This window comes from Hippopotamus amphibius, chromosome 6, assembly GCF_030028045.1.
Source record: "Hippopotamus amphibius kiboko isolate mHipAmp2 chromosome 6, mHipAmp2.hap2, whole genome shotgun sequence".
In the NCBI taxonomy this organism is placed as follows: domain Eukaryota; kingdom Metazoa; phylum Chordata; class Mammalia; order Artiodactyla; family Hippopotamidae; genus Hippopotamus; species Hippopotamus amphibius.
The window spans coordinates 133,764,397-133,908,575 of record NC_080191.1 but is presented as its reverse complement, the minus strand read 5'-3'; the positions used below and the strand labels follow the sequence as shown (position 1 = coordinate 133,908,575).

At 37.4% G+C, this 144,179-nt stretch overlaps 1 protein-coding gene across 1 annotated transcript; it reads right to left on the bottom strand.

The window, feature by feature from the left end:
- Nucleotides 1–24,491: 24,491 nt before the first annotated feature.
- MME (membrane metalloendopeptidase) lies at nucleotides 24,492–113,401 on the bottom strand. The gene is made up of 23 exons (XM_057740129.1): nucleotides 113,347–113,401; nucleotides 109,001–109,170; nucleotides 108,268–108,303; nucleotides 81,410–81,571; nucleotides 80,398–80,478; nucleotides 80,221–80,316; nucleotides 79,987–80,105; nucleotides 78,286–78,351; nucleotides 67,925–68,059; nucleotides 65,833–65,934; nucleotides 64,005–64,141; nucleotides 63,802–63,895; nucleotides 62,539–62,667; nucleotides 61,670–61,768; nucleotides 59,054–59,134; nucleotides 57,596–57,699; nucleotides 43,651–43,709; nucleotides 38,268–38,387; nucleotides 36,683–36,816; nucleotides 36,511–36,576; nucleotides 33,155–33,250; nucleotides 32,736–32,812; nucleotides 24,492–25,259 (listed from the first exon to the last, which is right to left on the bottom strand). Exons 2-23 carry the CDS (start codon nucleotides 109,158–109,160, stop codon nucleotides 25,160–25,162), a joined length of 2,253 nt encoding a protein of 750 aa, XP_057596112.1. The 5' UTR covers nucleotides 109,161–109,170; nucleotides 113,347–113,401; the 3' UTR covers nucleotides 24,492–25,159.
- Between the last annotated feature and the right edge of the window lie 30,778 nt (nucleotides 113,402–144,179).

Sequence of the window (144,179 nt, the reverse complement as noted above, 5' to 3'; positions counted from 1 at the left end):
TCCTTCTCAAACTAGTCCAGAAAATTGCAGAGGAAGGAACACTTCTGAACTCATTCTATGAGACCACCATTACCCTGATACCAAAAGCAGACAAAGGTATCACAAAAAAAGAAAATTACAGGTGAATATCGCTAATGAACATGGATGCAAAATTCTCAACAAAACACTAGCAAACTGAATCCAACAATACATTAAAAGAATCACACACCATGATCAAGTGGGATTTATGCCCAGGGATGCAAGGATTTTTCAATATCCCCAAATCAATCAATGTGAAACACTACACTAACAAATTGAAGAAAAAAAATCATATGATCGTTTCATTAGATACAGAAAAAGTTTTTGACAACACAACATCTATTTATGATAAAAACTCTCTACAGAGTGGGCCTAGAGGGAACATATGTCCTGTAGAACATAATAAAGGAACATAACAAAGGCCAGTCTTTCAAGACGCCCTCCTTCTCCATAAGTAACCTTTCCAACCTGACTTGGAATTCTACTTGTGAGGTGCCTGGGATATCACTTAATGACTCTTGGAACCTTCTCTGTATTCTTATATTTCTCTATCTTTTCTTATGTGAACCCCTCCACTCAGGATGCCCTTCATCTCATTTTTGGCCTGAGAAAACATGCTAATCCTTTAAAACCCAACTAAATATCACCTCTTCACTACGTCTTTTAAGAATGACTGTCTCCTTTTTATATTTTTCCAAAGTACTTGATTATTAGTCTGTAGTGGGGATAAAAAAAAATCTCATTAACAGGGAACAGAATTTTTTTAGGAAAGAATTTGCCTTTGTTTAGGAAAAGGTCTTGATCATCTCCCAAACAGGTAGTTGAACAGCAAAAGACCTGGCAATAAAGTGGCCCAATTGCTGTGCCTGAAAAATGAATAAGAGTTTGCAGTGAGTAGAGGGGGTGGGGGTGTTGGGGGAGACAGCCGAGTAACATGGCTGAGGAGCCTAAAGAGTTAGGATAGGGACACTGATATCCCATTTAAGGGTCTGTTTCAATGACATACGTCCTATCTACATTTCTAAAACCTTCAGTAAACTATGCCACACATTTTAAGGCCTCATGAAAGTGAGGTTTTTATCTTATTTTGGAGAGGTATGTTTGGTTCAAAACAGTGGAAATAAAGGTACATTCACAAGGCAGAGTTAAAAAAAAAAAAAGGAGTCAGCAGAGCAGAACTTGCAAGCTGAAGATATTTATGAGGCACAGGACAAAACTGGAGATTTAAGTCAATTTTCTTTGCATCCCAAGTGACAGCAAAACCTTAGATGCTATCTAATTCAACTCAATTATACTGGCTATCATAATCCTTTTTAGATTAAAGACGACTGCAGGTGAGGTGTATAGTTCCTGGGGTTAGGGTCACATTGAAATGTGGCTGCCTCTGCTGCAATCATGGATACGGAGTGAGGATGAGGACAATTCATAGAAGAGGGGTTCTAGGTAGAAGAGCAACGTGTGTCTGTGACAAACAGTGATTTTCCTTAACTCAGCAGTAATTGTTAACATCACCTATTGGACTCCTAACCCTGTTTGTATAATGTATTGTTACTTGAGAGATCTTGGGTATGGCTGGCAATACACCATCAACTTCTCGTGGGAATATTACATTTCTATGCACCCCCTTTGTATTAAACACAAGTTTACAAATGAGCTCAAGGGGTAGGTTTTATAAAAGCAGAAAGCGTAATTCTGTTTACCAGTGTATCCTAGGACAGGGCCTGGCCCATTATAGAAGCAAAATAAATATTTGTTGAATTAATAAAAGAATTAATAGCTGCCCAGTAAAATTTTAAAATAGCAATAGTTTGTTGAATAATACATTCTTATAAGCTAGAGCGGGAAGAAATGTGGTGATTTGTGGCTGATGAGAAATAAGACAGAAAAATACAGAATGTGCGAATCTGTATAACCTGTTATCACGGTCTCTTTTTCTTTTCTTGGTGCCAACTAACCTCAGTTGCTACAGAATGAAATCATGGTAACCTTAACTCCGTGTTTGGTGATTTTCCAACTAATTCCCAAATGAATTTCAATAATTGCTAACAAACTGAACTGGGTCCACTAAAACACAATCTTATTTTCCATATTATTTGAATTCTTTCCCTTTGTACTTTTAAGCAAACTAGAAATGCATATGAAAGTATGGCCTGAGTTTAATGGTTAGAAGCTACTCCTAAAGATTCTGGAAAAGGTATTTTTATGAAAGCTGTCCTTGCCCGTCACTGTTTATTCCCTAGAGCTTCAGAATCTCGACCTGCCTGCCCTGAGCTGAAAGCTATGACTGGGTTTCAATAGTTAAATATCTTCCAGTTTCTGGGCAATATCTATTTCCTCTGTGAATTCAAAACACGTTTGCCAATTTCATGCACGAATCTTGGAGAATACAGTTCTATGAGGCATTAAAATTACTTACCAGACTAAAAGCTTTTATTTTGTGAGCAATTAATATAATTAAAATACTTGGTTACATCTGATGGCCTCATTTTCTGAATACTGTACTGATCAGAGTAGAATAAATACACATTGATCAAATATTGGATTACTTTTGCCTTCTGAATTTTTATTTGACTTCTCTGAATAATTTTGTGTTATATAATTTGCAGCTGCTCTCTTGTTGCCCTATGTATTACAGTGTTTACTGCACGGTGGCTGTCTTAGTTTTCTGGGGCTGCCATAGCAAAATACCAAAGTGGAGTGGCTTAAACAACAGAAATTTAGTGTCTTTTGATTCTACAGGCTAGAAGTCTAAAATCAAGGTGTCAGCAGGACTCGTTTCTTCTGAGAGCTGTGCAGGAGAGTCTGTTCCAGGCCTCTTTTCCAGCTTCTTGTGGATTTCTGGCAAATGTTGGCATCCTTTGACTTCTAAATACATCACCCTGAATCCTGCCTTTATCTTCACATGGAATTCTCCCTATTACCATGTCTACCTTGGGGTCCAAGCTTCCCCTTCCTATACCGGTCATGTCGAATTAGGGCCCACCCATCTGCAAAGATCCTATTTCAAATAAGGTCATGTTCACAGTTACTGTGGGTTAGGGCTTTGTGGGGTGGGGGGACAATTCAATCCATAACAGTGGCATATTATTTTCAGGGATGGTGTAAGGCAAAGTGAATAAGAAATAAAAATCTCTTTCAAGTGTTGAGCTGGGCCCTGAAGGGGCAGAGTACAAGGGCTGGTGGAGAGAGACAAAATACTTCACAAGCCGTGGGAATAGAGATTTATTGTGATTCCTTTGATTACTGTGTCACACCTGAGCCAAGCACAAATGGAAAGGTCTTATTGAAAGAGATAAACAGTGAAAGAAAAAAAAAAAAAAGAGCTGGATGTCAGTCCCAGCTCTGCCGTTTTGCCAGCTACGTAACCCTGTATAAGCAAACCCAACTCTGCAAGCCTCTTTTTCCTTGTCAGCAAACAGAAGACCTAACAGCTTGAGGCTTAAATGAGATACTCTATGTAAAGCACCCAAAACTGTACCTGTAATTTAGCAGAGCTCAAAAACAGAACTTCCTTTCTCTCCCTGTCCCTTTTCCATCCTCCTTCCCTTTATGCTTTAATCCTTAAAACTGCCCATACTAGTGACTTTAAATAAGTGAAAAATTTATAGCATCATATTATAATTTTTGAAGACAAGTGTTTGAAGGATGAGGCTGCATATGTATTGTAATAATGGAATGATTCTAAACACTTCTGTCTCCCATTCTGATTTCTGGGTTAGGCATTAGCATGAAAGGCATTTAGTCTCAACAGTTTTTTAAAAAACTGTTTTCCTCTGATTTGGGAGATTGTCACATGAACAAATTAGCATCCAGTGACTCTTGGGGGACATGAAGATGGAGACTGTTTTTTGGATGAGCCAGCAAGGTCTTGAGGGAATGTGATAAGATCAGGTTTGTTACATCTAAAATGCTTGTGAGCCATTCACCTGGTATCTGTTGAGCTCCTTCTCTGTGCCAGGCATTCTGATCAGTGCTAGGGTCTGCTTTTGACAAGGATTACTTTTTCTTCCCACAAGAAGCCTGTGCGTTTATGGACAAGAGGTGTCTGCACAGGCACAGTCCTGTATGTGAGGGCCAATGAGTACACAGGGAGGGTCCTGAGGAAAAGATGCTATTAAAGGTATGCGTGATAAGGTTAAGACTCCAAGGACTCACTTCCTAACGGAAGAAGAAAAAAAGTAAACACTGCCCTTTAAACAGTGATTATCATGATAAGGTAAGGCTCAATAGTTTTGTTATGGCTGTACTATTAAGAATACACTGCAAAATAGCAAACTGAAAACTTTCTAGGCAACTTTGCATCACATCATGAATACTGTCTATTAAACACTGGAAACAATGTCTTATTAAGGAAGGGAGAACTTTGAATCTAGGCACTACAGGCATAATTCAGTGATAAAAAATGAAGAGAGCATGGGGTCCCCTTGGGCTCTTATTCTTACTGTAATGTACCATTCCCCTTATTTAATCATGCTGAGACTTCGCAAGTGTTTTGGTGAAACACAATATTAGAGCTGGAGCAGACTTGAGATATAACCTAGTCTAAGTTCCCCAGTTTAGAAGAGAAATTGAAGCATGTATAGTTTAAGTAGCTTGTCCAAGGTCACAGCCTCCTTCGTATCAGGTTTTCTTACCTCCAGTCCTATTCTCTTTCCTTTTGGAGTTATTGATAAGAGACAGCAATAAGATCATTTTAATTTTATAATTGTCAATTTCTCTATATATACTTATACATGGGACATGGATTTTCTCCTATCTTCTCATTTTTATCAAAATTAAGTTATTGGTTGATTTCAGATTCTCTGTGATTTGAGCTTGGGTTGTTTGAAAGAGAATTCATTACCTTGGGAATCTTGAATTCTTTCTTCCTCCTTTCAGTGTTCCTTCTTGTTCTATCAATTGTTGTCTTGACATGGTCTATTATTATGTATATTTCAACCATGTTGCTAGCTATTTTTACCATTTAACTTTGATTTTCATTAACTGCCATGTGTTAGGCAGCTGCTCTGCTCATTTTGGGTTCATCCTAATTTTTGAGTTCCTCTTTTATTAGCTTGGCCTGTTTTGTACAGGCTATCTTAATGGCCTGGCCTGATTCCAAGTTACAAAATAGATTTGTAATTAGTTAGATACCTGCCAAATCCATTTGATTTCAGAAGTAACCATAATTTAAAAATATTTTTCACTGATTTTTACTACTCTCCTTACATGATAACTTTGTTTGTAATCTTGGATTAAAAAAAGGAGTTATAATGATCAAGTCTGGGAATGTCCAGTGATTCTAAATTTGTTCTACATGATACATAAGCCACAGACATTCCAACAAAGGGATTATTATGTTAGTTTTATATTTCTTAATAAAGCTGGTATCTTGCAGGCATTTATTGAATAAATATCCAGTTTTATTAGTGTCAAGAAAGAAGCATTCCATATCTTCCTTCTGCAGACCCAAGTGATAAATAAGCTTACTGGTCACCAGGTCAACCTATGGTGACAGATATTGTGGAAGTTCGTGTTGCCACAAGTGTTGTTTTATTTTGACTCTTGTTGGAAAGCCTATTAAGAATTTCTTGTGTTGACAAAGTCTTCACTAGCTTAGATTATCTTACTGACTCCTAGATGACTTTATTAAGGAAGAGCTAGAATCCTAAGAAATGAGCAGCATAAGTGGGTACTTGCCTGGCTGTGCTCAGTCTGGGTTTACAGGCCATGCAATTTCCTGATCTCTGCTCAGGATTCCCTGGGCAGAAAGTCCTTTTGAAGAAGTGTTGTTCTTTTCAAAAATCCCAATGTAGTGTCTCCAGCTGGATTGCCCTTCTGGGTTAAAGGGAAGATCTAGTCTTTAGCAACAATTGTCTCTGGGAGCTCATGGAAGTTAGCACAAAATATTCATTGAGCTGGCTGCCTAACCTTTTGTAGGAAGGGTTTAACCCACTGAAGTTCTTTGGAACAGAAACCAATTAGTCTGATAATAGATGTAATTTTTAAGGTGACTACTTCTCATTTTCTTGTACCTGAACTGCTATAAATAATGTTTTCACATAAAATTCCCTTTCAATTCTCTAGACCCTTTTAAATACACCTAACTTCTTCCCACAGTCACATTCTGAGAGCACGTAAGGATCATCATGGCTGCTGACCCACACTGCTTGAGTAGCTCTGGGTCTCTTCATCTTGTTAGGCTATCCTTTCTGCCAATCCTTATTCCACGTCCTTAGTGAGTGTAGTGACTTGTGTGGCCACTATTTCTTAAGAATAGCATGTCTTAATATATGTTTCATTTTGGAGGTGCTCTCCATGGTGGAACCCACTGAGTCATATTGAAATGCATTTTGTGGGAATCTGGAGAATGGTTCTCTGGAGAATTGATGTATCACTGGAACCTATATGCATAGTGTTGAGGTAAATGAAATATTTTATAACTGAAAAAAGTTATCAGCTTAAAAATATGAAATGTATAGGTATACATAAATTATATTGCATGTAAAATGTGAGTACATTTCAAAGTTTGGTATGAAGTAGGGTGAAGTTTTTAAAAGTAAAAATACCCAATGTCTAGAAAGCTGTTAAAATGCTTTGGTTTCTAGGACTGACATAAAATTTAAAACTAGTGATCTATGTCTGAAAGCAGCAGGATACACATCTTTGCAAACATTATCCAGGATAGATCACATGCTGGGCCACAAAGTAAGCCTTGGTAAATTTAAGAAAACTGAAATCATATCATGCATCTTTCCCAACCACAACACTATGAAATTAGAAATCAACTACAAGAAAAAAATGCAAAAAACACAAACACATAGAGGCTAAACAAAATGCTACAAACCAACCAATAGATCACTGAAGGAATCAAAGGGCAAATCAAAAACTACCTAGAGACAAGTGAAAATGAAAGCACAATGCACACCAAAACCTATGGGATGCAGCAAAAACAGCTGTAAGAAGGAAATTTATAGCAATACAATCTTACCTTAGAAAACAAGAAAAATCTCAAATAAACAACCTAACCTTACACATAAAGAAATGAGAAAAAAAGAACAAATGAAACCCAAAGTTAGTAGAAAGAAAGAAATCATAAAGATCAGACCAGGAATAAATGAAATAGAGACTAAGAAGACAATAGGAAAGACCAATGAAACTAAAAGCTTGTTCTTTGAAAGAATAAACAAAATTGATAAACCTTTAGCTAGATTCATCATGAAAAAAGAGAGAGTTCTCAAGTCAATAAAATTAGAAATGAAAAAGGAGAAGTTATAACCAACACCACAGAAATACAAAGGACCATAAGAGACTACTACAGGCAACTATATGCCAATAAAATGGACAACCTAGAAGAAATGGACCAATTCTTAGAAAGGTACAATCTCCCAAGACTGAACCAGGAAGAAATAGAAAATATGAACAGACCAATTACAAGTACTGAAATTGAATCAGTGATCAAAAAATTCCCAGCAAACAAAAGTCCATGACCAGATGGCTTCATAGGACAATTCTACCAAACATTTAGGGAAGAGTTAACATCTACCCTTCTGAAACAATTCCAAAAAATTGCAGAGGAAAGAACACTTCCAAACTCATTCTATGAGTTCACCATCACCCTGATACCAAAATCAGATAAAAATATCACAAAAAAAAAGAATTACAGGCCAATATCACTGATGAATATAGATGCAATAATCCTCAACAAAATATTAGCAAACCAAATCCAACAATACATTAAAAGGATCATACACCATGATCAAGTGGGATTTATCCCAGAGATGCAAGAATTCTTCAAAATCCGTAAATCTATCAGTGTGATACACCACATTAACAAATTGAAGAATAAAAATCATAAGACCATCTCAATAGATGCAGAAAAAGCTTTTGATAAAATTTAATATTCACTTATGATAAAAACTCTCCTGAAAGTGGGCACAGAGGGAACCTACCTCAACATAATAAGGGCCACAGATGACAAACCCACAGCTAATGTTATACTCAAGGGTGAAAAGCTGAAAGCATTTCCTCTAAGATCAGGACCAAGACAAGGATGTCTACTCTCACCACTTTTATTCAATACAGTTTTGGAAGTCCTAGCCACAGCAATCAGAGAAGGAAAAAGAAATAAAAGGGATCCAAATTGGAAAAACAGAAGTAAAATTGCCACTGTTTGCAGATGCCATGATACTACACATAGAAAATCCTAAAGATGCTAATAGAAATCTGCTAGAGCTCATCAATGAATCTGGTAAAGTTGCAGGATACAAAATTAATACACAGAAATCTGTTGCATTTTTATACACTAACAATGTCAGATCAGAAAGGGAAATTAGGAAAACAATCACATTTACCATTGCACCAAAAGAATAAAATACCTAGGGATAAACCTACCTAAGGAGACAAAAGACCTGTACTCCAAAAATTGTAAGATGCTGATGAAAGATATTGAAGATGACACAAACAGATGGAAAGATACACTGTGTTCTTAAATTGGAAGAATCAGTATTGTCAAAATGACTATACTACCCAAGGCAGTCTACAGATTCAATACAATCCCTATCAAAATACAAATGGCATTTTTCACAAAACTAGAACATATAATTTTAAATTTTATACGGAAACATAAAAAGACCCTAAATAGTCAAAACAGTCCTGAGAAAGAAAAATGAAGCTAGAAGAATCATGCTCCTTGACTTCAGACTATATTACAAAGCTACAGTAATCAAAACAGTATGGTACTGGCACAAAGATAGATTTACAGATCAATGGAACAGGATAGAAAGCCCAGAATTAAACCCACACACCTATGGTCAATTAATCTACAACAAAGGAGGTAAGAATATACAATGGCGAAAAGACATCCTCTTCAATAAGTGGTGCTGGGAAAACTGGCAGCTGTGTAAAAGAATTAAATTAGAACATTCTCTAAAACCATACACAAAAAATAAACTCAAAATGGATTAAAGATCTAAATGTAAGGCTGGATACTACAAAACCCCAAAGGAAAACTCAGGCAGGACACTTTTTGGCATAAATTGCAGCAATATTTTTTTTGGAACTGTCTCCTAGAGTAATAGAAATAAATACAAAGATATACATATGGGACTAATTGAACTTAAAACCTTTTGCACAGCAAAGAAAACCATAAACAAAACAAAAAGATGACCTACAGAATGGGAGAAAATATTTACAAATGATGCAGCCTACAAGGAATTCACCTACAAAATATACAAACAGCTCATGAAGTTCAATATCAAAAATAAAAACAAACAACCCAATCCAAAAATGAGCAGAAGATCTAAATAGATATATCTCCAAAGACATACAGGTGGCCAAAAGGCACATGAAAAGATGCTCAACATTGCTAATTATTAGAGAAATGCAAGTGAAAACTACAATGAGGTATGAGGTATCACCTCACACCAGTCAGAATGGCGATCATCAAAAAGTCTACTACTAATAAGTGCTGGAGAGGGTGTGGAGAAAAGGGAACTCTCCTATAATGTTGGTGGGAATGTAAATTGGGCCAGCCACTATGGAGAACAGTATGGAGGTCCCTTCAAAATCTAAAATAGAGCTACCATATGATCCTGCAATTCCACTCCTGGGCATATATCTGGAGAAAACCATGATTCAAATACATACATACACCTCAATGTTTATTGTAGCAATATTTACAATAGTCAAGACATGGAAGCAATTTAAATGTTCATCAACAGATGAATGGATAAAGAAGATGTGGTATTTATAAACAATGGACTACTACTAAGCCATAAAAAAGAATGAAATTTTGCCATTTGCAGGAACATGGATGGACTTGGAGGGCATTTTGATAAGTGAAATAAGACAGAGCAAGGCAAAATACTGTATGATATCACTTATATGTGAAATCTAAAAAATACAACAAACCAGTGAATATAACAAAAAGAAGACTCCTCACAGGTATAGAGAACAAAATAGTGGTTACCAGTAGGGACCAGGATTCTGGGCAATATAGGTGTAAGGATGTGGGAGGTACAAACTACTGAGTATAAGATAGGTTCAAGGATGTATTGTACAACATGAGGAATATAGCCAATAATTTTGTAATAACTGTAAGTCTAAAGTACATTTAAAATTGTATAAAAATAAAAAACTTTAAAAATTAAAAAAAAATTAGTGATCCAGATGCCACAGAAATCATTAATTTTGATTCCTTTCTCTCTAGCCTTTAATGTTTTACTTGCTTATTTTCTCACAGATGAGGAAAGGGAGCCCAGACAGGGTAATACTCCAAAATCCACAGCTTGATTGACAGCACAAGTCTTCTGTCTTTTTTTTTTTTTTTAAGGTGGTTTATCATTGCCCACAACAGATTATAGGTATAACTTGAAAAGGCCAATTAAGTTCTGAGTTGTAAGTAAAATATAATTTCAGCATTTCATCAAGGGTTTCAAATGAAATAATGAGCAAATAAGTTTTAATTTCTCAGCTCTCATAAAATTAGGACCAATGTTGTAGAATGGGGGCTATTCTGAATCCTTCCTAACTGACATACGTTATAGACCACACCTCACGGCATACTTCACAGAGTTGAGGGGATCGAGCGTTTAAGGGGACAATGGATTAAAACCAATATGTTTAGGGCTGTTGCTTTCCAGAGTAGTCAAAATGGCTATTGTGGAAGAGACTGAAATACTCATGAATATTGATGAGCTTCCTATATTTCCTAGTCTTCTAGTTCTGGTCAATAAAATGTGAGTGAAAATTTTGGCTCTCACTTCTAGGCCTGGGTGATAGTGTATTCTGTGTCCTTCTCAGGCCCACTCTCTACATCCCCAGCCTCCAACCCCCAATCCATGTGGTGGGAAGCAAAGAATTCTAATAAGGTGGGTAAAAATACACAATGGTGAGTCAAACATTATCTGTACTCTGGCTGTAGAATTTACTTTAATTAACTTTTAGAAGAGAAGATTACATCATTTTTTGACCTAATCTCCTTGCTTTTCAATACACTTTGTCCATCTGTCAACAAGCTTTCATATTCCCTCATTAAAAATTGTTTTAGGCTGAGCTGAGAGCCACGAATGCACTGCTGTCTTCACTTCTTCATCAGAAGTGAAGTTTTGTCCTTGTAGGGCTGCTTTCAGGGGACCAAACAGGTGAAAGTGCAATGGAGCAAGATCAGGACTATAGGGAGGATGCTTTAATACCTAAAAACAACATTTCTGCAGTGTTGACAGTGTGGGCAGAAGTGTGCAGAAGTGCAATGTCATGCAAGATCACAACACCCTTGGATAGCAGTCCTCTGCATTTAATCTGAAGTTTAGGCTTCAGTTCTTCAATAAGCATCTCACTGTAACGAGCACTGTTGATTGTTGAACCTTTTTCCTGATAATGTTCCAATACTGGCCCTTGAGAACCCCAGAAAACAGAATCATTTCACGTTGTATGCTCAGTGTTGTCATCAGCTGTGGATGTGGATGGGCATCCGGCTCCTTCTTGACGGCTAACACTTGTGCGACCTTCCTTGAATTTCTCTATCCATACATACACACTTCTTCAAGACAAAACACTTCCTCCATACCTCACACAAAGTCTTCGATGAATAACAGCACCAGGTATATCCTCAGACCACAAAAAACGAATAACTACACGCTATCCTTCTTTCCTGCAAATCACAAGTATGGCATCCATTTTTGCTCGCACCGCAGTTACACACGAACTGATGTATCATGTTCACATCTGCACAGGAGTGACTAGGGAGACAGTAGCCTTGAACGGAAAGTGCTGATAAGACAGTGTGGGCAACAGAAGTTTTAATATAACCAGAGTGTGGATAATTTTTGACTCACCCTCGTAAAAGGAGCCAGGTAACAGTCATGGGTAAGAGAAGAGCCACCCAGTAAAACTGCCCAGCTCCAGCGGATTTCTCCTGCAAAGGAGAAGAGAGCTTTGACTGTGCTCTTCAGCTTGCGGAGTTAGTTACAGTAGCTTGTATTAATTACCTAGACACATCCAACTGTCTTTTAAATTTTAGTTAAGTGCCAAATGTAAAATAGATAGCTAGTGGGAAGCAACTGCATAACACAGGGAGATCAACTCGATGATTGGTGAGGACCTAGAGGGGTGGGATAGGAAGGGTGGGAGGGAGGCTCAAGAGGGAGGGGATATGGGGATATACGTACAAATACAGCTGATTCACTTTGTTGTACAGCAGAAATTGGCACAACAATGTAAAACTATTATACGCCAATAAAGATCGAAAGAAAAAAAAATTTAAATTATGTATTCACTTGACTACGACGGCCTGGAATTAATATGAAGTGGGGGCTTTAGAGGACATCAGAAAATTTCTTTAATATAATTCTCTTTTGTCATATTAAATGCAGATTTCAAGACTGTCATGTAGTTTGCAACGTAATATGGTACATCTAAAGTTTAAGTCCACAGTTTTGGTTTTTTCCCTCGATAGCTATTACTCCCACATAGACTGCACAGTCCCTGAGGTTGTATCATATAGTTTCTCTGGTCATTCAGATACAGGTATTTAAACCTTTGTGTCTTCCTTCCAGAGGCTGATGACTTTATAATGACTCCCTGTATTTGTTTGCACACAGACTAAACTGCTGTAACAGAGAGTCCTCTCCTTCACCCACAAATGCTCTGATTCAAACAAGATAGGAGTTTATTTCTCTCTCACTAAATAGTCCAGAATAGGCCCAGAGTGAGGTTGCCCAGGGGCCCCGGCTCTATCCATTTGGTTACTTTTCCATCCCAGGTGGAAACTAGCTCATCAGCTCCACATCTGTATGTTGCACCATGTAGTGCAAGCAATCTCCTTCCTAAACTACAGGACCCAAAATTGTGTATTTCACTTCTGTTCACTTTCTATATGCTGAAACATAATCACATGTCCACCCCCAGCTGGAAAATGTGGTCTCAAGCCTGTTAATGCAGGGGACATGGGTTTAAGCCCTAGTCTGGGAAGATCCCACATGCCACGGAGCAACTAAGCCCGTATGCCACAACTACTGAGCCTGCGCTCTAGAGCCTGGGCTCTGCAGCAAGAGAAGCCACGGCAATGAGAAGTCCGAGCACCACAACAAAGAGCAGCCCCTGTTTGCCACAGCTAGAGAAAGCCCACGCACAGCAACGAAGACCCAACACAGCCAAAACTAATAAATGTTTTTTTTAAAAAAGGAAGAAGAGAAGGGACATGGGGACACAACAGTTTTTACCTGACTAACCACACTGGTACCTCTGGCCATGTTTCAGTATCAGAAGGGATCTGTTTGCCATATTTTGGACTATTCTATAGTAAACACCCTTGCAAATGAGAAGCAATGACGTTCCTTGAAATTAATAATCAATACCTTAATTATCATATAGCAATCTTATATTTTTTTCCCCATTATTAGGGAATGAAGGCACGGAAAATAAACTCTCCTGCGATATCTTTAAAAGTGTCATTCTATGAGCCTCCACTGTATTCTCCCTCAGATTTAAGCAGTTCTGCAGGCAGGAGACTAGCCAAAATATTTCTTACTAATCAATCAGGACAGGTGACAGCTGTAAACAGATGGCACACCCATATAGACAACTACCACCTGAGTGTTAGTCCTGTGTAGGATGGGGAAAGCGCAACACGAGTTTCTTTAGAGTGAAGTGAAGGGCCTCATGGAAGTAATTTATCCTCAGGGAAGTGAGAACTGAGATTCAAAAATCTGGCTTGGAATAAGGGAGATTATGCTCTGTCCGTCACTCAGAATGTTGCCGTGAGTTCAAATTTTAAGTCCTATGTCAAGGGGTCTGCAATAACAGGGCAAGCAAATACTGTATAGATAGCAACTACATTATATGGTAGCATATTATATATATGTAAATATATATCATATATATATATTTTTCCCCCCTCCTGCCCAATAAAAATAAAAGTCTTTGAGGGATGTGGGAACACAAGATGTCAATAACATGGTAGTTGATGCAATGGAAAGATTCCATGCTGGAATCCTTGGCAGTAACAAGAGATGGAGCCCTTCAGTCAGATGACAGTGTCCTCAGTGTCTGGCTCAGCACTCTGATAGCTGTATCACTGGGGACATGGCTGTGCCTTTGGTGGAGGTTAGCAGCAATAGCCCCCTCTGTGAGCGCAGGAACACAGCTGCTGCATAAGGAATTGGCATTAATAGAAGTCTCTGCAGAAAAGTGGAGCCAGAAAGGAGGGAATTCTTGAGTGCTCAAGAGTACTGAACTTGGTTTGACATGGTGCATGTGTGTGGTCCCCATAGGACTCAGAAATATTTGAGAGGAAGTTGAGGGGATCAGGAATTTGTTCCTACATGGAGGATGGGAGTGAAGACAGGGAAACTGTTTAGGGACACTTTCTCTACCATCTGTCCCTCTGTCCCTGCTTTATAAATAGAGATCTCACAGCTAATGTTCTTGATCTATTTGAACTGGTAGAGCTCCAAACCTTGCTGTCCCACCACCCTTGGCCTTTGTTATTGATTTGCCTGGACTCTCAGAAGAGGGAAGGGCTCCCGCCTAGCACACTTTCTATTCAAGGGACAAGCGATCCTGAGGCTGAAATTAAATGATCTTCTTTACTAAAGTATCCCCCCATTTCATTGAATTCCATTGTTTCTTTTGTTGCCTTGGGCACTCTTTGAGTACCATTTGCTGGTTCTGATTGAAGGCTCTAATGACAGAGAGAGAACCACACTATTAAGCAAGTCTCCCTTGTTTTAGCTTTTTGTCACAATTTTCTATTCTAATTACGTCTGCTTATCATTAATCTTGCCTCCTAACTTTAACCTCTTAATTTTAACTTGGCAAAATATCTTAGCAGAAGAAAGAATGTAAAAGTCACTTTATAAAATGACTTAAGAAATGGTTTGGGATTGGCTTAGCTGGGATGTATTAAAAATATTTGAACAGGTGTGTTTTTGGTAGAAGGATTAAACTCAGCTCATGGTCCCCAAATAGAAAAAAATGTGAGTGCTGTGATGAATTGGGTGCTATACCAAGCCCTGAAGGTACAATGGTGAATAAAACAGATGTGAATTCTCATGTTTATTAGGTTTCTTGTTTCATGTTAGTACAACCCCCCCTTTTGACAGAAAATCAGGCTTTAAAAACTCAAATGTACTTCCAAAATTTAAACTTCTTAGTTTGGAATTCTAGATCCCTACAATTAGGCCATAAAGTACCTTGAGAAGTGAACTTTCTTCTGGTTAGTCTGAGACAACCCAATTGGCTCTTTGAAGAACTGTCCCAACTACCAACCTTAATCCAGGTTGTTCTCTTCTCTTGGAATTCCTGTCTATCTACTTTCCCTGAGAAAGTCTCTCCATCTTTAAAACTTAGCTCAATGATGCATCTTCCTAAAGCCCTTGCAAACACTTGCAAATAGATGTAATCTCCTCATTCGAACTCCTTTAGTGTTTGTGTCATGATTAAAACCTGTATCATATTGAGGTCTGCCCTTGTGGTAGGATATCCTGCTACCTTCTTCTTTCTCTTTTTCAAACATCTATATCCTTTCAACTGTTTTCTTGTAGAAAGAAAAAAAAAGTGAAGTCCCCTCCAATAAAGTAAGGAACAAGAGAAAACAAACAAAACAAAAAAATCCTTTATCATAGTTATTCTGACTTAATTCCCTTAATTTACCATTAGGTCACACAATGCCATTGGGTGAATTAGAAAAAAAGTACCCTTCCCTCAAGATACTTTACTTTTATCCACTTGAAAATTGTTGTAATGTTAAAAAAATATATACAGCCATCTGTGGAAAAAGTTACCATACAAATCTACTGTATCTAAGACATATAAGAAGTCCCCTAGATTGTGTTGGACTTTAGATGGTCACCCTGGTTTTTACTCATTAGGTTGTGATTTGCCATTGGTCATGGTCAGTGGTGTGCTGGTAAATTTTGAATAGTTGGTTCTCTGGGAAAATCAACCAATCAGCCAATCCTGATTTATGGTGTTGGCTGATGTCAAACTACCAAGATGACATCAACTGGCTTGCAAAATCCGTGCAAATTTAAAAATTGGCTCTCATGAGCTAATAAGAGCTGACTCCAGCACATCACGAGCTGGGCTTTGTTCATTCATTTTTGCTATCTACAGAACTCAATAAATATTGAAGAAGTCCGAGTAATGCAAATATGAAACTTAGGTGTTGCATATTAAAAAATCAGGAACATTCTTGGTGTTGCTACCAAGGACAACAGCACTCACCAGCATGACTATCTCTTTAATATTTGAAAGCATTGGGGCAACATATCTTTTTTATGACACACTTTTGAGGCTGAAGTACAGAAGTTCTAGAGAATACAGCAATTCATTAGCTTGCCTAAGGTAAAAATAATACCTATAAATAACCTTCCAGGAAAATGCAATTGCCAACTGCAGTAAAATCTCAAGGCCGCTTTATGGTTAATATTTCCATGGTCCTGGGTTTCTATTTTCTCTTGCCTAAACAATTTATATTTTAGCTACTTTAGTGGATAAAGCTATAAATATTTTCCTGACATATTAGTGCTTATATAAGGAAGGTTCACTTCATGGTTAATTAGTTTGCATCCTGAGATGAAAGGTGTGATAGGCAAGCTTCGTTGTGTCAGAAACCTAACCTCTGTAATATGGATTATGTTTATTTTATAAAGGCCAATGTTTTAGTCTTTGCATGAGTGAGTCAATTATGACTACTCACATTAGTTGAAAATAATGGCAACTCATATCTAGTTATCTCAAACTGGTGTTGTATCCATATACTTCACTATCTAATAACAGATAAGAATAATAAATATTCTTTGCCCAACTTTTTTTTTGTTGCATACATTTTTCCATTAGAAGATAATATCTAAGCTTAGCATAGTTTTCAAAAAGTTTAAATAATTCTGAAGTACTATATAGTGAGTATCCATTCATACCATGTATGTTCTATAGCTGCTATAACAAATTACCATGAAGTTAATGACTTAAAACAACTTAAATTCATTACATTACAGTTCTGTAGGTCAGAAATCAGACAGTAGTCTCCTTCAGCCAAAATAAAGGTCTTGGCAGGGCTGGTTCCTTCTGGAGGCTCTAGGGAAGAATGCTCTCCCTCACCTCTTCCAGCGTCCAGAGGCTGCTGCACTCCTTGGCTCGTGACCCTCTTCGTTCAGTCATCCACAGCTGTTTGTTTTCTCACATTGCGTGGCTCTGACTTCTACCTTCTCTTCACTTTTAAGAATCCTTGTGATTACACTGGACCCACCTGGATAACCTGGGATACGCTCACCTTAAGGTCAGCTGATCAGCAATCTTAATTCCATCTGCAAGCTTTAAATCCACTTTACCTTGCGTCCTAACATAGTCACAGGTTCTGGGAATTAGGATGTGTATACCTTTGAGTGGGGAGGGGGGCATTATTCTGCCTATTACATAACTGCATGACAAAAATGCACTTACATTTTTATACTTTACTTCTGAGCAAACTAAGTTTCAAAGAAGTTAAATACCTTTCCCAAGATCTCTGGGCCAATGCCATTTTCTGAGCAAAGTAAAGGTACTTGCATAAACTGTTTTCCCCCAAATTATCATCTCACTCAAAACTTCAATTTTGTTTTGAGTGTGTTGCTTTTGCTTTTTTTTAACTTTTGAAGAAATCCTCTGCTATTTAAAGGATCTCATGTTTTGTGCCTTTTCTGTTTCAAGAGTATCTAGTGAGAAAAATGATTCAATAGGGATTAAGTAAGCAACTCACCTTGAGCAACAGAACAGACAATAATGGTAAAAAGAAAAAAATAAAATTCTGGTCTTTAAGCCAAAAGCCCGCATGTTTTTAAAGACCTACAGGCTTAATCAAGATATTAAATTTCAATGTGGTCAAAAATACAATTTGCTGGCAACTGGTACAGTATCCTTTCCAGAGACGTACATGTGATTATGACCATTTTGAAGAGGAGGAAATTGAAACTTAGAGGAGCCAAATGCTTGCCGTGTAGCCATTCGGCTGGTCTTTGCTTTGACCCTGCGTGTCCCTGGGTCTGTATGGATTACCCTGGATTCAAATTTTTCCACGACACTGTGCCCTAGTTCTGCACTCTGATATCTTTCGCCATCTCCAAAAGGTTCAATTTGCAAAACATTTCATCTGCCTGCCTTCTGGTTTGGAAAAGGCCTTGATCTTTACTCTGATTTTAATTCTGAGACAATGGAAATGCACAGAAATTAGTTACTTGCTCAATGCAGTGACTTAGCAACAGAACTGGAATAAGAGCAGTATTCTAAATTCCCAAGAATAGGAAAACGTTATCCTTATCACACAACTGTTAGCAAATGCAAGAAATGCACAGAACTTCTTTCAAAGTAAAATGATGATAAATAAACTTTGAGAACAGCCTAAGATACTTGAAAAAATCCAAAAAGCTTTTCTTGGTACATGTCAAGAGCCAACAGTGAAGAATGAATAATTGTGTCAGTCTCAGAGCGCATACTCCCCTTGACTGTATCCTTCCAGAATTAGCACTGTTACCTAGAGTAACTGGGTTCTTACTCTTCTGTTGCCTAATTTTGTATACGAGGTATACATAGTAGTATTTCCTTACCTCCTTCTCCGATTGTCAAAACCCCACCCATACTGTCAAATGCAATGTGTTACTTCCAGCAGGATGTCTCTGCCATACGAGGATATTCCCCTGAATTCTCGAATTGTGTTTTTCCTGCATGTCTTGGCACATCACACATTCAGCTGCATAATGTGCTTGTGTACATTTTAATGTCTATTAAATTAAAAGGCCAGATGTTTTCATTTATTTTTTCTTCTAATGATCCTAATAGAAGATAATCTTCTAAGGATTCTTTCATATGTGATACAAGTCATCACATATAAAAGGCACCCAACGTTTGATCAATGAGTAAGTGAACGGGTATACTGACAACTGAGGTGCCAACCAAAGAATATCACTTTATCTTGTTTTTCTTTTCTAGCTATTTTTATTTTTGCTTCTAATATAGTACCTTGAACATAGCACATGCTCAATAAGTGTTTTTACTACTACAATTTTTAAAATGCTAAACATCCTTTTAAAAATAACAAAGGCTCATGTAACATAATAAATTGGAAAATACATTGTTCTTATAAAAGATATGTTTTGGGAATTATTAGCTACAAATGAGTTGATTTTGATAGGCTAAAATGCATTTTATAGTGACACAGAAAACTCTGATACTAAATTTATGTATGTTTTGGACTTCAACATACCTTGATTTGGTCCCTGGCCTTGTCATTTACTATCTTTGTGAATTTGGGCAAATCAGTTAACCTCTCTGAAACTCAAATTCACCATCTGTAAAACAGGAGTACTAATATTAGCTCACAGGAAAGTTACATTAAACAGAAACTTTATACAAACAACCTAAATCACGGGTCTTACAATAAGTAAAATGTATTTTCTCATCCTTCCCACCCTCTTTTATTAAAAACTTTTTTCCTTAAATATTAAATCTAAGTAAAATGCATTATGTCTTCATTTTGGTCAAACAAAATTTAAACTGACACATTCGAAATTTAATATGCACAATATAAACCAAACTGAGATGTTTTGCAAAGCCAGTATTACTGGTGATTTGGACAATGTGTCTGCTCTTCTCTCTTCTAGGAATGGTGCTTTTCTTCTTTGGGGAAACTGCCCTTCTCCTACTCTGTAGGGAATCAATGCTCATAATTTCTACAGCCTCCTCACTTCCCCATGGCCTATTCACATGGGTAGGCACATTTCCAAAATGGGCCAATTGGTTTTTCCCCAGGATTTGTCAAAGGTACTGCAGTTAGAGGCTGTGCTTCCCCTGGGAAAGAGGCAGATAATCTTTGAGGCTGGCACGGCTGACCAGCATGGCTTCCTTTTGAAGAAAGTTGATTGGTAATCATAAAGCAGACTATATGGAAAGAAGGCCCAGTTACTCTTACTCGCCCTAAATTTGGTTATGGGGATCAACACACTCTCCAGTTTTGGCTAAACTAGCATGAGTTTGATTTTCACATTTGTAACCAAAGTCAAGTATAAGCAGTGAATCATTTAGAATTAGCTATATCCTGCTACCTCCTTCCTGCTCAACATCTAAATGTTAGCATCTGACCCCCAGGTAAAGCATGGTGTCTACCAGGTGGAGCATTTAGGTCAGATCACTGTGTAATTTACTGGCTTCTGTTTCACAGTCATAGGCTGTATCCTTAACTTTGGTCAATGTTTGGAAAATGCTTAGGTTTTGCATGGAAGGACACCAGTGGAAGAGGGCAGCCAGATCAGTTTAGCCCTTTAGCATTTTCAGGAGGAGAAAAACCTAAACAGACCCCTCGAGAGCACATGTTCTGTTCTCACAGAACCACTGCAAGTAGTTAGTGGGAAGACCAGCAAACTCCTCTGCCCTACTTTAAGCAGTGTGTGTAAAAGCCACCTTGGAAATCTGAGATCGGGCCTGCTGTGTGTGTGGCGGGGTGGGGGTGGGGGCAGATAGCTCCTGACACAGATTCTCTGCACTGAATCCCTTGGATCTAAGTAGACTGAGATACCAAATGGAATAGCTTCTTAAATAAATCAAAACAGTTTAAAGCCAGGGGAATTTTATTTCTCTTTTCTGGTCAATTTTCCCATCATTCCCTCCCCTCCATTTTTTCTCCCATACTTCCTCCTTTCTTCCAAATGACATTTTTAAAATGGTTCTTAAAATGTACTGTTTTCACATTATAGAAATATTTAAAATGCATGAAAAAAAGGAAATAAGAAACACCTGTAATATCATCAATCAGAGATGTTCCCTATTAATTTTTGGCATATATTCTTCCAACTCTTTCCCATGCAGCAGTATTTTAATATGATTGAAATCATAATGCATACTCAGCACTGTATCCTTTTCGTATTTTCTTTGAACAAATCAAAACATTTTCTGCTTTTCAGCTTCTTCCTTTGATATCATGGATAAAGCTGTCGTGACCATCTTAGCATTATTATCTTTAACGATGTAATTGCAGGGAACACAGAGCTTGGATAGCATGTGTGTTGAAGGATTAACACCAAGGTAATCAAAAATCCAGGTACTTGACCCCATTTTTGTCTTCCTGGATGTAGGGTAAACTTTCAGGATGCATTATAATTTGAGATCAGGTCAGAAACGACAGCAAGTGCACTTATAGAAGTTGAATCAGAAATTAATATGCCTGATAGATTTGAAAATATTATTGTTAGTTTTGGCTAGAAAGGAAAAATTAGTCACAATGGCTGGACTTTGTCTTCTTCACTGCCCAAGCTGAGAGCCCATCCTTGTTTCCAGCAAGAGCCAATGCTCATTCTTCTGCCAGACTTTACTTGCACAACCTAGAGGATCTGCTTTGTCAAACAAAACAGAAGCAGTTTGGCTATGAGGTTGAAAATGCTAGTAGTGTTTCTCACTGTTTTAGAGGAAAGGCAAAAAACCCAAAGGAGCTGAAATTAAGACAACATTGTTAAATAAAAGATTAGAATGCAATAAACGTGCCACTTGGACACATCACATATGGCTTCTCTCTTCACCTGATCAACCAAAAGTCAAATTCCTCAGTCCAGGGACAGTGCACAAAAACACTTTCGACCCCCGCCTAAGTCATCTGACTATGCCTTATAGCATTTGGCAACCTTTTATTCTTAACTTTCGAAAACAAATCAGATCAGAAAACTATGGTATCTTTGCAAGAATGGGGTGGTGAAAACAAGAAAATATTGGTCAAATAGTTTCTATCATGCGTTTTTAAAATATTCAATTTGAAGCTAGCAGGAAGTGTAAGGTTACAGAGATTAAAAGCTTCATTTGGCCTTAACATTTTTCAAGACATAAATGCTGTGAAGGTTTACATGGGGCGTGGTGAGGTGGGAGGGGTGGTGGTGGGGAGGCTGGAACAGAACTGACCAGGAATAAAAGCAATAGTATGAAAAATATTTGTTTTTATTTTGTATTTTTGAGACTGGAACCCGATAAAACTTTCTGATTTTCCATCTTTGGCAGGGTGGAGTCTTATTTCCAAACTAACAGTTACCGTCTACTTGGAGAACGACATCTGGGATAACAGGAATGATAAAGGCTTTTGAGAAAACTCTAACAACAGCACAGACCCAAACTCAATGAAACTTTAGTCTTTGTTCTTTGGATTATAATGTGGTTTAACTGGACTCAGACAATTGCATGGGAGTTTTGAGATTATTTTACCCAATGGGTTTTAACTGGGGAATAGATTAAGAGTAAAGCAGCACTGGACATATTCTCCTTCTCTTACTGAGAACTACTAACAAAATCTAATTCTCTTCATTTCAGATGGGGAAAGCAGAGGACAGGAGAATAGATCAAATGCCCAAGTTCATTTTGCCATTAGTGGCAGAATCAGATTAGAATAAGAAAGGACCCTTCTCCCAGGATAGCATCCTTTCCACCTTGCACCTAGAATTTACGTAGACAGTGCAGCATGGAGCAGACACCTTACCAATGACGTTGTCAAGAACTTTTTCTATCTTCATCCTTGAGTGACATCAGCTCCCAATCCTTGGTGTCTCAGCTTATTAACTCTTTTCTTGACCAGGATTCGGGCATGGTTAGATTTACGTGTGAGATCATCACAGATGGGTTATAACTGATGAGATAACACCAAGTGATTGGGAGTGGTTAAGAGAGACTATAAATTCCCATACAACTCAGCAACAGTGCCACATACAATTAATGTTCTCACGTGTGAGGGATGGGGAGGTATTAGTATTCTGACTTTGGTCTATTCCTTGGTCCCAGAAAGTCTTATATTTCTAGAAACAAAAGATCCAGGAATTGGAGAAGCTTTTTTTTTTCTTCCAGAAAACTTCACTCAAATTATTTTATAAGGATGGGAGCTGGATGTTTTAAAGAGCTGGTAGTGGGAAGTCTAGTGCCTTTTAATAATTTGTGCTAGTCATTCTTCAGTTCTGGTTCTTCAGTTGCTCTGACAGGATGGAAATTAAATAATTCAGAGGTAGCTTTTCTCTTCAGAACTGGATGCTCCAACTGCTCCAACTATTAATATTATTTAGGAATGTTTGAAGTTTACTTTAAGGAAATATACACATAAGTATACTTTGAATTATCCACAATAAAGGTGGTAGTGATAAAGGCGGAAGAGATGAGGCTATCCATGATTAGCTTGAAACTATGTTTTCAATATTTATAATAATTTTAGGAAGGACTTGTGGAAATTAGTCCATTAAAATCTCAAGCAAATAAAGATAATACACAAGCATGTTCTTCACTGCGCTCTTTGTAAACTGGAAATTTCTCAAGTGGGTTGACAATGGAAGGGAGGAATTTTAGTGTAGTCACACAATAGAGTATTGTTCAGCAATGAGAACAAAGGATCCACAATCACATGCAACAACACGGATGAATCTCACAAACGGAAAGCTGAGTTAAAGAAGCCATACACAAAAGAATACATGCTGAATAATTCTATTTCCATAAAAGCCAAAAACAGACAAAACTAATGGATGATCTTAGAAGTGAGGACAGTAGCTGTCCTTGGAAGAATAAAATGATAGCTGGGAGAAGGGGCTTCTATGGCACTAGTATGTTCTGTTTCTCAGAGGTCCTGGCTATAGGGATGTGTTCTGCTGCAGAAAGCTCATTGAGCTATACACTCATGCTTTTAAATTTTGGTGTATATGTTATATTTTAATACCATTAAAGAAAACATGTAAATGGGCATTTTTCAAGAGGCAGGAAAACCAACACTCATACTTTGGATATTCCTTCATTTTCATATTTTGTTAGGAAAAATAAGGAATTTGGACCTCTTTTGTAAAGTATTAATCAAGTAATGAAATGAACTAAACTAGCCAACAGGACAGGAAAAGAGAAGAATATAAAAGCCTTAAGAGCTGAATTGCTATCAGGGACTAGACCTCCCCCTCCCAGAACTTTAGGCAAGTTAGAATTGTAGAAGCAAACCCACTGGATGTGTAGAAACCTCTCATTTATATTCAGAAATGCACTTTCCAAAGCTAGATGGCTGGCACAATACACTTAGTGAGTAATGGGTTCACAATTTCAATTTATTATCAAAATATTTCCGTCAGATGACAAACCTGAAAACATAAGGAGATGCAGAGCTACATAGATGCAGTTTTGCCCTTTTATCACAGCCACCTTCAGGACAGATTTGATTTTGAAAATCCTATTTGTAAACCACAACTCTTATGTATCTTTAGACAACCGTCCAATGGCTGTTTCTAACCCAAAGTTTGTGCTTAAAGCTTTTCATCAATATGATTTATAAGTTTAAAAAGTCTCAAATCTTCAACTGTACATCACTTTACAGATCTTGGTTCATAACTATTTATCTTGGTCTGAAGCTTCAATATTCAATGATTACCTATAATAACAATTACTTAGTCATAAGTGTAGTTAATTAAATATAAAAATTATTATTTATACATTACTACAAATCTCTTAAAAAGACCAAGTTTTGAGAGAGAAAGAACAAGAAATTGCTTAGAAAATTGCACAGAGCCTCAAGAATCTCATAATCAGTCAAAGCAGGTACAACAAAAAACAGTTTTAAACATTCATTTTAGCCCTAAGAGTGCTTAAAATACAATGCTTTCAGAATGAATAACTAATGATTGGCAAAATTAGATTAAAACTACATTAAGTCCCAAGGCCCCAATATGTATAAGAAATCTTTGGAAGAGTTTTGAAGGAGCATAAATGTTGCAAATAAAAGTAAAAACAAGTACATAAGCAACATGTTTTTAACTCTCACGTCACTGCTGTGCTTTTGGTGCCAGCTGAATTCTTCTACCTCTTCTTTCTCCCTTTGATTAGAAATCCCGGTCTACATCGAGAGTCAACATCAAACTGGCAGATCATATGAGAAACAGAAGTGAATGGAGAATAATATTCTCTTTAGAGATTAAGCATTATTTACACACTGAGAAGTGATTGACTTGATAGACATTAGACCCCTCCTCCCTCCACACCTTTTCCAGAATAGCCTAGCTTCATTTTTATTGCAATGCTCTCATCCCCGAGAACTACCCCCATGTAATCAGTGACCTCTCTGGCCCTTTTCCTCTCGGATAGAGTTCCCCACTTCTGTGATATGGGCAAGTCTAGCCAAGGGCTGCACCACTTCTGAAGATTACCAAACCCGGCATTTCTTTTCTGGATTCATGTATGAGTTCTTGCGGCAGTGAAAGGCTTCTGAAAACTCAGGAGAGTTCTGCAAAGTCCCAATAATCCTGTGAAACAAACAAAGTCACCATCAGCATGTGATACTCACGTGCATGCCATGCAGGAGCTCTACAGAATTTTTTACGTAGGCCAAGTGAGTGCGTTTGGAACTTCCAGTTTAAAAGGAAATTAAAAACAAAAAAACAAAAAAACACAAAAAGCTGGTAGAATGAGCTCATTCCTTCTCATTAACAGAATTTTTAATGGAGTGGTAGCAAACTACAGGTAGCAAAGCACAGCTTTTGAACAGAGGCTGCATGGTTCGAATCCTGGTTATGAGTTGTATTTATTTAGCCTCTATGCCTCAGTTTCTTTTTCTGTAAAATGTGTATAATAATATTACCTGCATCTTCAGCTTGGTATGGGGAGCTAATTTATAAACACTCTATATGTGCTAAGATAAGTGAATAAATCATATGTGGAATTGCAGTTATTTTAAGAAGAATTTGGCCAAAGAACATAATTATGATTTCTTACTATATCTTGAAAGGCCTCACACAATAATAGACTTTAAGTAGATGTTTGTTGATTTAATAGGGAAGATAATTTTCTTTTTTCCCAAAAGAACCCCACAGATATCAGAAACTGGATTCAGCCTGAATAACTGGAAAGGGTTGGTAAAATGCCAATTTCCTCTTTATCTCTGACCCCAATGGGCAAAAACAACACTGTCCAACCCACTACTGGCACCAAGCAGCATTTGAGAGACAGGCAGGTCAGAACAATGATGCAGAGGTGATGTTTTTCCATCAACCCTGAACCAGCTCCTTCCCTTCTCTTCCCACTGGGCCCCTCCCACCTCAGCCACCTAGGGCTGGGGGCAGGGGGCTTAAGCAGACGGGAGTGGTGGGAAGACTAGGAGTACGTTCTAACTTACTGAGATCTCCCTACATGGCAGATGTGCAAACGTGCATACGTCCTAGCATTTCTCTCCCCTCTAACCCATTCTCCACACAGCAGTCAGGGTGATCTTTAAAACTGAAATCAAGTTCCATAATTCTCTTACTTAAAACCTTCCAGGAGCTTGAGGGAAATTCAGACTCCTCCCCAATGTCTCCAACATGCTGATGGCTCCAGCCTACCTTCCAGGCCTCCTCACAGTCTGTTTTTCTTCCTGTTCCCCATTAGGCCCAGATTGCACAGATCCACTTTCCATTATGCAAACTGGCCAAGCTCTCTCCCGCTTCCAGCCCTGCTGTTCTTGCCGACCCTGCTCCCTGCAAAGTTACTCCCCAGTGGCTACACGGCGAAATCCTTCTCAGCCTTATGCCCCTGCTTCAATACACCATCTTCGAGGCCTTCTTGGAATACTGTCCACGTGAGGCCCTCCCACCTGCACTAGCCCTGTCGCAGCACTTACCACCATGTGCAAGGATTTGTTCTCCTCGACTTCCCAACAAACTCTCTACACTGTAATCTCTATAAGGACAAATTATTGTGTATACCTTGCTCCCTGCTGCACCACCAAAGCCGAGCACAGTGCTTTGCTTATTGCAGGACTCCAGAAATAATGAATGAACCCATTACCTGGCCATGGTGATTACATGCAGAAGGTAGCAGGACATTATGAAGAAAAACACAGCTTAGTGTTTTTGGTTTTTTCGCTACAATGGACCAACTAGAGAGAAAGAAAGCATTTCGCTTACCTATTCCATTCCACATCAAATTTTTAAAAGTCCTACTTCCTAACATGTCACCCATCACCACATCAGCTATTTCTCAAACTCTCCTATCCTTCAGGGAGGATGTAAACTTTTTTGGTTGTATATTTTCGAGGACTGCTAGAGGAGTCTTAAAGATTGAAAGGAACCTTCCTGGTATGAAAGGGGAGGGTTGACGTTGGGGAGGGTAGAGCAGATGAATTTACATTTAATCCGTCCACTTGCTGGAGAGGGAGAAGACTGGCCTCCCCAAGCCTGAAGAGGGGCCCAGTAATGGCAGGTTGGGTGAATGACAAGGACATGTCTGTCACTCTGAGCAGGACCCTGAGAGGCCCTCTGATAGAATGTCACATGGCTGTCAGGGAGGCTGAACATCCAGAGTGGTGGTTCCTGCTGCCCTTGACCATGACCAATGGAAAGAAATGAAGCCACCTGAGTTCAAATAGGGCAATCAGACTGCAAGGATCTCAGCACCCACTGCAGGCTGAAAAAGGAGGATATTCCCTAATTTCTAGGCTCATGAGATGCCTTTGGATTCCAGTATAACCCTAGAAAGGAGTACACTGAAAACGACTAAAAATAAATTTCACACCTCCTAGCTTAGGGTGGGAGCTTAGAGTTTGAATTAATTTGATTAATAATGATGATGATTCTTATAATAATAATAATAATAATGTCATTTCTTACACCTGAAAGTTTGAACAAATTCACTTGATACATGGTCAAAGTGATCATATATATAAGAATAGAAAGATTTTAGACATCAGGGATTTATATTAGCACTTAGTGTTTAAGATTCCAGGCTCAGAGATTCTGAGTTAGGAGCTTTGATTCATTTAATCTGATCCTCTTCATACATTAGGAAGCCCTAAACACTGGCTGACGGACAGTATCCTGGTGGTCTAACTGTTCCTCTAACTGAGGAACAGGCTCCCTGATGGACAGGGTAAGCATTTGAGGGTCACTGGCTGGAAGAGCTGCTCTTTTGTTTTTATTTTATTAACATTTTTCAAGGAATTGTTGTCTTAGATATCACCATATGGGGAGAAGTACATCAGTAAAAAAGTCCAAACCAAGACTTAAGCCTACATTTCTCTTAAAAATATTAAAGAAATTAAAAAAACAACACAAAACAAACAAAAAACCACATTAATACGAGAAAGTCTTTGCAAGATACCACTGGGATTTGGCCATGCAGCAACACCCAAAGTAATGCAAATTCAGCCCTCTATTTCCATTCCAGCTCCTCTCTTTCCACCCAAAAACATCAATTTAGATAATATGATCCTAAATAATTAGGTCAGCAATGTACCAGGGCTTCACTTACTTTCCTAGGACTCTAATTAGTGTTTGGTTGTTTATAACATCAAATCTTTGGATGGATGACATAAATAATCTATTTCAAAAAGTGGATGCACTATTAATTAAAATGAATCCCTTCTCTAAGAGTGGGATCATATCTCATTAACACTTTTACATGAATTTCATGCTATATGAAAACTATGTTGTTTTTGTGTTTGTGTTTATAATAACAGAAGATAATAAAGGAAGGCTTTATTGATTATTTCCTAAAGTAAGTTACTTGAAACTTTTATTTTATTATATAGAATATATACTGCTGCTGTTTTATCATACTACTGCTGTTTATTCCCATGGCAAATAACCACTTATATTGAAAATATCTAAGGACGTGGAGTTGAACATCATGTAACCAAGAATGAACTTTATATCCTACCACATATCTGACTATTCCTGCTTGAAATTAACTGTTTTTTTTAAATTAACAAATAAACTTTTTACAATTAATGAGTACTCTGACAATCTTTTGCTACTTCTTTTAAACAAACAACTGGGCTACAAGATTAACTACCTTCATTCATGAATAAACTGTCCAATCTTTATCATTAACTGATGTTCATGATTCTTTTAAAATAAGGTCACATTGGTCTACACAGGTCCCATTATAAATTCAAGAAGAAATAAATGCCTGAATAGATTCCCAGGTATGGGCTAAAGATTAATAACTGCTGACAGAATTTCTATAAGGCCCACCAAAATCCACACCATTTACAGAATATCAGAAACCAATGCTAATATTTAAGGTAAATGGAGGAAGCACCAGTATTTCAGAGGGTTTAGCTTAGGCATGCTAAATCATAGAATAATAAGGAACACAATTAGCCATATTACTTAAAAGTGTCTAAATATAATACTAGAAAGAATATTTTTTAGAAGTATTAGATATTAAGCTGTGGAAAACATCTCTAGCATTATTAGTGGCGCAGGTTCTATGAAGTGCCCTTTATTCTGACTGGAAGATGATCTCAAGCAATAAAAGTATCTACATTAGCACCATTACTATTTAGGTAGCAGACATTGACATTATTTTGTGTATTTGGACTTATTTTAAAAAAATTATCAGACCCTATATCTTATACAGAAATATTATATCTGAATAACTTTAGAAACACATTTATGTAGGAAATATAGTAACAACCATTCCCTGAAGTGACTGTAGACAGCTAACAAAAACTGGATTTCCAAAATGAAGCCATTTAAATCTCTAGAATATCAGAGGGAAATGTTTCTGCTTTAAATACTAAAGTCTTAGAAGTTTATTTTAAAGCACATAAGACTTTAGTTAGGAAGAATAAAATAATTATAGCTTAGCCCTATTATAGATTTATATGGTTTTATAGATTCTTTATAGTTATACTTTGCCTTTTGCTTTTGATACTGTGGTTATTTAAGCATAAGTTTACAAAATCTCCCTTCATTTCAGAAATGTTTCTATAGAAACCACCATGCATAATTTTTCAATAGCAACTCAATGTCTATTAGTTTTTAAGGTTCTTTAAAAAGATGTTTTACTTTGTACAGCCAGGAAGTAGCCTGTTTCCAAAACTAAATGTGACCTCAACCTTTTGCCAAGGAAATCCCTTCACCTCCAGAGAAAATAATAATTTCCTTGACAAAATGCTGGCATTCCATCTACCCCTTTAAAAAAAATCAACACATACTTCTCTTATTATGAATGAAAAAGAGTCAAAGAGGCATCTTTTGGAGCAGAACAAAGAAAATAAGTTACAAATAATTTTACATATTTATAATAAAATACTATTTTCAGTTTAAAATTAGAGGTAGAAAACAATTACATATTTACCAACATGATCACTTAACCAGTGATCAGTTACTGATATTTTGAACTACGCAGACATAAGAAATGAGAAAAAAAAAAAGCCCTTGACTGTCAGCTAATACGGAATGTTGCAAAATCCATATACTTTATTCATAGGAATTCTCATTCTGTTCATCTCTCTATCTCACATAAAAGTAATTCAAGTACTAATTTTCAAACACACATGTAATAAGCACTTCATGTACATTAACATTAAGCCTCCTAGCAACTCTCATGATAATTTAATCCTCATTTTATATATCAATTGAGACCCAGAGGTTAAGGAATAGCTCATAAATGGCAGAGCCATGGATGGAATTCAAGGATTTCTTACTTCAAAGCTTGCATTCATGTTTTACTGTAAAGTGTAAGGATATGTTTTCTGAGTTAACTGGAATGGAGGAATGGGACAGCTGAAGGCAGGCAATATCATAACAAGAAAGAGAACTAGAGAAGAGACAAACCAATAGAAAAACTCTAATAAAAAACTAAACTAAAAAGTCAAAAAAATCACCATTAATGGCTCTGTAGTGTAAGAATAAATAACTCCACATGTTATAGCTCCTGAGGCTTCACTAACCTAATAAACAGTGAAACCATAAATAATAGACATAACAAAAGTCTGTGTCATTAGGTTCTCTTTAGGATACTGTGTTAATAAGGCAAGAAGTTAGAAAAGTTATTTTAAACAGAGAAATTTTAATCTACCGGTTAAGATAAAAAATGTTAATACTCAAGAGACAAATGTTAGCTGTCAAAAAATTAACGTGCCACCTCTTGTTCTCTGAGAATGCCAGATGTACAAGGTACTATATTAATATTACTTAAATTCACCTAGGCTTTTTATGGATATATATGCTTTGATTCATGAGGATATGTAGGACAGAGCTTTGACAAATTAGATTGTTATGATCATTTGTGTGAGTTTAAATATACTCTGTCATCCTCAGATTGTTAGACCTTAGTTTCTGAAGACTTCAGTAGGAAAAAGACAACTTAAAAAAATTAAAGCTATTGAATCACTACTGTGCACCTGGAATTAACATGGTGTTGTACATCAATTATACTCAAAACCAAACAAACAAATACACTGAGAGGAAAACCGATTCACGGTTAGCGGAGGTGGGAGGTGGGGAGGAGAGGAATTGGATGAAGGTAGTCAAAAGGTACAAACTTCCAGTTATAAGATAAATAAGTACTAGGGATGTGATGTACAACACGATAGATATAATTAACCCTGCTTTATGTTATATGTGACAGTTAAGAGAGTAAAACCTAAGAGTTCTCATTACAAGGAAAAAAAAATTTTTTTCATTTAATTTTGTATCTATATGAGATGATGGATGTTCAATAAAGGTATTATGGTAATCACTTCATGATGCATGCAAGTCAAACCATTATGCTGTACATCTTAAACTTATACAGTGCTGTATGTTAATTATGTCTCAGTAAAACTGGAAGAAAAATTTTAAAAGTAAAATAAAAAAAAAACAGAAAACAAACCTGAAAGTTACAAAACCATAATAAGAATTGATCCAGGGACTTTTGTTGTTCATTACCTAAAAAAAACCTAATTTGTATATCCTAGCAGTATATATATAACAGGCATACAATAATCCATTGTTGAGTGAATGAATTTTGAAAAACCTGTGACGGCAAATACTAAGTGATGACGATGACAATGCTGACACTCGAACAAACTGAGTACATTCTTTAATTTTAAATGTGCTGTTTTGTTGTTTCACAATTGAATGAGTTTTCCTGCCAGGAATGAATGATCTGGGCAGTACGTTCATGTCTATTTTAGGAAGAGCTTTTAAAATTAGCCCATTAGTTTTCTTTTGCTCTCAAACTGTTTTCCAACAAACCTACAAAAATTTTAATTTGTTTTTCATACGTTCATGCCTGAGAGGTGCGGCTGCTGGTCAGCACATTGGTGAGGAAGAGTTTGGCACCTGGGGAAGAAGTCGGAATTAGGAACTCAGTCCTAACATAGACACATAGGGATCCAGAATTTGACATTCAAATGCTGGTTGGTTGATTCTCTTTCAATCCAGGGTTCTCTTAGGTTTTCTGACTTGGGAAGGACTGTAGATATCTTGTAACTCAACCTTCCGCTCTGCACAGAATTTTTCTCCAGCATCCCTAGCAGGTTGTTCTCTGACCTCTGCTTCATGGTACTCTTTCCTGGAACTTTGGGGATAACTCTACTCCACATTGGGACCTCTAATTACTAGAAAGTTTCCCTCTGTGGTGAATGGAAATCCTTCTTTGGAACAGCTACTCATTGGTTCTAGGCCTAAATAAGCCTTTTGCAGCCTCTTAGAAATGTCTCTGCTAGCTTTAAATAGAGCCACTGTTCTGAGGTGACATCTTTGTTGGAATTCATCAAGCACTGGGCCTGGGTCACATACATTCTGAGGATAAGAGCAGTCAAGGCTATGCTTGTGTAAACATGACATTTATCCTAATGTGTTCTGTTAATCCTTTCTGAGACCTTCAAAAAGAAAACAACAACAAAAAAAGGGTAGAAGAAAAGCACTGGATTTACAAATTTTATAGAATCAGAGTTAGAAAAAAACCTCCAAATTTGAAATACTAGAGCCAGTATTGGAGTACCTTGACAGCTATTCATAACCACGCACCTGAAATTGCCTGGACTGTGCACATCTGTTTTAATGGAGTTGACTGCATACTCTGGCCTGTAGGTCCCACACCATACCTAGGGATAGAAATAGAAAAAAGAAAGATGTGTACTTAGGTTTCGTTAAGGATTATTTGCTTGCGCAGTCTGGAGGAAAAGCAAACTTCCCATTGCAAAAATTAAATTGGAATTTTGCATTCCTCAACCAATTACTCTTCCAATAATGTTCAATAATAGGCAACCAGAACACAATTATCATTAATATGGTCTGACAGTCTGTTACACACAGTGAAAGTCAGTCAATCAAATGCCCTGCCACAATTGATTAAAACAAGAAAACTCAGCATGCAATATCTAACTTACTATGATATTATAACTCAAAATGATTTTCATATCTATCAATCAAGAAAGATACAATACCTGGGCAAAATTCAAGAAGAACAGTTGTTTGTGATTTAGGTCAAGTCCAGGAAGTAATTTCTCTTCACCATGCTTTTTAACATAATTTTGATAGGCCTAGGCAGTTAATGAAATAGAAACATGATGTTTATAATTTCTAAATTTATATATAAATTTATGCAAAGATCATGTATCCAAGTAATTAACCTTTTATATCATAATCACCATAATAATATATTTAGTTATGGCAACCTACAAGTATCTAATGGATTAGAAAGAAAACTAGAATTTACTTACAGATGCTCTGACAAGAACAAGATTAATGATTAACAGATGAAAAAAGACTAGTGTATGTCAGATGACCAACAAATGTTAGCTGAATGAATGGATGACTTAAATAAGTGATAAAAAACTTATCTAAATGTTGTTCTATAGATGGGTAAGTCTAGCCAGTTGGAAGAAAAGATTGCCAAGGGAGTCTGAAATTGCTGTCCTTGGCTTGGTTACTATTCTCAGCAAAAGAGACTCACACCAGACTTCATTTGAGTGATTCCTGACAGAAGTCAAGGGAGTCTCGTAAGTGCCCTTAGAGGCCTAGCATCCTATGATTCTAAGAATAAGGATGAGCAATTATTATAACCCCCTGAAGACAGAGAAAAATAGACTGAACCTCAGCCACATTAGGAAGAAGGAATTTAGATTACTTGAATGTCAGGAAATGTTCTTATTCCTTAAGGATTTATAGACACTACTGAAAAATGCAGTTTTCCTCTACTAAATATAAGTACTTCTAAAGGGATTGACAACAAACTTTCTGAGATGTGTTAGTTTCAATTTAACACAAAGAAAGATGATAATTAAATACACAGAAGATATATTTCATTTCTTCTTACTTGCCATCAACATAGATTTATTGAGTCTCTAATGTGCAAAGATGCCAGGGATATGGGAAAGACTTCAGCCTGCTCCTCTTAGGGAGCTCACAATCTAGCAGGGAGCATTACAAGTCAAGATTTCATGTATAACTGCATATTTGCACAACTGTAATTTGCTTCATTATTATAAATCTGTACTTGTTCTACATGAGGATCTCCATGGAACTACCCTCAACCCAGCCTTTGGCTGAATTTTTACACCAGTGATTCTCAATCTGGTTGTGTATTAGAATCACCATGGAATATTAAAAGGGCCAATGCCTTCTACTTCCAGGCAAGATGGAGTGACAGGGAGACTGAACTTACCCTCCCACTGAAACAACCAAATGAAAGACAAAATATATTAAACAATGCTTTGCATGACACTAAACATCAGGCAAAAAGGAAAGTCATCTCTGGGAGATGGTAAACAAATAAAAGGAGCCCTATGATTGTCACAGCTTATTGACTTGAGCATTTCCAGGATGCAAAATAGAGCAGAAAACCCCACTGGGAACATGGTAGATTCCTTGAGTGGGCGAGGAGAAGGTGCTGAGAAGCCAGGGACACCAAGCACAGGGTATTGAAAAGGAGAAACCTGCAGAGAAAGAGACTCTCAGAGATCAAATGGCCCCTCAAGTATTCAGCTGAGTATGCATGTGAGCAAACTACCCAAGGCTAGGGAAGGAGCCACAGAAAAGGATTAGAGATAAAAATGTCTGGTAGTCACATAAGACAAGAACAAAAGACGTCAAGATTCACACAGTACGGTTTTGCCTTAGCCGTGAAGAATATTATCCCTAGACTGAACCTAACGAGCTGTAAAAGCAAGATCTAAAAAGATCAAGCCATTTCTGAGGAATCTAAGGGCATCCAAGAATAAAGCTCAAGAATATTTAGAGGAAAACAAAAATATCTATCACCAAAAGAAGTAAAATACACAACATCTGGCATCCAGTAAAAAAATTTCCAAGTATTCAAAGAAGCAGTAATCCATCGTTTCCCAGGGCTTGGCTGGGACTCATTCTTTTGGAAACTTTGCAGCCAGATTAATCTCCCAAGCCTCACACTTTGATCATCCAGGGTCACTGCCAAGTCACAGGCCCCACCAGTCATCTCTCCCGCATTGTTCTGATAGTCCCTCCTTCCCTCCAACCCAAACATCTCTATGGTGAACAAATAACCCTACATCCTCATCTACTCCAATGGATATTCCATTCATTTTTATCTCAGTAGCCTGATTCTGTCCCACAGACATCTTGTCCCTGGTACCCTCTCAAGGAGACTCTGCTTTTTCTCCCACATGTGGGCTACCTCAGGGTTGGCAACACAACTCAAAATCATGCTCACTTCTTGCTGCTTCCAAGACCATTATTCCTCTACTCTTTTGTGAAAACCCTTGCTTTTTCTTGTGCATATAGTATCCACTGGACCATCTTTAATCGTTGTTCAGATTATCAAATAATGGCATCTTTTATGGAGGGTTTGAAGCTGGATCTCCAGCACCAAGAATAGTACCAAACACACAGTAAAGCCCTCAGAAAGTATCAATGAACGCAAGCATGAATGGAAGCCTAGAGGAGATTCTAAGGGATGCTCCAAAAATATACTCCTCTGAGTCTAACGGTTTGGACCATGACAAGGCCACATGCTGAAGCCATATCACTTCAGTCCTTCACTATCATTGTCACTGGACTGTGGTTTATGTTGATTATCGTTCCCAAATACTGCTTCACCTGCCATGAAACTGAGGGTTCTGCTTGGTACATCAATCAATGACTCTGAAATAAACCTTTTTATAGACTGTCTTTTCTTTATTTAAAAATTTATTTATTTATTTATTTATTGGCTGTGTTGGGTCTTCGCTGTTGCACGTGGGCTTTCTCTAGCTGTGGAGAACAGGGGCTACTCTTCGTTGCGGTGCGTGGGTTTCTCATTGCGGTGGCATCTCTTGTTGTGGATCTCAGGCTCTAGGCCTGCAGGCTTTAGTAGTTGTGGCACGTGGGCTTAGTTGCTCCTTGGCATGTGGGATCTTCTGGGACCAGGGCTTGAACCCATGTCCCCTGCATTGGCAGGCGGATTCTTAATCACTGCGCCACCAGGGAAGCCCTGATAGACTATCTTTTCTAAAAAAACTATTTCAAAGATTATTTCTTAGAAAGATGTTGCCTCCTTTGTGGAACGTGCATATCTCCTCAATTCTGCCATTATCATATTCTGTGTTTCCTTCTCCCCTTGGCTTCTTCGAAACTTAGCGACTGGCATTCAGCTCAATTATATCAACTGTACTGCCCCTTCCAGTTAGCATATTTACAATCCCCTTTCTCCTTGTGAACTTTTCATTTTCTATTCATCATTTATTGCTTACATTATATGTCTTTTGAAAAAGGCTTTAAATGAATGATTAAATATGATCAATATACATTCCAACTACTAAAATGGAAAGAAAATATTATTACTCACTCTGTATGCTTGGCCAATACCACCATTATCAGCAATGTTTTCTCCCAGTGTATTAATTCCATTCAGCTGTTAAAAAAAAAAGACACTTAAAGACCCTTAACTATGTTTACATTTTTAAGAAAGCATCATTTAAGATTGAATATAACTTTTCAAGGGAATGCTGATGACATACATGCTGTCCACCTGCTAGGTCCCAGGAGAAGTTTCCATACTGGTACACCATGCATTGGGATTGGTCTTTAAAATTATTTGCAGACTGTTGAGTCCACCAGTCAACGAGGTCTCCATCCTTGTTAAAATTTCTGCCTGAAATATATTTAAGTAAAATGGGAACTCATTATACCAATAATTGCAATAAGATATCTTTCATCCAAAATACAATGACTGAAATACCAGTGTGTGAGAACATTAAATTGGACAGATGATGAGATAAACTGTTCTGCTTTCTCATCCAGAGTTGATGAAACCTGGGCTCTTGAGGCTCTCTTTGTTGATATGCCTTAGTATTAATCCAGATATTTCACTTATTTAGCTCTTGATGTCTCGACCAAGGCCCCCAGAAACACTCCTGAAATCATGACTTGTTTCTGTTGGGTGGTTTTCAGCTGAAGCAAGTCTGTTCAATTTGATGTTTTGAGATTTAAAAGAGGCCAGTATTTTACTCCAGCATTCATTTCATATCCCAAACCCTTCATTAAATATCGCAGACTCATAGTTTCACTGTACTTCAAGCACAAAGAAAGAGTTGCCTTTTCTCCTGGAACTTTCTTGCTATTCTTAACTACATTGCTCTTTCCCCTTTTTGAGCTTTAGCAGCATTTATACACATCGTATGTTTGACACTTGATTTTATCATCTTTTGAACAGTTATCGATGATGCAGTGAATAAGAAAAGGGCTATAAAGACAAGCTACCTGAACTCACATCCTGGTTCCAATTCCCAGTTTTGTAACTTTGAGCAAGTCTTATGTGCGTCTATATTTTCTGTTTAAAAAAGGGAAATAGTATTAATAACTACTTGTGAAGTTTGTTGTATAGTTTAACTGATTTAACAGACGCTTAGTAAGTCCTTCCTGTCTCCTCTTCTCCCTCTGACTGTCTAAATTTGGATGAAGGCTTATTTATTTTCTCTCTACTCTTCTCTTCTTACTTTCTCTCCACTTGTAAATAGATTTTTGCAATAGCTTAAACTATTACTTTATATATCTCACGTCCTTACTTCTGTTCCTCTCAAATTTCATTGAAACTCTGAATCTATTTTGCATTTGGGGCAGCATATAAACATTTAATTGACTACTGTTTGCAAGGCCCTGAACTAGGTAGTAGGTGTAAGATGCAACAAAAACAAAGTCTTTGATCACAAACAGTTTCAAAGTCCTGTGGGCATCTTAGTTTCTGAATTTACATGTGATTTTAAGACATGGACTCTGCCCTGTAAAAGTCTGGAGAGATAAGACATAAGCAATCATGAAATAAGACCAAACACCATCATTGGTGTTGATAAACATCACAATGTTTTCTCAGTGTGAATATTTGTTTTATTCTGTCAGAGTAAAAAGCACACATTCCTAACCTCACTATTAGAAAATTCTAATCTCTTAAGCAACAATTTAAAAGGAACACTAAAAGTGTGATGACTATTAGGCCAATGACACACTGATGAATAAATGTGTTTCTGTATTGATAAATTGTAATAACTCTTAATCAGGTTTACTAAGGTATATCTCAGCCAAAGAAAAGCATCAATTGCACTTTACCATTGTCATCAAAGCCATGGGTGATTTCGTGTCCTATGACCATGCCGATGCCCCCATAGTTCAATGAATTAGACTGCTGGGCACTGAAGAAGGGGGGCTGCAGAATGCCAGCTGGGAAGACTATGAGGAAAGAAGACAGTTAAAGACTACTTGTAGTTTTATTCTGTGAAGATAGGCCTGCGGTTGGCTTCTTGCCTGCTAAGCTGTTTTCCAGTGTGTCAGTTTCACTTAATTGTATACAGAAATCTGTGATAGAAACAAACACGGGTCTTTTATTGTTGATGACAGTAAAGAGTTCATTCCAGAGTGGCACCATATCTGTGATTTATAATCACAATTGACTTAGTAACATCTATTAAGATTGTTTTCCGATATAAGGAGTTTAGAGCAAGGGAAAATTGTCATCTGCATTCAGAACGTCTTTTCCCCAGTGCAGATATTTGGGAGAAATAGTTACTTAATAACGAAAGTATTACTTTTAATGTGTCTAACATTTTATCCATCTACAACAGCTTAGTAGACAAACAAGGCCACGCATTCAAAAGCATCCCCCAATTACACAACCCTTTTTTATTTTCATCAAGGCACGTATTTATTTATTTATGGTTGTTTGGTCCTTCTTTTTCTTGTCTGTCCCCAAAGCACCTCAAACATTAGCTCTTTGAGAGCAGAGATTCGTTTGTACATACATGTGTGTATTTGTTTGTTTTTGAGTCCATTTGAATTTTCAGTTCATCATCTCCAGTACCTAAAACTGGATGGTGCCTGGAACATAACAGGTGCTCAGGAAATGGGTTGAATAAATGAATAATCAATGATGAATGAATGAATGAGTGAATTTCCTATGGTGTCCTGAAGACTTTGTAAATAAATAAACTAATTTTTATGTCTACCTTGACATCTGTCTTAACTTGCTAACTTTCTACACTTAGATGTCTCACACTATTTAAATTCCATGTATCAAACATCAAGCTCATCATTTTCCCTTCTAAACCATCACTCTGACTTCATTATTTCAGCTAATAGCATGAGAAGGGTCTCAATCACCCAAAGTGAACATTTTTCTATTTATCTTTGATGTCTCCTTTCTTTTACAAAGTCTTATATAATCTTTTTAGGGAAAGATCAGGTCATGCACCTTCTTTCCAGTAGCATCTCTTCTGTTTATCTCCTCCTGTCAGTCCTACTGCCACTTTCTTAGTTCACATTCTCACTCCTTGCCTCAAGAATTAACTTCCTAATCGGTCTTCTTAATTCCAGTCTTACCCCATTACAATGTATCCTAAATCTAATGTATCCTGCCCGCCAATCAAAGTGCTGCTGTGGGCATTATTACCTCCCTGCTAAAGTACCTTGGATGGCTTATCATTGCTCCCTAACTAAATGCAGCATCTTTTTCCTGTCCTTTGTCTCTATGGTCCTCTACTTCTCCACCTCCCCCATGCTCTCCCCCTTCCCTCATAATGTTCATAGTTCAGTGATTTTATCTTTCATGTTCTAAAATTCTAGTATCCACTGAAGCATTATGTTCTGTAATCAAAAAAAAAAAAATCATTAGTATCAACACCTACTATATTCAAAGCCCTGGACCATTGCTATGTGGGATATCAAGAATACAAGAGAAAGGCCCTGACCTTAGCAATTTAAGACCTAATTAATACAGCGTAGCAAATGTTATTTCTTTGTCATTCAGGTGCGGTGATTATGACATAACCTTGCAAGGGTTTCAGGGGTAAATATTAGGTATTTACAGAGGAGACTTTAAAATACACTGGGCAATTTAAGTGCACTCCAGATCTTCAAATAAAATCTGAAAAGTTGCCGTAACATTCAAAATGACAAAATTAAAAATAAAAAAACCCCACAAAACTTTTGTCCTTAGAGAATTTCAATGAACGTTATACCTCACATGCAGCTGCCTGAGCTACCAACAGTGCCAAGAAATTATTTTTAGCTTGAAGTATAAAAATTATGTGCAGCACTTTATTAACTTACAGTGAACACTATCTCCCACACTATGTGCTATGTACTTCGATTAAAATCCATCCATTATATAAAATGCTCTTATTAAATGTGCTATCAAGACTAAACATTAACTGTAAAGATCCTGCTTTAATTATACCCTGATATGCCATTCTTCAGGCAAGTGATAAGATTTTTATGGCTCATATTAAATACTAGTCTTCAAGTTCAACTTTGCAAATTATGATTTCCCCTTTTACTCTATCAGCTAAATGTCTATGATGACAATCTTCCCCATTGGCCTTATCACTGTTACTAGCAGACATCACAACTGTGCATTTTTCATGTTCATGATGGTCAATACGTTAGTTAATTAAATAAGTCATTGGTGCATGAAACAAAAGACTATGTTTCTCCCTGCCCTATTCCCTCATTTCCCTGGTTTATTTATTTATTTTTTTAAGGCTGCAAGCAATTCAATTTTAACAATCTTTGATATAAAGCTCAAAAGTGCAATCAGGTAAAATCAATTTTGGCGGAAAAAAATTAAACGTTGTTTTTATGTTAAATGAAATAATATGTTCGGAAACATTTGCGCTTAATTCTCAAGTTTGAAAATAAGACTCCTAAGAACGAGCAAGACAATTTTAAAAAATTTAATTATGTCAAGGTAGTCATAGATCACCCAGGCTGAATACACTAAATAATGCATAAGTTTTCTAAAATTGAAAAAACATTTTTGTTGTTAATGAAAAAGGAGAATGCAACAGTAGTAAGACTTCCCAAATGACTTGATCATTTCCTTGGACAAGACTTGGAAGTTTAAGATGACTGAATAGTGCCTGAAACTTACAGAGAAACATCTGACAAAACATTCAAGTACAGCTTTCCTAATGGCATGAAAGATTCCTAAAGCTCCATGGAGCAACTACGCAAGGAATAGGAACCAGTGAATTAAACACTTTCAGCATGTCCTCCTGTCCTGGAAGTTGACTTTTTTAAATTTATGTGAAGTGGTGAAGGTGCATAAAAATTGGAATGTAGCCTACATGTGTGAGTTATGACAAAATGTGGTGGGAATTGAATTGAAAAGTAGAAATTATTAATACGAACAACTCCCTATGCAATAATAAAACAAGTTCTTTTTTATTGTAACATAAAAAGACCAATCCCATGAGAAACTGTATGTGACCTAGTTTAGGGTATTTGTGTGAAGGTGGGAGGATCATTTATGAGACATGTTATTCTATACCAATTCTAATTCTGTAATGCATATCATATCAAATTCATTAAGATAGTGTTGCAAAAGTTATGTCTCTACGTATGGATAGACACACAAATATACTTTTAACAAGAAGAAAGATAGAGATCTGGATCTTCAGTTGTTTTTAGTTAAGACAGTCCCCACTTTGGAGATTTAAATGAATTGGCAAGGAGAAAACATACATATGTCAAAGCTTTCTCGTGCATGACACTTTCCCTTTCTCTGAACTGCTGCTATTAGCAGATAAGCATATGAAAAGAGGTTAGCAATTTTTCGGATTTCTTATTTCCACCAGATGAATTTATCTTGAGCATTTTTAAAAGGTCTATCACATATTAAGAATGCTTATCACAGCTAATTCTTGATTATTCAGAGGATAATTGTCTACTTTGTGAAATGTTAGGCCACTTTAACTTCTTTTTCCTTTTGCTGTATGCTTGTTTGGTTTGAGGGTATGAAATTCAAAATGAGAACATTCCCAGGTCTTCTCTGATCAGGGAATCTCTGAGGCAGACCAATTTTGTGCCAGCCTCAGGGATATGGGGTAATTCAGAGGCAAACAAGGTCCATCTTGACCTAAACTAGGTGGACCTGCTCTAGAGAAGGACTGAAAGGATGAAAATGCCCGGATGTTCCCACAGAAAGTCTGTCTGTCTCTTCTTATGGGGATGAATCAGCACCAGGTCTGATAGGATCCTGAGCTGGATTAAAATAAAGCAATATCCCGTAGTCTGCCCTAATGCAGAACTGAAGTCCAGGCTGCCTCACTTTGCCTTGGGATTCCATTAAATGTCAATCATCCTATTCTGTCCAAGTCTAGAATGAACTAGATCTTACACTAACAGAACTAGTAAATATCAAAGAGGTCTTCAAAGTGAAGACTCTCCAGAGATAAAGGCACTTCTAAGAAAAGGTCTGAGTGGTTTCCAGGAACATGTTACAAAAGATAGACTGCATGGGCTCTGAATTGATCATTAAACAGGCTCTGATCTAGGTTTTGGTAATCATTTCACTAGCTGGCAGATGTATTAGTCTAGACTTTGAACTAACTGATTTTAACCCAGTACACATGCCTTACGTATTACCTATTTGTTATATAAAGACAAACTTTTCAGATCATAATTCATTTTCATGTCATGTACTGAAATAAATTCCAGATAGAAAAAGAATTGCTCCCCCAAAATCTATAAAAATACTAAAAGAAAATGTGGATGGCTTCTTAATTTAATACTTCTTAGGTTTAAAAGCAATATGAAAAAGTACCATCAAACTTTATCTTTTCTCTTGATTCCTGACTACACTTAGAAATGAAGGGCTGGACTGAGTACACCTGGAGAAGCTGGCTGTACTGTTTTTTTAGAATACTCCCACTGAAGTACTAAATCAGTTGGTTGCCTTTTTATGTACTAAAAACCCTTGGGAAAAAATGGTTCTATTTATGAGATATTTAAGAGAGAGTTTCAAGAGGTCAAGGTATTCCCAGGAAGAGGAAAAAATATATCTTTGTTATATTAAGCCCTTTCATTATTCATTATATTATCCACTCATGTATTAATTTCTATGTGTATTTTTGTGATATTACTACTAGCGAACATATAAAAAATTTTTCTGATCAAAAATGGTTAAGTAAATACAATTTCATACGGTTTAACCTAGTAAAATTGACTTTTAAACTTTCTGAGCCTCTTGGAGTTTTCCAGAAAAAAAAGATGATACAGGACTATCTCTACCAGTGCCAGTGTACAGAACTGACAGAAAAACTGGATGTCTTAAAATTTGGTTCTTGGAACCTTAAACCACTTAAGATGCTGATGCTTAGAAAGTCCTAAAGTTAATGTAACTTTATGGAGATATAAGAGACTTTAAAAAAGTATTTAGAAATAAAAGTACTTAGAAACAAGATAAACCATTTCGCTATAAATGAGAATATTGTAAAGGAAACAAAACTACTTAATGTAATTTATACTAATTTAAATTTTGCTATTATAGTGAAAAGAGGTACATGGATGCATTTACTTTCAAGGAGGATATTCAATACATCAGTAACTTGGCCTCAGCAGTGCTTTAATAGGGAATATTATAAATTGGTCATGCAAAGCACTACAGCTTGGGAAACAACAGAGAAATATTAAAGAATTATTTACGAATAGACCTTACCTATCTGATTTCTGCCTGAAGAATAAAATGCATTGACTACAGCTGCTCCGCTTATCCACCTATAGAAAACATAAGAACTTGTTACAAATGATACTGCGTTATCTGATTCAATCTGCTCCCCACAATAAAAGCATTATCGCTATTCCTAGATGAATCTTTTTTCTGTTTGAAATATGATCAACAAATTAAAATTAGCTCACTATGTGAGAGAGTTCATTTGAAAGTATTTCCACTTCTTGAAAAATAAGAAAATATCCAGGTCTGCAATCTGTTATTTAATTTGCATAAATTTTTAATGAAGGCATTTCACAGTACAAAATCCATTCTAATGTATCTCTTTGAAAATCGCAATGGATTAAAATTATATTGAAATGTGTTTAGCTCTGTGTTCCTGATACTAGGTAACTATGCCAGCAATTCTGGAGCAGTTGACAGATACCGAAATACAGGTTGTTAAAATTTCAGACTCAAGTATATTTAAAATTTTTTTAATTCATAGTTTACAAAAAGCCTTTTGGGGGACTAAGAGATCCCCTTGGCAGGTAATGGGACTCCTCGTATATTGCCATTTAAAATTACTTTTTAAAAATACGGCATACCAGCTAAGTGAGCAAAGGTATGTTTTTATATAATGACTGTAAAACGAAATTCAGGTGGTTCCTAAGCGGATTTGTCTGTCTCTGTATGCCATGAATTAGACTCTATGTTTAATCTAGAGATTTTATAAAATCCAATTCCTGACTTCAGAAGACTCCAGTTAAGGAGATGATAGAGGCATAAATAACTATAATACAAGACTGAACGAGAAGAAACCCACAACCCAGTGCCCCAGACAATAATTCGAGGGCAGCGCCAGTGTTTCCATGTCTTTCTGCTCAGATGTTATGAAGACTGCACATTAATAATCAGTTAAGTACTCTTGTGCAACAGGAGTAATATTACCATCTTAATGGACTATTACACAGACCCTTATATACACACTGAAAAATGGACACTATTTGACTTCAGATGCCTCCTTAAATGTCAGCACACATGCATACACTTAAGACAATCATATATTATCTAATGGCTCCACTGTAGTTATTCCACTTTTAGGGCAACAATTAGAGTGGCAATTATTATCCTACTCATGGGAGAGTTTACAGTAATTAGTACAATGAGGTTAAATCAGAACTGTTTCCAGATCCTGCTTTGCAAGGTAAGCAGTACAAAGTCAGCTGCCCAAATCAGCATTTTAGCTACAATTTCAGTAACTACTGTGGAATGTCAGATGTGAGTCCTATTTTGATCTCTTAAAAATAACTCAGGGAGAACCACATGTAACAACTATTGATAAATTCTAATTAAGCATGAGTTTTATCTCCAATAACATGACTAAGACATTCATATAAAAGATTTGGGACTTAAAAAAAAATCCAGATAGAATTTCTGTGATTTTTTTCTTTAGGGAATAAAATAAGTTTGAAGATGGGGGGTGTGGGTGGGGGGGAATAGTTGATCAATGTGTCTTCCTTAGTTTGATTTTGTTTTTGTTTCAAATAGAAAAAAATATTTTCAAATAGGGTGGTGTGATAACTCAGTCCTCCCTAATTTCAACACCGCTGAGTCATCAACATTTTAATTTCTTGTAGGTTGATGATTACAAGCATATAATTTAATTTATTTTAATTAAACTCCACTTGCTTCCCACATGCTTTGTGGTGACTCACAACAAAAACGTATATTTGTATACCCAGCTGTGTTAGACTAAACTCCAGAGATCACAAGCTACATAGGACAAGAAGATTTCATTTGTGTGACCCAAAAGACTATAAAAGAAAATATTTGTATAAATAAAACTCATGATCGAGGAAAATTATGTATTAGGAATATGTTTATATATATTCACACAGTTATTACAACTTGAGTATGGTTCAAGGTGGCCTGGCAGGAGGGGCAAAATAGGAAATGTGCTCCTATTACTCCTGAGAAGAAACACTGTTCCTTGCAGTGACTTTAGAAAGGTATTTCTGATGTGTCCTCAACACTTTAATAGTGTAGGAGAACAAAACTTGCCAACCCAAAATGTCTCTTTGGCATGAGGATTATTTTGAGCTGAAAACAAAAAAAGGCCCAAAAGACTCAGGAAGAAATTTTGACCTGCCCCCTAACTGCCTAAAAAAAATTTAGATAGAGGGCCTGTTCTTGGAATAGAGCCACCGCCATGAGCATTTTCAAAGAATATGGATCAGGTGTGGTGGGGGAAACTTAACAGAGCCTAGAGATCAGAGTCCACTCTGTGTCCCACTGTCTCAGCATGACCCAGGGAACAAGTGTTTACCAAACACTTGTTTTTCCATCTTCATGTGAATTGCCTTCCTCTTCTTTGAAGCCCCAAACCAGTATCCCTGACATCCTCTTTTGTCTTTAGCTGAAGATGGTATTTAAGGTGAGGGGTTCAGCCATCTTGGCAAGTTACTCAGTTTTCCTGGGTCTACCATGTATGCATGTTATTAAACTTTATTTGATTTTTCTCCTGTTAATCTGTCTCATCAATTTAATTCTTAGCAGCCAGAAGATCCTAGAAGGGTAGCAGAAAATTTCTTCCTCCCTGATAATAGCAAATATGACAGTAGATTTTATGCATAAACAGCTTATAATTATTAAAATTTCAATTGTTATAAAAATTAATTTAATATATTTCCAGGTCTCATTTGTTCAGTTATAAACTTATGATTTAGTGATAGTATACTCTGCATGGACTTTAATGGGTAATCACAAATAATATGCACATTGTTGGTTCTGGACTCGGACACAATGCTAATAATGAAATACAAAAGGTACCAATACAAAATGTGTTTTTTTTTAATTCATATATTATAGAGGAAAGGAACTAGATACAGGAAACTAATGTTTCAGACATCAACAGATCTCAAAAGTAGAACACAGATGAATGAAGTTTATATTACCCATCTTATCTTTATTGCTTTTCTAAAAATAAATGTCCCATCTTTTGTTTTAGTGATGTTTCTGCTCTTCTGTTACATTACTTGGAGGGGTTTAAGATTGCACTTTGATTAATGTTTGTAACTTTCCAGCAGGGAGGGTTTTACATATTAAAATGTCCACTGTGAATTACACCTTCAAGAAAATAGGTAGCTATTTATGACCACAGAACACTCAAATAAAATTAGAATTATGGTGGTTAGGTTCACAGAGTACTAGTATGTAGTGTTTGCCTTTTCTTCCTTGAGATCTTTCAAAGTGCATCCTCAGACAACCCCTGCGTAATTACCCAGATTCAAAAGTACAGGGCACTTTGTCCCTTGGAATGATTAGAACTTGAGGTACTGTGTTTGGATCATTACATCTTAAAGTGATAACTACAAACTCAATGTTTAATACCTGCAGTCAATCATGAAATATCTCACTACGTTACTATAAAAGCTAAATAACAGGACAAAAAAATATTTTTCAAATTAAATGGTGATGTAACAAAAAATGTAAGTTCTTTTAATTTGGATGCAGCCTCAAAAGTTTCAAGAGAAGCTTTCATTTATGGAAAACAGACAAATCTGACCCTGAATAGCAGCAGAGAAAAGAGAAAATGCACAGCTAATGAGAAAACCACATGTCCACTAACATAATGGATAGTGCAGGTTATCTGAAGATACCTTTAAAGTATGGAGGCCAGACACTAGCAACTCCTAGAGCACCTATCAAACCTGAGAGACGGACTAAATATCACCTTATTCTTTGAATTCTCTTCCTGCCTCTGGTATGTGTGTGTAGGAGAATGGGTGTGTGTGGTATAAAGTGAAGGGTGGGGAAGCGAGAAGTAAGCAAACTTTATTTTAAATTTCTGGGACTTAATTTTATCAGGTAATCTTATTCTTGTTTTGGGGCACTTACAGTAGAACAAAGGGCCACTATAAGCAGCATGGCCCTCAAAGCTGAACTAACAACGTGGTTGGGAAATATAACTGAAATGCGCTTGAGAGGGGGACCAGGTATGTTTCTCTTCTATCTCTTATCACCCTGAAGAACCTAAGTGGCGATGAGAGGAAAGCACACTGACATCATTTTTACAGCAGAGAAGAAAACAGGAAGTCTACAGCCTGATCCTATAGCCTTTTGGATATAATAAACCCACTGGATTGCAAAGGCACCTGGAATAAAGCTTCTTTCGCTCACTCATGTGTAACTTTAAAATTTTAAACAACAAAATCGTTAATGCTCCTTTCCCTGAAAGTGTTCAGTTTGTCAGCATCTAGTGGCCTTGAAGCAACTCCTTTGAAATCAGCAGTACAATACAATGGTTTTCTCTGTCTTCCTCAAGTACTTCTGGAAAGGAGAATTCTCATTTTGCAATTGCAATTACCACTGTAATGCTTTTTATTCATTAATATTCCCTCAGCAAGACTTTGAAGTTTTCTATATATTTTCATTCGTCTTTCAAACCATTCACATAAGATAGATGACACCTCCAATTTTCAGTTGTAGAAACTGAGGCACATCAGAGATCAAAGTCTTTTTCCTAATATATTTACAGACTTAGCAATACAACTGGGAAAAGAATATATAAACTGGGGAGAAAGTGGACCCTCTCATGTTCCAATCAAATCCCCTACTTCTAACACGTTGATCTGCATCATACAACATTTCATTCCAAAAATGAATGCCATTTCCTTGCCATCCTCTTTAAAAATGAAAGTGCTCATTTTTAGATTGCTTCACATTTAGGGCTGCCTCTTATTCTAACAAGCTTTAGGGACTTCCCAGGGGCGCAGTGGTTAGAATCCGCCTGCCAGTGCAGGGGACACAGGTTCGATCCCTGGTCTGGGAAGGTCCTAGATCCCATATGCTGTGGAGCAACTAAGCCCATGAGTCACAACTACTGAGCCCACGAGCTGCAACTACTGAAGCCCGAATGCCTAGAGCCTGTGCTTGGCAACAAGAGAAGCCACTGCAAAGAGAAATTTGTGCACCACAACGAAGAATGGCCCCCACTTGCTGCAACTAGAGAAAGCCCATGCACAGCAACGAAGACCCTGTGCAGCCAAAATAAGTAAATAAAATCGTTTAAATAAATAAATTAAATAAATAAATAAATAAACAAGCGTTTACCCTGAAGTCTCATCATGACCAGATCTTAACAACAACAGCTACTATTTAATGAACACCTAAGTTATGTGGCAAGCACATTACACAATACACAACACAATGACAAAAGTAAATGCTTTTATCCTCAGATTAATACAAAAGAATCATCGAGGCTCAGAAATATTACATAGGTTGTCTAAGTTCACACAGCTAATAAGTGATAGAGCAGGAGTCTTAACTCAGGGCTGCTCACTCTCTCTACCCTCTACCTCCCATCACCCCCACCATGGCCCCCTGACTCCAGAGCACAAACTCTGTCCACTATGCCATAAGGTGCAATCTTTTACTCGAAGGCAAAAGTATAGTAGGGCCAAAGAGCCTCATTCAACTGTTCATTGCTGTTGCATAAGAGCAGTTCACATGTCTGAAGCACTCGGAATGACTCACCTGATCCTCTGAAGGGTGAGAGCCGGGACTCCTATGCTGACATGACATTGGGAGGATCCACTTCTCTTTCAACAAAAAGCAACAGAAATCACTACTCTAACTCTCTTCCTGTAAGTCATCAGTTTGTTGTGTGTTGTTCTAAGTTTGGCAACAAGACTCAATCTTCTTAGTCTTCGATAACTCTGTGTGTGTGTGCACGTGTGTATGCACTCATGTGAGTGATAGGACAAATTCAGAGAAATTTCCAATTTGCAACATTTATGGGTGGGTGGATTTTTCTGTCAGAATTTTCTTTTGGTACTTATTCTCCTGATTGAGAATAATCTTGCAATCTCTCAGGAAAGAATTGAAAGCTCTTACATCCTGTGTAACCCTTAGCAATGATATAAAGTGATGTTAGAAGTCCATTGTCTGTCTAGCTTACCAGACAGTGACTCCAAGGCAGGGATGTTTCATGTTTTGCTCTTCCTTAAAACTGTGGTAAGAACACTCACCATGAGGTGTATCCTCTGGACACATTATAAGTGTACAATACGTTATTGTTGACTCTAGGTACAATGCTATACATTATTCATCTTGCTTAACTGAATTTTTATGCCTGTTAATTAATAAATGCTCATTTCCTCCTCCCCCTAGCTCCTGGTATTCATGATTCTCTCCTCTGATTTCACGAACTTGGCTATTTTAGATACCTTATATAAGTGGAATCATGCAGTATTTATCTTTCTGTGCCTGGCTTATTTTACTTAGCATAATGTTCTTAAGTCCATGTTGTTGCATACTACAGAATTTCCTTCTTCTTAAAGGCTGAGTAGTATTCCATTGTATACACAGACCACATTTTCGTTAACCATTCATCTGTTGATGGAAACAAGTTGTTGCCACATCTTAGCTATCATGAATGGTGCTTCAATGAACATGGGAGTTCTAATGTCTCTGAGATCCTGATTTCAATTCTTTTGGCTATATGCCCAGAAATGGGATTACTGGATCATATGGTTCTATTTCTAATTTTTTGAGGAAGCTCCATATTGTCTTCCATCGCTACTACACCCTTTTTTGTATTCCACTAATTGTGCAAGGGTTCCAATTTCCCCACATCCTTGCCAACATTTGTTGTCTTTTGTTTTTAAACAATACGCCACCCTGACAGTAGTGATGTGATATCTCATTGGAGTTTTGATTTGCATTTCCTTGATAATTAGTGATGTTGAGCATCTTTTCATATACTTGATGGCCATTTGTATGTCTTCTTTGGAGAAATGTCTATACAAATCCTTAGCTCATTTTTAAATTGGGTTATTAGTTTTTTTGCTATTGAAATATAGGAGTGACATATATTTTGGGTGCTAATTAAAATGCAGAAATGTTTTTACTGATAAAATGTATTTTGCTTACAACCCAAAAACATGTTGAAAAATCACAGTCTATTGGCTTAATGGGAATCTAAAAGATGGAACTTTAACATTTTAATCTAATCTAATATATATATAACATGAGCACACCAGGGCAGATACTGCCATAGGGAATTACAGTGACTTGTCCAAGTTTATCTGTTATTCCCTCTTTCTGCCTGAATAGTCCTTGATGAGCCAGATAACGTTGTACGTATCTTCCTCATACATCTACATCATGGAGAGTCACTTGTGTTCCAAGTCTCCAGCACTCTGCACACCCACCCTGGACAGGTTCTATCAACTCTCCCACCTCTGTGCCATCTCATTTACCCACATAAGTCCTCTAACCTATTCTTCTTTAAGTTCAATGATGCAAAGCTTAATTAGAAGATTGAATCTAGAAACATCAGTGAAGGGGAAATATCAAAAGAGATATTTTAAAAAGAAGTGAGGTACTTCCCTACCTCCCAAGAATATGTTCTTTTTCTTTTGGGTTACTTGATGTGGAGAAGCCAAGGAGTAAAACATCCTGGCTCTTATCAAAACTTCACAGTAAAGGCCATAAAATTTTAGTGCTGGAAAGAACCTTAGAGATGTTATAGAGTCTAAATCAACCTGCTCATTTTATAAATAAGGAAACTTCATGGCTTTAAAAGGTCACAGATAGGAATTGGCAGAACTGAGACACTGAAAAGGTGATAGTAACTCATTGCAGTGGCAAAACTATGGTGGTACCAGCTGCCCTGCCATTTTTGGTGGTGTTGGCCTTTCAGGAAGAACCACACAGAGCCACAGCTGTTGGGCTGCCAACCTCAGTAGCACCACTTATTTCAGGGGCTTGCAAACATTCAGTTAGGCCAGATTAGAAAAAACAGCAGACCGGAAGCAATGAAGGAGAAGACAGAAATGAACCAACCATTTCGTTTGGTTTTCTTTTACGTGAATCCTCTGTTCGCCTCAATATTAATTTAAATGCTGACATGTTGTTTCCAGAGAATGTTTTACTAACAAGTAAAAAAAAAAAGTGCTATCCTAGCACTTTGTTGTCTTGTAATAGCACCAGTCAACTCTGCCTTTCATCAGCTTCACTGTTGCTCACCTGCCTCTTCTAATTGTGAGCTGAGTCTTACTCATCTCCTTACCCTCTACAGTGCTTAACACCGTGCTTTGCACGCTATAGCTGCTTGATAAAATGTGTATTGAGTTGGCTATTGTTAATGTCAGCTTGCTTTCATTTTGATGTACAACAGCAGGAAAGAAGCAGCAATGAAATAAGTCCTTGCAGTTTATGAAATGCAACTCCACATGGTCAATGGGCATAATTTATAAACACTGGCACTACCTGTTCCAACTATGTTACAGAAAATTCTGTTCTGAGAAACTAAAAAAATAATATCAGGCCTAAAAATAAGAAAAGGAATTCACTTTATTTTGCTCTTGTGCATTGTTTCTTTTTAGAGGTTTATGTTTGTTCCAGGGAGTCTAAGTGAATAATCACGTTATTGGAAGTAAATCATTTTAGATATATCACTAAGTAATTTTGCCAATGGATACTACATTCTCAATTTAACATTATTACTATTTGATAACATGATGTGTTTGAAATTCTTTACAAACTGTCATTAAGTCTCCAGAGAACATGATGTTTCATATAATTTTGGAAAGACAAGCTAGGCACTCAGAAACCACATGAGCCAAGAGCCTTTTGAATTTAAATTTGTCCTTTGCCGTTGCCAGCTGCTCAAATGGGCAGAAGGAGGTCCTTCTAGTCAAATGATTAACTCAGGCATATCACATGCAGACTTCCTGACTTCCTCAATTTTTTGAATTCTGAAGCAGAGAGAACAGCAGAGATCATGTTGGACATCTTTACCAACCATGACAGTGAAATGCTTGGACGTATCGATATTTACTTTAGTGGTTGAGTTCACTTTATAAGCATTATTACAAACTGGCAATTTTATCCATCATTCACTCCATCATCAATGAGGAAAAGTCCACATTCTGCTCATCAATGTTCAATCTCTAGTGACACAAATACATGGTAGTCCAGCTAAATGTAATAAAATGTACTGGTGCTGTGACTACAGTGTGTATAAGGTATAGCACAGGGACGAGATGAAGAGAAAAATGTAAGAGGGTGTTATGAGTAAGGAGATAATGCTCAAGTTGAATCACAGCCATGTGTAGGTTTCTGTGAAATGAACAAGGACAGAAAGGGGGTCCAAGGTAAGGGATAAGGAGGAGGAAGAGGTGGAGCAATGGCTTTAAATTTATTCCTCCGGCTGGAGATTTGGGGCAATGCTGTGGGGTAGGGTGACTATAAAGGAATTCTGGAGCACTAGCGGGAGATGTGCAGAGCCTTGTACATGCTTTATGAAATGGGCAAAACAAACACATTGAAAGGTTTTCATCAGAAAATATCATGACAATTTGTGTCTCTAAAAGCTCTCTAAGCAGTAGCATGGAGAGTTAGCTGAAGGCATGTGAGATGATTGATGATAAGATGAGGAAAGTATTGCAATCACTCTGGTGAATGATGAGAAATGTTTGAATTAAGGCATGACAATGGCGATTGTGAAGATGAAGATCCACACCCCCTCATGCCTATAAAATATTTAATTAGCAGCTGGTGGGTGAATGTAAACTTTCTTTCTTTTTTTCTTTTTTTTGGATGGGATTTGAAGTAGATATCACTGAAAGGGATTGGTCTAGGATGATGAACACCTGGTTTCTGTCTTGGTAGCAATAGATAGAAGTTGGAAGATGGGGGATAAAGGGAGAAAGATGTTACATCTTTGTTCAGAAAGGCAAACGGGGTGTTTGTAGGGTCAATGCAACACCTACATGGAGATGTTTCATTGACAGATAGACATTTGGATCTGGAGTGCAGCAAACAGACCTGGGCCAGATACAAATATTCAGTGGTCATAATGATAGTTGAAGATGCAAATAAATATACAAGTTTGCCCAGTGAGAGTATGTGGTGTGAGAAAAGAAGAAGTCCTGAAGTTTACTATTTGGTTGACTGACATTATTTAAATTAATTGCTGCCTGGAAAATTTAATGCATCGGCACTTATCTATAATACCCTACAATATAACCTGACTGTAATCAATAGCTTTTCTCATCCCTGTCTCATCTATATGGACACCTATTTATCCTGCAAGACCCTGGGAGTGAGTACTTGAGCATCTGAAAATGTAATCCTCTGAGGTTAACTGAGGGCTACATGAATAAAGTAGAAGCAATAGATCTTAACTGCCTAAACATACACAGTGAGGACTTGAACTTGATGCTATATAAAAAATGAAAAAAAACATAGTGACTTTACTGCTATTAAGCAGGTACAAACTAAGCCAAATACTTTCACTATAAGAAAACTCAATAAAATAGGAGGAACTTTTATTATGCTGCAATCTACAGGGTGCAGTCCTAATGATTTAGTGCAATCATTGTCAAAAGTACTTCCAATATTTTGTAAGACAAACACTAAATTTTAAAGCTAATTTGTCAAATTAAAGACATCATCTTGTAAAAAAATTCACAAAATTGAATCTGAGCAAGTATGATTCAATACAAAAAGGAACAAACAGTAACGCAGGGGTTCTGACTGGGATGGTGGGGGGGAGGGGGAGGACTTCAAAAGAATACCAGTAGGGGAATCAGTACTATTTCTAATGCTCCCCAGGTGACGCTAAAGTGCAATCTGATGAATATACAATGGAAAAAAGACAGCCTCTTCAATAAGTGGTGCTGGGAAAATTGGACAGCAACATGTAAAAGGATGAAATTAGAACACTTCCTAACACCATACACAAAAATAAACTCCAAATGGATTAAAGACCTACATGTAAGGCCAGACACTATCAAACTCCTAGAGGAAAATATAGGCAGAACACTCTATGCCATCCATCAAAGCAAGATCCTTTTTGACCCACCTCCTAGAATCATGGAAATAAAATCAAGAGTAAACAAATGGGACCTCATGAAACAAAAGCTTTTGCACAGCGAAAGAAACCATAAACAAGACTAGAAGGCAACCCTTAGAATGGGAAAAAATAGTTGCCTATGAAACAACGGACAAAGGATTAACCTCCAAAATATACAAACAGCTCATGAAGCTTCATACCAAAAAAGCAAATAACCCAATCCACAAATGGCCAGAAGACCTAAATAGACATTTCTCCAAAGAAGACATACAGATGGCCAACAAACACATGAAAAGATGCTCAACATCACTACTCATCAGAGAAATGCAAGTCAAAGCCACAATGAGGTATCACCTCATACCAATCAGAATGGCCATCATCACAAAATCTGGAAACAACAAATGTTGGAGAGGGTGTGGAGAAAAGGGAAGTCTCCTGCACTGTTGGTGGGAATGTAAGTTGGTACAGCCACTATGGAAAACAATTTGGAGGTTCCTTAAAAAACTACAAACAGAACTACCATATGATCCAGTCATCCCACTCCTGGGCATATACCCAAAGAAAACCATAATCCCAAAAGAAACATGTACCATAATGTTTATTGCAGCACTATTTACAATAGCCAGGACATGGAAGCAACCGAAATGCCCATCAACAAATGAATGGATACAGAAGATGTGGCATATATATACAATGGAATATTACTCAGCTATAAAAAGGGATGAGATGGAGCTATATGTAATGAGGTGGATAGACCTACAGTCTGTCATACAGAGTGAAGTAAGTCAGAAAGAGAAAGACAAATATTGTATGCTAACTCACATATACGGAATCTAAAAATGGTACTGATGAACTCAGTGACAAGAATAAGGATGCAGATGCAGAGAATGGACCGGAGAACTCGAGGTTTGGGAGGGGGCGGGGGGTGAAGGGGAAGCTGAGACGAAGTGAGAGTAGCACAGACATATATATAGTACCAACTGTAAAATAGATAGCCAGTGGGAAGTTGTTGTATAACAAAGGGAGTCCTACTCGAGGATGGAAGATGCCTTAGAGGACTGGGAGGGGGAGGATGGGGGGGACTCGAGGGGGGGGGAGTCGAGGGAGGGAGGGAATACGGGGATATGTGTATAGAAACAGATGATTGAACTTGGTGTACCCCCCCCAAAAAAAATAAATTAATTAAATTAAAATTTTAAAAAAAAAGTGCAATCTGAGTTTTGAACCCTTGTACTAAGCATATGGGTAGAAGATGGGAAAGCAAGAAAAACTAGCCTGGTATGGCAGAGAAGACATTGTAAGTCATATTGTACTTGTGATTAATGGTCAGAAGCTCATGGAAAGGTTCCAAAAAGCTATGCATGCTATTGAGCAAATTATTCATTAAAATATTGTATACAATTTTCACTTTAGCTATGGTAGAGAGAAAAGGACTCAGAGAAAATCAACACTCATGATGAAAAGGAATGAAAATTGCACACTATATTACAAAATATGGAACTAGGACTATACTAACCTCCAAAGAAAATATCGAGCAAGAATGCAACAACTATTTTTAAAAATATGAAGAAACCTTCTGGCGTCAGGTGGGTGCAGGTTATATTAGCTATTCTCAGAAAGAATATTTGATGATATTTGTATGTAGATATTTTACACAGTGCTAACAATCATTAAACGTAACGATATGTATTTTTAAAGAAATAAAAATATTCAGACTTGTAAGGAGCTTCTCAGATTATAAATTTTCCCACAGGGTATCCTTTTTGATGACTTTCTGTTCATTTCTAGAGATGGAATTTGACAACTGATTATACCACAAACCATATATACCCATTCTCCTTCTTTCTTTCCCACCTGGGACACTAAATATTCTGTGGCATTTGCTGCCCCATTTTTAGCACCAGACAACATAACATTTGCTCCAGTGTAAACACAGAGGTCAGCAAAAGAAATCAGTCTCTTTCTTCAGGGTACCTTAAGGGTTCAAAATGTTGTACAGGGATTGAAATATACCAGGATTTCCATATTAGGAAACCTGTACTTGGTTTACTAGTAGAACAGTCCTGTTATCAAATAGTCCGTTTGCACTTTGTACCTTTCTTGGCACATTTCCCTCCTGGTGATACAGTGTATAACACATCTGTCCTACCCTCTGCTGTTGTAATGTAGTGTAACATAATCAAAGATCACCTTCGATTCTCCCAGTTCAGTGATACCTGGATTTGGTTAGTATTCCAAAATATTAGCTTAATAAATGAATTAATGAAAGAATAAATGAATGCAGGAGTGAACCAAGTGCTCCACTAGCATGGTATTGTGCCAGTTACCACAAAAATCAAGTTAGTATATTTACTTTTCACTCGCTCACTCATGCATTAATTTAGTTGTAACTGAAAACCTCCTATGCATTCAGCACTGTGCTGTACAGTCCCCTGTTGTCTAGGAGCTAAAAGCCTAATAGGCAAAAGTCAACATAAGCAGTTCTAGGGATTTAAGTGCATAAACACATGTTGGTAAATATGTACGACACATCCATTTATCTGAAAAATGAATATTAAACTAATAGTTATTACAATGTACCAATGCCACTAGTAAGCAGAGATTAAAAGCATTTGAAAGCTACAAATGAGAGTGATTCCTGATATCATGTATTTGGCTACCATGAGGTCGAGAGAAATTTTACCTGGAGCAATCTAGGAAGGGGATGGAGTTGCAGGATGACTGACCGATAGAAAACTGGTGGGGCTGAGGGCAGATGATAATTCTGAGTACAGTAATACAGCCTTAGAGAAGGCTTGAAGGAGCTACTTAGGCTAAGGTGTTCTTGACAGCTCTGTCCACAAAGAAAGTAGAGGGGACAGACAATAATATGAGAAGAAACCAAAGGTAGTCTAAGGACACAATGAAAAAAGTTTAAATTTTGGTTAAATCCCTGACTCATCTTTAGTATGTTCTTAGATGCTCTTAGAAGTACTCAGTTGAAAGAGAACATTACACCTTTTAACATTATTCTAAGTCAGGTTCTTTCCCTTAATGCAACAAAGGCCCTCTTCTGGATGAACATATTAGAAAACTAGATATACGTACTCATCCTTGTCCACCTTTTCTCGAAGCTTCTTTAGTTGTTTATTTTGGCTGAACTTCAAGTTTTGAATTATGTTCTCAAAGTATTCATCTTCTTTGTAGCTCAACTATATTAATTTAAAAGATTTTGGGAAAAATATTAAAACCAGTATCTTCAAAGTTTTTGCTAAATAACATAAAGAGATATTTTCTTAAATTCTATCACTTAATAAAGTTAACAGAGGGCAATAAAACTTGCCAAAGAAAAATTAAGTTCCAATTTAGCTTAGTTCTGTATTACAGATCACTGCTGTGCTGGCTGAATCACTACTTCAGTCTATTCTTTTGTAATTAATCAAATGAAACTAAGTGTCAAACAAGCTTTTGTACATTGATATTAATCCTTACAGGACAGATAAGATAAAAGCATTCTTATTTAGTACCTATTATGTTATAAGAACACTGTTATAAGAACTTTATATATCACATTCTTTTCATCCCCATAATAATCTTATGAAGATGTGCGGTTATTACCATTTTAAAGTTGAGGAAACTGAAGCACAATTAAGTCACCTGCCCAAGTTAATGAGTAATGGAGCTGAGATTTGAACCCTAGGAGTTTGATTTTGAATTTATGCTCTTAGCCAGTTAGTGAGTGGTGTAGCTGAGATTTGAACCCAAACAGTTCAGCTGTCAGGCTATGTACTCAGCCACCAGACTCCTGCCACAAGGGCCTCGGGGACTCACATGCTATAGGCAGCTCATTTTTTAAAAAGTCAAGCTTTTCTGCAAATGGAAAAAGAAAAGAGGACACTGTGCCTTGCAAACTCTCGTGTTAAGTTAGTAATCAGCAGATTAGGAATGACTGTCATCCCCGGATCTAGGCAAGGATCACCTTATCACCAGGGTTTCAAGTAGTTGTGGTAACTGCAAGGTTAACAACAAGACCCTCAGCTGAGTTGAAATCAGTATTGGAGTGACTTCAATCAACTCTGTTTTCTTTTCATTGTTACATTACCAAAGGGGAATAAAACAGTTTCCTGTTCTCAAATAGTAGATTTTTTTTTTCAAATAGAGAAGGCACGGCCTAGCTTATCCAGTGGAGGAATAATTAGAAAGTGGAAGAAAACCTGAAGATTTGACTTCTCAGACATGTATAAGATAAGAAGCCTGAGTATTGCCTGTTACCACTTACATGTCTACATCTTGATGCTCTTTAAAAAACACCAGATTTTTACCACTACTCTTAAAATGGAATATATGGAAAGCAAAATAACAAAACCAAATACAGACCGGGCCAATGAAACAATAGGCTAAAAGTAAAACAAACATAATTCTGGCTTCAGTGTTAAAGGCTTAATATCAATATAATATGACCTCTGGGTGTAGGTTATTTCACAAAATTTCTGGCCCCCCACAGCTAGAAATGACATTGCCACCAGCCCCAGGCATCATCAGTGCAGAGTCTTTATAGAGACTTACCTCAAGGTATTCATTATTCAGTTTGTTGTCATTTGAAATAATGTCATCAGGATAGCCAATCCTTTCTTTAATTGCTAAGGCCTATGAAAATTAGAATACTGAATGTGAACATGATTACGAACTTTCAGATGCAAGCATTATAGTTTGCCCTGGACTGGCAATTGAATAACTAGATTCACATTGTTTACAAAATGAGTATCTGACAACATCTAAACAGAGATCTTTGCAGTGGCTTTTTCCTGGAGTTCAAAATAAACAAAAAATAGTTTTGAAATTTACCTTCTAATACCCTATTCTCATAGGCTGCAGCTTTCCCAAGAAAACCAAAATGAAAACTGACAAGTCGTTGTTCCACATGTATTGTACTTTTATGAGCTTTTTCTCCGAAAGGCTTTTTTCTTCAATTTTATAGGAGGGGTAATATTTAGAACTTCCATTCTAGCAGCTTATAATTATCTTTCCATTTCACTGATTTGGCTGAGAAAACATACGTGGGCTTACAGGTTTAATGCTAATATTCTTCCTGAATATTGGTTCCTGGAGTTTTTAAGTTCTCCTTTGGTCTCCAGAGCTAGTGTACCTAATTTCCTTCCCACAGTTAAATGAACGATATTAGTTAGGTAGAAAACAGGGTTTTCCTTGTTATACCATCTCATATTTACCACTTGCTTACTACTATTTCTATTTTTACTATTTTAAAATTGTTTACTTACTGTAATGATTTCATTAGTACCACTTGTTTACTACTTGCTATTTCTATTTTTTATTTCTCTCATTTTTCTCAAAGATATTTAACTTTGGATTTTATCATATCACATTGCTCTTAAATAATTTAACTACTTTAAAATTTTCATGGGGTATTAAGCTTGCATCTCTGAGTTATTTGTTTTGCTATCAAATGGATGTGGTTTAGTTACAAATCTATTTCATAAGCCTAGGACTTCCGCAGTGGTTCAGACAGATGTGTCACTAAATCAGTTTGGCCAAGCCCATTTTTTTCCCATACGATTAGCCCATAACAAATCATCCCCCTCTCAATGGTACTTTATTTTCTAGAAGATATTTCCCCAAAAGGTGTTCTAGGAAATCTACAGAAATAAGAGGTACTACATGAAAAGGATATATTGTTAAATATTTGGGGTAAATACTGTGACAAGAATATTAAGCAGGCTTCTTCACTGAAGGACTTCTTAGAGTCTAAAATTAAATAATTGTAAGTATCCAAGGGAATGAATTAATTTATTCTATTTACTCACTCAATTTGTGTTCAAGGGTCTACAATAAGCCACATCCTTTTTAAGGGGCTGAGGATACAATGCTAGGCAAGAATTTCTACCCCTGGAGGGTTTACTGTAAAGGTCAATGGTAGGCAATAAAATGAATATTAACTCTCAAGTGTGATTCACACCCTAGAGGTATGTAACCTAGTCCAGGGTGGATCAGGGAAGCCTTCCTGCACCAAGTTTTTCCTAAACTCTTTCTGACCATGGGATTCTTTCATAGAGCAACTCATGGGTACAGAATTTCATGACCTTGGGAAATGATTATCTAGGACAATTTAATTGGCTACATCAAACAGAACCATGTTGTAATAGCTAGAACATGAAAGGAGCAAATCCAGTCTGAACTTCTGAGGACCTAGACAGAGCGACGGAAAGATAGCTGTGCTGGGGTGCCAGATTCTAGACCTGACCCATCCAGGGCTCTGTGATGGCTGAAAAAGATAATCCTTCTAGGCGATCTAATCCTGAAAGAAAACTAGACTACAGCTTGATTCTCTTACTATAATAGATTTATGGACTCTTTCTGTGTAAGTTCAAAGAATGGTCTGTTCTTCCTGCTACCCTAACTACAGAGGAATAATCAGGTTGCATGTGAATACTGCTCATGAACACATACAGTTTTCACTGGACATGTTCCTTCTAGTTTTATACAGTTATCAAGACAATGGCACAGTAAATTTAAACCTGAGATTTTCTTAGGCATCTCACTTTTATTCTAATGCAAGATAGTAAGAGTCCCAATGAAAATGCACAATGGGTGTAAATAAGAATAGTTATAAAAAGCTCCTTCAACATCCCTCTAACTGTAGGTCACCTTATAGTACTCAAATAACGCACTACCTTACATTTGCTTGAATAGAAATTTAGTATTTTTCTCCCTAGGTCATATTAAAAAAGACTAAATAGCACATGTTTAAAAAAATTTAGCTAGAAATTTGCATTAAAGATTAAGGGACTATTTTTAGATATTGGTAGAGGTCTTTTAAATATTTTTCATAAGAGGAGGAAAAATATGAACCACTGATAATATCTTTTAAAGCTTTCTTGTTCACACAAGATTTTCCTCTTGTTTTGTGAAGACTCCCTTTAAAAAAAAAAGGAAAATTGGAGATCTTTCAAAGTTTTGAGCTGAACATAGAGAGTAGGAGCTAGTAACAAAGAGACAATAAAAGATGAAAATCATAGAAAAAAAAACTTCATCCATGAAAAGTGTTCCTGGAAACACTGCATCTTGAAGGAACTTGCTTTTATTTTATGCAACCCTTGAATACTATATTTCTCCCAAATTTCTTAAAAGCTAATCTTTTCTTATAGATTTTTCTTTGATAGTTACCTTTTCTTCTGCTTTCTTTTTCGTTTCAGCATCCATCCAAGTAAGGTCATCTAAAGTCTGAATAAAAACTTCTCGGATCTGTGCAATTAAATCCTCAACCTTAAACCAAAAGAACAGAAGGAAAATTTAGGCCATGAATTAATTTTTTGTAACACAAATTTAAAAAAATTGAGCTATAAGCTGTCGTTATGTGATTCAATGATATGTTAATAAATGTAAATGTATAAATAAACTGTTGATCTAAACAAATGGATATATGTGGATAATTATATTTTTAAAGCAACACTGCAAATATCAATAGTAATGATTAAATAGGTCCTAATGTATACATTAATAAAAATCATCTCTAGAATGTATGATTTCCATTATCACGAATAAAGAACTAACATAAAATACTAGCTGTCATTACCATTAGTAGTTTAGTTAAGCAAGAAACAGTATTTCAATAGATTCTTTCACCATGTCTTTAAGTTCCCTTGTCTTCATTTCAGTAACAATAAAAAAAAGCGCATGTCTTACACTTCAATTAAACCCTGGTTTATTTTCTGGTTTGTAAGAAAATACCAATTCTTAGTCAATTTTGCTAATAGAAGAGATTACAAATGACTATATCATTAGAAAATGTGACTGGGTATTCTGAATACACTGCTTCTGGAAAATGGACAATTGAGTTTTGGATTAAACAATATTAGGAACAGAAACATAACCAGACCCTTGGGGGAGGGAGGATAAGATTTATTGGAAAGTAACGGCAAATTGTGATTCAGATGTTCTCTGCCAATTAATCAAATTTTAGCTAAATGATGTACTATTGTAATTGCCCGTCAATGCAAACAAATACTGATAGAGTATTGTGTTGAAAACATTACCACATGTTTACTGTCTCCAGAAAATGCCGCTTCCACATAGAGCCTTCCCACAGCATTTTCCATATTCCCATTGACATAGTTTGCACAACGTCTCCAAGTCGCTGTTTCTGATGTTGTGCCATAAAGAGCCTAAGGGAGAGGAAAAAGAAATGGCATTTGACCAGGAGTAGATGGCCGAGGCATGGTAAGAGCACAAATTTCACAGGACTATTCTTTATGTCTCCTAAATTCTTGGAATATTCATTGCTTCTCCTCACATGTCAGGATGTCCTTGCATAGGGTAAAATGTAATCCAATTGAATTATTACTTATATATGATCTGGAAATAAAGTATATTTTCAGTAGCATGTCCTAGAAGAACTGTTGGCTATTGCAAGTTAATATCTTTCTAGACAGCTTTAGAAAAAAACAACCTCCCCTCAAACAAACAAGATAACACTCTTGCCACTGCATAAACAAAAATGTGAAGTAATATTCAATAAATGTAACAGGGGCGCAATCTGGTATACAAGAAAACACATTCCTGTTTTTAAAGTTTTTGCTGAAGTTCCAGTACTTAGAAGAACTACATGTGAACAAATTTAAGTACCAATAAAGCGATTAACTTATGGAAGAGAAATTTAGCAAAACACCATTTTTACATTTTCTAATTAAAAAAAAATATGTCTATATTTTCTTCCAAAGGGTAAAAACTAAAAATTTCAATCAGACTGATATTTCCTTTCCATGACACCAACCAATACATATGTAAGAATTTCTCCTTCTTCAATCCCCCTGCCATCTCCCCTCACAACAGGATTGTTTAAATAATGCAGGTACAGTCTAATAAAAAGGTCTTAAGGCTATCTCCAGGTAGGTATATTCTCAGTGGATTGTCCACATCAATGCAGTCCACCTGTCTGTATGTCTAATGTGCTATAAGCATCAGAAACATCAAATTAATTGAGATAGATACCCTTGAAATGACACTGAACATAACCAAAAAACCAAGCTAGTATTCTTTCATGAACTGCTCAAATAACCAAATGCATCTCCATCCCGGGCAATTCAATCATGGTGCCAGAGCAGACAATCAAGGGACCACAGAGCACCCGAAAACTGGCTTTCCTAGGCAACATGGCTTAAATATAGGCAAAATAACCAATACTTGGCATTGCGTCTCTTGGCAAAGTTTACCACTTCTAGTAACGTACATGGCAAGCCTTCATAACCATGGATCGCTTTATGCTTTAAGTCTTAAGAAAAGAGAGATTTTTTCTTCACCTTGCGGAAAGCATTTCTGGACTCCTTGTAGGTTCGGCTGAGGCTGCTTACAAGATCCATTATGAACCGCCAGGACATTAAATTTTGAAGATCTCTGTATAAAAAAACCCACCACCCAGCAACAGAAAAGATGAGGCTGCAAAGCTTCTAAAGAGTGATATTAAATGTAAACTTTGGGAACACGGGCACTCTGACATACCTACCTGGCAGAATATTTGGTAAGAATGACCTTAAGTTTGGTTAAATATTCTGGAGCATAAACAACCACATCTTCCTCATTTGGAATATTAATATTCACAGTTGACATGATTTCATTTGTGAAATTTGACCAGCTGAATGGCTGGAAAAAAGCAGGCACAAAACATGCAGTAACTATGGATTTCTCTTCTTGGTTCCAAGACTCAATTATGGTTACAGGGTCAGACATGGTTACAGTGTCAGTTACATCACTATGTAATTATCACAATGGTCACTTTGATATTTGTTTGGGATTTTTCTCTAATTGCTTCAATCAGTTGTTGAATAAAAATTAGTTCTGCAGCATAATTATTTAAATGACAGAATTCAACCAACCATAAGAGCAAAAGCAAAGCTTCTAAGTGTAGCGATCACATGCTAGAAATTAGGCTCAATGTCAAATTCTTGGTCTAACCAATATGAAAGAAAAAGAAAAAGAAGAAAAAGAAATTTAGCTGTAAACATAAAGTTTCCTAGGTTTATGCAAAAATTTCAATGGGTATAAAATATTTATTTCTTAAAAGGGGATATTAATAAACAATCCGTTGGAACACGATAATACATCTCAGTGGAGATTGTGCTGTAAATGAAAGCACACTATTGTCCTAGCAGAGGTACAGTAATGGCATAGATACAACATAGATGGTCCAATGAAGATGAACAAAACGTATTTTAAGATATCAATATCAGGTCTACTGGCATGCAGTTTTCACACTTCAGAAGTTGGTTTGGAGTTGCCAGAAGATGGAATCTTATTTCTCTATTATTCTTTGAATGGGAATTGTGGTTATTCAACCACCAATGGATATAAGAAAAAACAGCAGAAGTGGAGATTATGCAAATCTTGCTAAAATGCTACATTACAATGTTTGAGAATGTTTAAGATTACCAATATCTTAGGCTCTATAATTTATATATATATATATATATATATATATATAAAAGCATATAAATACACTGGTCTCTTACTAAGTATGAAGTCCTATGTACTTTTCTTGATTTCCTTTGGTGGTTTGGACTATTCTTGCAAAATATATTTATTAAACACATTACATTAAAAAGCTCTATGTAAGAAATTCTTAACTCAATAGGTTATGCCTTTAAAAAGTTCTTGTTTACTGCAATTAGTACCAAAGAGAATTCCACCACTGAATGTGGTGGTTTGTAGATTTTCCCATGAATGTTGCTTCATTACCCTATTGTGTGTATCAACTAATACACAGAATACATGCATCGCCTTAAAAGAGATTATTAGATACTAGCTAAGGAATTACAACTAAGCGAAAAGATGTCAATTGATATTTATAAATGGAACCTATAGATATTTCTGTGTCTTGTGTTCTGTTTCTCCATTATTGCTCTGAACACCTCCATAGATAGCCTTGATGAGAACACGGCAAGTTCTATGAATAATTTATCCTTTTTCAGAGTTAAAAAGAAATCTGGTACTTATATTATTTGACTGTCCAATCCAATAGTTAGATAATGGTCTTTCAGAAGGACTTTTGCTTTTAATGTTTCCAAACCCTCTTCTATGATAGTTTCTAATATTATTACACAGCTGCCTTGAAAGGACTTTTACCTTTGAAATTAACTCTAATTAAATGTAAATATAATGATTTCAAATAGCTTTTTTCAAGTCTTTTCATGAAGTCAAATGGTTGATATCATCTAAACTCATTTTAATGTTCAATTTATTTCAATAAATAAAAAAATTGAATTTTAATAAACTGCTTTTTAATATTATAGTTTTAGAAATGGCACCAAAAGAGAGTACATAAAACTGCTACTTACCTTCCCATTGATCTCTAGTGAAAAGTTATTTTGGATCTGGGCTAATGTCATTTTGTTATAAAGAAGCATTGGATCATTTCTATCTTCAGATTTAGTTGTAGCCTATGGATTTAATTTTTTTAATCATTATTTTAGACCAAGAATTCTTTAGAAAAATATAAGCATATACAAGGGGAAAAGATATATGGCATAGGTACAACATAATTATATTTAAGCTCTATTCTGTATTTGTCTTATAATTTATTTCACCATATCAAGAAGAAAAGAGAAATATAAAGATAATATAAAGATTTTAAGTATATTCAGTAACAATTATCAAGAGTTGGCTGCAGTGTCAAGTATAAAATTTTTCAAAAATCTTTTTATATTTTGATAACTGCCAAACTGCATCACCAATACTTAAAGGCCTCTTTCCTTCTATGGCTACTGGGCAGCTCAGCTGTGTCTGTGGATATTTCATATGATAGACTTTCTTGAATATAGTCATTCCCAGTTTCTCTCTCAAATATTGTCTCCCACCCACCACCATTCAGTGTCCCAGTTAAAATTCAGACTGGAAAAAAAAAAAAAAAAAGCACAATTTCTGCAAGAATTTAAAGCAAGTAAGACTGAGAAAATTCCTAGCACATAGCACAGGTAGGTAACAAATTCTCTGAGAATTCTAGCATCTACTTTTGTGACTGTCCGCTCATCTGGCCTAACAGGTTTAGTGCTATCAACAGCATCCACTATTATTTTTCTTACTGAATCAAAAAAAAAAATATCAATAACAACTCCCCAACTAGTGGTTGAAAGGACTAAAAACAATTTAAGTGAAAGAGACAAAACGTAAAGATGGGAATTATTTCTCAAGTGACAATGGCTCCAATTTCCCCCTTAGGTCACTTATTTATTCATTTATTTAACAATTATGTTTGTAACATCTGTATCAAGAACATTCTGGAGAGTGTTAGAGAAACACAGGTGATTCGGAGAGGACTAAGACCCCACTACAATCTCAGAGTATCAGAGGGGAGAGAAAATGTAGACACAAAGAATTCTGAGGTAAGATACAACTACTACGGAGCTCAGGCTGATCAAAGGAGAACACGGTCTGGGAAGGTGCAAGTGGTAAAAACCCAGGGTAATAAACTGATCTCCTCTAAAAATTCTGTTTCCAACACAGAACCACATGTAACCCATCAAACTGCCATTCATCCAGCTGCAGCTCCAAGCAAAGTCTGGTTCTGATTCTAGACTTTTGGTTTCATGTAGCCCCAGGAAAGCTAAAATTGCCCTCAAAGACCTTCAGTCTTCAAGATTCTGATGGCAAAGTGACAAGGAGGCAGGGATTTAGGAGTGCAGGATGCTGTTTGCAATGGCTGAGAGCCTGGTGGCTCCTAGACTGAAACTGACCATGAGTTCAATCAATAACCCAGATATTGTTCAGACAGAGCTCACTGGCTTGAGACTGCAGATCCCGTCAGAGGAACATCAGACAAGAATGCGCCAACTCAGACTCTAAGGGCTGACCTGGAACTAGAGGAAACTCAGGAATACAGCCTTTGGGCTTTGCTGATAAACGCCTCCTGTCGATCTCCCCTGAGCTAATAAGCAGCCTGACAGTCTGAATTTGATGATATCCTACTGCAGTGTGACCATGTTCAGAGGCTAATACTTCTTAGCAAAGGGATAGAGACAATTTCTGTGGTCACCTTAAACTTTAAAATAAAGTAAAATTGTACTCATCAAAACTAAAACAGCTTTGCCGAATAGTTAGCAATCAAGTGTGTCCTAATCTCAACGGCATCTCAACAACAGTTTGACTGTAAACAGTTAGGAATCTGATGTAGTCCACTTATAATAGGTCATTAAGTATATCTAGTTTAATATTTGTCAAATTCAGTATGTCTCCTGGATGTCTGGAACCTGGTTTACTGTAAATTTCCACAGTTTCAAAGGTCCTCTTGAAGTCAATGATCCATTACTGAGCTGTGCACTTTTTATCACTTGGTTAAAGAGTTGTACCTTTTACCCTTAAAATATGATAGAGAGGAGAAAGAAACAAAAAGTGGTTGACATTGTTCAGTGTATCAGAGAAAATGTGTTTTACATTGGCAATTTCTTTTTCCAATTCCATAACTTTATTCATTTCCAAAGAAATCTGGTTTTCATCGACAGGCAGTTGTCTCTCCTGACGAATCAATTTGGCCACAGAAATCATAAAATCCACATATGCTGTACAAGCCTGCAAGAAATAAATAACAGTACATTGCTGAAGAACCTTCTAAATATTCATCATGGTGCTATAACTTAAAACTTATTTTCACTTCAGTATTAATTTTTTGTGACAGATAAAGCACAACAAAATAGAAATCCATTCCCGAATGCTAAAAGAAATGACCTGGACAAATTCTCAGAAAGTCAATGTGTCTTTGAATTATAGCAGAACAATAAAGGATCACTCTGAAAGTACTAAGTAATTTATAACCGTTTGGTTATGGAGATTTTATAATTTTCAACTTTTAAGCAAGCTAAATTGCTTTAATAAGAACGCAGTTGCAAAACATTTAGTAAGCAGTAACCTAGTGTTTTTTTCTTAAATAATAAATTATTTTGCCAAATTTCCTTTTATCAGATTTTCTCTGCTCATATATACATATATTTTTTCAACTACCCATGAATAGATAGCCGCAAACATATCACATTATCAGGACATCTTTTATTTGTCTCCTCTGGCCAAGCAGTATTTTTTTTAAAATGAGACTGTGTTCTCATGAGCTCCTCCAACACAAATCTGTGGGTTTTAGTTAATTCCAAAGCTGGCTCTCGTTGTCGTGAAATTTCTAAGATACCATAGATTTGAGCGTCAGCTTTCTTCTAAGAACTCAAATTCTTTCCATTTTATCTTCACACACATTTTAACTTTATGAAGATAAGCTATGAATTAGTTATATTATTGACCTTTAACAGAAAATATAAATGCCTTATTCAAGTTCTGAGTGGCATTGAACCCAGGAAATTGAATACCACTTTCATAACATTCCTATTTAGCTATTATTATCTATCAGCAGTTAAAATAAATTATAATCCCACCACGTTAAAATTTACTCAAAATTCAAGTCCCGGCACCAGTTTGGCGACAAGTAGATGACCACAATTAGGAAAGCCACACCACACAAGTGTGGGATCAATGGGTGTTTCTATGCTTTAAAGACTTGTCCACACAGGGTAAATAAGAAGGAAAGCTGTAGAGTGCTTGAAAGTTCCACAGTTTCAAGGGGGTTTTACAACCCTACTAATTGATTATCAGTGAAAGGGTCACACTTCTGGTCCCTGTGAGTGCAAAGGTGCATCTAAATTCACAGTGAGTCATTAAGAGGATCAAACCGAAAACTTATAGGGACACGAAAATATTTTATCAAGCAAGAACCTAAGCAAAATGTACAAAGTTATTACTGATTTGAAATTCAAGAGGACACCTTTAAGTAACATTTAGATACTGGCATTCCATGACCTTTACTAAATGCTAGGTAAACAGTTTCCCAAGGAGAAGGCTCTCTTTCAAGGATACCCTGCGATTGTGAGCCTGTCTAGCTGGCATCTCTATCCCTGGATCTGCTAATTAATAGAACTATTTTTCAGCTATGTGTCTGTATTAAAAACCTAATCACTAAGGTAACAGGGATAAAGGATCTTTTTATATTTTTGCCACCTCCACTCTTTCCCTATTAAAAAGTAACCAGAATTCTTGTTTCACTTTGAAGAAAACAGATATGTCTGAGTTCATACCTCATGGGATCAACTATTGCAGAGTACAAGCATGCAGTGTTTTGAATTAACTGTATTTCGAATCATATAAATTCGTCTGCATTCAGCAGAGAATTACTGCTGACTACGAAGGAAACAGTAATTTGAATTTTCCAATATCAACCTACTGAGATTTTTTTTTACTCTATGGGATGCTTTTTCATTAACGAGGTGAGAAAACAACAACAAGAGTGTTCTCCATTTCATTGACTCTGCAAACTGGTTTTACTCCAGTATCTTTATCCTTACAGGTGTATTTAAAGACTATAAAACTTGGCAAGCAGAAGAACTTTGGACAATGCTTCTAGTTTTACATGGAATACACTACTTCCTTTAATGAGCTCTACCACCTGGCAGCCTATTACAATGTGACTGATTAAAACATGTCTTAGTACCTTGATTATATTTCCTGGCTTCCAAATTTATCTAGTAGCTGTCAGAACCCAGGATTACTACTGCTGTTAAACCCTTTCTATAAGATATGACTCTACCTTAAGGTATCAATTTTCTTCCTTGAGCTACTTCTAGGTATGTAAAATGCCAAATAATAGCAATTGTCATAATCTGGGGAGAAAGTAATCAACACATATTTTAACATTTAAAAAGTACATTGGCCAGGATATTTTTTAAATACAAAATTGAATTTTTCTTTTCCGTCACCAAGAGAGCAACTAGTTATGAGGACAAGGGTCAGAGGCAGCTATCTTTTTTTGACAGTCACAAGGTAGCCTGGTTGGAGCTTTGATACAGTGAATCCTTTATGTAACCAACAAAACAAACAAAAAAAGCAAAACAAAACCCCTAAATGTCTATGTAGTCCTTCCTTTAAAAATAAAGCATTGTAAATCCCAATGCGTATAATAGCAGGTTCAAAGATGATAATTGGTTTTAAATGGTTGGGTAAAATCCCTAATAGCAGTTTTGTGAGCTTTTAAATTACACACTATTGGTGAGATGATATTTACCAATACACAACACCATGAATTATTACTCTAATTAGAACTATCTTCATATTGCAGGGCCAGGCAATAATATTTATATACTGTCTGTTCAGAAACTGGACTCCTCCTGCTTGGAAAAAAGCTGATATTCGTTGGAGCTGCCAAAGAGCAAGAGAGCAATGCCATGCCACTACTGTCTTTCATACCTAGTCTCTTTGTTAATAAGTAATAGCAAGTCCCAGGGAGGAACAAATAGCTCTCTGGACTGAATGGCTGATATCTGTGTACCTTGATGTGCCAGCAACGATGGACCAGGGGCTTCACTTTAAAAGATTCTGTTCCGGGACACCTAGCTTTTACCAATATTCTGCTCTTCCCTTTCCAAGACATAATGTGGAGCATGAAGTGACTGAAAGGTCACAGAACTGTCCTGTTCCTGGCCACTAACGCTGGGTGTGTCATTTCATAGTGTTACACAGCACCTTTCCCGAGGGGACACACAAGGGCCCCCACCAGGAAAGATGTTTCCTCTCAGAAGGCTTGGAATTTTTTCCCACTGGAAGCAGCGTATCAGGGATCATGCAGCTGCCAGAACACAGAGACTTGCTCCCCAAAGCTGGACACAGACATACAGAATCATGAGGCCATGCCTGGGGACGGGAAGTGAGAAACAGCCTCCACTCCCAGGAGGGCTCCGGAGCAGCAGAAACACAGGACACAAGAGGATCCACTCTGGACCAGCATGGGGACTGTTGGGGGCTTTCGTCAGATTATTAATGAGAGAGCCTGCAGGTTCATGTGAGAGGACTTATTGTGGAACTTCTAAGGTTTGTTGCGTATGTTTGGGAAGGTGCATGTAGTTCTTTTTACAAACTGAGTTCAGTTGATCTAAAAAATTTCTCGCCATATCCACTAACCCCCAAGTTCAAAAGCTCCTTTATGTTTTGTTAAATACAGATACTTGGACTGGGTGAAACCTCCTGACTGTTAGTCACCTGGTGCCCAGAAAGGACAAAATGAGGTCAGCAGTTTCTCTTCCAGGATCTGTTTCATCGAGTCCACCAAGCAGCAGTCAGAGCAATCTTTTTAAAAACCAAATCAAATCACATCTAAATTACCCATCAACCTCTACCCCCAGTCATCCACCTTGTATCATATCACCCTGTTTTCTTTTACAATGCTATCTCCATGCATCTTATTTCTTTAAATTATTTACTTGTTTCTTTATCATCTATCTCCTCCCGTTAGAACATAAGTTCCAAGTGAATAAGGACTATTTCTGACTTGTTTCCTTGGTATCCTTACTGCTTAGAAAAACATCTGTCACATAGTAGAAGCTCAATAAAAATAAAGTTAAATTGTAAGTATATTGAGTAAGTTTCCCTCACTTCCTATGTCATCAGGCTTCTAATCTCAGTCCAAGTCCAGAGCAGTTTTTCTGAGCTTGTATTTTGGGTAAATGGGCAAAGTGCTCTCTAGGTTTACCCTCATTTCCAATACCTGCTCATCCAAAGGACTGAAAACCTCAGCCTGTGCTCTTAGAGAATTTCAGCTTAGAGAATTTCCCTGGATTGTGTTTTCTCTTATTTAATACACAGGTCCTAGATCACCTCTTTCTGGCTTCCAACCAACCTGGTCATATTCCAAGTTCTCTATCTTCATCCTTAAAATGTTTCCTTTTTTTTTTTTTTTTAAATGAACATCAAATTTTTCTCAGCATTCTAAATTTCTTAATGACTCTGGCCTCCTTCTCCCCTGCCATGCCCCGTGGCATTGTATCAATACTACACAGCTTCTAATTTCCAGTTCCTTCATTAACTTCTAGGGCTCTCATTAGCTGGATCAGTGGTTTTCTAGCTTTTCTTTTAGCCTTGAAATTCTCTATTCAAATAAATGTTTTATTAATATACACACAAGAAAAATAAATCTTGAAGAATGTATACATGAAAGTGTGGCTACACAGAGCACTGTCATTGGCACACACAAAGTGGTCCTTACGCTCAGAAACCACTACCCTGGCTTATTCTACGTTCTCAGACAACACAGATCATTAAACATATCTATAATCCAATTATGCTCAAATATTTTGGGTACCTAACCTGCAGATTTCTCTATGAAGGAACAAGGCAAAAAGGGAAGCTTTGAGACCAATTCCAATTCATCCCAATAGAGTTCAGAGACTCTTCCGGAGGTGGTGATTTTTCAAGAAAATGAAGGTTGCCATTCTTTTCAGTGAATCAGTATGCAAGAGCTTTCTCACATGAAGGAGTTGATTGGTTTCATTTTAAAATTCCATGAATCAGATGATTATTTTTTATCGGCAATGTGTATCTTTCATATTGTTTTCCTAGCAAAAAATGTTTCAAATGTCTCTATTTCTGTCCTTTGAGGTTGCAATGTGTCATGAAGTGATCTCTTCAGATGATCGGAATATCTCAGAAATAATGTTCTATCTCTTGCACAAGAGACATCCAGCACGAGCGGCTCCCTGATGACCCCATTTTGAGAACAGTTTCTTCTGCCATGACATTTAGGAAGTTCTATTTATTTCCCGGGAAAGGACACTTTACACAACAAAGTGCCACACAGATAAATCCCAGTTTTTAAAACAAAAGTATGTATTTGTTCAGTATCTACAGATGTCTGTGTGGCCTTCCACCTAATATATGGCCTGAGGAACACTGTGTTATCAGTTTCATGCTATTAAACTCCTGGAAAAAGATAGAGTTTATCTAGTCTTGTTTTTGGCACCTCGTGTTATCCACAGAAGCTGGCTTAATTCGTAATTTTAAGTGAGATTTGCTCTCCAGGTTTTTTGTAAAAACAGCACCAACTAGAAGGAAAGCAAGATTGGGAACAGGAGACAGGACCATGTTGAAGGGGGCTACAGTAGATATTTCTCCTTATCTTCTCATAACAGAACCCTCTATTCTCTTTTCTTTTGGAATTGTCGATCAAAAGGTCTACTTCCCTGAGCCATAGAGATGGGCTGACAGTACCAACTAGTTAATCAGAGAGCCTGGTTCCCTGGACACAGTGATGGGTCAAGAGAAGGGCAGATGGCTCAATTAGGAACAATCAGAGCCCTTCCCTCAGAAACTGATAGACAATAAAAGAGACGGAATTTCTATTTTCTGGACTGTAAAGCTGCCAGGGGTCATCTTTGATGCCACAATGAAGACAGCTTGCTAGCAAAGGACTCCAACACAGACAAAAGCAGAACCTCGAGAATGGGAAAAGAGATAAAATGGTTCAATTGAATCCCTGGAACCAACCATGCCTGATTCATCCCTAGAACTTTACATTTAGATTCAACAAACAAACAGAAAACATTTTTTACAGAATTTAAGTTAGAGTAAGTTTCTATTGCTTACAATTAATGTTCCTGACAGGTGGATCTTCTTCTAATCCATGACTTAAACAAATCATTTTACTTATTTTGGTCTCTGTTTTCTCATCTGTAAAATGAGGAGTTGAACGAAATTCTCTAATGTCCCATTTAGCTTTTAAAGTCTGTGCATAAGAAACCTTAGTTAGTAAGAAAACATATGATTCTGCTATGTAAAAAATAGAAGAATATATATCTTTGAGTTTCTATTGCCTTAAGGCCTTTTCTCTTTAGGAAGGAAAGTACGGAACACAAAAAGGAACTGAGGTATTTAAGTTTAGAACAATAAGCAGAGGAATACAATATGCATTTCTCAAAATATGTTCAAAACTGCTAGAATAAAAGCACATAAGTTTGAAAAGCAGAAAGGTTTTTTTTAAACAAGAGAAAGGTTTTGTCTTTAAGGAAGGAGGTTAGATATAGTTCTTAAAAAACGCATTACCTATTTTCATCACTTAGTGGTATAATGACATATTTTACTGTTTTGAATGCCAAATATCACAACACAAAAATTTCATGCCTAGGGTATCAAAAGCCCAAAAATACCTCTGTGAAGTGGAATGGGCTTTCTTATAAATGTAGGTGCTGTTTTCATTGTTTATAAGAAGTCTGGTTGTAGAATTGTAAGAAGATGATTCCCTGGATGAGTTGCATATCCCAGAAGGAGGGATCAAAAAGGACCTGAGGAAATGGGCTTAAGTAATGATCTGATCAAGGAGACCTGTAATTAGGGTCCTTTTGATCAAAAAGGGACACCTCCTCTTCCCCAGCCCCTGAGGCATATCTGCAAACCAGATGCCACACCATAGTTTGAAAATCACTGGCTAGAGTGACAGGCAAAGAAGCCAGGCTCCTCTCGTCAAAGACAGAGCAGCTTTCCTCTCTTCCCTGATGTCTTCCCCCTCAACTATTCATCCACAGATTCAGCAATATTTACTTGCTAATTACTAAGGGCCATAAACCAAGCTGGGTACCGGGAACAAAGCAAAGGATAAGTGAGACATGACACTGCTTCTGCTAAGCTTACAGTTTTCTAGGGAAAAAAAAAAAAAGACATTAAATAAAAAGAGTATACAGAAACCCGTATACTATGGGAACATATAGGTATCTTCATCTAGACAGAAGTTCCAGGAAAGGCCTTTATGAGTAAATAAAATTTAAACTTACATTTAGAAGGTGAAGAGAAAAAGAAAAGGGCTGAGTAGGTGGTGTGCACGTGGAATGTTCTTGGCAAAGGGAACAGCATACATAAAAGCATATAACTGAGAAAATCAATGAAAACCATTGTTATACTGATACAGTGATACTAAGATTTATTCCAGCTTTATAACTTTTCCACTAATGTTATTTTGTTATCCTATCCTTTTCACCATTTTTTTCATGAATGATAAAACCCTAAGAAAAAAATCCTTGAAGGGGTTGACTTCTTTCAGAGAGAGCAGGGTAGTGGAAAAACTAGAATTAACTTTTATTTGATAGCTGTCTGGGATGCAGAAGAAACGAAGTGAGGGATTACAGGTGGTAATGACTAGGAAAGAGTAGCAAATATCATGGGGGAAATAAATAGAAGATTGGATTTCTTTTCTGTGACTATACACTCTTCCCCCTTCCCCCCAACACCCCAAAAGAATGGATTCTAAGATGGGGAGGGTACAGAAATGTTCTAGTGATTATCCATTTTCAGGATGACAATTAGATTGTATCTCATATGCTGACTCCCTTCAACCAAAAGGAGGTTGCTTGGAGCTTGGAGCACTGGGTTAAGGTGTATTCTGAAGTCAGAGGTTAGCAGGAAAGGGTGCAAGGACCAAATTGCCATAGTTATGGGAGGGCGGCTAAGGCAGCAAGCACGCTGTGTGTTTGCTACTCTAATCCAGATCATTGAAGGGCACCTAACTTGAGCTGATAATAATTTCCTGGCTGAAAAGTGCCAGTGCTACTGGGTTTTCTAAGTCATTTGTTCATTTAAAGAACTCTACTAGTATGAACTACTACTCTTAGGAAGCTGGAATGATGTAATGGAAGGAGCATAAGACAGGGGATAAAAGTTATATCTCTGGTCCTACTACTGTTTGGCTGTGGGTTCTAGGACAAAACTTTGAGCCTCAGATTTCTCACCCATAAACTCTAATTATATTACTAACTCCAGATTTAATTACCACTCCATTGTTTGACTACAAATATACTATTTCCAAGACCAGTGGATGCAATCTGTGTACAGACTGCTAAATGGCTTTGGTATCTGAGCTCCTTTTCTTCTTTTCAATAATAGAACCTTGCTCCCATCAACCGAATTTTAATAAGGCACACACATGGCCGCCCAGCTTAATATTACATTTCTCAGCCTCCTTAATACTTAGTTGTGGCCACATAACGATGTTCTAACCAATGGAATGTATACAACTTCTGCATCACTTACATAAAAAGAAATTGTCTGTTTATCACTACCCTTCTTTTCTTTTTCCTGTGGCCCGAGATGTGAACAGGGTGAACCAACTTTGACCAAGTAGACTACAAATAAAACACTTGAGGAGGTTGATATTAGAGTAGCAGGTCAAAGAAAGCTGTGGTCCTGGCTATTCTCATGGAGAGAGCTTCCTACCTCTCCTGGACTATAACAGGAGATAGAAATGAACTTCTCTCGTGTTTGAACTACAGTACTTTATGGTGTTTGAACTACAGTACTTTATGGTCTCCCTTTTACTGAAATTTCTTAAGACCCAACTAATTTACAAACTCAAATGCCTACAGGGACCAGGAAGTCAATAAAAAAAAATCCATGAATTAGCTAGATGAGGATTGCCCAAACCTGGAGAAGAAAGGCCCTATCTGAAGGCACACCCACAACGCAGCTCTGTCCAACTGCCACATGGGAATGTAGGTCTAGGGTTTCCAATTCTACTAATTTATCAAGAGATTGAATTCTCAAGTAAAATCTTCCATTTTAAAAAAATCTTGGCAACTAATATAAATTCAAAAAAACCCCCACAAAACAGCTGCAGGTTAATAAACAAATGCCTCCATATGACTCAAGCCTACGACAGCTCTAGATTATAACCTTTTCTTGATCATGAGATAGTGTTGAATATAAAATGCACAAATACATCATCATCTTAACAACAGGATCCTTCCAAAAGAAAAAACACACAAAAGAAATTTTACCACATTAAATGTAAACACTGACTGCCAGGTATACTTTGATATCAGGAATGTTAAATACAAAAAAATATATCTTTTTAGGATTGGACAAATCTGGTATGTTTTTAGGACAAAATCCTAAATTTGAAAAAAATCTCAGTTGATGACAATGAAAATCTAAAATAATGAGCCAAAATTCTTCAATCACCCTCAATTCTGCAATAGGAAACAGCTGGACAGCTTGTAAAGTCAATAGCTGCAACCCACAAAATACCTGGATTGTAATACACTCAAATATCCCACACCCATTTGATTGTCTGTGCTATTAATTGTGGACTTTTACAGCATATCTTTTTCTTTTCAATATTATGTAGCCACACAAAAAGATAGTTTACAGTGAATTTATTCCATGTTATCTGAACTTAATGAGGCGAAATGCATGCTCAGTATAAACATATAAAGCTAATAATTGTAATTAAGAAGTAATTTCAGCCACACCACTATTGTGACCCATTAGAATCATCAAAGGTAAACAACTTACTTTTGAGCTACAAAATAATGAGGAGAACATTTATGGAACCAACACCCTCCCCAAATACCTAATAATATACTACACTGCTAAGGTTATCTTCTGTGGTTCCTTTATATCAAGAAGCAAGAGCACATGAATGCCAGCCTGAGGGAGGCAAAGCTGTGAGACAACGAGAAGCAGTTCTGTGGGGTATGATGAACGTTAGAATCAGGAGGTGACTGCAAAGGTTTGTCTGAACCCGACGCCCCTATCTGGGTAGTCCTCTGAAAGTCAAATCAGAAGGCTCTAGAAGGGTGCTGCAGTGTATGATGTGTCTGATACCGGACCATTCCCTGGTCTTCACCGGCAGTGACCTAGACCATGATTAATCCGTTCATTTTTTAAGCGACAGAATTTATAAAGAAAATAAAACCTTTAAAATTGAGTTTTCAAAATGGGTCACATGTTGAATGACTTAAATACGAAGAATCAAGACACAAACAAGGAATTTCAAGTGTCTTTGTTTCTTAAGAGACCTTCATTCCTTCTGTTGAATATTCATTCAGTCAAAGGAAGCTCACTATTATGTGTGATTTTCAGTATCTTACTGAGTGAAGAACATAAAGGGTTAAGTTTCAATTTTGTAGTTTTGTTTTACTTTGTTGGTTTTTTGTCTTTGTTTTTACCTCTTTATAGATTCCAGTGCATTCATAGTAGTCTCTGGAAGGCAGTCCAAGTCGAGGTTGGTCAACCTATAAAAAATATACAAAGAAGAAAATAAAGTATTCAGTACAGAACAGCTGGACAAAGTACAAGCACGCCTATCTGTGTACGAGCAAGACCCTAGCGTTCTTGCTCTTTATAAGAGTAACAAGCGGACGCTGAGTGAGAAAAACCAAAGAAATCTTGAACAACAACAAAAAAAACATACGGGGAAGGATTTTTAATGCATAACAAACAGGGAGGTCAACAAATACATGTTAGAATCTAGAACTGGGGAGCTTTAGACTTTTACAGGACATTTCAGCTTACTGAGCTTCTAATATGCTCCCCTGAGTGCCATTCTCCTCTACCCTGAACCGCCCCGCCCCCAACTTTGCATAATTGGAATTGGAAAAAAAAAAAAAAGGTGGGAAACGTCTATGGTGACTCAAGGAATTCTAAGCTAGCGGAAATCTTGATGGAGACTTTTTTTGAGATTCTCTACCCTAAGGGGATAGAGGAGACTCCTCCCCAGTTCTCTCCAAAGCTGTCCTGCTCAGGACGTCAACAGACCCAGCTGCCAGCTAAGTGTGGTAAGAAAGAGGTAACTCACCTCTGCTCTAACATGTCTGGTCTACCTTGGATACCCGGTGAAAGCTTCTAGACATACTTGCAGCTTTGTGAGATTCCCTCCTACATGGTGCGTGGTAAGATGGGTAAGGTCAACTACAGTATTTATGGGTGAGAGCAAGAATCCTAGCAGCTGTAAAGAGCCAGGCCAATTCAAAAGAAACAGAACCCAGAGGACTGGTAAGGAAAGAGCCAGAAGGCAATCCCCCAGGAAGGGGCCTGCTTCTTCTCCAACCTCCTGACCCTCCTTAGAATCCCCTCATGGTGGTCATGCAGGATGCTGGTATCTGAGAGCCAAAGAAGAAAATGTAGGAAGAGAAAAAGCGGTCCACTGTAGACAAGAGTTGGGTTCAGTCTTTTTTACGACTTTAATAATAAACTGACCATAAAGATTTATGCAACAGTGACATAAACATGCTTCTGTGACCTGTAACTTTTGGTTAGTTTCTTTTACAGGAGACTAAACATAAGCTCTGTAAATTTTTTACTCCATTCCAAACATACTCATTAAGTACTAATCTCATCTTAGGTGATGCCTTAGATAAACCTAAAAGAATGGCTTACACTTTAAAAAAAGCAAATAAAGCCATTTAAAAAGAATGGTATTTTGTTTATCTTGAGAAAAAAGTACAGATGTTCTTTTAGCAAGAACTAAAATTGTGTTCAAAATCCCATTTCTATGATCTTTTTGGAATCAACTAGTAATTTCTGATTTCCAAACTATACTACTTATGTAAACCAGAACATGCTCCTTTCATGAACGTAGAGAAATCGGTGCTTAACAGGAGGGGCCTGACGTCTTTTATTTCTTATCATTTGTTCTTATAAAGGGAGAGGTATCTAAAACAAAGGTAGCAGAAAGGAGAGTTCACTGTCTAAAACACAGCATCAGGAAGACATTGGGAATCCAGGCAACTGTCCTTGAACTTATCACCACCTTGCTCATGCAATTCAAATGAGAATATGCATTATTTCTAAATATCAATAACAACAAGGTGTGTGGAAATTTTATTGCAATTTAAAGATAACTTTAGCTGTCGGCCACACAAACTTACATGAATTATATGGTTCATAGAGTTTTTATCATCAGTGCCAACAAAAAAATTAATAATGACTTTTTTCCCATATTTAGAATTCAGCTGTGCAATAGATTTCTCAGCTGTCCAAGAAGAACCTAAAGCAATGAAAGGTGAAGTATATCATTAGATGCTTTAGTGCATTAATATGATACTATAATAATAATAGATTTTATATGGAAATAAGTTTAAGAAGAAGGAAAATTGCCTTACCGTATGTTTGCTCCCAGTCTTTTGTCGCCACTGGCCAATCATATATACCTGGTAACAGCCTGAGTAGAGGTTCTCCGCCTCTGCTATCAATAGCAGCTTTTGAAAATAATGAATATAAATATATTATGAAGTCTATGCATATTTTGGCATACTCCTAATAAAATAAAGGGCACTTACATTCATTTATACAAGATCTATACAATGTTTTTGCTTTCTGCACTGCTACTATATCTTCAGTTTTGGGTTCCAGAAGGACATCTGAAATAGGGTATTGATAAAATACATCAGTATAATTGCTCACGTGCAGCTACAATTCACATTTTCAGTGCAGGTTTGTTAAAAAACTTTTGTACTATGTTCACACTTCTCCCATTCCAAAACCCTATAAGAAAAATCAACTCCCTTAGCAGATCATTATTCCTAGTGCAGAACTGGGAGTTAGTTTCATTAGCCAATTTAGATGAAAGTCTTTTTAACTAGATTAACTTTTGTGTGTGTATGTGAACAGTGATGTATACTGCTCTACCATAAGGAAGTTACCCTTTTTTGAAGTTGAGATTAAAAAGAAAACAAATACTACAGAGGAATTTAGAATTTAATATGATAGCCTTCTTGATGGTTGGAAAATAATTATCTTTGTGTGATCGTACTGTACTGTTCATGCTCCAAACGAATGAGCTGTTCTACTTGTTCGGATATTAGAAGATAGCAAATTTTTTTACAAAGTAACTTCTAAAAGAGGAGAAGAGAGAATGGAGGATAGCAAAGGACTAGACACTACTTTCTCAGCTTAACTGGGTTAGAGCAGATATACCTACTCTGGGAAGGCATATTTTAGTAACATTTTACAGTGACTTTAACACAGGGCCAGGTTAGAAAGAACATGCAGGTGGTGTTTAGTGCCAATCATTTAATTTCCTCTGTAAAATGGCATAAAGATGCCACCTCCAGGGATAATAGAGCTTTATTGTATGCACCTACAAATGAAAGTAGGAATGCTAAGAGATGCCAACATAATCTGTTTCAGTGTCTACCACCCTCAGAGCAACTCAGTGGTGGTCCACAAGACTTGGAGGGATTATCAACCTTAATCTTTTGTGACACTCCCTGTAGTGGCTAAGAGTGGTATCTTTAAAAATGGATATAGTAAGAGAGAAACCTTTGATGCATAGACACAAACTCCACTAACCTTTCAAAACAACTTCTAATTCATCTCTTAAAATGTCAAAGTTACTGTAACGGGAGCTGGTCTCAGGAATGACGTTGCGTCTCAACCAGCCTCCGCAGGCGTATTTGAAAAAGTCTGTACAAGGCTCAGTAGTGGCATCCATGTTCTGAATCAGTCGAGCGGCTGAAAGACCAGAGAAAGGATGAGGTAAAATGAAGGGTGTATTTCGTAAGTAGTTTGGAAGGGGAAAAAAAAGAGACACGTTGCTTCTTTATGATCAAGTTAAACGGACTGATGCTCCTCTTTTTACTTGTGTAACTGTGAATTCAGGTAGAATGACAAATATTATCTGTGTATAGTCCTCTTTCCTTTACTGTAGTTGGTGGACTTTATTCTTGAGAGGTCTGAGTCCTCCTATCCTACATATCACTCCCTCCTTTGAATGAGGTTCTCGCTAGTTTCTATCTCAGATGGAAACGCAGGCCTGCCTTAGGCATCCTGGGCCTGGAGTCACTCTTCACCCTACAACCTTGGCTGCTGACGCTGCTCTTCAAGGTGCTGTGACCTTTGACTGTTTCAGAGGCTCCAGGGCATGTGGGATTGTTAATGGATTTTATCATTTTAGTAAAGGTCTGAAGCTACAGTTATTATTTCTTGGGCTTTGCTTACAAAACTTCTGCAATTCAAATTTGATATCTGATTTGCATTTGTTTATGTAGAGTCTCTCATTATAAAACTGGCTGTAAGCGTGTTAGTTTTTCTTATGTCCACTATTTTATCTTTAAGAATTATGATGAAAATGAAAATCAAGCAACACTGAGTATTTACAATGTGTAAAACACCGTGCTAGGTGTTGCCATTGATAGAAAGATGTATAAAATATAAAGTATTACCATTGAAGAGAAGAATATTATATATAGGACCCCAATGCTCACAATTTCTACACCTGGAATAGTGAGAAAACCCTTCCACTGCCCTCCCCGTGTTCTTTCTCATACAAGTTGAACGGTTGTGCAAGGAAAACAAAAGAACAATTTAGAATTCATCTGCATCAAGAGTATTATTTCTCAAGTGAGCTTTTGAAAATACTTGGTAAATGTGTCTTCCAGTTGAGCCTCAAGCACCCACTTCTAACCACTTCTGCACACATTTGCCTGGCTGTCATCTCAGGCTCCATCTCTTTAAGACTAAACCCTCGGGGCTGCCTCCAAACCAGTCCTCTCTGGACGTTCATGCTTTGGTGTACAGCACGATTGTTATCACAGCCTCCCAGGTTTGAAATCTCGAGTAAAAGTCTGTATTTCTTGCTCTCCCCTGGGCTTATCAGTAACTCTTTTGCCTCTTTTCTATACTCTCTAGATGATCAGTGTCAACCTAGTCCACATTTTCATCCCTTTTGACTAGAAGTCACCCAGCTACTCCTCTTGCTAGTATCATCTTCCCAATTCTATACATATATCATGTATCTTTCACAGATTAAACTTCCCCAACTAACCTTTTGCTCTGGCTACTCCCTTGCTCAAAAATGTCAGTGGCTTGACATTGCCCAGGTTAAATTACAAACTCTTTAACTAGGCTAATCAAATGTCTCTATCTTCTCATTTTTTTCCTCTCTGGGTTTTCATACAAACTCTCTGCTCCAGTCAGCTGGGCTTGCTCCATGTGCCACAAACACGCCTGTGTTCCCTACCTCGTGCCTTTATTTCTCTCCCCCTCACCCAAGCCTTTTAACTCCTCCTCCCATTCTTTCCAAATTCTACCCACTATTCAAAGTTCAGCTTATGTCCCATCTCTTCCTAAAGCTCCCAAGACTCCAAACCTTAGGGAAAATTTCTTTCTCTGAACTCCTGAGAGCTCACTGCCTCACACAGTCTTAAATGCTTTAGATGAGGCTCCTTTGAATTTCTCATGTGAATACCTACTGTGTCTTCCTAACCATTCTGTTGATAAACTTAACCTCTTTGTATCCCCATCACCTGGCATTTCAGTAAAAGGCATGCAGTTAAGTTTACGTGTGACAACGTTACTGAACCATCAATGAGTTCTCTTACTCTCTCCTCCTACACGTGCCCCTCCCCAGCTCCTACAGGTCAGACCAGTCCTCATTTCACAGCCTCCAGAGTCCTTCCCATCCTTCCAGTTCCCACTGTTTCCATTCTTTCTTGGGTCCTCCTTCTCTCAGGCTCTATTTATGCCCTTTCACCCAAGCTACGGCTCCAGGCCCCTCCCCACGCCATCCATCCTGCGTGTCAGCCAGATTCACATTGTCCTAACATTTCAGCATGCCATTTTCCACTCCAAAGTTTTCAACAGAATCCTCTTGCATTCATAATAAAATCCAGATTCACAGCATATTCTAACTCTAACGTACCTAGTGAAGCTTCTCTCACTACTTTGTTATATGAGCCATCTGCCCCAATAAATGAGTGTATTAATTTTCTGCTATGAAACACCTTACATTCTCTGCTCCTATAACTTCGACCATGTTGCCTCAACCCCTATCAAAATATCCTTTTTTATGTTTTCATATTTAGAAATTTCAGGCATGTTCAAGGCCCAGTTCAAATCCTCCTTTTTCACGAAGGACTGTCCTTACAAAGCCCATATCAGCTGACACCATATTGATTTTTTTGTTGGAAAATCCATTGTCTCTCCACCTGGACTGTGGTTTCTGTAAAAGAGGAGATACATTTTCCAGTTTTCTCTCAGAGCCTAACGTTGTGCTCAATCAAGACTTGTCAGTAAAAACTCTAACTTGAAACCTCAGGTAAAAATTAAGAAATTGATCTTAAAAAGGTAGAGAGAAAATGCAAATCCCTTGAACTTTGAAGCAAACGAAGATATGATGACAGGGGAAGTAAAAATAAAGACTCTAAATAATAGAAGATTACCATGTAAAGTGAAAAACCAGAAAATTGGAGCCTGAAAGAGCTGCTACCCTAAAGACATTCTAAGCACACATTTTTAGCAATTTCATATAACTCTTATCTTTTAACATATACTTTAAAAAATGTAAGCTCAATGTTGTAAAGGCAATTGCCATTTTGGGAGCACTTCTAGTTTCTTCTCTTCTCTGAGGAAATGGGTGGTTTATGTCCTAACACCACCAAGAGCCATAAACTAGTTGGGAGAGCCGCAAACAGGTAACAAGCAAGTAGAATGAACGGGGAGAGTGATGAACAAGTCTCACTGCCTCTTTGGAAACACCACCTGCCTTGAATGAAAAGGACAAGCAGTGGCTGCAGTTCCATGCTCAGGAGTGCAAATCCACTGCCGCATTCATGCAGCCCTACTTCCCACATCTCACACAATGAAAAAAGATGATCTTTCCCCTCTTGGGTTGAATTCCTCACTTGATACCCAGTTAAACTACTTACATCTGGACAACAAACCAAAGAAGCAGCATTCAAGCAATTTGTGAGGGATGTGCGGACAAGAGAGGGAGAGGCAACTCTGCCAACCCCTTCTATGCACTTTTAAAATTTCCCTTTGACCAGAGAGCTCATCTGAGCGCAGGCGCTTTCAATCACTTCAAAGAGAACTCTGTTCTGATGAATATTTTGGGGCCATGGGCCAAGGCAAGTCATGGGCTAGCACTTTTATGCTGGGGCTTTGATCAACCTTCCTTTAATCTCTTATCATGGGTTTGATTCTCGTTTTGCACCTCATCCTCTGGACCTCCTCTGTGCTGACTTTTCTTTGAAGTCAGCAGTAGATTCGTGGATAGAAGGGCAGTAGGAAACAGACGCACCACTATCAAACTGGTTGTAATTGTTTTTATATTTTGCACTTTGTTTTGAATTACTCAACCTCTCCACATAGACACACCTGAGCTCTTCAGATGTTTCCTTATCTGTGGGTTTCTGACTTCTGAGTAAACAAATGTGGTTTAAAAACAAATAAAATTATTTCACCTTAATAGACATAAAAAATGATGTAGTAAAGACCAATGTATTGACATGGGATGCTGTTGGCCAGATGTTTATAAAGTGAAAGAAAGTGCATATTATGATTTTTGAAAGTCTGTATAAAAACAAAGTCTAAAAGGACTTTACAGCAATTATATCTGGGTAGAGGGATTATGAGTGTGTTTCATTTTCTGTGATTTGCTTATCTTTATTTTCCAATTTGTATTAGATAAACATACATTGCTTTTGCAATAAGAAAGAGTTTATTTTTAATTTAAGAAAATAGTCACATAAAGACAAGAAAAGTAATCTTCTATTAATAATAAGCTTATTTCTTATGAACGACAATTCTGAATGTTCTAGGCTGATAATAAATGGCACACCACTTTTTTCCTAATCTTCTTGTAACATTTTCCCAACTTATTTGACCATAGGAATTTAAAAACAAGCTCAACTACCATCTGGGACATGATTAATTACCGTATTCATTACCAGGGTCTATTGTGTGGGTATGGATTAGGAGATGCTGTATAAACTGAGGAAATGTTTGGAGTGCTTCAATCAGGCAGACCTGTTTTGAATCCGAGCTTCCCCACTTTTCTGTTGTACAAGAATAAGTATTTTCCCCAAGATCATGCGGCTAGTAAATGATGGAGACCCAGGACTTGCACTCAGGTGCGTGTGGCTCCAAGCTCACCCTCTCCCCTCCACACTTTGGCTACAGCAGGTAGGAGTGTGTGGGAAGCAGCGAGCGTGCTTCACCCCTTTCTCCTCCTCACTCCTGCCCAATTACCCTTTATTCTCCCCTCGCCCTGCCCTCTTCTTCACTTCCTCTGCTCCCTGCCAATCTGTTGCCACAGCCTCCCTCCTTCCCCAATGTCAACCTTATCCCAGCTACGAGCGCCGAGTGCCGAGTCCAAGGAAGGAGAAAAGCATCAGAATTTGGAGTCTGTAGTGGCCGGGAAGAAAAGGTAAAAAAACATGAATTCTTCACAGTGGGGCAAACAGGAGAATGGCACGGAGGCCTTTCGTACCCAAAGGCACACCCAGAAGTGCACCGTCTTGAGGTGGACACACCGCGGGCTTCTTGCCTCACTTTCCTCTGGGCAGAAGGGAGGTGAGGCAAGGTGGATGATGGAGACTGAAAATTCCCAGTGACAGGTTTTACAGTAGTACTTTTCAACCCTGGCTAACCATGTGAATCACCTTACAACCACATACAGATGCCAAGGCTAGATCCCTGGTCAATTAAATCAGAATCTTTGAGGTGGTCCAGGCATTTTTTAAGGCTTCCTGAGTGATTCTAATGTCCATCCAGGGGAGAACAATCAGATTAGGCAACAGAGAAACATGGAAAATGAAAACAAGAGAATCCAATATCAGAAAGCAACGATGGTCCCATACTCTGACGAATCAGGCCCATTTCTTCTCGGCTTTCCAGCCTGTGAGCGCAAACGGGCTCGTGTCATGACAACCCATGTTTCTAAATACAGTTGTCCCTTCTGAGTGTCTGGAACAGTATGGCAGGGAGACACACATGTATCTCCTGTACAAGCCCACGCTCCTCCAGCCTCCGCTCTCTTTATTGGCTTTGCCTCCACAACCTCCTACCCCAGACCCCATCCATAACCTCTGGGGCTGGAGCCGTGTGATGCAGGGAAAATGCCCCTCTTCCATCTGTCGTTGTATTAAGGGTGTCCCGAGGAGGGCTCATGGTGTCTCCAGGTGAAGAGCTCTCTTAGATTTTATCTCCAGGCCTCTCTCTCCTAAGAACCCCAAGGACCAGTGAGCCAGTTTTGGGAGGAGACTACAATAGCAAAAACTGAACTATATTCACAATCACTTCCCTGATGGGAAAGGCTTCATTCAAGGGACCATTTTTGTTGAGCTTGACTTTTTATTGCTCTGAAATGAGCTCTCTCTAATTTAGGAGGCTCCTGGCCTTCTCAGGCAACAGACCAGAAACACAATTACTCTGCTAGTTGGCCGACATGATTAGACATGGTAGAATTCCAGCTACACTGGAAACCTGCTACATATCTACCTCAAGAAGGGCAATCCTTGGTCTGCCTTTGAATGCCAAAGGCTTCCAATATCACATGATCCCCCTTTCTTATTTATATGCCATGCTTTCCAACAACGTCAATAGTTTGCTAACTGAAAATAGAATTTTGGGCACTATACACAAGCAATATTTCTATGTTTATACATGTACCTTCCATATAGGCTAGTTTTCCGGTCCTGTGTGTGTGAATGTGTATGTGTGTTTTAAAGAGATTTCTGCATGTGTCAAGTAGTCCTGAGGAGACGCTCAGTAAAATAATGGAACTCTCAAATAAAAATGATTGCCACAAGCAGCAAATGAATAAACTGGATAGCATGAAGCTCTGAGCTATGGCACTTAATTGTGGGTTTAATTTTATTGAATGTTGATCCCTACTTAGATCACTGAGGCTTTCCCGTGTGAATGAATTAACAAGAACTATGAATAGGGTTGATTCTTGTTATTTGATGGCGTTTTGCTCTAAAGTCAACAGTAACACTAAATGAACAAATACTGAATCACTGTCTCTTGGAAAATACAGTGTTAGGTTCCTATGAGCCTCTGATCACATAGCATTTTCATCAACTGATCTTGTTTTATGTGTTTCTGTATAATCTCTGATTTAACATATATCAGTGATTCACTAACGCTGAAGTCACAGCCAGTAGCACTACGACTCACACCTGAATGAAGCGTATCTAACACGTCTTTTCTCTGTAAGGCACATCACAGCCTACTTGCACTTAGGAACACGAGACAGCACTTCAGCACTAGGCTTGGGGGTCATTTTAAACAGTGAAATCACTAACAAAAAGCACAAAAAATGTGAAAAACGTGGCACTACATAGATCGAGAGAAGAACCCTGTTTACAATCTTGTTGTTGGACCTCAGCTGGGTACACGTGTGCAGGGTAACGGAAATCTTTCATCAGTCTGTGCATGTCTGTAAATGACCTCGAAAGCACCGTGAGTATTGATTTGGGGGTTACAAATAAATTTTAGCCAGTAGGTGAATCAGCAAATGGGAAATTTGTAAATAAGTAGGACTGACTACACTTTCGTCCATTTTTGTTTTGAGGCTTTTAAAAAATATCCAGGAAAATGTGCAAAACAAGCAACAACATTAAGTGGGAATGGAGTCAAATAATTTCTTTCTCAATTACTACTGTATTTTAAAAAAACTCCCGGCCACTATATATTTTAGTGTTGAATATTTTGAATAGGTTAGGCATCTATTTATAACATATACGCCACATATCTGGTGTGGTGGCAAAATTTCTTCACTGACTATTCTTGCCCTGCATAAGTAAGGTTTAAGGAAGCCTTTATGTTTTCAGCTTGTTCTCTCCCAATCGGCCTACGCCCTCGGTTTTCTGCTCCCAACCACACAACATTTTCATTTTGGTATTTTAAAAATCACTATAATCGTCAGCCTGGCCCATGACTGTTTTGGAAGTGCCCAGAAGAGGTCAGAGAAATGCTGGGGCACCCAGGAGCCAATGCGCCTGTGAAGACGACCTTAGGACATTCATTTCTGACCCAACCTCCTATTCTAAATGTTTGCTTTATTAATAGATATCAACCTTGATATTACTTACTAGGCAATTTCTGACACTTTAAAAATCTCCTTTGACAACAGTCTGAAAGTATTGCTGACCTCATCCCCCTGCTGCCACCCTCCTCCCATCATTCCCCGACCAAAACTAAGGCAAAGTCAGAACGTTTTGAAAGAGCACAAGGAAAATGCGATGTAATCACAACGGGGCACAAAGGACTCCATTCGGAAGGCAGCATGTGGAAACTCGAATCTGGGGGACCATTCCTAAAGACAAAATGACTGAAAATTAGCACGCACACAGACTAACGCTAATAAAAACCAAACAGTTCTCATTACAAACATTCTGGATTCTTGCAAAATCCAATCCTCCCTTTTAAATGAAATCCCTGTTTCAAATTGCTTTTGTGATACCTTGGTTGAAGAAAGGTGGGGGGGAAGAGCGGGGCGGAAATATCCGATGCTGGATAGAATCAGGACTGCGAGTTCTGCTAGTTAATCATTTAGTCAAACACTTAGCCAGCCACTGGGTAAGTTCCAGCTAAGCCAAGGTCAAGTCTTGCACTAGTCCCGTGGGTCAGCACCGAAGGAAGCCATCTCGATACAACTGTGCAGATACTATCTGAGGATTTACATACGTAGATTTGAGGGAAGTTCCAAGATAGTGAATTTTCTCTGCAGAGCTGCAACTCTTAGGAAAAGAGACCTATTTTTTGTGTTTTAGCTTGAGGAGTAATTAGTTTATAATTGTATTTCATATATACATGTGACCAATTTACCTTGAATGCATAGGCACAAACATACACCCCCACCCACAACCACACCCCCACACCCCCAACACCCACATACACACAGGCACAAGCTATCCATAGTTAACCTGAAATCCATTTGCTATCAGACTTACAGGTAAACTCACTGTCAGATTTACAGGTAAAATGTTAACTACAGGATTTTCATTACGGTTCGGCCAAAGATGTTTATGTCATAATAATAATAAAAAGTCAATGTTTGACATGTGTCAGGCACCAAGCGCTTACTTCATGCAAGTCACTTTTTTAAATTCCTTAACATTTGTTCTCATTTAACTCTATATGGTAACAATATTTTTATTCCTACTTTAGAGCTAGAGAAATTGAGGATAAGGATTCTGTACCCAAAGTCACAGAGTTGGTAAGTAGCAAAGCTGAAGTTTAACCTCAAGCAGTCTGGGGGCCACAGCCTGAGCTCTTAACTATGATTTTAAACTGCTTCTCTGGTTTTAATTATTTTTCTTCCTTATGATATCTTCCCATTGCTCTATAAATGGGACGTTACCTCTATTTTAAGGAAACCTAGGCAGATAGTGGTTACACGCCCAAAGTCACCAATATGTCTTTAGATAGAACCTAGGTCTAATTTTAAGCTGATGTTTTTCTACAGTATCATCCTTCCATACCTCCAAATAACATGAAAAAAAAATTTCGAAGCTCCCCCAAGAGAGAATCCAAATTAAATTATACAGCAATCACTGTTTTTTTGACACCCAATTAAGATTTTAATGGCTCCATAACATGAGTATAGCTACATAAACTTTTTCACCTCATTTGACCCTAGATTTTTAGAACTTGTTGAGATAATTACAGAAATCTCAAGTCTAGTGGACCTACAGTAATAATCCTTAGTTGGCTGTGCCCAAATTAGTGAAATTCTTCAGCCTTATCTCATAGCCCATTTAAATGAATGGCTCACAGCCAAGAGAGGACAGTCAATAATTTTCCGGTAGGGAGTCCTCCTAAATTCACAACCAAAAACATTCTGTTAACAAATGGAAGCCCTGAAACTGTTACAGTTAAGTTAATGTGCCCTAAGTCTAAAAATAAATTTTCTTTTTCAAGTCTAATTTGCATTTTAAATCCTAAAAGATTCTTTGCTGGCAAAAAAAGCTATTAGAGATTATGCTGCAATTTAAATACAATATATCACTTAAAATAGGTTATCAAGGCTGGGTGTTGATTATAATGTTAATGAAAAATGATGTTCCTTTTTTAAGGAAAGATATAGAGGGTTATGAAAAGGCTACATTGTTCCCTTAGTAACCCTCATTCTGTAGATCGCAAGCTTCCTGGACATTGGTATATATGTCTAAAGAGGAAGCAATGAAATTACATACCCATGTTTCTCCCATTTAATCATTTTGCTATTTTGGATCATGCTGTTGAACAAAAATGATCAGTCTAACTTCAATTACTGAGAGTAACTCAAAACATTCTGCCTTTGCATGAATTTTGGTTAGGGAGTGGTGCAAAAAGATCACAGTAGAAGGATAAGCTGGGTCATTGGTGCTTTAGAATGCTGCCTCAAGTCAAAACTGTAAAAACAAAAACCCTTCTCCAGTGGGCACTATGAAATTTAGTACATATTAGCAAACTAGGCCATTAGTTGACACAAGGTAGCATTAGGCTCCACATGTTTATATTTTTTTAATGAATACATATCTCTGTTCTATTATAGAAGACCCAGAGGATTATGCTAAATCATTTGCCTTCTCCAAAAAGATTTTTTTTCCTGTGGACCTTGAAAAAGACTAAAACTTTTAATTTCATTTCAACAACTATTTTTGAGTATCCCTACATGTCTGACACTTTTGGGATCTGAATATTATGTCATGGTGAATAATCAGATATAATCCCTGCCCTCACAGAATTTGCATGGCTGCCTCTGACACAAGACTGTTTCTTTCATAATGCACATGAACTCCTATAATATAACTATATCTAAAAATGAAGGGTAGTTATGCTCTGTTATATCCAATTTCTAAATTTACCTAGTGTTCAGTTGACAAATAAAGCTCCTATTTTCTGTAACTCAAGAGGTAAGGAGTCACTTGCAGTGTGCTTCTATAAATGAGCTTATTATGCGTGTATATGTGAGCTGACCACAAGTCTGAATGAGCATACTACGAGTGAAGCAACCTGGGATAGTGGAAGCTTCGAGGATGACAGTCAAAAATCAGCAACATTTAGCCAAATAGAGACATTCAAGAGAAGGCAAGCACAGGGCCTCATTCAAAGAGAGCAGAGATGAGTCACTGAGAAGGAGGAAGCTCTGAGGGAACTGGAGCTGGAAAAGAAAGGCCAGACTAGTGGAGATTTTGGTCACAGGGAACTGGAAATGCTTACCTGAGTAGGAAATTAGTTAAAAAATCTCCCTGAAACAGGAAAATAGTGGGAAAGAGAAATACATACAGAAACTGTTTCCTTGTTGACCCAGTTCTAGCTTAGGAGGGTAGAATTAACTAGGTAGATTAAACAACCAAGAAGAGAGTTATCGACTTTACTGCTAGCAAAGGAGATAGATCAGACAGAAAAGGGCTAAACTCAGGAGACTTGACAGGGAGATACAGAACTGAGAAATCTGATTTGCATACACAGGACAAAGCCAGGATGAGACCACTTCTTTGCTGCTGTACTTGTGTATCAGGTGCCTTAACAGACACTTTGCCTAGACAACAGTGGTTTTGTGACCAAGATAAGGAACCTGACAAAATAAATATAAAAAATAAAAATATTCATTTATGCAACCAATATTTATTGATAACTTACTATGTGCCATGTACCTTGCTAGCTGCTGGAAACACACTGATGAGTAAGATAGAAATAGCTATTACAGAGGGCAAAAGTAGATGTTGGACAACTAACTACAAGTGAGATGAGTTATGGGTAAGCATGTAGGATGTACTGGGAGCAGAGGAGTTAGCTAGGCAAAGGTGGAAGAGGGAAGACATTTCATTCATTCATTCATTCATTCATTCATTCATTCATTCAACAGATATTTGAGTCAGGAACAGAGTCGTGGCCAGGCAGAGAAGCTGAGTGACAGCCTCAACAAAAGAGGCAATCAAAAGAAGACTGAAGTGTAGAATGGCTCTCTGTGAGTGTGGAAAGGTAGGCCATCCTCAGAAGGAAGGATACAGGATGGATAAAGAATGAAGAGCTAGACCCCAGGGCCTCAGCATTCCAGGAGGAGCCCTGCCTGTCTTCAACTGGTAGAAAGAGACCTGTGGGAACTAACAAGCAGGGGCTTGGCCTTTGTCCCTCTGTCCAGTTTAGGAAAGAGGTCCAATTACAGGAAAGAGGATTCACTCTTGCTGAGGTTGCAGGACACAGCCAGCCTTGTCCTAGAAGTCCTCATCATGGGCATGTAATAGAAATGGGCCTCTTCATTTTCAATCTATGTGTATGGCTGGTCAGAAAGTTCCAGATCCTCTCTTCAGCACATGCCCTTGCCAAGTCAACTTAGGGTTTCAGGAGCCCGAGCTCGGACAAGGTCTCCCCATGAATCCAGACAGAGTTCTCGTGGACTGCAGATGTTAAGCTGACGGACGACCTCTCCTGTGAGGTGCATACGTCGTGGCATCATTTGTGTGACTGTATGGCTAGATGAGAGATGGAGCCTCAGACCACCAGCAATGCAATAAGTTAGTATGAAATGTGCAGTTTCTAAGAAACAACTCAAAGTATATTTCCAGATAATCCAGACTATAAAAGCAATGAGCATTATAGGTTCACCATTTACCTACAGCAACGATTCTAATTCCAACATCTTGCACAGTGACTAGTCCGTAAGAGACACTCCAAAAGAATCCTTCCTTCTCAATTAAGTCTTCTGTTAGTAAATTATCACCACCTGTTATTTAAAAGCTGTACTTTTGCTATATCAGAATCTTAAAATATTTTGATACTGGCTTCTTTTTCCCGTTACTACACTCAAATAAAAATGACTTTTATTGTTCATTTAAAGTCAGATAGGCAATATCTGAGAAATTTTGAACTTTCACCGCATAATTAGGTTTTCTTGTATTTAAATAAAACAAGACAAAAAACTGATTCCTCCCTCCTTAAGTTTTTGAAATTAATAGGTGTGGTTGGCTGATGGTTGAGGGAAAAGATGGATCCTTGGCTTTCTGTGTTGGCATACAACATTAGTGAGCTGCTTCTTTCTCAGGGCAAATGAAGAAACATTTTTCTTCCATATAAAATGTTTGTCATGTACATAAACTGATGCAGGTAGAAGTAGTCTAAGCCAATCCAGTGAGACTGAATCCTATTTCAGACAACAAGGGAGGAAGTTCCTGGCTGAGAGCAAATAGAAAGAAGCTACACAGGGACAAGGAGCAGCAGGCAGCTGTGATGAGGGCACTGTAACCAGCAGACAGTGTGCGGTGATCCAAGAAAGTTCAGGGACTGGCAAAAGGCAATGAGGTGAAGCGCTAAGCTGGGTTTCAGTCCCAGAAGACAGGTTAGAAAAAGCAGAAACTCAATTTCCAGAACTGGGGAATGAGCCAGTGGTAAGATCCCAAGGGACAAGGAGGCAACCCACTCACTAGAGCTGGGGTCAGAGGCAGCTCACCAGGCGTGAGACTGACTGGAAACAGAGCCAGAGACACTGACCTTGGCCTTAGTGAGTGCCTGGGCCTGGAACGGAGCTGACCCTACAGCAAGGGCCTGCGTGGAACTCAACCAGTTTGTCAGCTTTGCAAATCTTCCCACTTCTTTTCTGTGTCTTAATTTTATTACCATCATTGTTGAAATACATCATGTAAAGTTTCATAGCATCTATAGCTGCTATCTTATACTGTCTTTTAAAGATTCATATTTGCATGGATATGAGTTTAAGGGGACTTTCAAGGTTTCACTTGTGCCATTTCTTCTCAACACTGCTCATTTCCTTTTTTTTTTTTTTTTTTTATTTTTTTTTTGGGGGTACACCAGGTTCAATCAACTGTTTATATACACATATCCCCGTATTCCCTCCCTTCCTTGACTCCCCCCCCCTCGAGTCCCCCCCACCCTCCCTGCCCCAGTCCTCTAAGGCATCTTCCATCCTTGAGTTGGACTCCCTTTGTTATACAACAACTTCCCACTGACTATTTTACATCAACACTGCTCATTTCCTTACTCCAGAATATCATACACAGGGCTTCGAGAAATTCTCTGCTTGGTTAATGACTTTTTGTATTTTGCCTTTTTATTTGATTCACTTAAATATAGTTAAATTAGTTCTGAACAAACACAATTATTAATACTTTGCTTCTTGGCTCCTAGGTTAGTGAAATCAGTAATTGCTATATAGCTTTGTTTGGGGATAATGGATTCATTTTGGCTTCAGGCTGGCAGAGGTATCAGAAACATCCTAACGTCACTCAATTAATTTCATTATAGCAGAACATTAAGCCCCTAGATTTAACAAAAACTTTCTTTTCTGAAAGTATTTTTAAATAACTACTAGATCCTCAAATACATCTTATTATGTCTTTAATGATTTGGCAATTCTTTAATGAAAGAATTTCTTTGAAGTTCAAGAAAGCCTTGATTAACAAAGGGAACTAGTTAAGACATACGGCCTAAGCAATCTTCACCATTTTATAGTTGGTTCACTTGTTTTTGCTTTAAGCATCAAGCACAAAAAAAAAAAACCAGATGCACTGCTGGCTATTGGTTACCTGCTCACTGATTTCAATTCAACTTTCTAACCCTCGAGTCTGTGCTGTGGCCCAAACCCCTTTTTATTAGTTTCAGGCTAAGGTGCTACTGTCAGACTTCTCTGGACTGAAAAGTTTTTTAAAAGACATGTGGTGTCTGAAATGTGACAATTTTGTTTGGGCTTTCCTTTTAATTTTGAAGGAAGATCATGCCTCTGAAAAAATGTTTAAACAAACATTTTGTTTTAAGATAAGCACTCACTGATTCACTCTGAGTTTTCATCTAGGCTGGTGAAAAAAATAAATAAAAATGAATGCATGAGTAATCCTAATTCCATCAAATGGAGTTTCTGCACAACATGCCAGACAGGTGGCCCTCCAGCGTCTCCTCTTACCAGCTGCGGTTGACCCACTGGAGTGATAATAATCACATATGACAACAAAGAAATTGAAAACCCTAACCTGTGTGGACCCATTTCTAGATCAGGTGGCACATGCTATGATTCTAGAATCTGACTCTTGTCAGCAAACATTTACCTCCATTCCGAAGGGTATCTCCTGCCAACCTCCCTCTAGAAAAGGAAAGAAAGGGCTTTGGGTTGTGTGAGGAAACAGGATTAGATGAATATTTCTAGAATCCTCTTGGGCAAGAAGGCATGATTTATTAAGCCCTAAGCCTACTCACAGGATGCTCCCTCCAGCTCTCTGATTTAAAGGAAACCTGTTCCACTGAAGCTGTCTCTCCCCCAGCACTCCACACACTGAAAAACAAAACCAGCCTTCTTCTATCACTCTACGCAGCCCCCAAATCATTCCTCTCCACTGCGTGTACTTAGGCGTCTGCCAGCTGACCATCCCCACCCACCTCATCTACTTTATCTCTGTCATCTCCTGACTTCCTAGACCTTCATCTTTGTTTATTAAAGACTCTTGACACCTCATTCACAGTCTTCCCTTCCACAAACATTCTACCATCTGCCCAGGTAACATCAGGGACTACGTGGACAATCTCTGCTACTCTCTGGCTTAAGAATTTCTTAACCTTATAAACTCTCCTGACCTTCACCTCCATTCCACATCTGTACATGCATGCACTTTCATGGTAACATCCTGATGTTATCACCCAGAACAGTTCTACCGTTGAAATCCCTGACTTGAGTAACCTACACTTTGGCCTTCCCATTCTTAGACGTTTTTTCATTTCTTTATTCCCTCTGCACCTGCTCTTCTACTTTACTGAGAGTTCTCACTTCATGCCCTCTCTGTTCTTCCTTTGGCTTTCTTTTACCTTCTATCCAGCCTGCCTCCTGTGGTGCCACCATATAAACCATCATCTCAGCAAAGTATTTCATTCCCTTGCCCCTGCAAATAAGCCTATCCTGAATCTTCCTAGCCGTCTACCTTTTCCCTTCCAACTCTAGGCTAAGACATTTAAGAATGTTTCTTAGAGATTTATTGATTGACTTTTTTATTGCAAGCTCCTTATGAGCAGGGACCTTGTGTTGTTCACTTCTGCATCTGCAGCAGCTAGAACAGTGCTCAGTGTCTGTGGAAGATATTATCTGCGATGCTGGGAAAACCCCATAACTGCCTGGGGTTTACTGCCATTTCAAATTATGGTCTTCAAGTTCAACAGGGCCATCAATTCTGTGCACAGCCTTTCTACGTGGTCCTGGTTAGCCTTCCCTCCCACTCTGTACGCTGGCGATTTCCAGCCTTCAGTACCCTTACTTCCTCTTACACAGGGAAAACTGAAGTAACTGGATGATGAGTCACACGGCTTCCCATCCGTCCCAGCCTCTAACCATACCTGCATTCACACCATCATTGCTGCTTTCCCTCTGGTAAGAGAGGAAGAGGGGGTCCTCCTCTGTTTAAGAGTGGTCCTGCCATCTTTTCTCTGGGTATATCCTCTCTTACATCCTCAGGAACAAGATCCATCCATTTTCCAACCTTCCAAAGGAATCTTCAACCTCTTCCTTTCTGCTTTCATTTCTTGTCTTACTCACCCTCTCAGCTGCATTTAACTCCAATGATCAGACTCTGATTTTAACATTCTCTCTAACTTTTGCTTCAGTGATTTTGCACTTTACTGATTTTACTTCTACCTCCCTGGCAACTCCTCTTCAGTTTCTTTCTAAACATCTCCATTTCCTTCTGGGGAATTCTTCGCCACTTTCCCTCCACTGATGACTCCTGAATCCTTATCTCCACTTTTGACTTCCCTGAACTTCGCCACACAGAAGACTCACCGGTATCTCAAATCTACACAGTCTCAAAGGGAACTTTTTGCTGCGTTGGCCCCCGTCTATTACCCAACCCGCTCTTCCTCTGTGTTCCCTGGCTCAGTGACTGGCAACACGTACCACCCGCTTCTCAAGCCAGAAACTTGAGTTACATTTTACTCACTTCTTTCTCACAACCTCACATATTTACACAAACACTATGCCTTATAAATTCTACCTGCTAAATATTTCTCAAATCCATCTATTCCCTCTACCCTGTTACCATCAAATCCAGGCAACCATTAGCTCTCATCCAGGTTAAGAGGGCAGCAGCCTTATTCACTGCCCACAGTCATTCCTCAGTTACAGTCAGTGATCCTTCTCAACAATTCTGATCAAGTCATATTTCATTGAAAACCCTTCCTTCTGTAACTTCACATCGCTATTAGTAGAAGTTTCAAACACTTTACCACGGACTACAAGATCCATTTCCTGCCTGTCTCTTGTGCCAACGCTCAAATACCCTTCTCAGGCCCACTCTCACATCCACATACATGCCCTCTAGGACTCAGCCCTATAGCCATTCTTCCAGTTCTTCAACCTTGTTAAGTTCTCCCTCACACCTGGGACACGGAAATAGTATTCCCTTGCATAGGTAAATCTTTGCCTCTACTTCACCAGGTCTGCACTAGCTAGCCGGCAAGCTTGACCGTGCGCCACCTCTGCTTAAAGCCCTTTAGATGCTCCCCATAACATGTTTATTCATTTTCTGCAGACTTGGTGAGGAATTATAACCCAGTGCATCCCGCATTACACTCCAGCCATCGTGAACCACTTGCAGCTCCGATCCTCACCCAGCCTCCCCAGGCATCTTGCCCCCAGCCTGCGCACAGGCTGCCCTCTGCTCCACCGGCCTGGCAACCTCTGCCTGGCTTTTCTGAACCTGCAGGCCACGTTTTCTCTTGCAAATGCTTTCCTGGCCCCGTGACAATCACTCTAGCTGCCAATCTATAATGACTGATGTGGTTTAGGTGCCCTGTTCTCAGCGTGCCTGCAGCACACTCGGCTTCTTTCTGCCCTAGCACTTACCCAAAACACGGTATGGTAATTTTGTTTATCCATCTGTCATGCTGACCAGATGATCACCTTCCTGAGGGCAGGGTATATCTTAGTTCATAGTCCCAGTGTCTTGTAAAGTGTTCAGAGTTTAGAAGGTGCTCAATTAGTGTTTTGGGGAAATATAAATAAACGAATGAATCCATGAATGGATGAGAAAATACATTGTTCTGAAGTCTCTATGGAAACATCTGTGCCAGTATTCTACTCGGGAAATTCAGGAGCACAGTCCAGGTTCAGCTTCTCCAGTGGTAGTAGGAAAACAGGCCCAGTGTCCCTCCGCTCTGACTTAGTTTTTACTGAGTAGCACAGTCTGAAATTGCACCTGTTAAAGCAATCAGTTGGTTAATGTATCTTCTTTTAAAAATGCAAACATCCAGGGAATTCCTACATACCTTAATGTCAATTTATTCACTTAAATTCCTTTCCCCCTAACACTTAGCAGAGACCACTCCGCTGAAGGAACTGGAACTCTGCATGGCAGAGAGGAGGCAGGTCTGGCACGGGTATATTTTAAAAGCTTCCCCAATTATCCTAATAAGCAGCCATGGTTGAGAATCAGATTCTTCAGTGCTTCTCAGACTTTACTGTGGACTCTCCTCTCCTGCGGACTTGACCAAAATCGCAGCTACAGAATCAACAGGTCTGAGGCGGGGCCTGAGAATTTGCATTTTTGCAAGTTCCCAGCTGATGCTGATGGGGGACAGAGAGGGGAGGAGGTTCATGGACCAGGCTTTGAATAACAAGAATCTAGTTACTCTTCTCTTACTGTAGGCCTCTGGCTTATTTACTGTTAGGGCTTAATTGCTGGGGAGGGAAGGGCTAATAGTGAATGTCTGCAAGGGTGAGCACAGAATAGCTATGTGTTCAAATCAAGATGTGCCTGACTGGCTTTACAAAAAGAAAAAAAAGGAAAAAGAGTTTTGCTTTACAGGAAACATGGATCCAAGTGCCCATTTCTGATTGTGTTCATTTTACCTGATTCACAGACTGAACTGTCACTCCCTGTGCTAAGACAGAGCACAGTAGTCAAGAGAAGTGTTGATAAGAGAGGACACGTTTTTACCTGAGACTATCTAAAACGTACTTCTCTCTCTCTTTCCCTTCACCCCCTACCCTCTTTCTTTTTGGCTACACCTTCCACTTTAAAAATATATTGACTGCCTTCTGATTCTCAGTAAATAGCTTTTTTTCCCCTCAATAGACAGCTTTAAATAGCACATCTGTAACTTTCATGAAAGAACACGTTAAATGGGCTGTATCTGTGCATTATACCTGTGGTGCATCTCCTTGAAGGATGCGTAAGATGAAATAGGCTGTCATTAATCTTTGCTGTTTCTCTGTAAAATAAGACACTTTTAATTTTAATTTTGTAGATAAGGAAAATGAAATGCAGAGAGCTAAACTGACTTAATTAAGATCACAAACTAGCAACACAGGATGTGGCCCAAACTTACATGTTAGTTCTTCCATGCTGTTGGCTTAGTTAAAAAAAGAAGCCATAATCTTTCAAAAGATTGTGCCTTAATTACTCAAAACACTTGCATCTCTCTGAAATAAACTTTACTATTTAATAGCCTTTCTCCTGCACATATCTATTGCTGGAATTTATCTATATTCTAGTCATCCAATTATTAACCTATGTCGTTCAGAAAAGAATTGAAAGTGGCCTTACAGGGATACATAAAATCAAATCAAATACATTAGCTGTGAAAGAAAGAGGAGGGCAGGAATAATGCCAATGAATCAAATGTATACAGAAAGGTCCTATAATTATAGGTTAAGAACAAATCTCTTGACATACTGGCAGTCAAGGTGAAAAGGGAAACATTTCCAAGAACCTTTATGAAAAACCAACACCTTTTCCCAGAAGCATGATTATCCCCAGTAACCACTGTGGTAGACCCAGGATTCTGCCTTTGCTTAAGAGAGGGCTGGGGCACCTGGCCCTACCATAACCCGTATCTGACTTCCTCTCGCCATGCAGCTCCTGCACATGCAAACAATGCTTCCAATGTCTACTTCCAAAATAATTTTAACTTCCTAGTTGATTTACTATTACCATAGACTTTTCATCAATATAACACTAATAAAGTCAAATAATAGGTACTCACCCGAACTGAGAAACTTAAGTTATTTAGTGATTCGGTAGGCATTGAATACACATAACCACTTTGAATTGTGGAAATGGGAATCCATGGACTCAACATTTAATAACAACAAGCATAAGATCAAAACAGAAGATAAATACTTATAAATGGACACTGGAGAGATGGGAAAAAGGGACAAGTGTGATTTTGTTGCTTTTTATTGGCATTCCATAAAATTCACCCAATGACTTTTAATATATTTATACAGTTGCGCAATGATCACCACAGTCCAATTTAGAAAAATTCTATCACCCGAAAAGGTTTCCTGGTGCCCATTTGCAGGTATCTCTGCTCCACTCCCAGTCCCTAGGCAATAGCTATTCTACTTTCTGCCTCTATAGTTTTGCCTTTTCTGTAAATTGGTATAAATGAAATTATATAATATGTAGGCTTTATTATTGTCTGAGTTATTTCACTTAGTATAATGTTTTCAAAGTTCCTTATTGTTGCATGTATCATAGTTTGTTCCTTTTTGCTGTTGTGTAGTATTCCTGTTTATAGCCATACCATATTTTGTTTATTCCCCCGTTGAGGGGTATTTGGGTTGTTTCCATGTTTTGGCCTCTATGAATAATGCTGTAATTTAAAAATCACATGAAATCCTCTTGAAGACATATATTTTCATTTTTCTTAGGTAAATACCTAGAAGTGAAATTGCTGGGTCGTATGGAAAGTGTATGTTTAACTTTCCATATAAACTGCCAAATATTTTCCAAAATGGTTTTTATATATCGTATTGGGATGTATTGAAACATTTTACATTTCCACCAGCTACACATGATGGTTCTAATTCCCACATCCTCACCAACACTTGGTATTGACTATCTTTTTTATTATAGCCCTTCTAATGGGTATAGGGTGAGGGTGTTTTGCAAAGAGAATTTATTTCAGTTTGTAGTCAGTCAGAAATCAGATCAAAACTAACCACCACCCCCCCACACACAACCCCAGAATTTCCTGTTCTGAATGATCTCAGAGAATTTTTAAAGATTCAAGGGCTTGTGTACTTTTCCCCTTATAATCATTTTAACTATTTTTCAATTTCCCTTTAAAAAAATCTATCAATATTATAAACTGGAGCTTCATATTATGTCAAAGGCTTATTGGGAAGCACCTTGCTACACCATGGATTTTGGTGAGCAGGACAAAGCAAGACCCTTCCCATACTTACAAGAGGGGTCTTCCCGCACTTCTCACTCTACAATACTGAATATAAAGCAGGGGTCCTCACCCCACCTAAGCACAGAGTTTATATCTACTCCTTTACACACAGGTAACGTTTCCAGATGTAAAATAAACCTTAAGATTCCAAATAAGCTTATCGGGCATTGTTAATTGTCTTTCCCTTTAACCACTTAATCCAACTTATCTATGTTTTTAATACCTTGACCTTGCACTAAAAATAGATGGTGCACTACTGCTTAAAATTTACCTAGAAGGTTAAAAAAAAATTATATATGTGTGTGTATTTATCACGTAATTGGCTCCCTTTCTTGGAAAGGATGTGATTGACAGATGCTAATTTTGACTGGAGAACTTTTGAAGCAAATATTGCTACGTAATTGTCAGGAGAATGGTGTCAGGGAAGCCGCCCAAAGTAAATTGCCACATGTCACATTTAAATTAACACAGGTGTGCTTCAGCAGTCTTTCCACTAAGATACCTGCTGTGTCGTTATTGCCTGAAGAATTTTTTTCAAGCTTAATTACATAATGAAATGGCCTCATCTCCCACTTTGAAAGGCTGTTGTATGGCTGGCAGCCCGCGAGAGTCAGTCTGCAGTCTTTCCTGTACTCATTGAGTTGTGTCACTTTTCTTTGTGGAGGCTTCTGGGGTGTTAACAGGCAAGAAAGGAGGGACCGTGGCCCACAGCAACGCAGAGATTCCCTGTTGCTGCCAGGAGAAGGCCGTTTGGTAACAAGATACTTCACTTAGGGCACTACCAGGATCTGGCCCTTGCAGGAATGATCAGATATTTGGAAAGTTCATTTACTTCAAGGGTTAAAGCTCAAGCCACACAAAAGTGATTATAAATCAGACTATGGGACTTCCCTGGCGGCGCAGTGGTTAAGAATCTGCCTGCTAATGTAGGAGACAAGGGTTCAAGCCCTGGTCCAGGAAGATTCCACGTGCTGTGGAGCAACTAATCCCGTGCACCACAACTACTGAGGCTGTGCTCTAGAGCCCGTGAGCCACAACTACTGAAGCCCACATGCCTAGAACCCGTGCTCCGCAACAAGAGAAGCCACAGCAATGAGAAGCCCAAGCACGGCAACAAAGACTGCCCCCACTCGCCACTAGAGAAAGCCCGCGTGCAGCAGCAAAGAGCCAATGCAGCCAAAAATAAATAAATAATAAATCTTTAAAAAAAAGAATCAGAATATGGATGCATTATCTCACTAAGCTGAACATATCTTTCAAGTGAACACAATGCCTCCTTTCCTTATATTAATATTTAAATACTCATCAAAAGTTTGCTTGATTGAGTAGAGAATTAAAGGAAATGGATAGTTCTGAGAGGTTTCATCCAGGTCCCGATGCTCCACAAACCTGTCCCTCAGGGCTGCTGCAATTGTGCAGTGTACAACCTGCACAACTGTACAGATAGTCTTGCTCTCTCTTGAGAATTTTATTGCTCATGTATCTTAACTTGGTTTCTCTATCCCCTGGAGACTTTAAGACTACACTGCTAATGTTTGCTTCTTTAAGCCCCTCAATTCCACATTGTGTTTGATGTACTAAAGTCACCGATAAAGCTGCTCACTGTTCTCAGTAAAGTAGCTTGTTTCTTGGTCAAAGAGATATTCATTCTCCTCCTCAGTCTGGATTTAATTATTTCAACCCTCTGAGAGTCATCTTATGTCCTTTAATTCCAAGCTCTAGCATGAGGGTAGGCAACCTGCGCTCACATACTATACGTACAGGCATAGAGTATTAAAAGTCTGATAGACTCCTGGTCTCCTCTGAGGCAACATGGAGAAGTGGTCGTGAATACAGGCTCTGGAGCCAGGCTGCCTGGAGTGCAATCCCAGCTCAAGTTTGTTCATCTGTAAAAAGAATGTGTAATGGTACCTACCTCACAAGGTCATTATGAGGATCAAATGTAAACTGCTTACAATAATGTCAGACACATAAACATTTAGCAAGTGTTAGCTATTATTATTCTATCTTATCTCCTATCTTTACTTTATTATATTCTATTATTATTCTCTTGTATTGTTATACCCCTCTATTAATCTATTTAACATTTCTTCCTTATCATTGTATGTTACCTACCTCAATTTAGTAATAAAACACTAGTTTAGCAAGAAACACTGTGTGATGCATGTTTAACTCTTCAAGACAGCCCCCTAATAAAAGAACGATAGAAGGCTGTATTATTAGTTCCCTATTGCTGCTACAACAAATTGCTGAAAACACAGTGACTTAAAACAACACAAATTTATTATCTTATGGCTCTGGAGGTCAACAGGGCTGCATTCCTTCTGGATGCTCTAGGGAAGAACCACTCCTTTCCCTTTTCAGCTTCTAGAGGCTGCACACAGTCCCTGGCTGTGTTACTCCAAACTTGGCTTCCTTTGCTTCTGTTGTTACATCCTCCTCTCTGATTCTAACCCTCCTGTTCCCTTCTCTTATAAGAATCCTTGTGATCACATAAGACCATCCAGATAATTCAGGATAATCTCCCCAATATCCTTAACTAAATAATCACATTTGCAAAGTACCCTTTGCTGTATAAGGTAACATACTCATAGGATCCAGGGATAGGAAGTGGACATTTTTAGGGAGGCATTACTCTGCCTTCCACAGAGGGAAGAGCATTAGATGATCTCTTGAGATTATTTAAGCCAGTGGTACCCAAATGGAGATGATTCTGCTGCCCCAAGGAGACATTTTTTGGTTGTCACAACTGGGAGAGGGTGCTACTAGTCACCTAGTGGGTAGAGGCCAGGGATGCTGTTAAACATCCTACCATGCACAGGACAGCCTCCTCCCCACAACAAAGAATTATCCAGCCCAAAATGTCAACAGCGATGAAGCTGAGAAATCCTGATTTAAAGTATATGATTTCTTGAAATCTTAGTAAGTTTGCAATGAAATGGAAGCCAGTTTCAGGATTTAGTTTTACACAGAGATATTTGAGAAATCACATTCAAGCTCTATAACTCCATGTTTTTGACAATCTTATATGGTAAATAAAAGATGAATAACATTACTCATACTTTAATCGTAGGGTTTTGAACACTGCTTTAACGTGTTATTTGTTAAGTAGTGTTTGTTTCATTTTAGATCTGGTATAATCTTTCATAGTGATACAATTTTTATACAGGCAACTTAATTTAAAGTATGTATTATAAACATCATTTTATGTACATTATAAATATTTAAATTTATTCGAGGCTCAGATTTAAAGGACCTAACACCGGACAAATTTGAAGATGATCCACAGCCTTCTGCAATATTTTATTTTTGCCTTGGTGTGACTTGACCTCCATCCCTTGACTTCAAAAGATCAAAGAAAGAAGTACACTTGCCATGACGCACCCTTCCATGGGGAGAAAGATTTAAGCTAAGACCAATTTTCACTTAAAATAAGCACCTTGGGTATTAATACCTAACTTTTCCAATTCTGAACAATTTCCACACTCGGGTTTGAATTCTCCAAATCTTTTAAAGTAATCTATAGAATTTCTGGTAGGAGACTTTATATTTTTTTCAACATCTTTTTTTCCATCTTTCTTTTCTTTTCCATCCACTTCACTTTCACTCTCTCCCTTTTCTTTTTCTGTCCAAGATTTCCCCTAGAGTTTTCTTAATCTGCAGCAACTTCTAAAAGCAATAGCTGTGTTTTCTGTGGCAGAAAATATTTTCTAACCAGTAGAGGACTGTGGGGTGTGTGTGTGTGTGTATGTGTGTGTGTGTGTGTGTGTGTATGGTGTGAAAATTCTATCCATAAGGGTGAGTTTCGTCATTTTCCCCCCAGGGAGGAATAATAACTACGACTATGAAAGTATTCTAACAGCTTGTGAACCAATAGAGCAGAATGAAGAAAAACACACAGCTATTCAGCAACCTTGTTTACCACTGAAGCTATTTCTATTGTATACATTTCTCTGCCAAGATACAGTGCTGTGAGGTGTTTTTTACATTTGGTATGATTTCTAAGCTACATTTAAAGGATGCAGTTTAAATACATTTTAATGAGTTAAGCCTTGCCAACCACTATAAAAAAAAAAAAAAAGTCAAAGCCATACCCCTAAAACATTAAGTCACATTGTAAGATTCCGGATCCCAAATGTCACATTGCTCGTTGGATGGGTATCACTAAAGGGACCTGCTCAGATCTCTGGGGTACAATCACCTGTAGGATTTACAAAGATATGCCTACCTAGCCAAAGGATCTAGTTTCTTCAAAAATAAAATACAAGAAAAAAGAAAGAAAGAAGAGGGAGCAGGAGAAAAACAGAGTGCCTCAGGGAACCCACCGATTAAGGGATTTAACAGATGGGTCAAGTGTAATGAGGATGGAGAAATAATTAGAGGTCAACACATAAGTGGGAGTTTCTCAAAACAGAATAGCATGAGCGTATAAAGGGCAGCTGGTAGAGAGAATGGAGGGATAGGATTTAGGGAGGGAGCAAATGGTAACTTTGACAATTTGGGCACACACCAACTCTGGCACAGAGACCCTGGACATCTCCCAGCCAAGGCACCTGTGCAGCTATTCCCCTGAGGAATAAAGAAACTTCTTTTGTTTCTGGGAAGCCCCTTGGATGGGGAAGTGCATGTTATTACGCTGAGGAGCAAATGGCTGATATCCCAATCAGGTCTCCTTCAAGCTACCCACATTATGTCCCAGAGTGTACATATGGCCAATGCCCTTGAGATCCAGTGGGGAAAAACAAGGCAAAAAGCAATACAGAAAAACAAAGAGCACATACATACTCAGGACATTAGACTAGAACCTAGAATCCCACAATATTGTCCCATCATTATTTTGCAAAGGTCAGTAAATAACAAAAACCCAGATAAAACAATCCAACAGAAAATGGTTAAAAATCACTCAGGACAGATTGTTTCTTGGAAGAAATTTAGACATTAGAAAGGAAGTTTAGAGTCTCTTGTCAAAGGGCATAAACATCGTGTTCATATCCAAGGTGCTGTGCCCTGCGGCCACCTTTCTTCTCCTTGTCAAATGTTCTTATTTTTTTTCACCACACTCTAATTATGTGACTTGCATAGCTTCATACACTTCTCTGTTTCCTTCTCTGACTTTTCTTTTCCTTCTACTCTGATTCTTGATATCCTCTTAAGTTCAGCCCTTATAACCTCTTCTTCTTTTAGGAACTCAAATATTCCCAAGGTTTCAGCTATCACCCCTTGGTTGACAGATCCTAAATCCACTCCATCTCTACTTTCTTGCTGTCTATCTCCACTTGGATATTACTCCTGACTTAGACCCAACAGGTCTAAATCCACATTAATCAATCTCTCCCTAAAACAAACTTACCTCCTAACTTCACTATTTCTGTGTGAGCTGTCACAGTCTTTTGAGTCCCTTGAGGTTTCAAACTTGGTATCATTTTCAATTATTCGTATACTTTATTTAGCAAGCCAGTACTATTGAGCCATCCAATTGTCCCTTCACATTGTCTCACGGCTCTTCATCCCACCACAGGCAGCCCTCCTCAGCTCACACCTGGGTTAGAGAAGCAGAGCCTACCTGCCCACCCTTCCTAGCGTCTCATTCAGTCCACCAGCCTAGTATTCCCAGAATCATCTTCCAACTTTTGCCTTTGCGAGTGGCCTATTCTAGAAAATATCCTTCTTTCTTTTGCTACAAAATCAAGGCTAAACATGAATTTTCAAAGGTCTCCGTAACATGTCCTTATCTATCAAACCTACATTTTCACTGCTTCTCTCTATGATTTATTCCTGTTCTTTCCCCTAGTTTGAAATTCCCTCTTCTGTACCTCCACTTCCAAATCCTAGCCCTGTTTCAAGACCCCTCCCAAATCTTAACTTCTACACCTTGCTTTACAGGGCTATATGTCACTCCCTTTTTCATTCTTACCCCTCTAATGATCTGCATCAAGAAATTAAACATTGAATGATATGATGCATGCCATTTCAATGTGCTGATTTTCTTTCCCCAATTACATGGCAAGCTCCATAAAGCTAGAGATATAGTTCTCCATCTCTATCCTGTCACATACTCTGGGATTGAAAATAGTGAATTCTTTTTTAGAATGAATAAATTAACAAATCTACTACTTAAGTATATTTTGATTTTCTTTGACTATAAATTAGTGATCTATGACAAAAATATACACCACCAAATATAGAGATCTATTAGCATTTGATTTTTAAATCCTATACATTAATTGTAAAACTATCAAATTTAAAAATCATCTTCTTACCTGATTTTATGCAGTCTGCTGACTTGCAAATACCATCTAGAAAAAGAGAATATATGCATAAATATCTGCAATACGCATCTTCTCATTTCTCCCTAGCTTTTGTCCGTTTATAAATGGCCAGTTAAATAATCAATTCCTAACCATCGACAGCAGTTAGAAGAAAATATAAAGGAATAAAGTAGCAAATCCTAAATTAAAAAATTTTTAAATGAAGAAAAAAATTTATTTCTTATATTATCTCTGCCCACTAAGCTCTAGGTCTGTTAAATTGAAACATCAGTTGTTTTAGTCTGGTAATCATTTTTTTTTCCCATTAATGAGCCAATCTTTTCTAATTCTTGTTGTGAAAAACTTCTAAGCCTCGAATTAGACCTCTTAAATTCTTGCAAAGCCGTTTAGAATTTCAGTGACACAGCAAAAGTTGACTAATTTGAAGTTGGCCATAAAATTGTGAATACTTTCCACAAGTAAAATTTTACATTAGAATCTTCATAAAATAAATATGAGTGCACTAAATATTCTTGGCAATTAATAACTTAGCTCAAGCATAAAAGACATTGTACTTTAGTCAAAGTTGTTTTGGTGTATTGATGTTACATTCTATAAATGAATCTTTATATCACCATCTTTAAGTGTCTCTTTCCTTAACACTGTTTACTAGATGGGAAAAGCCTGAGATGAAGATTTCACTCTCTTCTGTATGTTTATGGGCACAGATGTGGGAGTAACCTACCATCATAGGTCGCATAGAGAGCTATCATTGTCACTGCAATGACAGTAAGGAGCAGGACAAGGACAGAGAGACTGATCTCCAGGGGGGTCCATCGCTGTTTCTTCTTTGGCTTTGGAGTGTTGATATCAGTTATATCCATCTGACTTTCAGATTTGCCCATTACCTAAAATCTGCAAAAAATTATTTTTTAATTTTTTAAAACTAATAACAAAATAATAAATAGATAAAAAGAGATCTTTTTACAGTTTTCTAAATGCTTAATGTGGCTGAATAAAAATAAAAGGTTAACTCGTTTTAAATTAGAAACAAATGTTTTTTTGCTGAAAGTCAAAATTTTGATTCTGAAAGCAGAAAGTATAAAGTCACATAAATCAAATAGATCCTGGTCACAGTCTTTTGCATTTTTTTTTTTTTTTTGACATATCACTGAAGATCCAAGCAAAATTAGACAAGGAAGCTCAGTTAAATACTCATGTAGGGTTCCTACAGCAGTTCATAAGCAAATAACTGCTGTACCATCATTAAGGAAAGTTTTAAACTCATCTTTCTGAACTTTGGACAACATCAAAGGTGAATTTTATATCTTGCTCCACTGGCTTCCTTTACAAGCTTAGAAATCAATGACTAATACTTAGAAGTTTTGACTAAGCAATCACTTGAAATATGAATACAGACAAAAACAAAAAGGAACTTTTGGTAGTTTTTTTTTTTCAATCTTAAAAACACCTTTTATTTTTACAGTTCAAAATTACAACGACTGCTAATATGGGTATCTATTAACTGGTTGGACAGCATTTTGAAAATGGTCACTCACTGGACCAAAAGTCATGGTTTACAACCTGGGATGAAAGATACTAACCATAATCACTGTTCCTTTGTGCAACTGAAGAAAAAATATGATTAAAAAAATTCAACCTTGGAGGTCAGGATAACAATTAAGATACTTAACTTGTTTTTAAATTAATAATATTAATACTTCTACTAATAATAGCTGACATTTATTGAGTACTTCCCATGTGTCACTCACAGTTCTTAGTGCTTTGCACATACTAATTCATTGAATCTTTGTAAGGCAGATTTGAATATTCCAATTCTATACCTTAGGAAAGTGGGACACAGAAAAGCCAGGTAACTTGCCCAAAGCCACATAACTAAGAACACATTTACAATGAACACATTTCAAAGAACACAATTACAAAGAACACATTTTGAAAGCAAATTGTATCATCATACAATGATAGCTACTTTAAACCTTATTGCAGAAGTCTAGGGGGTAAAATTAAGGGGATATAAGCCTAAATATTAGATTTCATTATGTTTCTTTTAAAGGCCTAGTGACTCTTTATCAGCCATTCACCAAAGCTTAGAATAGACAACTTCAATTTTTCTGCCTGACTGTAGAAAAGAGCATCATAAACTAACAGATTAGCTGTTTATAGCTTAAGGCAAATTAAGCATATAATTTAGTTCCTAGATGAAGTGACTGCTAAGAGATGCTTTTACAGTTAGAAATCTTTGTTGGATACATATAATTTTCTGAGTGTGTTTTGTAGAAAATGAGGCACAGGATAAAGTAGAAATGGATTCTACATTTGAAGTATGGCCTAGGTTATCCAGCAGGTAACTAGGAATTTAACCACCCCAGTGAGTTATTAATAAAGTGAGCCACAACTGGACTTTAAAGTTCTGGATACAAAGTCTAAGCATGAAGCTATAACCAAGGGCAGACTATCAAAAATATTTTATTAGACCATGAAAACTGTGCCTGCTCATTAAAAGTGAAATGTAATGTACCTGAATGTTAAAATGTCTTAATGGTTATGTAACTCATGTTGGCTTAGTCTCACAGCCTCTTTCTTGGGTTATGATATGGAAATGCATTGATAGTAGTCCTTGGAGTTTTAATAGGGGAGGTGGGTGGGGAAAGAAAAGATGGAAATGAACTTACGCTTGGACACCATACAGAGAGGTAAACAATTAAAAGAATAACTTTCCCACTTCTCCCAGATGAATTCAAGCCTGACTTCAAGAACATCTGAATATTAATCACATTTGCTTGAGTATTTCTGTTTCCTGAGTATTTCTCCCCCTGCTCTAATAGTATTTCAGAAGACAATCTAGATTAACATTCTCCTGATATAATATGACCCACTTCTCTTTTTAGTTCTTTCTTAGAAACAACTATTAGTTTCTCTAGTAAAACTTAGGGCCAGGAACCAGGGCAGCTAAGGGGTTAAATTAAAGGTGCTCTTTGGCGCCACCAGGCTTCCACCATGCAGGAAAACTAGTAGGCAGGTCTGTCTCCCTTCTGGGTTACTTTTCCCTGGCTTCTCCTCCTTATCTTTGAGATTGGGGTTCTGAGGTAGTTGGGGCTCTTAATGGTTCTGCACCTAAGGGAGCAGAAATTGTTACGGGGGAAATGAGGGCAGTGACTGACGCTGTTTCGTCCTTTTACCTGAATCAAAAGAATATCATCTTTGAATTACTTTCAAACTCTCCATCTGCCCCTCTTGTACTTGCCCTGCAAATTTTTAGTCTTTTGCTCCTAAGAAGCACTTTTCAACAGCACTGACCAAAGCAGAAAATGAGGCAAGTTTAACCTCCTAATTAACTTTGTCATTCATTTCCAGTTAATTCAAGCTGATTTGCTACTTTCTCTTAAAACAGGGGTCAGAATCTTGAAAATATTACTATCCCTCAGATATTTGGAAGTCCAACGCAACCACATCCAAGCCCATTTTAGAGAGGGGGGAAAGGAGGCAATTATACCAAAGAATACAAAAATTATAAGGTTGACACTGCAGTCCCATATAAAGCAGGATATGCCAAAACATACCTACATGCTTTAGGTATTCCACCTCAATTGGAGATATGTTGGAAAGTTCAAGCCAAAAAGTAGACACTTCCACAAGAGAGGATAGAGAATTAGGACATCAGCCTAACAAGAACCCTGCAAACTTCAGTTTGACAACACCTCCAAAAGAATAAAAGATTATTTTGCCTTAGTATAAAGTGAGCTTCAAAGCAATATACAGCAGCAATTTTTATACTAGTTGAGCATACACATTACTTTAGCACAGTCAAATCAAAGAACCCAGAAGATAACTGGTTTGTTAAAAAGAAGTCTATAAACCAAAGCAATGTTCATCTTCACAACACATTAGTACATTAACACTCCTGCAAATCCTTGAGGTTACACTATGCAATTACAGTTTGTATTATGGAAACTGAGGCACAGGAAGCAAGAGAAACAGGTTCCACCTATAATGGAGTCTAATCTAGAAAAATACTGAATCACTATGCTATACACCTGAAACTAACATAATACTGTAAATCAACTATACTTCAATTCAAAAAATACAGAGAGAAACAGGTTCCATATTTAGACGGTAGCTGCAGATTTGAGGAGGCACATATGCTAGAGAAATCACCTCCTTGTTCCCCCGGACATTAATTTGTAGGTGTTTCCTAGATCTGACATATGGAATTCTGAACACAAAGTCCCAAACACATTATGACCATATGCAGTGTAGCTATACAACAAAAGACAAAGCACGGAGTCCAAGAAACTGTCGGACAATTTTTTTTAAAGTGTTGGAACACAGCAATAATGCAAACTAGATGCCTTCATGGCCGGTTTGGGGACTAGTAGCTTCCAAATGCTGACACTGCAAATCAAGGTACTACTTTTCAGTTTAATAAAATTACCATTTGCATCATATATGGGAGAGCAGTAGACAATCAAGTGGCTAAAGAGAACAGTTCCGTTGCAATTACCCTTTTGTTCAAATAATACAAATAGGTTGAGACCGATTAAGGAAACTTTCATCTGCAAAAGAACTCCCCCCCCCCCCCCAACCAACCCTCGAGAGAGTTAAGCCTTATCAGCATAAATTATGTAAGAGGAAACTAAGGTTTAAAGCAAGATGAAGAGGTGGGATAATGAAAAGATCTTCAGGGTAGGGAAAGTAAAAATAGAAAAGTGAGTTACAAATGAGAAGAAAATGTGACAGAAATCAAAATGAAAACAAACCTTCCTTTAAAAAAACAAAAACAAGAAACAGTGTCTTTACAGAGGAATGGCAAATTCCCAGCCCCCAAATCAGCCCCGCTGCAATTTGGTAGCGCTGATCTCAGTAAGCAGACCTAACTCTCCGAGGCAGAGGCAGCAAGGAGCTATGGAAATGAACCTGAAGAGTCGACCTGACATCACTTGCAGAGCCCTCCTCCAGGTCACCCTCTCTGCCCCAGTCCCTCACTCTTCAAGCCTCAGCTGCAGCCTCTTTCCAGGGCACGCCTCCCTCGCCCACAGCCAAGGGGTCCCGGACGCTCTAATCGCACCGGACCTGAGCCGCGGACCCTGCTCCGTGCGCCTCCCAGGCAGCCACTCCCCGCGGCCAGCTCTGCCCTTCTGCTCCCGTCCCAACGGCTCCCACCGCCCCGGGGCGAGATCTCGCGCCCTTTGGACCGATCTCCCCCAGCTCCCAGGTGTCAGCTCGCTCTCCCGGGACTCACCCGTGGGATTCGGGAGAAGTTGGAGGCTGCTGAGCCCACACATCCCGACCAATGAGCGCACGGGGCCGGCGGGCGGCGTGGAGCCCGGCAGAGCGCTGGTGGGTCGTGCGTCCGCCCAGGCGCGCCCGGAGCAGCGCGGGCTCCCGGCGGCGGGCGGCGGCGCCGAGCGCAGGCCGGACTCCGGGGAGGTTCCAGGCCCGCCTCGGCCCGGGCCGGGGGGCGACGGGGAGCCCGGGCATCCCTCGGACCCGCACCCAGAGAGACTCACCGTGGCGTCTCAGCAGATCCCGCGCCGGGAGTTGGGCGGCTTCTCCCGCCTGCGCTGGGTCCAGCTTCGCCACTTGCACATCTCCGCGCCCCGCGCGTCTCGGCGCTCTCACCGCCCCCCCGCCTCGCCACTGCAGGACCAGCGAGAGGAGCAGTTCCCTGGGTGACCTGAAGGTTTCCGCTAGGTCTCCCAAATCCTGCCACATCCTGTGAGGGGGCCGGGGCTGGGAGTGAGGGTGTGAGAAAGCCCCCCAACCCCCGCCCGTCCCCCACCTCACCCTTCCCAAAAGGGCTTTGCCAAACATTCTTGGAATTGCTTAGCTTCGGGGCTTTCAAGAAAACAATACGTTGCCTCTTCGAGATTCTGTAGTGCTGATAAAGGTTCTGTGTCTCTCTCTAATGGACCTGAGACAAACAAAATTCTCTATTTGTCACACTCTTTCCCCTCTTCCTAGCTTCTTCAGCGAAGCTCCCTTCCTTTCATTTTTTTCTTTATTTTCTCTCTCTTTGAAAAACTTTTTTTCTTTCATTCTTTTCTTGCACTCCCTCGCTCCTCTTTTTCCTTCTCTCCTTCCGTTCCTTTTCCTCCTCCCTCTTTGCTTACCCTCTCTTCTCTTTCTTCTCTTCTTTCCTTTTTCTTGGTGATATCCAGAGCTACATTCTGTACTGAAACTCTCCACTCCCATCTTCTGACTCTAGGGAATCTTGTAAGGCCCGTACCTGAGGGGCAGAACGGGGAGTGAGAAAGAGAAAAATAAGCTCGTGTGTCTACTCTACCTACTAAAATTAGTTATAATGTATCTACTGGACACTTGTCATTTTAATGCAGTGAAGCAGCACACTATTTTCATGTAAGATGTGATTCCTTTTCAAAGGTGTAAAGAACAAGAAAATTATTTTGCACAAAGGCAATTCCTTTATAAAAGCTGCGTTTAGCAGATATAAACTCAGAAGAACTAAACCTCTTCTAATTTTTGGTTTTTTTGCTTCCATGATTTTTGGATCAATGAATCAATGCCAAGTATATAAGTAGCTTTAAGACTGATCCTTTTTTCCTTATATATTTGCAAACACACAAACACACTCACACGCTGCGGAATTCATACTGAAATACAGGTGGGTTTTCCTGAACATGGAATTACTGTTTATAACATCAAAATGACTCAGTGCTTGAGAAGTCCCTTTACACTGACAAATTTTGCATCTTTTTCATAGTAGAGAAAGATGAAAAGCAAGGAGAAAAAATGATACTTGCTAATGAAAGGGTAAAAGGAATACAATGGAGAGACATTAAGAAAAGTTAAAACAATCATTAAATAATCAGATTAATGTAGAGAAATCAAAAGTACTCTCCTCATATCTCTGTTCTTTACTCTTCCCTAGTGCATGGTGCAGGCACTACTTCATCCACACAATAGTACACTATGTACATAATTACCCCACAAATAGGCATAAAGAGCTCATCTAAGTTAAAACTGCCAGGAATTTGAACACAGTTCACTTTGACTCAAATGCTGAGTTACTGTTATCCTCACTTGACAGAAAAGATTGAAGCATAGAAAGGTGATTTACTCAGATTCAGTCTGTGAGAAATCTAGATTTTCTAACACTCCAGTACTTAATTTTTATTACTTTTCAGCTAAATCACCAAATTACTATCACCAAATGTTCTTTCAACCTTACATAATTAACAATAAATTAAAATTAGCTAGAAAAGTCTTTTCTTTTTTTCATGTAGCCAGTCCTTAGTTTCTTCATAAGGAGCTATGTGCATTAAAAATTTAATGCATTTCTTCTGATTAACATAATGATGAAAGTTGGGGGTGGAAGGGGCATGCCTTGGCCCCAATAATTACCAAATTTGCATACCAACAGGAAATGCAAGTAAAACTCATAGGCCTGGGCTTAACATTTCTATTCAAACTTTTCAAGCTAGGTTCTATTTTCAAATTTGCACAAAACTTTTAAACAGAAAAGGTTCCTTTGGAAGGTAATATTTATCCTTGCAGTTCAGGAATATCTTATTTCCGCTAGGAACTTAAGATGGTCTGATTTGTTTATAGTGCCTCTAAACTTAGAGCTGAAAGATGGAAACAATGGTAATTCATTTAAATTTGCTAAAAATTAAATATTTGTTAATGAAAACTTTTCAGGCTATTCAGTTATGAGAATACATCATAGATTTAGTTCTATCTTATTGCAAAATTTAAAAAACCCTGCAGGAATCCAATTCAAAGATTCACTCTTGATAAGGGTATTTCATAACAAAAAAGAATGGATATAGAGTATACAGCTAACAAAAAAAAGTGTAAAGTTATTTTTAGACTGAGACTTTCAGCTGTTAGTCAAGTGTGTGTTACCTACAAGAAGTCTTAATGTCATTAAAGTTCACCAGAGACTTAAGGGTTTTATCAAAAATGCTAACTCTCTTCCCAGAAGGAGGCTATGTAAATTGAAAAACTTTCTCTTTTAAGTGATCTAATAAAGAACCAGATAAGGAAACTCAGAAAACTGAGGTTTGCAGAGGTTGTCCAAAGTCATGCAGTTTGGTGAGTCACAGGGAAGGAGAAAATGTTAGGAAAGTGTTGACTGAAACTGCCCACCTTGGCCAGGCATGATAATAACCACTTGCCTGAGTTGTTTCACAATAGGAGGTCACTATAAGAAACACAGGGCTGCCCTGAAAACCAAATGGGAGAAATCAGGAGGGGCCAAAAGGAGGGAGGAGATGCTAGCCCATCTGTCCTGCCAACCTCCCAGAAACACTTGCACTGGAAACCATCCTGTCTGAGAGATTTGCACAGTGCCAGGAAGAGCCTTGAATCAGGCCAAATATGGGAATGGGCAAGGTGGTTGGCCAGAGAGAACCCAGAAAGCTAACCCAATTACCATAAAACCTGAGACTGAGCCATGTGGCAGAGCAGTTCTCCTGGGTTCCCTTACCCTGTGGCTCTCCACCTGGGCTCCCTTTCCCAATAAAGTCTTTTGCTCTGTCAGCATGTGTTTCTCCTCAGACAATTCATTTCCAAGTGTTAGACAAGAGCCCACTCTCAGGCCCTTTTGGTAACAAGAGTAGTCCTCCTGGCTGCCATGTATAAGTTATTAAAAGTGGAATGCATTGGTTCTAGAAAAATGCAGAGTAAATCCTTATAGCTGTCCTTGTACACAACACTTACAAATGTTTGATAAAGTATATGTTAAAGGCCCTTTAAATGCACCATTGAGTAGGCAAGAAAGGGAAGGAAAACATGAGAAACCCAAAAATGGAGAGCAAGGAAACCAGAAAGGCATTTGAGGGATGAGGATGGTGCTGCCCTGGGGACATTTACCTATCTCAGGAAGCCTCATCAAACTAGGTGACCCAGAGCTTCAATTTTAACAAAACTTGTAATTTCCTACAAAACCTAGTCCAGAACAAGGTGAACGGTCAGAGATTCCTTCGTAAGGTGGAGACCAGTGAAAAGAAACATATTCAGTGAAAAAATGAACTAGAAAAAAGAAAAAACTCAAATCCCATTTGCACTTTTTCCCACTCCCCAAACATAAATATATTTGCTTTTTTAGCCTTTACTTCAGGCAAGTAAATCTATACCAAAAAGCTTCCAGTGAAAATTCATGATCAGACCAGACTTTAGATGGATGTCTGGCTGAGATTTATACTAATTGTGCAATCTGAAAATTCCCAAGTTAAAAATTTATAGTAAAGTGGTCCCAGCTAGACTATGCCAAACAAAAATTGAAAGAATTATCACCACTTGACTCTCACTAAAGGAACTTGTTGAGAATGAATTTGTGAAACAAAATAATACCAGATAGAAGATCTGATAATGCAAGAAGGAATGGTAAGCAAACAGTAACAATATAGGTAAATCTAAGAATACATTGACTAAAAAAATGTATGGGGATAAAAAAGCTCAACTGAAATATCAGGCAATGGTGATGTGTAATTTGGGAAACTGTTAGTTAAAGCACTCTAAAGTGCTTACTTACGTTTTCAGAAAGGAGGATAATGATACTGATTAATTTTAGCCCTTATTAAATTAATTATATATGTAAAAATTACTAGGGTAACCACCAAAAAGTAGAAATAGAGTGTATAAATTCAAATTTTGCAGAAGGAAAAAAACTAGAATTAAATAAAAGTTAGTCTAAATGAAAATAAGAGAAAAAAATGAAATACTAGAAATAAGATGTTAGAAATAAATCCAAATATATTAATTACAATAAATATAATTGGATCCAATTCTCCAGTTAGAGGATGAAGATTGTAACACAACCAATAAACAAAATCCAGCCATCTTTTTGTTTAAGAAGCACACCTATAAGATAATAATATAGAATGGTTGAAAGCAAAATGATGAAAAAAAGATATGTCAAACATATATTAACCAGAAGAGAGCTGGTGTAGTTCTATTGTAATCAGACAAAATAAACTTAAAATTTATGAAAAAAAGATAGTAATCAATTCAGCAGGGTGATACAATTCTAAACTTGATCACATCCAATACCATAAAGTTTAAATATGTGCTATAAAAAATAACAGAACTGTAAGAGGAAACTGATAATTCACCATGAAAATGGGTAATTTTAATACACTGTTCACAATATTTGATAAATTATGTGCACAAATTAGTAATGATACAGAAGACCTGTATAACAGTATTAAAAGCTTGTCTAATGGAAATGTATTGAACATTTTACCCAAGAATTGGAGAATAAACATTTTTAAACCATCCATTGAATATTTATAAACATTGATTATATACCAAACTGTTAAACAAGCTCCAGTGAATTTCAAAGACTTTTCATTATAACTAACACATTCTTGGAACTTAACACAACTAAAGAAAGCTAAATCAAAACCACGTGTACATTTAGAAATTGTTAGATGACGCACACAAACACTTTTAAGTATGTTAAAGACAAGATAACAGGCCCCAAATGGAGTTTAGCTTATGTTAAGCCCCACAACACCAAACTGAGACTGAACTTAATTACAGTTTTGGCTATTCCAGAAATGGAACTTTAAACTAGTCAATCAGGATTGCCCAATCAGCACTACTTAGGTAATCTGCCTGGTGGACCCCTGCCATCCCCCAAAGGAAAGTAAGCTTGCAATCACTAATCTGCTTTTTTTTTGCCTAGTACAACTTCCATGTTCCTGCTCCTTCTGTCTATAAAACATCTTGCCCTGTATAGCTCTTCAGAGCTCCTATCTACCTGCTAGATTGGATGCTGTCTCTTTCATGAATTATTGGATAAGCGCAATTAGATCTTTATATTTTACTCAATTGAATTGTGTTTTTAAAAAAATAACACATGAATCAAAGATGAAATCATAATGAAATTTAAAAAAACATATTTGGATGACAATGAAAATACTGCATATCAATATCAATTAATTGACTTATCTAAAGGGAGATTTATAGCCTTAAATGTTTTCACTTTAGAAGAAAAAAGCTGAAAGTTCATGAGGTGAGTATTCAACTTAGGAAGTTAGAAAAAGAACAATGGAATAAATCCTTAGAAAATGGAATGAAAGAAATAATTACCTTAAAATAATAAATTCATGAAATATGCATAATAGGGAAGAGCAACAAATCCAAAGTTGGATCTTTGAAAAGACAAATAAAACCGGCAAAGCTAAGTAAGATGGGTGAGTTGAGAGATTGTAACTGAACATTATATGGCATGAATAAAAGAAAAAACAAAAATAAAACAGAAATTAAAAGATAATGAAAATGTTATATGCTGCTATAGCCAATGTATTTAAGAAGTTAGATAAATGAACAGATTCCTAGGAAAATACAAATTACAATAACTGTTTCAAGAAGAAATAACCTAAATAATCTTATAATCATTAAATAAAATTAACTAACAGTTAAGAATCTTCCCATAAAGAAAAAAGAAACAGGCCTAGACATTTTTTTAGGTAAATTCTACCTTATTAATGGACAACTGCATTCTCATACAAAATTTCCTAAAGAATATAATAAAGGAGAATATTTCCTAATTCATTTTAAGAGGTTAATATAACCTTGATTCTGATAATAGAAGAGTATCTGAAGGGAAAATTAAGATCAAACTCATTCATGAGTTTCTAAGAAAAGACAAAATAATAGCAAACTGAATGCAAGCAGTGTATAAAAATAATCCAAAAATCTAAGAATACAAGTTTGGTTCAATATTAAGTACTGTATTTAGAGGAGGAGGCAGGAAAAGGATGACAGGAGGAAGGAGAAAAGAAAGAACTAAGCAAATGATGGCAAAACTGTCATTGTTTGAAAATAGTATGATCATCAATACTGGAAAAGCAATCAATAAAAAACTATTAGTATTTGCAAGAGAGTAATATGATCATTGAATATAAGGTCAGTATTAAAAAGTTAACTGGATTTTTATACAACAGAAATACAAATTTAGAAAATGTAACCTTAAAAAGACCTGTCTACAGTAACAAATAAATATATACATAGATAATGATGTAAATATAATTATAGATATAGAAACATATTTCCTAGAAAAAAATCTCAAAGAAGACATGCAAGTTGTCAATCTTCACTGAAAGTTACTGAAGCAAACCAAGTAAACTAAGGGACAAATCAAGAACTCAGTTTTATGTCCAATATTATAAAAAATATTAGTTCTTAATCTATAGATTAAATTAGATGTCACAACAAACCAACATCAAACATCATTCTCAATGGTGAAAAACTGAAAGCATTTCCTCAGGAACAAGACAAGGATGTCCACCCTCGCCACTACTATTTAACATAATTTTGGAAGCCCTTGCCACAGCAATCAGAGAAAAGAAGAAGTAAAACTATTACTGTTTGCAGATGACATGATACTATACACAGAAAATCATAATGATGCCACCAGAAAACTACTTGAACTAATCAATGAATTTGGTAAAGTTGAAGGATACAAAATTAACACAGAGAAATCTCTTGCATTTCTATACACCAACAATGAAAGATCAGAAAGAGAAATTAAGGAAACAATCCCATTCACCATTGCAACAAAAAGAATAAAATACCTAGGAATAAACCTAACTAAGGAGGTAAAAGGCCTGTAGTCAGAAAACTATAAGACACTAATGAAAGAAATCAAAGATGACACAAACAGATAGAGAGATATACCATGTTCTTGGATTGGAAAAATCAACACTGTGAAAATGACTATACTACCAAAAGCAATTTACAGATTCAATGCAACCCCTATCAAATTACCAATGGCATTTTTTACAGAACTAGAACAAGACATTTTACAATTTGTATGGAGACACAAAGACCCCAAATAGTCAAAGCAATCTTGAGGGGAAAAAAATGGAGCTGGAGGAATCAGACTCCCTGACTTCAGACTATACTACAAAGCTACAGTAATCAGACAATATGGTACTGGCACAAAAACAAAAATATAGATCAATGGAACAGAACAGAAAGCCCAGAGATAAACTATGGTCAACTAATCTATGACAAAGGAGGCAAGGATATACAATGGAGAAAAGACAGCCTCTTCAATAAGTGGTGCTGGGAAAACTGGATAGCTACATGTAAAAGAATGAAATGAGAACACTCTCTAACACCATACACAAAAATAAACTCAAAATGGACTAAAGACCTAAATGTAAGGCCAGACACTATAAAACTCCTAGAGGAAAACATAGGAAGAACATTCTTTGACACAAATCACAGCAAGATCTTTTTTGACCTACCTCCTAGAGTAATGGAAATAAAAACAAAAATAAATAAGTGGGACCTAATGAAACTTAAAAGCTTTTGCACAGTGAAGGGAACTATAAACTAAAAGATAACCCTCAGAATGGGAGAAACATTTGCAAATGAATCAACAAAGGATTAATCTCCAAAATATATAAACAGTTCATGTAGCTCAATATCAAAAAGGCAAACAATCCTATCAAAAAATAGGCAGAAGACCTAAATAAGCATTTCTCCAAAGGAGACATACAGATGGCCAAGAGGCACATGAAAAGCTGCTCAACATCACTAATTGTTAAAGAAATGCAAATCAAAACTATACTGAGGTATCACCTCACACTGGTTAGAATGGGCATCATTAGAAAATCTATTAACAGTAAATGCTGGAGAGGGTGTGGAGAAAAGGAACGCGTTTGCACTGTTGGTGCTAATGTAAATTGATACAGCCACTATGGAGAACACTATGGAGGTTCCTTAAGAAACTAAAAATGGAATTATCATATGACCCAGCAATCCCACTACTGAGCATGTACCCAGAGAAAACCATAATTCAAAAAGACACATGCACCTCGATGTTCATTGCAGCACTATTTACAATAGCCAGGACATGGAAGCAACCTAAATGCCCATCAACAGAGGAATGGATAAAGAAGATGTGGTGCATATATAAGATGGAATATTACTCAGCCATAAAAAGGAACGAAATTGGGACATTTGCAGAGACATAGATGGACCTAGGGACTGTTATACAGAGTGAAGTAAGTCAGAAAGAGAAAAACAAATATTGTATATTAGTGAATATATGTGGAATCTAGAAAAATGGTACAGATCAACAGATTTGCAAGGCAGAAATAGAGACACAGGTGTAGAGAACAAACATATTGACACCAAAGGGGAAGGGGGAGGGGTTGGGATGGGATGAATTGGGAGATTGGGATTGCCATATATATATTACTAATAAGAAAAAATATATCAAATTGTACACTTTAAATATATGCAGTTTATTGTATGTCATTTATGTCTCAATAAAAGTTCTCAAAAAAAATTAGATGTCAATCAAATGCCCAAAATTTTTTTTGAAATATAAGAAGCTGATTATAAAATGTTTACAAAAGAACAAAAAGAAAATTATAGCAAAGACAATCCTGAAAAAGAAAAAGGTAGAAGGGATTTAACAAGACTTACAAAGTATTTAATAGTAATTTACTAATTAGCAATAGTTTATTGGTTCAAAGAAAATATAACAATGGAACAAAATACGGATAGAAAAAGTAGAGTCATGTATTTCAGAAAACTTGATATATAGAGTTGACAAAGAGAAAGAATTTAAAAGTCTTTAAATAGTGATGAAACCTCAGATGGAAAAAATATTGCATTTCTACCCCATACAAAAAAATTAGTTATATGTGGAATTAGAAATTTAAATGTGGTAAGCAAAATTTTTTAAAGCATTGAAAGTCTTAGAAATATATATAAGAGAGGACTTTCCTGGTGGTGCAGTGGTTAAGAATTCACCTGCCAAGGCAGGGTACTCGGGTTCGATCCCTGTGCCAAGAAGATCCCACATGCCGTGGAGCAACTAAGCCCATGTGCCACAACTACTGAGCCTCCATGCCACAACTACTGAAGCCCATGCGCCTAGAGCATGTTCTCCACAACAAGAGAAGCCACCGCAATGAGAAGCCTGTGCACCACAATGAAGCGTGTAGCCACTGCTCACCACAACTAGAGAAAGCCTTCATGCAACAACGAAGACCCAATGCAGCCAATAAATAAATAAATGTAACATATGGATTTAAACAAACAACAATAACAACAAAAAAGAACTATATATAAGAGAATATCTTTATGACCCTGTGATACAGAATGATTTCAAAACCCCAGAATTTCAAAACATAAAGAGACTGATCAATTTAATTACAAATTAAATTGCATTTGTTTGCCAAAAAAACTTTGTAAAGAAAAGACAACAATGCACTAGGGAAAGATATCTCCAATACATAAAAGTAGAAAAGTATTAGAGTATATAAAGAACTGCAGATAGAATCCAAATAATCACCCCAAATGAATGAGACATGAGACATTAAAACAAAGATTAAATAGAAATGACCATAGCATATAAGAGGATATGCAATCTCATTAATTAACAGGTAAATGACAAAACTTCAATATAAAACCAAATTTTATCCACCTGACTTCTTACACATGACTGGTTAGAATATCAATTTGTACATCTGCCAGGAGAAAAAAAATTTTCCTTGTAAAGGACAAAATAGATTATTTTTAATGGAATATAGGGAATTGTCTAGCACAAAAGGTAGGAAAACTTGCTCTGTAAAGGGCCACATGTTAATGTTTTAGGCTTTGTCCACATACATTTGTTGTATTTCTTTTTTACAACTCTTTAAAAATGTAAAAAAAAAAAAAAAAGAAAGAAAGAAAAAAAAAATCTTAGTACATGTGCTCTGAAAAGCAGGCTACTACTGGATTTGGCCAGCCAGCTTTAGTTCTCAGATACCTGGCTAACAAATCTTCCAGGATTTTCTGATTCTATTTGTCTATACACCTTCATTTGACTCTCTATGGGCCATGCTATTTTACAACTCTGAAAAGGTATCTCTTTTTGGAAATCTATAGTAATACAAATGTATTCAAATATTTAGTAATTTGTAGGCAACTGATAGCAGTGGAAGTGATTGTTGTTTAAAACAATGAAAATAAACTTTTTCTGAGATTCTATTGATTTCCATTGAAAAGATAACCCCAAAGATAACATTTAACTGTCACTGGCCAATTTTGAGTGCACAATATAGTTTTGAAACAAAACAACAAAGCTACATTTTAGCAAATCATTTTGAAAAAGGTTTGCATTATCTACCAAAAATTGAAGTACATAATTCACAATCCAGCAATTCTACTTTCAAATACATACTTGGGCACATGTGCATCTGGAGATGTATACAAGACTTCATAGCAGCATTGTCTATAATAATAATAGTAATAATAATAAAAGAAACAACACAAAAGTCCATTGATGGAAGAATGGATAAAATACTGCAATACATTCATAAAATGGAATACTAGAATTCTACACAGAATGCAAAATAACCAACAGCAGCTAAACAAATCAATATGGGTGACTCAGAAAGAGAATAGTGAAAAAGCAAGCAAATCCTTGGCAAGATTGTGTAGATACAAAGAAAACTAAAGATAAGGTGATTAGATAATCAAGGAAGCCATAGTTTAATGGATAAGAGAAATGCAAACAAGCATTTACAATAGAACATAGTTATTTTTATAATTGAGTAATATGCAACGTTCATTTGAAATATGTGACGGCAACTTTTTATCATTGGGTACATCAGAGCACTTCATCACTTAGCACATTTCTTATTTGATTTGAGGTATGTGGCAGAAGAAGGAGGGGATAAGAGCATTCAAGACAGAACACAGAGAACTTTTTCTATGTCTTGAATATTGTATGAGATACACTGCAATATTTTGATGACTTAGAGTGGTTTGGTATTGCTGAAGTGTAAAAGGCATGGGGAGGGGGGAGAGATGAGCAGTTTCTCAAGAGAAGACTGAAGAGGTAGGAACCAGATGATGAAGAAATCTGTATGTACTGTAAACTGTTTACATGTGGTTGCATGCAAGAGAAAGCATGACAGAACTTGTGCAAGGGAGCAATAAGGTCAGAGTGGTACATCAGGATACCTATGCTGCCCTGACAGTAATGTGAAGCATGGCTAGAGGAGGCAAAAGTGGGGGCAGAGAGATCTGTTAGAAACCAACCGCAATAACTCTCATGAGAGATGTCTTAGAAACAAACGATCTAAGGCAATGAAAGAAGAGATTTTTGAGGTGGAATCCATAGGCCTTAGGATTTTTTAATTTTGAATGTACAGAAGAAGGAATCTAGAATAACTTCTGTAGTTTGGGGCAAACAGAAGGATCTACCACTTCACTGAGACAGGAAACATTTGATGGTGGTGGTGGTGGTGGTGAGTTGTAGATAGAATGTTGAACAAATTGTTGAAATTGTAGCATTTCTGTCATATAACAGAACATAACAATGGGATGTTTGTTGTTCCTGGCAATCCAGCAAAACATCTAAGTATTTGTTACGTGCCAAAGGCAATAATTAATTGTGATGATGAGACAAATAAGGCTCAGAAACACTGTAATTCCAAGCCTCACTCATCAAGCAGTTTTTTGATTGACTATAACTGACTGAAAATTACATTTTAAAACATGGAATTGAGCCTATTCTCTGGCTAAACTGTTCCATGTGCTCTGAGATTGCAGGGCAGGAAAGTCCCTCTCGGGAGAGGCTGTACTCCCCCCTCACATGAGGACAATTACAAATATGTGCTCATCCCTCCACATCACAAGATGATGACACATTTCATCCCAAGAATTCTCTAAAATTCCATTATTGACAATGTACAGAGAAGGGGAAGGAGAGGTGGTTTTACAGCACAACTTGGGTGGACACTTGGCATTCACAAGCCTGGAACCAATTCTGGCCTGGAGGGAGCGCTGCCTGTGGCAGGCACTTTGAGGATGCCCATCACCACATACCAAGGAACATGTGCATCTAATTCACTCCCATTAGACTTCTCTGATGCATTTCCTGTGGACATCAGTGGCCCTGACTCTGGGGTAAGAGCACGGAGTTGAGTACTACACAGCAGCAGCCACAGCAAGAACCCAGATTGGGGACAGCTGTTCAGCCTTGGCACAGTCTACCTTTAAATCTCTGGTACTTTCTGATTCTGACCCTTGAGGGAGGAGAGCGTTGTTTACAGAGTCAAAACTAGGACAAGTAAGATAAAGAAAAGAAATGTGGCTTCTCAGCAACCCCTGAAGAGGAAAGTTTGCATGTTACCCTGATATATTTTAAATGTAATTGATTCCCAACTCCTCTTGAATCCCTAATGTTTCCAGGAAAAGTGCCAAGAGTAATAGAAACATCTTGATTTTAGACTCTTACGTTTTCTGCTTTATGCTATACCAATTCATTTGCAAAGATAAAGCTTATTTTTAACCCATCTATCTCAATCCTTTCCACCAGTTACTCTTACCAATTCAGATTACTGCATTTACCTACATTCTTTAAGTTCAACTGTAAAGAAAACTTTTAAAAATTCAATCTGACCTGTACATGCAAATGTATGTACATAGTAGCTTTTAGAGTATATTTTTTATAATGTTTAAAATGTCTGAATGCCAAATCCAAAATACAACTAACTGCCCATTGCTACAAGATGCTTTCTAATGTAAAAAATCTTTTCAAGTATAGTGATTTGGGAATGCTACTTCACAATAGTTTGTTCAATATACATTAATACATTGTAACTTTAAAAACTAGGCCAGGAAAAGTAAAGAAATTTGACTAGGGCAAAATTGATGTAATTGAAAGCTTCAAAAATATTAAACAACATGGTCTGTCATGTTTTTGGTCCTATCAAACTAATTGTATTTTTTTTTTAATTTTATTTATTTGTTTTGGCTGTGTTGGGTCTTCATTGCTGCACATGGGCTTTCTCTAGTTGCGGCGAGTGGGGGCTACTCTTCGTCGTGGTGTGTGGGCTTCTCATTACAGTGGCTTCTCCTGTTGCAGAGCATAGGCTCTAGGTGTGTGGGCTTCAGTAGTTGTGGCTCGTGGGCTCTAGAGCGCAGGCTCAGTAGTTGTGGCACGGGCTTAGTTGCTTCGTGGCACGTGGGATCTTCCCAGGGCAGGGATTGGCAGGGGTATTCTTAACCACTGCACCACCAGGGAAGTCCCAAACGAATTGTATTTTTATAGAAGAGTTATTGTCCTTTCCCCTAGTCCACCTGTGATATCTGTTGGTTTTGGGTAGAGGTGGCAGTTACATTCCCAAGGGAAAATAATCTCTTCCTATTCTCCCTGGTTATGCCCACTTCCTGCTGCTTCTGGAGCTGGGTAGGAAGGCAGATTCCAATGAGGTATTTTTGCTGGGATTGTCTGACATCACAAAGATAAGGGATAGGTTCAGTCACATTCTTGCTAAATTGAGCCAGTATCTGGGTATTAAAATAGCTGAAGGTAATGGAGCCTATTCCCAGCCTGTTAAGCTGATGGTATTGCTTTTTAGTCATTTGAAACTCAATGAGTTTCTTTCTGCTAAGGAATTCAGCGCCAGATTAATTTCTCCCGTAACTCTTTGAAGTAGGTGTTAATATAAAAGGAAAAAAGATTTCTCCACAGAGTACAATTTTTCTCCTCCTCCAATATCTTCAATAAATTGCTAGGGTACTATAACAAGAAATGATTAATATTCTTCTAAAGTGCCTCAAAGAAAAAGGGTCAGGTTAGTGCTCTTCAGTTACAGGGATGCTCATCTTCCCTCCAGCCTTATCCTGGGTCTGGACAAACCTCTCCTAACTCTGAGTGGTCCACTCTCATCCCTCTTACTAAAAACCTTCTTTAATTTTCTCCATTATTCCTACGCCTGAAATCCTTAACACACATTCCTTGACCTTTCAGTTTGCAGCTTCTGCAACACTATTCTAGCACTGTGCCTACACTGGCCTCCCCTGTCCTCTTTTTCCTCTATGTGTCCAGTAAATAAAGCATCTTTTCTTCTCTTTTCACCTCTCTACCATTTCTTCCTTGATTATTTTCATCCATTCTCATTATCTCAGCTATGATCTCATGACAGACCATTATCAAGTCCACATCAGTTTGTTCAGTGTATTTCCTGAGCAGTAGACCCACCTAATCTTCCACCTGCAGGACACTTCACATACCCATGCTCTGTGAGCCCGTACATTTTATAGAATCAACATTGTCCAAGTTCATCTAGGCTTGACACATCCAGGTGATCTTTAATGACTTCTTTATTCCTACCCATACAGGAAGTTTCCAAGTCCTAACATTTTCAGCTCCACAAGATCTCTTGAATTCTTCCCCCATGTCCCATTCCCAAAGCCAACATTAACCAGCATGAATGCTCTTATTTTTTTCCGAATTATTATACTAACATTTTAACCACTATTCTTAGAAATGCACAATTTCATCTTTTCTTTATCCCAATTTATTGTTCACTTTACTCCTTGGTTGATTGTTTTAAACAGAAGCTCAGATTATTTCACTCCTCAGCTGTTTAAAAACTTTCAATTACTCCCTACTGCTGTAAAATTCTGCAGTCTCAAATGTCACTCATGCTAAGCCAAATTTAGTAAAACTTGTTCTGTTAAGTCGGTGGTAGACCAGCTAGAATGGGAAAAGTGTATTTAAGTATAGAGACTTCAAAAAAAGTAGCTGATTAATAACACCAATGATACTGTAAGACAAGCTTACAGTATCTAAGTTTTGGGGGGAATTATTTTGGCTTCAACAGCTTCCTTAATGTTTAATTGACATATAATTCACTCACATATTTAAGTGTAAAATTTGATACATTTTGACATATGCACATATGCATGAAAGAATCACCACAATCAAGATGATAAATTTACCCATCACTCTCCAGAAATTCCTCCTGCCCCTTGTTCATCTTTCTCTCTTGCCCTCCCCTATCTTTCTCTCATTCTCAGGCAACAATTTTTGGCTCTCTGTCACTCTATGAGAGTTTTCACTTTCCAGAATTTTATGTAAATGTAATCATTACATATATACACACATATATATGTGTAGTTAGTAAGGTTTATAAAAGTATACTCTTTGTCGTCAGGGCTTTTTTCACGTAATATAGCTATTTTGATATTTGTCCACGTAATAGCAAAAGTTCATTCTTTTTTTATTGTTGAGTGGTGTTTCATTGTATGGATACACTACTGTTTGTTTACCCATTAGCATTTGTGTTGTTTCCCATTTAGGCTACTACAAATAAAGCTGCTATGAAAATTAATGTGCAAGTCTGTATATGAACATATGCTTTCATCTCTCTTGGATAAATACGTAGGAGTGCAATGGCTGATATGGTGGTCATGTTTAAATTTTTAACAAACTGCCAAACTGTTTTCCAAAGTGGTTGTAGCTTTGTTTATTCTCCCCATTAATGTATGAGAGTTCCATTTGGTCCACATCCTTGCCAGCACTGGTATGGTCAATCTTTTAATTTTAGCCATTGGAACAGGTATGTAGTGGTGTCTCATTGTGGTTTCAATTCACATTTCTTTAAGGATTAGTGACTAAATATCTTTTCATGTACCTGTTTGTTATCCTGATATCTTGTTCGCTACATGTCTGTTCAAAAATAATTTTTAAAAACTTTCACTAAGGTAGGTAATATTCAATTGGTACTCAGATATGTCAAACTCACTAACATAATATACAAATGACTGAAATTTGGGGGAAAATGCTTTAATATTTATCCTAATTACTTTAAAACTATGCTCCGCAGAAAACCAACGTTTACATGGAGGTGACTTCACGATTGGCAATGGGTGAGCAAGGAGAGGTGGGCAAACACGTTTAGGGAGCTCAGCCTTGGGATCAACCACAGCAGCTCATATCATTTATTTATAGGAAATAGGAAAATATAAGAACAATAGTCATCTGTATTCATATGTACTGTTATTTCCTTTTACTGTACATCCTCCACTCTTTCTATATTCACATACGTTATTTTATAAATGAAACTGTCATAATTTTATATACTTCTTTGAGAAATAAATACTAGAAAATGCTTATTTTCTGTCATTAAATAGTCTTTAAAAGTTGATTTTTGAAACTCTGAATATTTATTTGTGAGCCTCAGTTTCACTTCCACAAAATGAAAGTTGAACTATATGATATCTATGAGGATAAGTCAAAAATTATCTGCACTCTGGCTGTAGAATTTAATTAACTTTTAGAAAAGACAAAAACATCATTTTTCGACATAACCTCCTTGATAGTGTGGGCAGAAGTGTGTGGGTGGGCGGGCATTGTCATGCAAGATCACAGCACCCTTGGATAGCAGTCCTCTGTACTTAATCCGAAGTTTAGGCTTCAGCTCTGCCCAAACTGTCAACACTCTGCAAAAACTTCACTTTTAGGTATTAAAGCATCCTCCCTATAGTTCTGATCTTTTTCCATTGGACTTTCACCTGTTTGACCCTCTGAAAGCAGCCCTATGAGGACGAAGATTCACTTCTGATGAAGACGTGAAGACAGTGGTACATTTGTGGCTCTCAGCTCAGCCTAAAACATTTTTTTAATGAGGTAATATGAAAGCTTGTTGACAGCTGGACAAAGTGTATTGAAAAGCAAGGAGGTTATGTCGAAAAATGATGTTTTTGTCTTTTCTAAAAGTTAATTAAATTCTACAGCCAGAGTGCGGATAATTTTTGACTCACCCTTGTAGCATACTCCTGGTCTAACAGTCCTTGATTCTGTTAAGTGAACCAGCTAGACGCTCCTGAATGGCTTAAAAACATCAATCCTTCCTTATTCATCCTAGAAGACACTGTACATTTGGAGCTACCCGTGTAAAAGCAGCTCTATATTTACAGCAACAACAGTCATTTGGAACATCAGCCCATATCAGTACAGTTTGGGTTCATATTTGAAACCACTGTTCTTTTATGACCGCAGTGTCTTTTATTATGTATGGAATGCTTCTTCTAATTAGTCACTACCCTATCACTTTACTTCAGCTTTGGCTGCTCTGGACGATGACTGCCTGTCTATTTAAGGTAGCTCCCAGGGCTCTACAAAGTAGATTTTGCTTATGTCATACAGCTCATGTTTTAAGTTAGACAATGCCCCTTTAAATCTTGTGAGACTCTGTTATGCTTCTTCTTGTTATGTAGTAATAGATAAAGAGACAAAATTTCACTTTATGGACATAGATTTCCTGAAGAATTAAGTATAATTATAGCCTGTGCTTTGTTGAAAGCTGTGTATGACTATATTCTATCCTACTTTACCTTAGCTGAGAGTTGAAGGAGGACAGTTCCACTTGTCTTTATATCTGGAGGATCTTCAGGATCTAGGTGAAGGATAAGTCATTCATTTCATTTCACAAACATTTAATAAGGACATACATGAGCTAGTGTATATAGTAGGTGCTTAAGATATAAAAATAAACAGAGTGTGTTCTCTCTCCTTAAGAGTCTCAGTCTGGTAGGGGAGAGAGTGAGAATGAGAAACAGTTGCTACAGCTACCTAAGTGTGCTGATGAAAGAATGCTCAAAGTGGTCAATTAAAAAAAAAAAGAATTCACAGAGATTACCTTTGAGGAAACTGTCAAACATTACTCTATTGTGCTTAATAGTGTTCCTCCCAAATTCACTTCTTGAAACCTCAGAATGTGAATTTATATGGAAACAGGGTCACTGCAGATACATCAGTTAAGATGTGGTCATATTGGAGTAGAGCAAGCCTTAATCTAATATGTCTGGTGTCCTTATAAGAAGAGAAGAGACCCAGAGCAGAGTCACATGGGGAGAAGGTGACCATGCAACAAATCAAGGCAGAGATTGGAGTGGTGCATCTACAAGCCAAGGAATGCCAAGGGTTTCTAACAAATACCAGAAGCTAGAAGAAGCAAGAATGAATTCTCCCTTACAAGTTTTAGAGGGAGCCTGGCCCTACCTACACCTTGCTTTTGGACTTTAACCCTCCAGAGCTGTGAGACAATAAATTTCTGACTGTTGTGAGCTGCCAGTGGTGGTACATTGTTAAAACTGCCCTAGGAAACTAATCCACATACCTAGGGGCTCACTAAATAGACTGAGGAGAAAGATCTTCCAGGTAAAGGTAACAGTATGTTCAAAGGCAAAGGAATGGAAGAGTATTCAGATTCCCATCAATACAACTGAGTTACTTAAATTCAACATGATACGTGTGGTTAAATGAATAAAGAATACACAACCAGCGTATGATGTTCCTCATCATGCCATACAATTGAGTATATATGTCTCAGAATGAACAAGAGAAATGAGACACAAACCTTAGCCTGTTTTTTTTAGCCTGTCGCTTATGACTCTCATCATTGAGTGTTCTGCTAATTGGAGGGTTAATACAGTTGTTAAACATAGTTTAACATAGTTTAAAAAAAAAAAACAAAAGCAAAACATGGCCCCAAACACTTCATCTGGTACTCAACTAAAGAAACAGGTATCTATTTCAATATGAACTAAACACTGGATATATTTTAATTACCAAGAGGTCATTAAAAGGTTTCCAATTTAGCACTTTTCTAATGGGTTTTCAAGGGTAATTTTGTCTCTATGTAATTTTTGTCTACCCACTGAATTGACCTAACTTCTCAGTAAGACTCTGCTTCACTGTAAAATATCATGTGATGCCCAGTTTTCTGTTTACATGTCTCAAAATTGGAGGAAAGCAATTATTTTCTTATCAAGCCAATGAGATATTGAGAAAGTTTACAAAGCTATTTTTCAGTTTGTTTGTGTATGATCCTTTTAAGGATAAAAAGAACTGCCACGTATATTGAATAGTTACACATATTTGTATACATTTATATAACATATGAACATATAAATGCATGTGTGTGTATAGAAACAGTGGGGAAGCTGAGATGGGAGAAATTAAGGAACTTTCTGAAATTTATAAATTAATAATGGGAACATCTAGTATATTAATTCAGATGTTCTAACTTCAAATTTAGTATTTTTCCCACTTGAGTATGTTGACTAATCATATGTATATGATTTTCTAGCACAGAGGTTCTCAACCAGGAAATTTTTGTTTTCTAGGCAACATTTGACAATGTCTAGAGATATTTTTGATTGTCCCACTGAGAGGATATTGCTGGCATCTGGTGAATAGAGGTCAAGATACCGCTGAAAATTTTACTATATATAGGATATCTTGCAGAAAAAGAGTTATCCAGTCCAAAATGTCAATAGAGCTAAGGTTGGAAAATTGTGATCTAGCATAATGGCTAATAATAAATATCTTTATTAAATATTTACCATATGCCAAGCACTGTACTAAATAAATCATTTCTATTTTTTTTTAATAAATCATTTCTAAACAGTGATTTCTTTATCCTCGAGATATTCCTGCCTTGGTACATAGTATTATGAATCCCATTTCACAAATAAGGAAACTAAGGATTGGAGAAATTAATTCACCCCAGCAAATGATGGGGCTAGAACTCAAACACAGATATTTTTGTTGCCAAAGGCTCTACATTTAACTGCTACATCCTAACCATCTCATTGACAGGAAGGTCATCATATGATACAATGTGATTCTAAACAACTTTCTATTAAATATTATTTTGTAGTTTGGTTGCCTTTGCCTGACAACAACTATTGTATCCCTTACAAGATGATGATATGGTGTAAAATTTGCTGAGATCAGTTGGCATAACAAAATAAATCACATAATGAACACAGGATCATGTTATCCTGCCTGAAGAATAAATGTTTCTATCTGAATTATACTTTGAAGAACTAACAATATAATTTTAAAATCCTTTTACCTCTTTCAAGATAAAATTTATAAGGTACTTCTGTGATTACTCAGTAAATAACTTTTATCCAGCTATATCATGGTTAAGAAAAATTTGTCAATAAATTTATCAGTAATAGCAGACTGCATAATTCAGAATAAAATTCCCACTGTGAACAACAGAAAAACAAAGGAAGATAATATAATAAAATAGTGAAAAGACACAGGGTCATGATCCAGGAGAAAAAGGTAACCTAGGAAGTGAGCTCTCTATTTGGAGCACTTTTCCTCTACGGTCATATGTCAATTCTTGAAGAGATGTCTGAGAGCCTGAGATTGAGCATTACTTTTAACAGTTTTGTACAACTAGATAGAAAAAAAAAAAGGAAAAAAAAATAAAGGCTATCACCTGTCAAAAGAAAACAAACAAAACGGTAAATATCTCAGTGCTTTGGGTTGAGACCTAGAGGGCCACAGCTTAAGAATTAGAGTGTACAAAAATAATCTGTTTCTTCCAGGAGCTGAAGTCCAGTGTAAAACACATCTATCCCTTAAAATGGATTAAGGTAACCTAAGGTTGCAGTCCCTCACCAGTAAAGAAGCAAACCTAAATCCTCTGTGGAGAAAAATAATATTATACTATGCTTTGAATTATTTCACAATTTTTATATACAATTTCCAGCATTCAATCAAAAATAACCAGGCACATAAGCAAAAAGAACAGAAACAAAACTTTTGATAAACCATAGACCTATAATAGAAGTGATTGAGAAGCAATATTCAAATGATCAGAAATAGATTTTTAAATAATTATGCTTATTTTGATCCAAGACATAAAAGAGAAATGAGCATTTTGACACACAACCGGAAACTTTTAAAAAGAAAGAACTAAGCTGAAGACAAATATAGGATTAATTACCTTGAACCTAAGTTAGAAAAACAAAACAAAACAAAACGAAAAACAAAAAATAACCAAAATATAACACTGAGATACAAGGGGGTGGGCAATACAGAAAAGAAGGTAAGAGGCAGGGCGTATTGAACACATGGAGAAGATCTAAATACGCCAGAGGAGGAGAGACACTAGGGTAGAAACATTATTTGGAGACAGTGGCTGAGAATTTTCCAAAACTGACAAAAGATATCAATTCACAGATTCAGAAAGCTGAAGCTAAATTAAAAAAAAAGAAAGAAAGAAAGAAAAATCATACCCAGGTATGTCATACTAACCATGTTGAGAGCCGAAGTCAAGGAGAAAAATCTTAAAAGCAGTTAACAGAGGAGCAGTGGGGGCTGGAGAAACAGGATTTTACCTGTGGTTTTGTTAATATTGTCCATTGTTTCTCTAAAGTTTTGTTTCTGTTCTCTTTTCTTCTCAGATGCCTGGTAATTTATTTATTTATTTTTTCAGATCTTTATTGAAGTATAATTGCTTTACACTGTTGTGCCGGTTTCCACTGTATAACAAAGTGAAGCAGCTGAATTTATACAAATATCCCCATATTCCCTCCCTCTTGAGCCTCCCTCCCACCCTCCCTACCCCACCCCTCTAGGTCATCACCAATCATCGAGCTGATTTCTCTGTGTTACGCAGCAGCTTCCCACTAGCCATCTATTTTACATTTAGTAGTGTATATATGTCAATGCTACTCTCTCACTTTGTCCTAGCTTCCCCTCCCCCCCACTCCCTGAGTCTGCAAGTCTGTTCTCTACATCTGTTAGTAATTTTTAATTGAGCTGGAGACTATACACAAAATGTTTGTGATATAATTCCAAGCCCACAAGTATACTACCTTCCTCCACAAAAATTTATTTTTGCTTCTTACAGGTAACTAGGGACTAACACTCTTGAATTCAAAAAACCAACAATTAGGCTGATAGCTGAATTTTCAGCGTGAACAATGGAAGCCCAAAGGCAATGGAAAGATAGTCTTCAAAATTTTGCAAGACTAGGTTCCTCAAAAAGGAAGATAAACTAAAGGAATTTGTTTATCTAAACCTAAAGGAATTTGTTTATCTAAACCTAAAGGAATTTGTTTATCTAAAACTAAAGGAATTTGTTACCAACAGGTCCATACCAAAAGAAATATTAAAGTATGGAAAAGAATGCAGGTGAGAGCTCAGAAAGGCAGGAAGGAATGATGAGCCAGACAAAGGTAAATAGGTAAATCTAAATAAATGTTAATTGTGTGAAAATCAACTGTACAAAAGAATTGCAATATATCACAAGGATGCCATCTACCACCATTTCAATTTAACATGAAAGAAAAAAATCCTAACTAGGGCAATAAGGCGGAACGAAGAAATAAAAATGTTATAAGTTTTAGAGAGGAACAAATATAACTGTTGTTATTCTCAAAAGCAATATGTACCAAAAAATCTAGAAGAACCTACAGATAAATTGTTAGAATTAATAAATGTGTTTAGTAAGGATGAGGCACATAAAAAGTAAACAGAAAAAAATCAACTTCATTTCTATATACCTGTAACAAATGCAAGTTTGTAATTGTGATATTCTGACTTTTTTATTAAGAAATACATATTTGGTCTTTGTTTCTATCTGGCACAGAACTACTAAAACCCTTGGAATTTCCAAAGTGAGGAGCATAATAAAGGTGTCTTTGTTAAGGAGGCAACTTTTGGAAAGCCCCTAATCACCTAAGGGTGGGAGCTGGTTGCCTGAGAAACCAACCCTGGGGTTGGAACTTTCAGTCTCACTTCCACCCCTGACCTCTGGGGAAGGGAGTGAGGCTGGAGATTGAATTTAATAACCAATGGCCAAAGATTTCATTGATCATGGCCAGGTAATGGGGTCCCCATAAAAACCCCAAATAACAGGGTTTGGCGAGCTTCTGGGTTGGTGAACACGTGGAGATTTGAGGAGAGTGGTATTTAGAGAAGGCATCAAAGCTCCTCATCCTTTCCTCATACCTTGCCCTGTGGACCTCTTCCACCTGGCTCTTCCTGAATTATATCCTTTTAAATAATAAACTATGAGAAGTAATCTAGTGAGTACACTGGTTTCCTGAGTTCTGTGAGTTGCTGTAGCAAATTAATTGAACCCAAGGAGGGGGTCATGGGGAACTCTGATTCACAGCCAGTTCATTAGAAGCACAGGTAATAATCTGGACTTGCTATTGGCACCTGAAATGGAGGGCAGTCTTGCGGGACTGAACTCTGAAGTATGGAATCTGATGCTATCTCCAGGTACATAATGTCAGAATTAAGTTTACAAACACCTAGCTGGTATCAGGGAATTGCTTGGTGTGGGAGAAAAAACCCACACTTTGATATTAGTATCAGGATCTTAGAAATAAATTGTTGTTATAGTAGTTAATAGAGTTCCCCCCATGGCTTCATATCTCAGAACAAAGCTGAGTAAAGAATGCTTGATACTTTTTATTTGTATGGCTGGCACATCTTTTTTTTCATATGTTATATGAAAAATTATCCTTTTATAAGACATACCTTAGACAAAGTTCTGAAATGCTTGGGTTTGTCTTTAGCCCTGCTTGCATCAAGTTCCCTCTGCAACCCATCCTTGTTTCGTCCCTTCTTAATATCATCAGGACCTCAGGACTTTCTTTCCATTACAACCATCAGTACCTGTCCTCTGGGAAGGATCTGAAGGCTCTAGAATCATGGAATGTTAGGGATGGAAAAAAAATCTTCGATTATCTTGTTCAACCCCTCTCATTTTACAAGTGAGTAAACTGAAGACCAAAGAGGTCAACATACTTGCTCTAAATTACCTGCACTAAGGTAGAAATGCCTTAGTGAACCATGATGACCATAGGCATTTCACTTAACACATTAAGAACACTTCTAGCTAAAGAATAATAACATGGTTTCAGCTTATAGCTAGCCCAAAGGGACATCTGCAAATCAAAGAGGCTGTTTTATGTATACAAAATTATATACATTTGCTGCAATCTCTCAGAACATTATTTTTGCCCCAGCTTCCCAAAAGGCAAGTATGAAGGTCTATTTCTGAAGTCAGTAACCTCTGACTGGGTGGCCCAAAGTAATTTTAGGTGGCATGTAATGTATTTATGGCCACCTTCTACCCTTATCCTTTTCATTCAAGAAAGTGATCAGCTGATTAACAACTCCTGCTTTGAGACTCTGGGTCTAGCTGCCCCCTAGCCAAATCTATTCAACAACATCTTTACTGAATTTTCCTATTACTAAATTTTTTTTCATTTTGTTTTCTTGTGTTCACCATATTTCCTATGAATAATGATAATTTTTGCTTCTTTCATATATGATTTATTTTGTTCTCTTTTCTGATTGAATGACTAAGTAAAATTTTAATTTACCTAGAATGTAAGAATTATATAAATTGCTTTTATACTCTTGTTCTTTGATTTTCTTACATAAACCCTATTTTAGACATGGTATATATTTGTTTTCTTCTTTTACCATTTAATATACTTTTGAATTAAACTTGCTAGTAATTTATCTCAGATGGTGGTATCTTCATTCATAAATGAGATAGGGCTGTAGTTTCTGTTTTCTATGGAAGGCTGGCAGTGTAATGGTTAATTGCTTGTCTTCTAGGACCAAGTTACCTGGCTTGCATTCCAGTTCCACCATTTATTCATTGTGAGATCTTGAAGAAATCACTTAACATCTCTGTGTCTAAGTTTTCTTATTTGCAAAGGGAGATTATATATATCTATCTCATAAGCATTTTGTGAGAATTAAATGGATTTATATTCCTAGAACACTTAAATAGTGCTTATTATACGAAAAGCTTGTTTTAATTATTAGCTACTTTAATATCATTCTCTAGCCAGGTTTTGTTATCATATGCTAACTTCATAACATTTACTTGGAAGTGATCCTTCTTTTTCTAGATATGGAAACACTTAAAAAGCAGAAGAATTATTTATTCCTTGAGGATCTGAAATAATTCAGTTATGATATCATCTGGAACCTATGTCATCTGGAGAGGGTAATGCTTTGACAAATTCATATTTTCTTCCCCTTCTTGAAATAATTTTGGAAATAGGTGCTTTACTGGAAAATTATACTTACTATTTACAAAATATTAAGATGTTTCAAATATACCAATATAGAGTTTTGTTTTCAATTCTTTTCCTGTTGAGGTTTAAACAATGGTTGTTCATTTTGTGGCATTTTCAAAGAGTCAGGTTATGGTTTTGTTTAGCAACTTATTCTTTATTTGTTTATTTTCCATTCACTTTGGTGTCCACTGATGACAATCTTTTCAAATTATTTTCTCTTCTTGGATTTTAATTTTCTAACTTATTAAGTGAAATGCTTAGTTTGATTTTTGGCACAATGCTGGCAAACTGCTTTAAAAGTGTGAAGAAATGGCTAAGAGATGTTTCTTCTTTCTATTTTTCTAATTTTAGTACGCTGTATTTATATTTTATTTGTTATGATTATATTCCTGCTCGTTAGTTTATTTATTCATTCACAAATATTTATTTAGGACTGGACATTGTCCAGAGTGCTAGCAGTGAAGGTAGGACGGTGAATAGTAAATAGGACACTGTCACTGCCAAGAAAAGAAATTCAGTGGTTAAATGTCCTTTGAGGAGAAGGAGATGCTCTTCCTCTTTCTTGGGGTCTGAACTGGTAGAATTCTACTGTGTAACACTTTGGGTCAATCATGATCAGGAGTCTTTATTAAAAGTTTTGACAATTTTAACTTGGCGTAAATGTATTGTGGTTGTTGTTATTTATAGGGGTTTATACCACTTTTTTGTTTTTAAATCAACTATGTAAATGCATCTTAGAAGATATGGTAGCTAAGTAAGTTAATTGGTAGTCAAGTAAACTTGACTTGGGCTTTCTGGGGTAAGATGGTGAAAAAAACATTATACTATAGACCCTTCCTTGCCCCCCTCCCCCCCAAAAAAAATTAAAAAGTAAAAATAAGTATGAAACAGTGACAATTACAGACACGGATGAAAGAAAATTTTCATATGGCAGCAGGAGTTAAAAATATAGATATATAACCAAGCCAGGGAAAGAGAGGCAGAATACGATACGCATTGTGAAGGCTCCTTCCTCCATCCATTCTGTAGGCAGTTGGTGGAAAGAGGTGAATTATATGCTAAAAAAGATCACTGGTCTCCACCCCTTCACCCCTCCCATTCTTTCCCAGACACAATCACCATGGTTTGAAGAAAAATGGAGAAATGAAGATGTAAGCTTGGAAAAAACATACCAAGTCCTTTGAGAGTATGAAATACAAACCACTTTCTATCAACGCAGGAGAGGCAGGCAAGTCCACCAGGGCTCACTCTCTGGGAGGTAGGCTGGGTAGAGAAGTCTTAAAAATGATAATAATTGTCCAAATTAATTGATCTTTTAAAAGTTATTGAGGGATCTTATACAGAGGATGCCAGACAAGAAAATAAGATAAAATCATCTGAGAGAAGAGGCACTTAGACAATTATAAGTAAATCCAATTAATTTTCTTTTCTGCAAACTAATGTTTTGCAGTTAAAAAAGAATGCCTGAGTGGGAGGGGATTGTGAATTACAGATGTTGAAAAATAGTAAGGGAATTGAAGATCTGAGATTCTCTACTTGGATTTGTTGAATGGGGAGAGTGAGCTATATCCTAAGAGTAGGTCCACGTAAAATAAATAAATAAAAAAACCCCAAAACTATGTTCTGGCTGGGAGTATTGAATTAAGGCACTGAAATTTTCAAAAAGACAATTTTTGTAATTTTTGTGTGTAATGTACATTTAGAAAAATACATAAATCATGTGTATATCTCAATGAATTTTCACAAAGTTAAGACATCCATGCAATCACATCAAGAAACAACATTGCTAGTACCTCAGATGTCTGCCTGGGCTCCCTTCTAGTCATTTTCTACATCTCCCAAGAGTAACCTTTATTTATTTATTTGGCCATGCCGTGTAGCATGGCATGCAGGATCTTAGTTCCCCAACCAGGGGTTGAACCTGTGCCCCCTGCAGTGGAAGCGTGGAGTCCTAACCACTGGGCCACCAAGGAATTCCCAAGAGTCATCATTATTTTAACTTCTAATTCCGTAGATTAATTCTGCCTGTTTTTGAACTTACATAAATGGAGGATTCCTGTAATAGATTCTGTATGTGTTCTTGGGATGCCATAAAAAAAAATCATAGTCTGGGTGGCTTAAACTACAGAAATTTAATTTCTCACAGTTCTGGAGGCCAGGAGACCTAGATCAAAGCTCCAGCAAATTCAGCTTCCAGCAAGAGCTCTCTTCTTGGTTTGCAGATGGCTATTTTCTTATTGTGCACTCACATGGCAGAGAGAGAGAGTGAGTGAGCTCCCTAGTGTCTCTTCTTATAAGGACACTAACCCTATCTAATTGTGGCCCCATGCTTTGACTTATTTAACTTTAATTATCTCCTAAAGGCCCTATCTCCAAAAACTGTTGTAATGGGGGCTAGGGCTTCAATATATGAATTTTGGGTGAACATTCAATCCATAACAGATTTCTCTCTCTCTTTCTCACTCAACATTATCTTTGTGAGATTCATCCATGTTGTTTGTGTAGTTTTAGGTTGTTCATTCTTATCACTATATGGTATTCCACTGTGTGAGGTTATCAGATTTTATAGTTGAGGCATTTTTGAGCAGTTCCCAGTTTGGAAATGCTATGAACCTATTTTATACATCTTTTGGTGAACATGTGAATACATTTCTGTTGGGTATGTATCTAGGAGTTGAATTTCTGGGTCATGGAGCATGGGTCAGGTTTAGTAGACAGGTGCTATTAAACAATTTTCCAAGATGGTTGAACTAATTAATATCAGCAATCTAAGAGATTTCTGATTATTTCAGATCCCTGCCAACTCAGTCATTTTCATTTTAGCTATGTGTTTATTGGCCACTTGGATATCCTCTTTTGTGAGGTACTCATTGAAGGCTTTAGTCCATTGCCTTACACGGTGAATTACTAACAAAATGATATGAGAGAGCACATAGGCAAGGTTATCTACCTGTGGTTGTCCAAAGCTGGACTTAACTCTTTCAATACATGCATAATTAGGAAAATAAGCGTATTCATACCAAAGCTCTGAGGAAGAAAAATTTGGGTCTCAGCACCATGGAAGGAAGACAAGAAGAATGTATCAAAGTTATTTAGGAACAAAAGAAGGTTTTGTCAAAACACTGTGAATGAATAATAATTAAGACAAAAAGAAATGGCATGAAAGCTGCATAAAAAGCACAACAATAAAAATCATTAAGGAAAAGAATATGGTGTAAAAAAAAAACCCAATAGATGAAATACATCATCTAAAAAGGCCAAAGAAATAAAAGTAAATTCCACACTGTATTAGTGTCTTAGGGCTGTCATAATAAATTACCACAAACTGGGTGACTTAAAACAATAGAAATGTATTCTCTCGCAATTCTAGAGGAACAGCTTCTGGTGATTGCTAAAAATCCTTGGCAATCCTTTCTATTTGTGGACCTGTGAAACTAGAAAACAAGTTATCCACTTCCAAAATACAATGGTGGGACAGGCATAGGATAGACATTCCTACTCCCATAAGAAGACATTGGAAGGAATAAAGGGGTCACTGGTCCCAAGCAAGTCTGAAACCCAGCAGGACAAATTCCATTAAATTCAAAGGCTGGGAATAATCATCTAAGACTTGATGCTCTGTTCTCTGGGCCTATAGCAGTGGCCTCACCCTCTCAGCCTGTGGTAATGTCTCTATTCTTTTGGCTTCTGCTTTTGCATCTGCAGCTCTGCCCTTGGATTCATTCTTCTTTTTCCTTGAATGTTAGCACAATTTTGCAGGCAAATAGCTTTATCAATCTTTTTTTTTTTGCTTGTGCATCCCAAAGTCTGACAGTCATCCTTCATTTTGTCCCATCTCTATCCCTTTCAGTCCAGAGTGGCAGTGATTCTGTTGGTATAACAGCCTCAAAAGCCTTGTTGATATCCCATGCAATTCACAGCAATCCATGCCCTCAGAGAAGAAAGTCCTCCATAGACCTTTCCTTGATAATCCCATCTCTATTCCTGGCTTCTGTTGAGACGGCTGATTTGATTCATGTTGCATGCCTAATCTCTTTAGCAAAAGTTTGTCCAGAATACTTGATTCTGTCTCCAGGGCATGCTTTCTGGATGGACTAAGAATTCTCCAAATCATCAAATTCTGGTTCCTTTTTGTTGAACAGTTTCTTCTTCAATTTATTTCTTTCCTCTCACATTTTACTATAGGCAGCAAGGAGAAACTAGGTGAAACATTCCATACTTTGCTTGGAAGTGCCCTCAGATAAATATACAAGTTATTCACTTGGAAGTTTTGTTTTCTACCAAACTATAGAATACAATTCAGCCAAAGTGTATTTGACTTTATAACAAGGATCATCTTTCTTCCATTTGACAATAACACATTCCTCATTTCCATCTGAGATCTCACGAGACGCACCTTTGATATTCATATTTCTATCAATATTCTATTCATGATGATATGTGTATTTGCTAAGATTTTCCTCTACCATGCTCCTAACTTCCATCTGAGCACTCAGCAGAATTGCCTTTCACACACATATTTCTACCAATCATCTCTTTAAGGCAATCTAGATTTTTTTTGTATGAAGTGCCTCAAAATTCTTCCAGCCTCTACCCATTTCTGAATTCTAAAACTGCTTCCACATATTTAGATACTTGTTACAGCAGCACCTTACTTTCTAGTACCAACAACTCTATTAATTTCTTAGTGCTGTCATAACAAATTACTATTGATACAAAGTGAGTACCTTAAAAAAACCCACAAATGTATTATTCTCACATTTCAGGAGGCCAGGAGTCCAAAATCTACAGGGTTGGTTCTTTCTGGAGTTTGAGGGAGAAACTCTCTCATGCTTCTCTCCTAGCTTCCAGTGGCTGCTGGGAATTCTTGGCACTCCTTGGCTCATAGACGCACGATTCCTACTCTGCATCCATCTTTACATGGTCTTCACCTCTGTGTCTCTCTGTCCTTTACTGTCTTAAATAAAAGCAGTCTCATGGGATTTAGGGTCCACTCTAATCCAACGTGATCTTATTTCAATTCTTAGATTAAGTACATCTGCAAAGATCCTATTTCCAAATAAAGTCATATTCATGATGGACATGAATTTTGGGGGGACACTATTCAACCTATGACACATACCATGAAAGGTTTGACCATAGGAAAATAAAAAAAAACATGAATTCAGTTTAAAAAAAAGAAAACAATAAATAATGAAGTAACAGAAAAAGTGAAATGCAAGATTTCAGGACTAAGGAAACAAACTGAGGGTGCATAATATGAA

Bases quoted from the DNA above. Each gene is read 5' to 3' on its own strand.
- MME (XM_057740129.1), bottom strand. From the start codon at position 109,160: ATGGGCAAATCTGAAAGTCAGATGGATATAACTGATATCAACACTCCA. The intron at 81,572-108,267 runs GTAAGAAGATGA...CTGGTCTTTCAG, and splicing joins AGCAGACTGCATAAAATCAG to CCGCTCGACTGATTCAGAAC. The intron at 80,479-81,409 runs GTTAGTGGAGTT...ACCCTATTTCAG, and splicing joins ATTAGAAGTTGTTTTGAAAG to ATGTCCTTCTGGAACCCAAA.